Genomic DNA, 103,553 nt, shown 5'->3' with positions numbered 1-103,553 from the left:
CTTTGCCCATCTCTGCCTCTGCAAATAGGCCCTGGCCCTGATTATGCCATAGTAGATATGCAGATGGTGTTCTGGGATTACCACCAACACAAACGTCATAGCAAACTTTGTATGTTGACCTTCATATAAGTGGCCTAGTGGATACTCACAGTCAATTATACTGCCAAAAAAAAGGCAACACCAACATAAAGTGTCTTAATAGGGTGTTGGTCTGCCATGAGCTGCCACATCAACTTCAGTGAGCCATGGCATAGATTTTATAAGTGTCTGGAATCCTATTGGAGGGATGCACCACCATTCTTCCAGGATAAATTCCATCATTTGGTGTTTTGGTGATGGTGGTGGAAAACGTTTTTGGTGCCGAATGTATTCAATTGGGATGAGACCTGGTGACTGAGACAGCCATCGCATATGGTTAACATTGTTTTCATGCCCATCAAACTATTCAGTGACCACTCACGCCCTTTGGAAGGGGTTCTTTGTCATCCTGGAAGTGGACCACTCCCATCAAGATAGAAATGCTTCAACATAAGATGAAGGTGATCACTCAGACTGGCTTTGTATTTATTGGTGTTTATCTTTCCCTCTAAGGTAAGTGAGTGGTATGGTAAGGTAAGGTAATGGGCTGGGTGAACCTAAGCCATGCCAGCACTCCACACTATAACGATGCTGCAAGAACCCTTCTCCGAGAGAAACAAGCACTCAGGCCTGAAGGTTTCTTTTGGTGTGTGCCACGCCTGCACTCGTCCTCTTGTTGAGAACAGAGTGAAGGATGATTCATCTGACCATATGATTCTTTTTACCATTTCCTGTGGCCTTTGCACCACTTTACTCAGAAATGTGCATCTCTGGGTATAATACCAGGGATATGCCCTACAACCTGACCATGGTATCCTTTTCTGTGAAGTTCTCAATAGACTGTTGTTGGTGAAACTGCCTGCTCATGCCCTAGATTGATATTTACAGTCAACTGATTCAGAGTTGCTCATCTCTTTTGCCTTGCATCTTGAACCAATACAAAGACATCATGGTCAAACAGTGTGCTCTTTCGTCTACAGTTGTCCCTAATTTATCATGTCTTTCCCTCCGACTTCCATGCCAGCATCGCCCTAGCCACTGTTCCTCGTGAAACATCAGCAATTCAGCAATCTTTGTCAGACAACCTCTTGCAAAAATAATCACCCCTCTCTCAAAGTTCCTGAGATGAGAGTCATGCTCTTCTTCTATCCAAATTAGCCAAATTAATGGGCAGCTGGGCCTGCTCAGCATTTTGATGATATATTAATTGCTTAAGTCATAAACCACACCTGTGCGGAGGTACTTGCTTTCATCATACTTTGTAATTCCTCCGTTATTCAAGGGTTTCCTTTATTTTGGCAGTTACTTGTAATAATCACGCAACGCAATGACTGGACACTGTATTTCACAGCACAGCGTAAAGTTAGTTCTCTGGATGAATCCTATAGATTACCATGAATGCCAATCTCAGGTTATCCCAGGATTACTCTCAGAAGTAAGTCCCTAAGACAGAGGTCTGTTCCCTCATGCTGCAGACACTGCCCATATGGAGAGTTTTTTTTTCCCTCCACCCCTAGAATGGAAGCCTGACTCATCATTCTATTCATTGTTTGCACCTCTCAGCAAGAAATACCTGTGGGAGATAAAAGCAAGAGTTCTGATGACTGATGTCCCAGAACACCACTATATGGACAAACTTTCACCTAGGAGGAGTTGCTCAGAAAATCTTTAAAGGAATGAGACACATATAAATATATACTTCACCATATTGTGCAACAACTGGTACATGTCAGTCTCTACTAGGATACATGGCCCTCAGGTGGTTCTTCAACTCAATGCCATAATGAATGTCACTTTCTAAAATGCTTTATCAACCATCAATTTCAGCCTTTAAAAGATTACATTTACAGCTTTATCAGGGAATCAATCGAGTCAAACTGCCTTAATTATTCAAAACATTGGATAATGTGCAGGATAAAAAAATCCATTGGAAGAAGCAATACCCAACTCCAGATTGGGAAAGTTGTCACACAATCCTAAAACTATAGGAAATGTTATGAGGAAATGTTATGAGATGCATAAATCATAAATGCGTGAAATCTATACCCTGACAAAGCATTTGCTTTTGTAAAGGTTAGATAAATTATTCAGAGTTTGCGTAAGTTTGACTCCTCTCCCCACTGATGTGTTGTTTTTATTTCAGCACTTCACATCCTTTGCAATGGAGTCTGAAGTCACCGTTGCACAACTTAAAACTCAAATTACACAACACCTGATACCTCAGAATGAAAAAGAAGCTTCCAGAAACTATTCTTGCCAGCATTACAAAAAAAAAAAATTAAAAAACAATTTCTTTGGCAGGTAATGCTGCTGTTGAAGGTTCTGACTTGTTACAAACTGCCTTTTTACTGCTTTATCAAAAACAAATGATGAATACAATGGGTGGCCAACCAATGAGTAAGAGTATATTTATGTAGGAAGATACCAAATAATTTTAGTTGATTTAATAAAATACTACTGCTGGATGACTAGTTTCCCACACAGAGAGAACATCCATTTGTTATATACCCCTTAAAATAATCCAAGTCAAATGACCAAGTCAAGAACACATACACAAATAAACTATGAACTAATCTCTTAATTGTTAATGTATCTGTGCAACAGACATAAATATGCTTGTGAGCAGTATACTTTGACCTAATAGGAAGTGCTATAACACAATTTCTAACTGCTTTAAAGTTACGTAAAGAATTACATAAAACTAATATCTTCGACAATTTCCTCGGGCAGTTTCAACCTCAATGCTTTCCTTCTGTGACCCCCTGAGAAAGTAAACCGTTGCGGTCCTTCGCCTAGCAAATCATTTCTTCAAAAGAAACACTTCTGGCCATGTGTTCGTCTGCCTTTCCCAGAAATTGTATAATGTGTACACTTCCATCCGCCTATATGAAACCATTTTGTTGGCAACTGGTTATACAACGGTTATGTCGTTATATAAGCGGGCCATATAATGGACCAATGAGCCCATTTCCCCGGCGTCACGTGCTGCCTGCGCATAATGTTACGTGCACTTCGTACTCACAGTACTATTCAAATTGTGGGCAACGTGTAGCCACCTAGGGGGGAGGTGAATATGTATATAGCTGTATTTAGTTGATTAATCTAGTGTTCATACATCGCAAACCTACACAGAAGCTATGGACTGATGTCATTTCCAGCGACTTTACAAAGAGAAAAAGACTGTCCTGGACTGCCTGGAGTTACGCAAACCCGGCGCACGTTTCAGTGAGAGCGGCTTGGGTCTTATATAAAAACAGGTGATGTAAAATTGACGTCGGAACGGCTTGTTTCATTTCCAGCGAAGGGTGAATTCGCTCCGAACCGGCGACTGACTCGCATTCCAGGAGAGAAAAAGGGGTTATCTTTTTGATATTTCATTTTCAGGTACTGGCTGAGGTTCTTTCCCCCAGAAACGCGTTTAATTCAAAGCTGATTAGCGTCTAATGCGTTAGCTCCGAAATGCATCGGCTAGTTAACTGTTAGCTAACTAGCTAGCCAAGTCAAATTACCGCTGTTTATAAACACGTTTCAGTTATTATCATTTTATTTGAAGCTAACTTTAATCAGGATAAACACTGGCATGCTTTGTATTGGTTGCCGGGCACACTGTAAAGAAATGCGGGTGGATATTCAATTTGTGTTGCGGTAGACTATTTGCTGGTTACTATTCCAACGTAAATCTGAAGTGCACCCTGTAGACCGCCCCATGTACGAAAGCAAAAGGGTCGGGCAAAAGCACGGGTCTTTACAGTTGAATGATTTTTTTTTGTACCAAGCTAGTTCTGAAGCCGGGAAGTACAGTGCTGTGCTGAAATGAGACGCCTGAGATCGGGAAGCGATCAGTAGTTTTCGCGCATGCTGAAGCTATGCTTTGTGTGTTTTTTTTTGTAGGGCTTGAGAATGGAGGCGTTTCCAGTGGCGAGGCCCAGTTCTAGGAAGTGCCATATTTGAGAGGCTCTAGAAAAAGGGTACGCCTCCTCAAAACAACTAGTGATTGTACAACCCCAGATGTAGCCTACATTTAATAAGTAAATTTTCCTGTTATAGGGGCCGCGGTTTTTTCATCTGTAGACGCTTCTGATCGAATCCAGCGACGATGGAGACGGGAATTCAACATCGCACGGAGCAATTCGTTCACGATATATCCAACCCCGGTGCTCCGGGTTTATGTCCAGAAATGTTGGAGGTGGCGGAGGAGGCCTGTCGGGCGGGGGATTTCGACCTCGCGGCGGAGATCTACGGCTCTCAGCTGGCGGACCTCCCGCAGCCCGATCGAGGACTCTGCCTGCGCAGAGCGGACGCCTTGGTCCGCTCCGGGAGGATCGCCGAAGCGCTCGACTCCTACTGCACTGCTGCCAAACTGCACCGACTGCGGCCGGAGGAACTGGGACTTTTAGTCGAAAATATCGCGCGGAGCCTGCGAGAGAAAGAGCTCGGGGTTTTGACTAGAGACGTGTACCCTCAAAAAAGCGAATCCTTTAAAAGTAGCGAAAACAAACCGACCGGCAAACTAAGCGGAGACGGGGGACGCGAGTGCGGTGGGGATGCGCTAGAGGACAGGCAGTCTCTGGACCTGTTCTCCTGTCGGCTCTGCAAGTCTTTGCTGGCCGAACCCACAACTTTACAGTGCGGGCACACTTTCTGCAAGCGATGCTTGGAGAAGGACGCCGTCCACGAATGCATCAAATGCAATTATAAGTTGAACAAGAAGAACGGACAAATTCACCCCATGGGGTTTAGAGTAAATGTGATTCTGAGCAGCTTGTTGGATAAGTGGTTCGACACGGAAAGTAAAGCCAGGCGGCTCTGGCTGGACGGGGAAAGTATGTGGAAGAAACAGGAGTTTACAGACGCCTTGGAGAAGTACGACAAAGCCCTAGAACTAGGTGAGAAGCTTGCAATTATGTGCACGTTTTTGTTGTTTTGCCATGATTTGTAAGTTAAGTCAAAGTTATGTGCATCCAGTATAGTGTTGGTTCCGAAATGTGCGGAGACGAAGTGACCTACTTTTTCCACTGAAAAGCAAACGACAGGGGGCGACATTGAATATGTGAAATTGAAGTACTACATTCCTGGGAAATACCATTTCAACACCCCCGTAATTTAGCACTCAGCAATGCCCTTTCGTTCTTATATATGCATTTTATCAGATTTCTTAAGTAGAGGTAGCGCACTGAAAGCTTTACTATATAAAAAGGTTGATTGATCGGTCTGCTCGCAGGATCGACTCCGATGCATGCTTCTGTGACTTTTGACCTCTATATCTGCGTGTTTGTGATGTCATGTGTCTTAAATAAGGCCATCCTTTCATAACGACCTCTGACAACTGCAGTTATATTACTGTTCGTAGTTTTATAAACATGCTGTTGCGTTGCGGATTACTTTTCCTTTGGATTAATACGTAATTGTAGGCTACTGTATTTAGCTGGTCATGTTATTGTTGTTTGCCTTGCCCGTATATAGTAGCCCGGATATTTATTGAAGCTATTCGGGTCAGTTAAGTTTTTATTCTTAGCAGCAGGTTTGTCATGACAGGAATGAACAACTGTGATTTTACATAATCGTTTAATGAAAATGTAGGAAGTCAACGCTGGCAAATCCGTTCCTCTAACCCTGTTTAGTTTCTTTTTTATTTCACACTTAAACCAGTTACATCTCGTTTAGTAGCAGCTACAGTACTGCAGTGCCATATTTCGTTTCGACCAGTGAGTAGGCATGTTGGTATCACACCAGGCGAATGTTTCAAAACAAACAGAGCGGCTTCCTGCTGCTCCTCTCAACACGTCATCGGGGTCCATCTCACGACTGACAACAATCCTGTTGGACTGAAATGCAGTTACTTTCTCTTGTAGTGTGCATAGTAGCTGGAAGAAGAACTACAGAACTGAACGCCTTTTTTAAAATGTAGGAGCCGGGGCTACCTGAGGGAAGTGTGGACACTTGCCTTAGGAAGCGCCACACTTCGCATTCTTGTATTTTTCTGGAGGTGCCTGGCATGTTGCTGTTTTGTCATTCAGAAGTCAGCATTTAGTTTGAATGTTTCGTAATGGAAGGCGCCAGGCGCCTGATTTGATGTCAGGTGAAAGTAGCCACTGCAGCTAATGAGTGAGTGTAGTTTGCCATTATGTCCTGTTTCTGTTTGTAGTGTGGTTCTGACATTAGAATGAAATAACCTCATGTTAGTGTACGTCTTGAGGAGTTGTAGCAAATCAGTGGGGCCTGTGGTGATGCGATTGTGGCTGAATTGTGGATTTTAAGCAGCCCTGTTATGTATATTTGTCCTTTGTGTGTTGAAATTGCCTTTTTGGTTGTTCAATGCCCGCTGTAGCTGTAACGCATGAAACCAGGAACACACAGTTACTGATTGGAAGGTACCTGTTTAAAAAATTCATTCTGTCCTGGCACTAGGGAGGAGGGGGTTGAATGAGGACAATTTGTATTACATTCTAACCAGTTTTAGTCTGAGTCTGAGCGATAATTTGATTGCGTGGCATGTTCTCGGGGGCACAACATGTTTTCTGATTTATTGAATTTTGATATGACCATATGTTGACTTAGGCCTAATGCTGAATACATGGTGCATATACATTTGCTCTTGGAATGTCCCTGTGACAAAAAAAATCACATCTGCATCTTAACATTTGTGCTACTCATCTCTAAAAAAGTTACCCAATAGTCTTTTTATGAATTAAGCACTGTTAAATCTTGAGGGGACTTGGAAGGTGGAAAAAATTCCAGAGAACATGGGCTACATTTTGAGCTTTCTGAAAATCTGACATTTAAGAATGGCAGCATCCCTGCTGTGCTGTATGTATGAGAATAGCCGGCTCCTCTAATTAGCTTTGCTTTAACTTTGTAGTGGGCAGCCCCCCTCATACAAATGTTTTCTGATAGGTCATTGTAGGTTATCCATTTCAAACAGCACTGCTGTTACTCACAGAACATTGGAAGATGTTTTGCACAGAAGCAAAAAGCCTCTTTGTTGTTGTTGTTTATTTGCTTATTTTTTGTTGTCATTGCCAACCACCGCTCTTAACTGGATTGGATGTAGATGACCAATAGGAGTCATTGTGTGTATAGAATGCAGTCTTAATGGTCTTCCGTCCATGGCTGCTCCGCTCGTGAAAATGGCCACCACTGCTCTCACCCTCAGGGTGGGATGAAATACGATGAGGTTATCTCATATCCTGTAACCAGGGCAACCATTCTGTAGGGTTTCTAAAAGGTGTACTCTTCTTTCAGGAGAGCCGAGATGCTGAGGGTTCGTTTTTTTCCAGCCGCGTTCGAATCTGCTCGTTTTGCACTTACGCAAACGTGTTTGAGTGGCTCTTGGTCTGTCGTGAGAGAATTCGAATGTAGGTCAGCGCAAATCGCATCAATATCTGTGCCGTGTACGCACAGGGGAAAAGTTCAAGACCGGGAAATGAGTGTCGTGCGGTTCTCCCCAGCCCCGTGATGGACGCTTTGTGCAACAGGAGGACGATCGTGCACTGCTTGGTGAGCGCTTGAGTCTCCCTGGAGCTAAAGCGAGGGCCGGAGTTTGGAGGTTGATTAAGCCCCCTGGCCCCTCTGCTGCAGCAGCTGGATGGACTGACCTAATTTTCCATGCAAATGTCAGCTGCTCGACCTGACCTGCTTACGCAAGATAGGGAGGGAGGGAGAGTGAGATATCGAGGACATTTTCTCTCTCACTCTCACTCTTTCCTCTCTTCCCCCTCCTCTCCTCTCCTCTCACTCCACGGCCCCTTTTGTCCGTCTCTCCATGTCTTTTTCCCTCTTCCCCTGCCCTCCACCCCCCTCTCTCATATGAAAAAGATTCAGACTGGCTTTGCTAGCATGGTAGGAGGTATCCACTGTTGCCAAAGCATTTTTAGGAATGAACACATTATCATTCCTTCCACTAATGCTCTCATCCCGCCTCCCCCCTACACACGCAGTTTCTTACCACGTAAAACAAGAGAATATAACTGAAAAGGAACAAAAACACACGACAACAACCAAGTATAGAAAAAAAATGTTATGTAAAAGGGCCGATAATGGAAAGACTGTGAAAATCTGGTCTTGCAGCTCGCGCGTATGCCCCTTTGTACCGCTGCCAGTACTCTTTTATCAGCGGCAGCTTGTGTGTCGTGCGCATCCCACGCTTTCCTTCCTCGTGGCCGCTCGACCGGGCTGGGGCTGGGGGCGGGGGGTGTGCGGTGCACAGGGGCCTGTCTGACTCTCCTCTCCTCCACTCTGCACCCGTTAGGCCTGCCGTGGCCCGGCACAGATATTTGATTGATCTGAGATGACTCACTCTTGTCCACTTTTCCCTCGCGGAGTCCACGGGAATAGAGCCAGCGCTTCCTGAACAGTGTGTCCTGGGTTTGTTAAGCTGCGGTTTGATCATTTTATGAAGAATGTTAAGTACGCCTGTGAGCTGGTATATAGCGCGGTGTTTACCAGACCTGTTCCTGGTGACCAAACTGCTTCATTTCAGCTCTTAGTTAAACATTAGTACAGAGAGAATAAAATTATTTGACTTCCCTACATTTAAGCTACAAAAAATCTTTGTTGCAATGTGCTGTTTCTATTTGTTGATGTGTGACACTTTTCAAGTCCTACCACAAGTTTACTTGTACAGCCTGACTAGACAAGGTAAGCTAAGTGTACTACCCTACATCAGTCATTAGATCATAGATCACATCACGATGCTACACATAAAATAAACAACAAGTATTGCAATGTGTCTTGTATCCTGCGATGTAGTGATTATATAGTATACTTGGTTTCCCTTGTCTAGTCAGGCAAGTTAACTAGTGGTAGGCTTGTATACATGGAATAGCTACTTTTAGCGCAATAACAGCTATCCCCAGTATGTGGCATTAGCTTTCTTCCTGTATTTTTTTCCCTTCAGTCATACTTGATGTGGGAGCACTCCAAAATTCAGTGAAATGCTTCCAGGGTAGAAAAATATCACTTGTATCTATATTTTGGTTAACTTGCATATTAGCTTTTAAAAATGCATAGCATATGTTTTCACTCTTTATCTTTGTACCCATGTGTTTCTATCTACCACATGGAAGCAGCATAGTGCTGTTGCTATGATGTCAACATTGAATAGATAGAAGTGGCGCTTTTTTCCCCCAGAAGAATTTCACATGGCCTCGGAAAACTGGAGGTGTGCTCCTGCATCAGGTATGACTAAAGGGAAAAAACATATAGGAAGAAACCTAATGCCACATACCGAGGATAGCTGTTATTGCGCTAAAAATAGGTATTCGATATGTCGCGACGGCAATATCGTGCAGCCCTACTTGGAACTACAGGGATGATGCAGGACATTAAGCACTTTGTACTAAGTATGACTGGAAATTGCTTCTGCTAAAGGACACAGTAGGTTGCAAGTGTGATACCCGCTTGGCTCACTGCTGTCCTAAACCAGGGCAAGGTACTTGGGTGAAATTGCATCATTGAAACTAATATGTAAAATGGACGCTATGCAAGCTGCCCCAGATAAGGCATCTGGAAAGCAGACTGAGATGATGTATCTTTCCTCGCCTCCTCTTCCCCCCCACCCCCCTCCCCCTCCGCGCCACGCAGCTCCATCCGACTGCAGACTGCTGGGTCAGCGTGCGGAACTCCACATGGACATGAAGAACTACTCCCAGGCCGTGCAGGACGGGGACAGTGTGTGCCGACTGAAGCCGCTGTGGCCTGAGGTAAACTGGGAGGGGATGTTATTTCAGTGACCCGGCTGACCCGAAGCGGCCTGCATCCGCACTAAATATACCCACAGCTACCTGCATGCACTTTCACCTTAGGCTGAGTGAACCTGTGGTGCAGACTTCAGTGCTCTAACCACTACTCCACATGTGCTAATGATCCTAGGTCCAGAGTCCTGTGCTCTAACTGCTACACCACACAGCTGTCTGCTATGCCTTGAAGGCCCTCTGTAGTCCGTAGGGACCTGATGAACTCAAACTCTGGTCTCCTTTTCCTCATTAGCTGTTAATAGAAACTGGGACACCTTGAGCCTTTCAGCGATCAGTTCTCCAGAGGTCTGCAGAGTCTGTCATACATGTAATGATGAACAGGAATCTGGTCTTGAGTGGCAGGTTTAGCAACTGACCTGCCCTGTGGTGTGGATAGTGGATAAGATGCATTTAGAGGTGTTGTGATTGGCTCTGGTCCTTGAAATGCGTAATTAGGTGCTGCATTAATGTAGGCATACAGTGTGAAAGAGAGCAGACCATTCGACACCAGCTTCTTAGAATATTCATCTCCACGCTCTGGAACTCATGTCTCAGTGTGTCAGGCAGTCATGACACTGCAGTTCATGACTCTTGAGAGTGTTTTTGTTCTGGCATTTTCTGGGCATGCTTCTTACCGCCTGACAAACATCACTTCTTCCTTCCTGCCCTTTCCGCCAGCATGTGTGAAACTGCTTTCTCTGTTTCCCTGTGTGTGTGTCTGTAGGCGCACTACCTGAAGGCCACAGCCCTGAGTAAAGCGGGTCGGAATGAAGAAGCCCTGCAGGAGTACTTCCTCTGCATGGCACTGAAGCCGGGCTGGACCGCAGTCAAACTCGAAGCCCAGAAGGTACACCCTTGGCCTGTGCGCCGCTCCCCCTCTCCACCTCTCACCTTCCCTTATGCCCTCCCCTCTCACCTTCCCTCCCCAGCAGCTAAGGTAGGTGTTAACTTGGCCGCCCCGCTGCACATAGACAGGAAGAGATGCGGTAACAGATGTACCCACAAACGCATTCCGGGAATGGAAATGGACTTAATTTGCATGCTGTGTTGCAGCTGTGTTCTTTGTACGTGCCTCTGCTTGTGGTGTAACTGCAGACTGTATCTGTTAGCGGTTCCGTTTAGTGATCCCAAACAGAGTAGGGGGAGGGTTGGAAAAAATGGGGGAAAGTAGTTCTGGTATGATAATTGCCCTGCCTCTCATCTAATTTGCAGGGTTCCTGAGACTTTTCTCTTGCTCTTCATTTTTTAAGCTTCATTACATGGGCTTTTTTACGGCTCTTAGACAATAATCTTTTTATCTATGAGTGTGACGTCTGTGTTCTCATTAAGTCATTGTTTAGTCAGAAAGAACAGAAGGTTCCCGCCGTGCTTGCCAGGGAAATAAGCGGGTTTTGACTATGAGCATTCAGGCTCAGCGGCCATAGAATATTCATTGATCAGATTAAAGTTGTATGTCCACGCTATGTGTTAGCTCTGTGTAGATGTAGGACAGGGGAATGTGTGATGAGCTTGTAACTGGTGGGTTATGAGATCCAGACCCAGATGTAGCAGTTGCCTCCAGCAGTGTCTAAACTGTGTGAGGACAATCAGGGTTGCCCTGTGTGCCCTGCCAACGGCGAGTTCACTCTGGGTCCCCCCCCCTCCGCAGCTCCTGAGCGAGGTGTTCTCCTCTGTGTTTGAGAGAGACCCCTTGCCCACTCACCTGCCCCCCCACCAGCGCAGCTCTACCTCATCCTCCGCCACCATCCTCAAGCCGTCCGCCCTGCTGAGCTCCCTCCAGTCCCCGATGCTCGGCGAGCGTGTGAGGGCGCCATCCTCTAAGGTAAGGCCCTACTCCGACCCTCAGCAGGTTCAGCTTTTGTTCCTATATCACCGGTTTTTGCGTAAAGGGCTTATATAATCTGGGTGTATGCAACTCTAATGTGCTGGGTGTTGCATTAGCCCTCGAGGAGAACATTGCTCAAGTGCCTGTTGTCACCATTTCCATGATTTCATGCCAGTTTTTTCACTCTCTGTAGGACCCAGCATGGAGTCTTGCCAAGACCCCCCTCTGCGACGGGCAGGGGGAGCCCAGTGGCTCGGACAGTTCGAAGCCGGCCTCTCTGAGCACGCTCGAGTCCCCCATCGAGGAACAGAAGACGCTGACGTCCATCCTGGCCGCCCTGCCGCCACCCCCCAGCCTCAAGAGGAAGTGCCCCAATGACCCCCCTGCCTTTGCCCCCCCTGCCAAGTTCCTCAAACCAGGTAAGAGACTCCACCCTCTTGGGCTTTAAATGGACTGTGATTAGCTGTAACTTGATTCATGGTGATTGCCTCATGGAAGTGGGAGGCCAGTTTATTCTTGGTGTGCAGACTGAGAAATGATGTTATAAATGACATCATGGTTGCACATGTATAAGATCACTGGGTGTAAAGAGCAGTGTGCTCTGTGTGTGTCTTCTCAGATGGGGCCTGCTCATCTCAGAAGCCCTCTGCTGCTTGCGGGACAAGGGTGGTGCCCCCAAACCTGTTGGACAGCGGCGATATGGAGTGCTCTCTCTGCATGAGGTAATCCCCTCTACCACCCCCAACCCACCAAACCAACCATAATGCGCAAAATGTAAAATAATCCAATAATCTTATTTTTGCCTGGTGTCCCTCTGCTCTACTCTGCCTCTAGGTTGTTCTATGAGCCAGTGGCCACGCCCTGCGGACACACCTTCTGCTTAAAGTGTCTGGAGCGCTGCCTGGACCACAACTCCACCTGCCCACTGTGCAAGGAGAACCTGTCAGAGGTAGACACCCCTAGCAGCTCCCTACTTCCCCTCTCAACCCTCTCTCCTGGTCTGTGCCCCTCTGTCCCATTCTGTCCCCCACACCTCTCAGTTCCGCCCTGGGTCTCGCCTACCCCTCAGGCCTCCTCCGCCTCTTCTCTGTACGCTGTGTTCTTCCGGATTTTTCCCCAATGAGGAACTACAGCTGGAGAATATTGGTTCCGCCTGCGTTCCACAGTTGAATGTGGAATTGCACGCAGTACCACATTGCAGCTTCTGCCCTGTAAGCATGCCAGCGCTAGTGAACTGGAAATGAGAAATATGGGTGTAGTTGGCACATGCGTCACCAGGACCTGCTAATTAGATGACAATAAGAGGACGTGTCTTCAGAAGGATGGCTGAGGGCAGGTAAAAGTGCATGAAGCAAAATGGCTGTTTTTGGAGAAATATCCGCTGCTAGGTAGTTTGTCTTTGATGCATCATCTCATTTGCCAGCTCGAATTTGAGGTCATCCCTTGCTTAAAATAGCCATTTGCTAGAAAATTCCCCATGGTTATAGCTGTGTAGCAGGTGTTGGGTCAGAACGACAAAAAAATGCTGATCCACTGATGAATCATAGTTAATGATTCCAGCCAGCACTGAGGACATTGTAGCCGGCTAATCTTCAGAGGGATCAAAGATTTAATACTTCATACTGTTTCCTACCAAAAAGCAGAAATTCGTTCAAGAATATTTAATTTTCTGCTCTGAGTGCTGGTAGATTGTCTTTTTAGTATCTTATTGGAGATATCTCCCCTAGTTTGTTGGGCCTGGTAGTGGGTTGGAGAGGTTCTCTAAGTAAATGCCACAGAAACATGATCAATATCTGCTATATTGGTTTGCAGTTCCCCCCTCCCCCTGCCCATCTCAGGTTCTGACAATGGAATACTTGACATAATGACTGTGTTTATGCAGGGTACCCCCTATATTACTGTCCTGAGAAAGTCATGGAAAATTGCTGATATCTTTAAATGTAACACAAGATTGTTTCTTTAACTTTTAACTCCACGTTTTGTGCTTATCCAATAGCTTGATACCAGCTATATCAAGTTTAGCAGTGACTGGTTACCGATGCATAATGAATTGGCTTGGTTCCTGGCTTATACATGGTTCTCAGAAACCCTGCCCACTATTAACTGCTGTGAAGAGCATGTGAATTTCCATGTAGACAGAAAACTGTTTTTTTGTTTGTTTTTTCGTCCTAAGTGACGTCTCAAAGTATTGCCATAGTTTTCCCACAATTCTGTCTACAAAGTACTTCGCTTCGGCAGGAGTAAATACTTGACCTGGCTAACACCCCACCCACCACAGTACAACCCAAACCTTCCTGTCTCCCCTCTGTGCCCAGCGGCAGCGGGAGCAGCTATGATCTAAATCCGGCAGTAGCTCCGTCGACATGTTGATTATAAAAATTATGCAAGGGCTTTCATCTCCTGTTCCCTGCCTCTGCAGCTATTTTTACAGCGCCCCCCCCGTTTTAAATTTAGCACTGAACCCAACGACAGGACGCCACTCAAAGTGACACACAAGCACAGTAGGACTAGAATGACTGAAAAGCAATGACTCAAAAGATTTTATGCCCCCCTGCGGTGAGAGCTGACTTTGGGGAACATGGCTGGCAGCAGGCCTTTTCTAGTACCAGGACAGAGTTTACCGTTTTTTCTTTCTTTTCTGTGATGTGTGGGTGTATATGTGTATCCGACCTGTCTGTGTCCCTTTTTGCTCATCTTCTAATGAGACATGCAGTGATTAGATGAGCCAACTGCACTGAATTTTTTATGGAGCTTGAATGTGTTAAACATTAATAAATCACGATTTGTATCTTGCTGATTTTAACTTTCGCATGTGGTAGATCGATATACTGTGGCTCTGGGCACCCTGCTTAAGCGTGTCGAGCCAGTTCTGTCCTGCATATTTATTGATGATATTTGAGGAGAGTTGGGCGTAACATGTATGTTAATTAGCCCATGGAGTCGGGAGGGGTTTATGTACAGAGAAGGTACTCATTATCATTTAAATTGAGTTACAGGCTGGCGCTGGAGTATATTACTGAAAATGTATTGGCCAAATTCTCCACAGCCAACTTACATTTTGATGGGGTCATGTTCTGAGGACTGAGCCATCAACAGAATTTTTATCATTGTAGAAGTGGGGGAATGCTTATCTTCATATTTACATAGCACGGTGAATCAAGTCTAAAGGAATCTAATCTTACGCTTACAGAAAGAGTGATGAGGTGGATGGATCTTTGCGTGTTGAAGCACTCCAGCTGCAGCTGGTACAGTATTGATGCCATTGTGGATCTGTCTGTGCACCCTGCAGTATTTGGCCACCAGGGGGTACCACAAGACGCTGCTGATGGAGGAGGTTTTGGTGCGATACCTCTCTGACGAGCTGAGCGAGAGGAAGAAGATCCATGAGGAGGAGCTGAAAGAGCTGTCAAAGTGAGTGAGGCCCGCCAGTGTCACTTCCTGTGTGGGCTTTTGTGCCAGAGCTGGACTCTGGGAGTCTGCTGAAGAGTTCTTTCTGTGGTTTTCTGCCTCCTGATTGGATGTGTGTACCAGGGTGTGTTTGTACACCCATACGGAAGACTTCCCTTCAGCAGTAAACAGGTGCAATAGATCATAACTTAAATCAGTTATTATTGCCCTCATTTGTTATTTTTTTTCCTCCAACAGCTTGAACCAGGAAGTGCCCATCTTTGTGTGCACCATGGCATTTCCCACAATCCCCTGCCCGCTGCACGTCTTTGAGCCGCGCTACCGGCTCATGATCCGCAGATCCATGGAGACGGGAACCAAGCAGTTCGGCATGTGTATCGCCGATGAGGTGAAGGGGTGAGTGCAGACTGCAGCTACTGACTAAAGCCAAGTTGGGGTGGGGGGGGGAGGGGGGGCAGAGGAAAATACAGGGGAGGAAGCTGAGATGGATGATGAGGAGAGAGAGAGAGACGGAGGCAGTTCAGCTTTCACAGTGTTTAGCTTCTGATCAGCTGTTCCCTCAATGCCCACGCATATTTAGATGGTGCTTGTAGATGTGTTGAGTGGGACCTTTCCAGAAATGGAGACCAGGCAGAATAGAGTGTGGAGGAGGTGGACCAGCTCATTCATCATTCATCATTCATATTGTGGGTATTTTCTGATGTGTGGGTGGTGCGGAGGGAGTACATGCCTACAGTTTAGCTCAATGGCTACTTTTTTTTTGTTTTGTTTTTCCCAGGTTCGCAGACTACGGCTGCATGCTCGAGGTGCGAGACGTCAAGTTCTTCCCAGACGGCCGCTCGGTGGTGGACACCATCGGTGTGTCCCGTTTCAAAGTGCTAAGCCACGGTCAGAGAGATGGCTACAACACGGCTAAAATCGAGTATTTGGAGGACAAGAAGGTGTGCTTGCGCATCCGCATATGTTAGCACATTTTGGCACCGCATTTTCAGTTCCTGTGACACATTTTCGTTGTGAGAATTTTGGAGAAGGATGGATTTGGGATTATATTTAATCCACTATTTTTAGCTTCAATGTTCTAGTTTTTAGAACACAGCCATACGAACGCTAAAGCATGTTTTGGGTCTCATGCATAAGAGTAGGCGTACTCAGATGGGAACAGTAATGAGTGGCTTTTGCAACGATAGGCTATCCTGTTAATAATGACAGTTCTATTTAAAATTAACAGGTGCTCACAAACTAAACTGGGATGCTTTGAAAATGAATGCCTTGGACCTATGAACTTAGTTTTTTTTTACAAATTCTCTGAAATGTGATAAGATACAGATTTTGTCTCTGTGCAAATACTCACTGCTCTGTGTCTTTGGAGTTCATGCCTCATTGGTGTCTTACCTGTCTGTGATTCGTCTCGTGATCATTAGCATTCAGTTAAAAAAGTGTTTCATATCAACAGTCAAAATTTCAGGTTTATGCATTTTTGTCATCTCTCAAAAGTCATAGTATGAAAACATGAAAGTTTATTTTGAAAGCTACCCGTTTAGAAAAAGTCTACATGTCTGTCATGAGATTTTTGTTCTGTCATTAATCTGTGTGTCTGTGCATCTGTGTCTGTGCGTGTGTTTGGTGCGTGTTTGAACATGTGTTTGGGAGTGTGTGTGCGTGCATGTGTGAGTCCATGCATGTTGGGTATGTTTGTGTGAGAGACAAATCCAGTCTTCCATTTCTGACTGTGTGCGCGCATGTGTGTGTGTGTGTTTGTGTTCTCAGGTGGAGGGGGAGGAGCTTGCAGAGCTGGTGAAGCTGCACGACTCTGTGTATGACCAGGCCACAGTGTGGTTTACCACCCTTAAGGACAACATGAAGAACCAGATCCTCAGCCACTTTGGGAACCTGCCTGGAAAAGACAACAACCCTCAGGTAGGTCAGAAGCCTTCCCAGGACTGTCACCTCAGCCTTCCCAGCCCTCACCCTGGGTACACATCGTGTGTGCGGGGCTCGAATTAAGGAGGCCTGGTTGAGCTGTTAACTGAGTCCTGGTGTGGATTTCAGATCCCTTCAGCGCAGACTATCAATGGCAAGGCCTTCATAAAGCCAGGCGTATTGTGGAAATAAAATCTTAAACGCACTCCTTCAACTTAATTCTGTTCTGCCTGCTTCTTAAATTGCCTTAGCTAAATCAATTAGGCCTGAGTAGTTTTTACATTGTTCCAAACACAATCAAGTAATTAAGCTCAGTCAGTTGAATTAACACAATTTAAGAGGCAGAAACAAATAGAAATAAGTAGAGGAAATTTATATTAAGCAATTGGTTTCGGAGAACAAATGAGCAAAAGCGTTCATGTGGCGGCTTAGCATCACGCATTGCTGTGAACAAATATGCTTTTGGCCAGGCTTGTGGGTGCAGGGAGCTGTATGACTCATTGTGTTACAGTGGTGCTGTGTTGTAACGTTAGCGGTGGGCTCTCCCGCTCTCTCTCTGTCTCCCTCCTCCAGGGCAGTCCAAGCGGGCCTGCGTGGTGCTGGTGGCTCCTGGCGGTGCTGCCCCTGGAGAACCGGGCCCAGCTCACCATCCTGAGCATGACCTCCCTCAAAGACCGCCTGATCGCCATCCGCCGCGTGCTCATCTTCGTCACCCGCAAGAGGGCGCGATGACCGAGGGGCATCACCTGTACCCCCCTGGCAAGTGAAAGCAATGGCCAGCAGGAGATCTGGAGGCCTTGTTTAGAATAATGTGTGTGTGGGTGTGTGTGGGTGTGTGTGTGTGTGTGTGTGTGTGTGTGTGTGTTTGGGGGGGGGTGGGGGTTAAGACAAACAGGGGACCAATGTTGTAATTTAATTTTGTTTCGTTATTTTTGGTATTTTCCCCAAAAATCTGCATCCCATCTGATTGGCCAGTCTCAGATGTAGTGAATGGGAGTGCAGCCTAGTACTGGCCTGCTGCTGATGCCTCATTGGTGCAGCCTCACTGGCAAAACGCCACCGAGTCCCGCCGCAACCTGATGCATCCCACCATAGACTCCGCCTCCTCAGGGCCTGGGCCTGGACATGCCCATTTCCACACATTTCTGACGCCTGGACACATCCGCTGTCCCTCACTCCGGCTCTCTTCCGGCCCTCCTGGACACACCCGCCGTTCCGGAGTTCAACAGGAACTTCCGCAACAGATGTGCTCTGCTGTAACTGGCTCTTAAGATCCCTCTGGGAGAAGGGCCACATGCCTAAAGAACATTAAGTCTCCCAAATTTAGTTTGGTTGCTCTGTTGGATCACGCTCATCAGTCAGAATGTGCCTGGTCACTGTTGGAAGCTGGGATTGTGTTCGCACCGTTACATAGAATCAGACATGCTGTGAAATTTCCACACCTCCTACTGAGCAGTGGTCCAGAAAGAGACAAACTTTGGGTGACTTAAACATGACAGGAACATAGATGGTAGATGTGACTTATCCATGTTCCTGCATACATGGTACATTAATAAACAGAAAAACTCACATAACTGAAAAAAAAAACAGATTTGAATGTTGGTGTCTGTTCACTAGCATTTGCTGTGATTCAGACGTTATGTATCTGGCTGCCACAGCCTGCAATATCCTGAAAGAAAAAAGAAAACGACCTGTAGCATTTCTCTGACTACATGTTCCAGTCATGTGGTTTATAAGTTTATAAGTGTTCGTTGGTGGCCCGCCGATCAACACACTTTCTCTCTGTAACTGTGAGACTTCTTGGGGGGCCGCGCGTGAATCGTGAGCAGTCCCTCCCTGCTGATGGAGATCAAATGTAGTACCGTCTGTTTTACTTTTAACCTCCGCAGCTGTTGCACAAAGCTGCCTCCAGCACAGAGGCGGCTGGAATCTAGTGATAATTGAAGGAGGCTTCTGCGCCGCTTCACTTGGGAAGAGCCGGCGTGTGCTTGCAGGGATTCGCCCACGTGAACCAATGGGAAGGGGGTTCCCTGCCGGAGGGCGAGGTGTTTCGATTGGTTCAGATCAGTCGGTAGTCTGCAGCACACGTCGGAATCACCCGGTCAGCGGGTTTGCGGAGCCGCACTCGGTTGTCATTTGAAGGAGGTGAAATGAGTGAAGCTTGTATTCAATCTAACCGCAGTGCACTTTGTCCTTTGTTTCGTGTAAGCAAATTTGAATCGTGCATTTTTCATTAACTTGAGCATCTGCCAAACCTCCTCAGAAATGCTACATTTGCTTACATTTGTCACACAGGACATGGTGCACTGAGGTAGGATTGAGTCAGGACCTGACAGCTCTATCTGTAAACGCAGTGCTGCACCTCAGAGACCCTGCTCCTGTTGGGACTTTGAGCTGCACTGCCTGCTGAACGATTATGTATTTAAACCTGCAGGTTAACAAGTAACAAGTGGCCTTGAGTGGGATTTGCGTGCTCATTTAACATTGGAGCATCATTGGTTCACTTCCCTACTTAGTTTACCCACACCTGGATTATCGTCTCTAAACTGGGGTTTTGGGAGAAGGTGCAACTTTGGAACCTCTTTGCCACAGTTTGGGGATGGGCAGAGACCTCACAAATCGCCAGGGCAGGAACGTGGCTGCCACCATGTTGATGACCCGGTGAAACCAGCGAGCAGCAGCTCGTATGGTTGCTACCGAGTGAAAGACGTGCGTGGAAACCTGCAGGTCTGTAGCTGTCCTGGAACAAAGCTGTCTTTCACCACCTTCATACAGTTCACTGGGTGAAATGAGTTCAATTTCCTACTTGTTCTTTTTTTTTGTTTGTTTGTGAAGTAAGAAATTATTCTGAAATGTATCATTGTATCCATTTAAACATCCTGCAGTTGAAGAGCTTACATTGACCCTCTAAAATGAAATGCTTTTCTCAAATCAATCAGATTGATCAGTTAAAGCTGGGGATACCAAACCAGAATGGTCAAATGAATTTACAAAATTGTTATGTTTTGGGGGGGGATGATATCTGTATTACATCAATTGTGTGGTATATATTTATATATATATGTATATTTGTCCTCCTGTCAAGCCAACTGGATGTTACTATTCATCAACGCTCCAAGGTAAAAGACCTCACACTTTGAATATGCATTTTACAGCCCAAACTAAATTGTTGCTTGACTTGTCAATCAAAATATGCAAAATGCAATATATCAAACGTGTAAAACCTATACATTGTGTTTGAGTAAGTATAATATATCTTTTGTCAGTAGGTATCAGGTAGGGATTGAACTCATTTTTTTCTTTTTTTTTTCTAAGCTGTATACGTTTTTGACTTCTGTGTACTTGTATGGTTGTCTCAAGTAAAAGTTGAGCTGTGTTTGAGGATCAGTGTCCAATTGAGGCCTTTAAATGTTATAGAACTTTTTTTTTCTTTTTGTGATTAACATGTTATTTCTGTGTGAACTGTACCATCCGTGTAACTTCTGTTTACCATGTCCTGTGTAGGGTCACCAGACACAAATGCTGCATTATCACATTATGTATATTTGTACGGTAAAATATTATATTTAACTTATTTTCTATTTGAAATAAAAGATCTGAAAATAGTTTTCCCTGCTTGAAATTTTGTCCAGGTGCTGTACCAGTCGGTGGGTTTAGGTACACAGGAAAACAAATGCATCTCTCTCCATTTATTCACATGAAAGGATTACTAGGGCTATAGATGCTTGGAAAAAGAATGATTCCATCAGTTAGTCATTAATGAAGCAGGACTCGAACCGGCAACCTTTCAATTCCCCACTTTGGCACTGCTGTTGTACCCTTGGGCAATGTACTTAGCCCAGAATTTCCTCAGTAAATATCCAGCTGTATAAATGGGTAACACGGAAAAAAAAAAAGATGTAATCTATATAAGTCGCTCTGGATAAGAGCATCTGCTAAATGCCAATAATGTAATGTAATTTGCAACTGCATTGTGGGTGTCCAGTTCAGACATGAACACTGTAGTCATTAACACCGTAATGCTAGATATAACTGACATCGGCCTTGCTGCTAAATGCCAATAATGTAATATGGGGACATGTATAAACACTGGTGTTCAGCTGTTGCTGTGACGACTGGGTGGATTTGCACTGATGTCACACTGTGAGACCCTCATTTGCTCTACAGCGATTTTTTGCACCATTGACTGTAGTCAATAATTACAGGGGGGAGAAAAGGACAGCAGCCATTTTAATGAAGGTGACTTAGACTAAAACAGACTACTCATACAACAAATAAGCAGAAATAATCTTGTCCTCTTCACAGCAATGTGCATGCAGATCATGCCTTCCAGCTTATGTCATCACTAATTACTTATTTAGGTGTTTCTAAGCCTGATAGGGACATCACTTCTGTTCTCAGTGAAGACAGCATTACGCTCATCTATACAGTTGTTACCATGCAGGAACCTGATGCAAGCATCTGAGTGGGCCCTAGCCAGAGCGGATGAGGGGGGAAAAGGAGGAGGCTCCACTTCTTGTGGCCATCCATTGTGACCTTGTTATTGTGCGAGCGAGTGCACATTGTGTAGCGCATGTTCGGTGTAAACAATGAGGAGCCCTTGGGGATGACCTACAACAACGATAAAGAAAAAACAATGACTCTTTGTTCCTCTCCAGCAAAACATGCTCCGAGCATAAAGGATACGGTCATCGCAGTGAATCATGGTGCTCACTTTTCTAATATACGTACCAATATACATTCCCCGAGTTGCTTGGGAGATGCTCTTGTCCAGAGCAACTTGTGTGGTTAAAGTACTTACACATTACATTTACATTTACATTTACTCATTTAGCAGACGCTTTTATCCAAAGCGACTTACAATACGAGGAATACATTCAAGCTACAGTATGAAAGGACGCCTTGTAGTAGGCGCGAAGTGCTAAGGGAGCTGTAAGGGATAAAGCAAGATAATGCAGACAGAAAGGTGAACCGATAAGTGCTATAAGATGAAGTGCAACAGAATAAGGTGAGGGTTGGAAATGTTAGTATGTTATCCGTTTATATAGCTGGGTATTTACTGAGAGAATTCTGGGTGAAGTCTTTTGCCCAGGGGTACAACAGAAGTGCCCCAGTGGGGAGTCCACCCATCAGCCTTTGCATTATGAGCCTGGCTCCTTATCATTACACCACACTGCTGCTATGAAAAGGTTTGTTTCAGATTTTCTGTGAAGTTACCATTTAAGACATTATGTTGCATTAAGGTGCAAGGTCAATCATTTGTTTTCGTGGAGGGGAATGACAGTAAATGTGAGGTAAGCTTTTAATCCGGCTCCTGATAGAACTTTTTCTGTGTCAAAAATGACCCTGGCAAAAATCACCCTGGTTGAGAGTGGTTTACATTTTTAACCTGGTGAAACTCTGCATCAAAATACTGAAACACCATTACACAGGGCTTTGCTAGTGGATACCTAGTTGTATTCTAATTATTTTATTTATGATTTTGCGTAAATGTTACACTCCTGTTACACTCATGTCAACAGAACAAGATAATGCAAGTCTTTCAAAATCTGTTCTGTAGAAAAGTTGGGAGCTAAATGCGTCTATCGCCACCTGCTGGTAAACTTGTGGAACACATCGCAGCTGCGTGTTCATGAATGATTTCCGCAGCATAAACCTGTCTTGACCACATCCAGGTCTCATCCTGCGCTGCCCTTTTGAAGCTTTTTTTCCGCCCTCTTCGTTTTATTGCCCTCCCAAGAGGAAATACATTTCACAGCTCACCTGGGACAATCTGTAATAAAAACGTAAGCTATGCAAGAGCAGTCAAGGAAGCAGAGTAGGACAATACTGAGACCATACATCACAACTGCTGTTTGTTGTGTAATGGTTGAATGGCCCTGAGAATAAAGCTTTCACTGCCCCTGGCTGTTTTACAGTGGTAACAGCCATTCCTCTCCCCCGACAGTGATTTTATAAAACAGCCATGCGGAGGAGACGCACAATGTCGTTAGCAATGATGTTTGCTTTTCCACTGTCACGCACAGTTGGGGGCTGAGAACATTGTAAAATGACAGATCCTAGTAGTGGATGTATGATGGTGTGATAGAGCAGTCCCTTTCCTTATGATTCTGTTTTCTCAGCTGAAACCAAATCCTTTATGCTTTGCAATGACTTCTATTGTGTGTCCCCCACCCACCGAGTGCAAGCCAGGACAAATGTGGATAACCCGTCCATGTGATTTAAAGATCTGTGAATGTGCAGAAAAAATCAAAAAAGCAAGGCTAATGTTTCAAAATCAAATCAAATAGAATTACCTTTCCTGTTTTAACCTGACTGCTGAAAAAAGGACATGTTTGACACTATAATTTGTAACATTAACAGCCTGTGCTGCAGGCGCTTCATGCGTGTGTGACATATATCTGAAACTCAGTGACATGGTCACCCCCATTACATTATTATAACACATTATTGGCATTTAGCTGACACTCTTATCCAGAGCAACTTACATAGGTTAGTTTTTTCTTACAATGTTTCTTACAATGGATTAAGTGTACAGTAGCAATGCCCCAGTGGGGAATTGAACCAGCAACGTTTCAGTTACAAGTCCTGTGCCTTAACCACTATGCTACACTGCCGCCCATACCCTGCTGGTGTCAGTGGAAATCTCTATCTCATGACAGGGGTTGGTTATTGCCCCGTCTTAGCCACCCTGCCCTTCTCTGGCACCCGCTTCCCTGCCCACAGTAACTGCCGCTCCCTCAGAACTACCCTCTGCTGACTGCCCCACAGAAATGAATTCTGGGTAAGTCCACTACTGTGAGAGAAAGAAAATGGCTCCGCACCGGAACCACCTGATCAGGTGTGCCTGCCCATAATGCTGCCAAACATCTGTTTCATAACGCTTCTGATCAGAAATGGAGACCCGTTTGTGTGTTCCATGGGGGCTTGTGAAAGACCGGCCTTTGGCCCTGATGCGTGCTGTTTTGCGGTTGCATAACTTGTGCGCATGAAACTGGAGAGTCTGGCAACTGCTCATTGCAGGGGGTGGCTTTCAGGCCAGATCAGGCTGAGTGCTGGCCAGAAACACCCTCAGAATGATACTGGTGTTACTCGGCAGGCAGGGAGAAATGAGTGCACAGTGTGCTTTTTATGTGACTTTAACAGTGCTTTCATTGGGTGATGGGGTTACAGCACTATATTTTCATCTTTTTCTTTAAGCCTCTGTCATGGGAGGTGGTTTATATAGTCTGCACTGTGTTACTGTTGCCGGGCAGAAAGAATTTAATGCGCTTGCTCGGGGGTTATTGTACCGACACAATTTGCCACAAGAGGGCAGCAATGAGCCAGGGAAATCCAGCCATACAGGCAGTATTTGGCCAGGTGATCCTTAGAAAGGATCGTATTTTCGGGCAACATCCAGGTCTGTTTCTGCTGTCCACCGTCCTTCTACCGCAAAATCTTTTTTGAACAAGTTAATCTTTCATATCAAGACACAGTTTCAAGTCCTTAGCATGTCCATACCAACATGCCTAATTACTAATTTTGCTTGGAATTCAACCATTTTTCTCTGATCCATAACCTTCTCTCCCACACACCTTGGACAAGCAATTGATTGATTGCCTCGGGAATCCTACATACACATATGCATAGACACATATTTGCATATATGCTCATACTAAACCTGCCAACTGCAAGTTCAAATCCCACAAAATATACATTCAGAACTGCTTCCATAAATATCCCACCATATAAACGAATATGTAAAATGTGAATCTCTGCAAATCAGGCAGGATAAGGATTTTTATTAAGCAAATAAATGATTTAATGCGTGATTTAATGACTTAATCCCACAATAGACCTTTATCGTGCATCATCAGCATCATCACAACTCCATTTGCATCATTGTCTACATAATTGCATCTTGCTGCTGCCTTGATTCGACCGTGTGTAATCACCGGCATCACCATTGTCATCGGCAGCAGTAACAACATTACTATCACCACCACCATCATCGTCTTCTTCTTCGTCATTATAGTCATCATCATCTTCGCCATAATCATCGTCATTGTCGCCACGGTCAGGCCATGCACAGCCCGTCCAGATGAACAGCAGTCATTGTTCCTGCTTTGTGAGTCACCGCTGAAAACTTAACCTTCACGGACCGGAGTTTCCTGAAATAAAACTTCCCTCTCTCAGTTTCCTTCTCTCCCACACACGTGTCTCTCACACTCTGTCTCTCTCTCCCTTTGCCCCCTCCCCTCTCTCTCTCCCTCTCTCTCTCACAATGCATTCCGGGCACCCCTGCAGACCAGAGGGCATGGATTGCGGGGGATCTCTGACGGAGATCAGTATTGTCATCCCAGCTCCATAAAGATTCCCTCTCTACAGGCAGTGTGTGAGTCAGTGTTGCCGTGGCGCTCGGTCCCTCTCCCCCCCGTCTGTGGCAGAGCCTGGGGTAGGATCTTACAGCAGACAGCCTGCCTGTCTCCCACATCACCATCACAGCCTGTGTTCTAGAGCGGAAACAAAACCACAGCCCGTAACGCAATGTATGCATGCATAAGGTGCTGTTAGCAATGATAACAGTGCAGTACAAATACTTACAGCACAAAGCTCTTACAGTGGTATTGTGTGTTAACCAATGTGATTAACTGCCTTTATTGTATACACGTCCTAATTGCATGCTTGCATTTCATGCATAGTGTGTTCTGAGCTTAAAGCATTCTCAATAATGGATTTTATACATGAAGTGTCTTTCATCAAACATCAAAACATGTTGGGGGGGGGGGGGGGGGGTAGGATGCCACTCAGCACTGTCGCATTGCCCACGTTAAAACGCCACGCATGCTGTGCATCAGAACAGTCACGACCACAGAAACGCTTGCACAAAAGCGCAGGGATTTGAATTCATGAATTCATCAATTAAACTGGCCGTGATATTGGCCGGGGCATTGGTGTTATGGCCTCTCCTCCTTGCAGAGAGTGTCAAGCCGTCTTTAATGAGGACAGAGGTTCAGGGACCTGATGTGTCATCCACTGATTGTCAGAATATCATAATCATCCCACGCACACAAAGAAATTATGCAGAAATCTAATCATTCTCTGGTGTGTTGGCCAAAAAATGTTAATGTTCAATGTTAATTTGTCGCTGATGTAGGACTGACTCTGGCACTAACTCCACTGTCTTCAAGAGGGTTGCAGTGGATGCAAACGCATTGCAATAATGGGCAATAATAACACCTGTTTTAATCCTATTAGGAGACAGAAATCTTCCAGTCTGCAAGGCTTACTTTTGAAAAATGTGTCTTTTTGAGAAATTCATGAGACAATGGACCTTTGCTTTTTCATTGAAGGTCTTCAAAAGCAGCGGTTAAGCCAGAGGAGGAAGATGACGTCAACTGAACATTCGACATCCACAGCAAAGTGACCGTTTCATGAAGAAGACTCAGAGAACACCAGTGTCAATTACCTTAGTCCAGTACTAATTTCCTTAATAAACACTGGCATAATTACTTTGGTAATCACTCTACATTTGCTTGCCTGTTTGTTAGTGACCAGCGAGGCCTGAAGGAAGATCACCTTCATGCTGCCGCACTTTAAAGTGTTTCCGTGTCATAGCACCACACACACACACACACACACAGTGATCCTGTATCAGAGCATGTGGCCAATGATGAGATTCACTGCAGTCTCCTTTGGGTTAACTTTGAATTACCAACACTGAGCCGCAATCAAGTTTTTTCTTTCGTATTTCGTGTTTGTCAGTCTTAGAGATGAACAAAATCACTACCACGCTGGGGAAAGAGGGAGTGTAGCGGAGAGAATGAGTCCGTCACCTGATGGAGAGAATCACTGCATTGCCTGCATCAGTCTGTCATCTGTGTAAGTGCTTCACCTGTGTTAGAACATCGGCTAACTGAGAGGCAAACGCAGGACACTAGTCACCTTCACCTCACTGCGGTCTGGCGGATCAGCCTCATCTGTCTGGCACACCTCCGCTGTCTCACCTGATTCAACTTCATGGACCCCTGCCAGCACATCCAACATCAACTCCTCTAAAACTCATTTAAAGTGCCAGGGAAATTTTTCTGTTTGCTTTCATGACTCAGGTGTCCCCACCTTGAATGTAGCTCCAGTTTCCACCAGGAGGAAGCGTGACCATGTGACTGCTCTTAAACAAAGAGAATGACTCATGAAAACACCACTGTGCCACGCACCTACAGACATCAGCAGCTAATCATCATCTCTTGCTTTCATAATGATCCGAGTTAATGAGATGCTTTCAGAGAGCCTTTGTGCTTACAGCAGCACAGCAGCATTGAAACATTTCCAAATAATAAATCAAGCAGTGAGGTACAGTACAGTACACTTGACAGACCAGGTCTACATAAAAGGTGAATTGGCTGCAAGAATGCTTAAAGTACACATTTAAAATTCTTCCAGAGAAATCAAAATATCAGCCTTGTTTGCTAAAAAGCTTACCAAGCATTTGAAAAACTGGGCAAACATTTCCCACTGCTGTAATGTCCTCCCTGTTTGAACAGAAAGCTCTCCTCCACCCACATGCACTCTCTCTCTCCCACTCACACACCAACACAAACACATTTTCTCAGGCACACACACATGCACACTCATATTCTATGCACACATGCCAATTCATACACACACATACACACACATGCATGCGTTTCAATGTCCTGTTGTTTGTTAGGGTGAAACTGTTTCGATGGTCCTTGGCGCTGGTGAGTTGGCTGTGCACTGTAACCTCCATTTTCCCAGGGTTTGTGGTTATTATTGGGTTTGTCCCTCCGCTCTGAGACACCACTGTTTTGAAAGGTGTGAGTAACGGAGGGAAGCTTTCCCTGTATAGTGCTGTCTCTCCCTTCAGTTGGCCTTGCTGGACCGGTTCAACCTGACTGACAAATAATGATCAAAAGGTGCCTTTCAGAGACTTATGACATATAACTTCCAGATGCTATCTTCCTTAATGCTGAGGTAATCTCTGTATGCAAACTAACTAGTGATGAATTGATGCATGAATGCTAGCCTGATGGATAGAGAGGTTTCTCTGTTCTCTATATGCTAAACTAACTGATGGTGATGTTTTTCTATATGTTAAACTGAGCTTATCTATTGATAGTGACTCATACACTTCTCCCCATGTCCCTGTGAGGGCCGCTCACAGCTACTGACACACCCCCCCATCTCCCCTCCAGTGCATTCTGGGAGTTCAGAGCCTGCTCTCCTTCATCCTAACTGCTGGTCAGTTACATAGATTCTACAGCAGCTTAGACTCAAGGAGTATGAGGTACAACTCAGGTGTGAGATAAACCTCACCCATACCAGCAAGTCACCTTTACTGCTCTGGAATATCCCAGCATTCCCCAGCCGCATCTCTCTTTGAAAATCATTTCAGTTTATGGACCACAGAGAATGTTCAATATGTACGATGACGGCATCATGAATCAAACATTGGGAAAAAAATCCTTTTTCTGGCTTTTGCAGTTGTTAGTATTTGATGAGGAGGAAATAAAAGACCCATAAATGTCAGATTACTGAAGCAACTGACAAAAGCATGCAGTCTTAGGAGTTCCTTAAATTATAGATCAACTCATTTCAATGTAAAACCCCTTAAATAGACCCAAGGCTTGCAGGAAACGATGAGAGGCTGTGCGGCACAGTGACTTCACATCGCCAACTGAGAGCGACATGCAAAGTGAAACAACAGGAGACAATCTGAGTCCAAACAAGAGCAGGACATTTCAGTGTAACCGCTCTGCACGCAACAGCTACACCTTCAGAACCATTCTGATGAAAGTACCCCTGTGGCACATGCCACAAACATTTACCTTCTGTTCTCTGTCACGGGGTCAAAGCACTTTTCTCTAATTCAGACGATTCCATACTGCCAGCGGTAAACAATGTATACATGCCTGTTGTCAGCCACACAGGAACTTCAAGAACTTGTCAATCTGCACAGGGGATTCTGGGAAAAGAAGACCCCGGAACACGCTGCAAACAGAGAGTCACCTGTGCCAGCCATTACATTTCATTACATTGTTGTCATTTAGCAGACGCTCTTATCCAGAGCAACTTACATACAGTAGGTTACGATTTTATCCATTTATACAGCTGGATATTTACTGAGGGTAATTGTAGGTAAATTACCTTGCCCAAGGGTACAGCAGCAGTGCCCCAGCAGGGAATCAAACCAGCAACCTTTCAGTTACAAGCTCTGCTCCTTACCACTACGCCACACTGCTGCCCTCCACCACACCACCATTATTACTGGTAAACACCACCGCCCTCATCATTTATACAAGGGGAGCTGCTCACACCTAGCTTGCAATGTGTGGTGATGTGTGGTGGTAAGGCAGGATAAGAAAGTATGTCAGGCATATTTGACAACAATAGAGAAATATTTGTAAGGAAATTCCACTCCAAGCACAGCTGCTATTTAGCGTGCTCTAATTAGCTCTAATCAGATTGAATGTGCTGGAGGCCTGTAGTTTGTGCTTGCTACTGTACTGCATTGCTATATTCCTCTTCGGGGGGAGAAATGTGCAGTTACGTGAGACTAGGTTTGCAGGTCACTGTCTAGGCCAAGTCTTAGCCTACTTTGTACTTTGAAAGAGGGCAAAAACAGTGTCATTTTTCTAATTTCTCCTGTTACAGTGACACCCCCACCCCAAAAAAAAAAAAACAGCCAACAAGATTCCTCAATTAAAGGAATTTAACTTTTGTGGAGGGAAAGGGATTTTCTGAAAGAACTCGAGGATGATATTCTCAACAGACAACACAGATGTAACTGAAGACTGAGGCAGACGATTCTTCCAAATCTGATTCAAGTCTGAAATGTAGCAGAGGGGCAGGAATGAATAACAGGCTTCAGTGGTTCACCTATGAACCTGCATGGAGATTCATGTGCCCCAGGGTCTCTCGCAGCCACCCAATCACTGTCCCTCATTCAAACCCTTGGTAAGGGAAGAGGGGGGGCAACACTGTGTGGGGAGTTGGGTGTGAAATACAGACAGTCTTTTGACTCTGATCACCTTGTTTTAGTAGTAAATCAATCCAAGGAAGATGTCATTGACTGTCAAGGCCTGAATCTATCACACATAGCTGTGTTGTGGATTACATAAGGGAGAAGAATGACAAGAAAAGAAAAAAGACACAATTGCCTTACTATGGACAGATTCACCAGCTCTCCTTCTTACACAATACACTATGAGCACAGAGAGAGAAAGAGAGAGAGAGAGAGTGAGAAAGAGAGAGAGAGAGTGAGAAAGAGAGAGAGAGCGCGCAAGAGAGAGAGAAAGAGAGAGAGCAAGAGAGAGATAGAGAGAGCGAGTGAGAGAGAGAGCGAGAGAGAGAGAGGAGTGAGAGTCATCACCCCCAAGATTGACATTTTCTGTTTGAATCACATCAGGGTCTTCCATTATCTCACTAAGCACTGACCTTGAGGGAGCAGAGGCAGCAGGAATTCACCTCAAGCTTTACAGCGAAAGAGGACATTACAAAAGGAAAGGGTCAGGAAATCATCAGCAAGTCTGCAACAGCAAATCGAACGGTTCTGGCAATAACACTCCACAACCTTTAATTTAACCACCAATTATTGGTTAATTTTGCTTTCACACAAAACACCATCTGTAACGTGGGAATCCTTCATAGCGAGGTTCTTTCTCCAATGGCTGCCGGTGAGCTTGAAGGTGGTGAGGCATGCTTCAAAGCAATAATTGCCCTGAAAATATTTTTAAAGCACTTTGTGTGATTAACATGTTTTCTGGTTTAATTAAGGATCACACATTAGCAGGTGATTCGTTTTTACTGTTTTTACTTACTTCAGGCTCCCCAGACTCCACTGGCTTCTGCCAAATTGCCTTACAGCTTTCAGACTGTGGCTCTAGCATCTCCGTTATAAACCACAGAAAACAACCTGCACTCTCAAAGTATAACATACATTATTTATTAATTTGATAGTTATGTCTGCACACATACACATATCACCATCATGAATGGTAAACAATAACACCCCATCATGTTGAAACATTTGAGAATAAAGGGCCAAAAATGATTGCATCAGAGGTGACAGATAACTATGGGACTATAATATGACTGGGGGCACGGGGGGGGGGGGGGGGGGGGGTTGGGGTAGTGGTATTGGTAGGTACACTGAATATATTATTGAGTGGTTTTTATTAACAGATTCTCTTACTGCACAACATACAACCACTAGTAAAAAGACCCAGTCAGATCTCCACAACAGCAGACTGTTGCATCATGTGTATAGTGATTTTAGGAGAAAGGTGATGTCACTTCCTGTAGACTAGTGTCACACCAAAGGAGGCTGCATCCAGAGCCACACCCAAGCTCCTTCTCCAAGGCCTTTCTTGATTCCCCCTTACAGATCTGACAGGAATGAATAGGTGTATGCTATATGGCAGAAGCCTACCAGAGGGCTAGGTGGAGCTATTACCATGTTGCTGGTATCTACCCAATCATTTCAGATCTTTGAAAGGAAATCAAGACAGGCCTGGGGAAGGGGCGAGGCCTTGGCTCTGGATCAAGCACTTGTGCACTCTTGGTCAGTCAACAGGAACCTCAGAACACCTTCGGGATGGAAGAGGACCAGGAATCAGGATGGCAACACCGGGGTACACGTTTACTTATTAGATGGGGTTACTTCCCTGTATGAAAATCTGCCAAAAAACAACAACAACAAAAAAAAAAAAACGCAATTTTGTGTCATGAAGGGAATTTTGGCATACTGACAGAGTGGCCAGAATTTCTCATAAAGAAAACCTCAGAAAAAAAAGTATTTTCATGCCATCAAATGGAAAAAAACATGACACCAAAACAGCTGTTTACAGCTGTTTGCGAAAGAGAAATTACCAGGCATATAACATTTGTGTATTTCACAGTGGAAGAGTAGGCAGATTAATTTGATAAGCTTGAGGGCATCAGTAATCAGTGTGGCTAGTTATATCTTGGGAAATTTTTCGCTGGAGGTTTTCCAGAACACGACAGAAATGACAATGAGCATCCTCTAGCCGACTGGGAAAGCTCGATCATTTTCATATCCAGGAATGGAATAGGCTTTTGTGTGATAACTGAGAAATACTGACCCTTTTACATCAACAGGAAGAACCATATGCCTGAAAAGGACACGGGTAATACTTCACATCTTATGCCATAGAACTGCAATGTGGAATCCAGTAAGAGTCATTGTATAGTGCATTGGCACAATTTATTTGTTGAATAGCTTTGATCAGCATGATGCAATCAGCCCCCAGAAGTGCTTTAATTTAATATAATGGTCAGATTTAGAATCAACATCAAATAAGCTGACCCTGGATCAGTTGTAGGGTGCAAAAGGAACATGCATGCAAAAGGACATGCATGATCGATAGCCCCTGAAAAGGACTGAGCAAAAGTGTTTTTAAAAGGGTGCAGGTGTATTAGCCCGGGGAACTGGGAAGTCAAATATGTGTGTGTGTGTAATAGACGGATTGCTGAGCAACAATAACGCGTTCATTTCAGCCATGTTATCCGACATAAATCCTAAACTAAAATGCATTCTTATTGTATTAGTATGAGTTTTTAATGTCGCGCACCCAGTCGTAATTTCCCTGATGTAAGATAAAATAACATCTCAACTCCATTTTCCGTCACCTCAGATCGGGCGCAATTTCGCTGAATAAGGCCTGCGTTCTGTTCATCTCAGAATTAAGCCTCCCCCAGCCTCACCTTTCTGTGCTCCTTGCCACACCCATTTCGGTACCGATATTGATTGCTCACGCCCGCCTGTCTGGGATGTAAACAAGGGTCTAGATCCGACAGCACAGTGTTATTAGAAATAAAACCGAATCGGATTTTTTGCTGTATGTATGTAACGTTTTTTGTTTATTCTGCATGGGGAGGAAAGGGGGAGCTATTTTTCAGTTTACTCACCATCTTTTCTTTGCCCTCGCTGCGCTCGCGCTCTCTCTCTCTCCTCCGTCGGTGCGGCAGGGCCCTGCCTTTTCTCCCCGTGACTCAGAAAACCGGTTTCCTGTGTTTGTGGGTCTCTCGCAGTGAGCGGAGAGAAAAGAGAGAGGGAGAGAGAAAAAAGAGAGCGAGCGGAGGTTTGGGAGCTTTTTTGCCAGTCTGCCACCTCAACATGGTATGAGCAGCGTTTGTTCGACAGCGGCAAAGGGAGAACACAAAGAGATCCGCCTCAGTCCTTTTGCACTGGAAAAATAACCCCACCAATGAAGAGATTCGGCATTGCAGAGATACAGTCACCGTGAAGGAAGAAGGATATACATTGCAATTTTTATTTATTATTTAAAAAATGGCGAACGACTCTCCAGCTAAAAGTCTGGTGGACATAGACCTCTCCTCTTTGCGGGTGAGTGCAGATCAAGGACAGAGCTTTTTTTAATTTCATTATTAAACGCCGCGATTGTGAAAATTAACCCCATTGTAGCGCGCCATGTATGTATTAAATCAATTCGATTGTTTTACTGCGGACAGATTTCTTTGTTGGGGTAGAAAACTGGGCCATATTTGTGTTTATTATTGAGACGGGGAGGGTGCTGCCGTCGTTGGAGAGTTCCGATCTTTCCTTTGTTTGCACTGCACTGGCATGTGGTGGGGATACGGGGTGCAACAGCTGCATTAGGCTAGCATCCACTCTTATTAAAACCATTAAAACACATTTTTTGTCATTGATTGGGTAATATTCAGCACGTGTATTTATCGGTATTTTTCTGTTTCAGGATCCTGCAGGAATATTTGAATTGGTGGAAGTGGTCGGCAATGGCACGTACGGTCAAGTATATAAGGTTGGTTTCGGCACTAAGCTATGTTTTTGTTTGCTACCCTTGATTTTGTCAATACGGTGTTACAACATTATTACCAACACACAGTTGAGACAGTTGGGTGGAAGTTATACCGAGGAAACACAGTATGATCTGAAATTACTTTGGAGTTATAACTTATGATGTAATGGGGCGACTTTCCCGATGTAAGGCAATGTTTTAATGGAGAACATTTAGTAGATTTGAAAAGCACAGAATGGTCGTACCATAAAAAGACCAGAGAAACGATGTAGCTATGGCTAACCAGCTGCCTCACTCAACCGATGCGAACTGCACAGTTTTTCGTTCGGATGCATATAATTATTACACCAGCGAGCACTGCACAGTAATCGTATGCGTTTGTACTAAATGCCACGATTGTTGACACGGCACCAATAATCGATTAACGGCACAATAAGCGCCGGAGAAAAGGCGACCGCTGTTTCCGAACACTCATCCCTAGTCCTCTGAAGTGAGTTTGCACTGCCTACATCACATCCTGTTTGGGGAGTCGCTGTTGCTTGGGAGAGTGGAAGGAAAACGCGAAGGGAATATTGACGCGGCTGTGGCAGGGGCCGAGCCGATTCGGCGGATGCCGCTGCGCAGCCAGTTTTGATTTATCGAATGGGGTCTCCTGGAAAATGGGCCCTTGCCAGGGAGAATGGATGCGAGTTTGTCATTATTAATTGCTCGCAGCCTGACGCCGGTTCTTGCATCTGTCGTAAATGGAAAATATTAGGGGAAGGTTTTATTGCTGGTCAAACAAGGTCCTTCTGAAGTGACCACCAAACAGAGGGGGGGAAAACAAGGTTCAGTGTTTTAAACTGGATTTATTTGCATGACAGTAGTTATCCAGTGTTGCATTTTAAGTTCAAAACACTTTAGGGCATACATTCTTAAGATGAACCTTTCCTAGTAAACCGAGTAAGGTGAAATGCGTCATGATTTTTCCTTAGACATCAGGTCCAAAGAAAAGGCATGTACTGACAGCAGTTTTTGGCAGGGCCAGACACTCTGTGTGTGTGTGTGTGTGTGTGTGTGTGTGTGTGTGTGGGTGTGGGTGTGTGTGTCTTGTTGCCAATTCCTGTTAAATATCTGAATATGGGGACTACATAACTGCTCATTTCCAGGCCAGTCTTCTCTCCATTAGTTCTCCTGGTGCTTTGCTTGTTGCGTTCCTTTCAAGCTCACTTGATATGTGATGAAGTTCTTTCAAGTGCTCTCAAGAAATGATTAGCTACACGATGCATGTGGGAGGTTGAGTTTGTCTCTTGTCTCATCTGCGTGGCTGAGCAGCATGGCTTATCTTTGGAGACATCCACGTGTATTCTCTCAGCCAAAAGGTCAGGCTCTGTAGGCCTTCCTGTCGCCCAGCCACATGGCTTTTTATGCTTGGTTTTTCATACCCATTTCATGAAGCCTTTTCTAAACATTAGCACATAACAGAACAGGAGAATGTGTGTGTAATATGCTGTAGCTAGCAGTGTTAGCAGTTTGTTTGTGCAGTGTATGTACTACATATTAGGCACAGTGTCTTTGCCTATTTAGTGGACTGTTAGCATAGTGACCAGGACTGGACCAATTGTCCTCAGACTTCTTTGAAAGACAAATTTACTCTCCCTGGAGCTGAGGATATGGTGATACATTCCTTTCCCCCCCCGCCAACTGAAATATTCTCTGCCACCGCCTTTTCTGCGACACAGATGGCATCTTGGCACCAATGCACACTTTTTTTCCTTTTTCTCCAGTCTCTGCTAGATAGTTAAATGTGTTTAGCTTTGGGAACTGCCATGTGAACTATTTGCATAAAAAATGCAGATGCTCTGTATGTTCCGTTCTATATATATCCAGGTGGTGAAACCACCATGGCTTTCTGTTACACTGGCTTTACAGCATGCATCACATTATTTATTTTTTCGCCAGCTGCTCATACCCAGGACTTGCGTAGCTGAAGTCTTGTTGTAACATATTATCCATATGCAGCTGTATGTTTACCATACCAGTTCATGGTAATGTAAGGCTAGAGTGGCTAAGCTCCCACCTGTAAATAGAACATGCAACCTTGCAAGCCCAGGTTCCTAACCTCTGTGCCACAGTAGCAGTATTATAGTTAGGCGGTCTGCATTGTAGCTGTGGGATTTTACGTGTTTAAGATAAACACACGTACTCCTACTTCTGCTTGACTCTATAGGGCTTGGGGTGAATCTGCTGTCATATACAGGATTGACCAACATGGTCTCAGCCTGGGTTGATTTGGTGTGGAATCTCCCCTGACTGGCTTCAGGTGTTGCTGGGCTACATGGGAAAGTGTCGGTGGAAATGCTGCTTAAAAACAAGGAGTTGCGCTGTGTACCTTGGCTGTCTTTGTTGGGAGATCTGCCTTAAGCAAGCTTAAGCATAAAACTCCCCCAGGGCTGTTGAATGTGAGTGTGCACATACCCAGTGTAAAGGAATAACGTGCTCTACACAAACTGCCCTTTAGTATGACAAGCTAAGAGGCCTGGTGTGTTTACCATACCTGGCTTGGAGAGTGGTTAGGTTTGCTGCGAGGATATTCTGTTTTGGAGAAACAAGAACGTCCAGACCAGTGTTTACAGTAAATCAGCTCGTCTGTTTTACTGACTCATAGATGCTGGTGTACTCTGGTACATTTTACATGTCCATTGATAATGTTTTATTTCTCATGGCTGTGGCATAGTCAGTAACAGCTACAATATCTTGCAAGTTTACGAAAGTGAGAGTATATCCCTCATCAGAAAGAAAAGGTATAGGCTATAGAAAAGGGAGTTTGTCTTCAAATGGAAGGTGGGGAACATGGTCTGGCCAAGGACTGTCTTTTTTGTTTTTCTTGCTGCAGTAACCCGCTCTGATTTGTCTGACTGTCTGAGCTTCTGTCAGCCTGGCCAATGAGTGCGGAATGCAGCAGAGAGTTGGTGGGCTGCAGCAGGCAGGGCCTGGTGTGTGTTTACCTGTTCCACTGTAAAAGTGTTTTTGTTGAGCTTGCGCCACAGTATCAGCCCCTGGTGTTTTTCTTGGGAGGGGGGACTTAAACTGCTCTGTCAGGCCATGAATGGCAATAGCTGGGGTCAGTTTCAGTCCGCTGACACGCTGTCCGCTTTAGCTTAGCGGTCTGACTCTCCGCCATCGCTTTTTTCTGTCGAGTTCATCATTCTGACGGTGGAACGATGAGTCATAGTTGGTAATTGAAATGTAATTCAGTTTTTGTGTTGACTTTTGTATTCTCCCTGGAGCTGTGTAGCATTTCCTAGAAAGGCACACGGGCTAGAGCTAATAAGATGTGATTGATTGGAGAAACCCATAGAACTGAGAGTGAGGAGGTTGTGTTGCTGTGCATACAGTTTGTTCTTACCGTGTCTATAGACTTTAGAGGTAGCCAGTTATAATCAATTAGACATGCATGTTTTTCACTCTATTCAGTGTTGTTTATCAGTGTCTGGCTGCAATTCATATTAGAAAAGTATGAATGGTGAAATGACAGTGGTATCAAAGCAGCTGTGCTTTCCTCAATATTTGCACTGAGTGGTTGTGGTATGGGTGTGGCTGTTTGTTTTTAGGTTGAATTCATTGGTGCGAATACAGGATACAATAGTGCATAAGTAGTCTTAAATACCTGCAAGGCTATAGGTACTTACAACACAAGCACAAAGAGTAGTCAGTAATAATATTACGTATGCATTTGTTGTACTTAAAATTATCTTGCTGTATTTGCTGCCAACTCTTTGGTGTTGCCTTGGTATTTGCAGCTACTGATAGAACTTATGTCGATAAACATGATTTCAAAAAGGGCATACGAACAACACAAAGTTCAAAACCTTTGTAGTGTCACTGATTAATTAATTACCATCATTGAAGAGATTAGTCAGTGAATCGTGTGAGTGTAGCCCTGCGATTGTGATCGGCGAGGTATATGGCAGGGTCAGTACGGAGTCACAATCTTGCAATTCAAGTTAACCTGTTACAGCAGGTAAGATCAGTGTTCTCTATATGTGAGGACACAACTTACCAAACCATTTGGTCTTCACCTTTAATACCATTTCCCCTTTTTAGAATCGGTAGTTGCATATTTGACATCTCACCATGACAACTTCTGCACACATGGAAGAGCACCAGGGGTAGTTGACACAGTTCACTGATACACTCACAGGCCAGCAGTTTTTTGCAGTACGAGTCCCATAATGCACCACAGTAAAGAGAGCACCAGTTGGAGGATCGGTGCATTTCTGTCAGTGTCATGAGTGTCTAACAGGTGTCTTATGAGGCTCATGGTGTCTGAGTTGAGGAAACCCAGTTGACAAACCCACACCTACACCAACGGAAGGAAGCCAGCGTGGTTTGTTTACGTGCTGCATTGCTGTCCGCTGCAAATTTGTTCAGCCACAAAGCCACTTTTTTTCCACAGCCATGGGCTCACTTTCATTATTGTCTGCTAAAGTTGGGCTCAGCTGACTGAACCACTTCAGAGCCTTCTGTTTGCCTTCTGTTTGCCTTTTTGATAATTCTTGTGCCTTGTGTTTGCGTTCAAAAGCTGTGTTTACCGCATCTAACTTTGGCCCACTTCATTGTTAGTTTCTTGAATGTTAATTTAGGCTTGTGACTACTCAGCCAACCCTTCCCCAGCACCAATTTCACTTACCCAAGCTGGGTGCTACCCCCCCCCCCCCCCCCCCCAATCTGCCACTCCTTTAACAAGAGGTGGAGTCTTGTCACTTTTTGGGCCCTGATTAGAACTGGTGACAGTAGACTGACACAAGAAGCTGTGAATGGCATGTGGTATGCACTGTGCATGTTCTTGAATTGCTCACAATATCTGTTTTGGCCTCACACCCCAGCATCTGCCCTCCCCACCCATCCAGTCATTTCTCACTAATGAGTTTCCAGTCCTGCATCTTCTAATGTGATATGAAGCTTAGAATTGAACAAATAACAGTAATTAATAAATACTAATGATGTGCTCTGTCATCGTGTGTGGCAGCACTGTGAGAGCGACCTCACTCCCGGCAAGATGACCTTCGTCTCGGAGCACGTGGCAACAAACCAAAAAGATACCACACAAGGCTTTGCTGAGTGGTGTCTTTTATGAATTTCATGCAGTCCCTGTATCTTTGTGTCAGCGCCTCTAATGAGACCATGGCATTGGAAGATTCAGATGCCAGCATTCCTGTTTTAATAACCTGTAGAGAGAAACAAGTCTCTTTGCTATCGAACCTTATTTTTAGCATTTTAATGAACCCCTAACTTTGAAGCAAATGCATGTAGGCCTATCATTTGTGGATTAGAGTTTCCTACAAAGGCTTCTTCATTTCTGACTTGTTCCACTGACATGAATGGCAGGCACAGCGAACGCCATCACAGAGGCAGTATTGCTAGGGTGGCGGTGTGTGCGGTGGTTTCTGTGGGTTTGAATCCGAGAGCTAAACTGTCTCACCACCCCACCTTTGTAAGTGGATAATGCATGTAATCTAACAAAATTTCCTGTAGAGGGTGAAGTTATGATGGAGTTACAGGGCAAGTTAATGGAGTTTTTACTTGAATACCAAATAAGATGCTTTATTACATGAAATGCTCAAAACCTAAGTTACACAGTATAAGTTACATATTTGGTTTAATTTAAACTATTTGCATCTCTCATTCTGAGATGTGGTGGGGAGCTTCTAAGTGGAGTTTTGTGATCTTGACTGATAGAGGCATGATAATTAAAGTCTGTTTGAAAAAGCTAAATTCCTACAAAAGCCGCACAGAACAACGCCCCAATAGGCTGCAGGGCATGCTGGATACAGAGGGGAGTGTGCTGTCACGCTTAATGCCTATCCTATGATGTGCACACAAGCTGGTGAATTTTTAAATATTCAACATTTCTGTCTGTGAGAATACGGCTCCTCTATGGCGTTGCCTTTCATTGCACGGAAGTGCATGGTTTGACTGAATAAGGCCATTCAAATGAGAGGTGGGGATGCATTTTTGCATGGAGAGGGGGTCTGACATACATTGTTATAGTTCTGTATATTACACGGCTTCTGATTGGCTGTTCTAGCTCTGTAGCTTACAGGGCATCTGATGATGAGATGCTCTGAGCGCTACAGGGCACTCTCGGGGGGGGGGGGGGGGGGGGGCTCGGGGCTCGGGGCTCGGGGCACCTGTCCCTTACTGCACCGCACAAGGATTCCCTTGCTGTGCTTCAGTCCCGTGAGTAGGCCCTAAAAAAAGCCTGCTGGCCGGGTGAGCATGCAGCCTGCCAGGTGCAGCCTTCTCTGTGGAGCCCCCCTGTATACTGCCCTGAGGAGGCTGGGCCTAGCCTCTGAAACACAAGCGTGTGTGTGTGTGTGTTTTTTTTTTTTTTTTTTTTTTTTTTTGTAATGATACAGGTGGCTTTTTGGACAACCTGAGCTCATGGTGGCCTTTTAGAGTTTAAGACGACATTTAAAAAAGCCACTTTATAGGGAACCATCTGGACTGTTTAATAAGATGGAGGGAGGGGCTGAGATTTGGGGAGACTGGCTTTTTGTGGCCACTAGCTTTTAGTAGGGAGAGTAGGGACCAAAAAAACAAACTGAGCAACTCTGCAATTAAAATGTTGAAATACAACAGAACAAAAGACCCTAAATTGATTTTAATTGAGTTTTGAAACCATTTGGTTTTTAAATCGCCCACGATGGGAAAGAAGTCATTCAATTGGGCTTTACTGGGTGCGCAATTCATATTTGGGTGTGTATGTTTCTCTGTGTGTTTAGAAGTGCACCATAGCGATTTCTCTCTCCTGCAAACCCATATTTGTGCCAGTTGAAGTGGAATATTATGATAGTGGCCCATTATAAATCCCATAAAGATCCTAGCACCCCATATTCCTTTATAGGGTTTTTCGGAGCATCTTAATGAATTATACTGACAAATGTGACCCAGTCCTGCCTATGTGAAAGGGCTTAAGAATGGAGGCCAATGACTGGCTTTATCTCGATCCTGCTAAACAGAAAACCTGTAGCTTTGACAATTGCAGACTTGATTTTCAGTGTGAAATACACAGAGCTGAGTATGTGTTTTGTAATCACTGTATGAGTGTGTCATGATGTCCTAATCAAAGGGGATGCCCAGTCACCTCCTCTTTTTTCCACCGTGTTTTTCCAGTCGCTTATTTCTTTTTTTTGCAACTGTACGTGTTCTTAAAAGACTGATTATTTTTTTGTTCAGATGTGGTCACATCTTTGGCTTGGATGCAGTCAGAGCCCTTCTTCTGTTTCTGACAGTAGTTTTTTATCAGCCCAGCAACAATGCAGATCCCTGCTATGCAAACACAGCTGGTCAGTGACCATGAAGCTCATTAGATTTGTTTTTATCACACGCCTTGGATACAGAGACTTTGTGTGAATGCACAGCCAGTCACCTGATGAGAGCTGTGGCCTCTGATTTGATTAGGCTTTCCACTTAACTTGTAACTGGGCAGACTGTTAAATCCTGAGAGAACGGCTGCAGACCACACGCACGCATCCACCCGCACACACACGCATACAGAAATGCGTGTGTATACTCACACACACACACGCAAAGAGGCACACAGACACACCTGTCTCTGTGCGTTAGTCATTCCCTGCTTTGAGAGGATGCGTTTAAATGACTCAGAATCCTACTGGTGCTGTTGCTCAAAAAGGAGGGTTCGTCAACCTGGCATTTTTCATTACGACAGAAGTTATTGTTTCAAGTTTCAGTCGATACCAGCACTGCCGTGCTAGATTCAGTAAGCCAATTTGTGTTAAAAATAGATGTGGGCATATCTTTAAATACTGAGTGTGAAGAACAAAAATGTTGTCCTCATATCTTTTCCTTAAAGGACTGGCACTGCGCTGGTGACTTTCTGAACCCGTCGTGGTGTGGAGGTTGGTGTGTAGCTCCTGAGGTCCAGAAATGGAGCATGCAGGAGCAAACATGCGGATCTGTGCCCTCTGACCTGGCTGTCGCAAGCGAGCACGTGGAGTCTCCCATAAGTCCGCATCTGCTTCTTTCTTTCTCTCTTTCCCCCCCTTTTTCCTTAACCTTCTTTCTCTCCCTCTCCTTTCTGTATGTCTTCTCTCTCTCCCTGTTTCACCATGCATCTCTTCCTCCTCCATCTGTCCTTCATTCTACCCTTCCTCTTTCAGTCTGTCCTTTCTCAGCTCCCCTCCATCTCTCTATCTCTCTCTCTCCCATCCTCCCTCTCTCTCTCTCTCTCTCTCCCCCCCCTCTCTCTCTCTCTCTCTCTCTCTCTTTCTCTGCATGCCTCTCTCCTGCCATTAATGAGGCTCCTCTCTCCAGTGCAGAACCCCAGCTCTGTGCTGCAGTGTCTGATCTGTCAGGAGAGACATTGTGCGTGGATTGAAGGCACTGGGTGAATGACCTGCCCTCAATAACTTGGCCTAGTTTTGCGTGCAGTGTGTCGGTGGCGACACTGCTGCACACTAACTCACACAGTGACTCCTCTGTCTGTGAAGCATTCTTTTCCATGGAGACTTCCCATGGTTACAGTTCTACTACTTCCATGTTCTGTAACCTAACAGCCCATTGGCTGTACTGTTGGAGGGTGGTGTATCTACAGAGCAGTGTAGCTGACCGGCAGTTGTAGCATTAGGCATTGTGAGTTTATTGGATGTTGTGCAGGGCTTTGTCTCTCACAGATTGTTGGAGCATAATTTGGTCAGGTTGGTGCTGTGATGTTCCACACACACTGAAGGAGTGTTATGATTATCTCTCAGTAGTTTAGTCATGTATATTATGCTGTCTTTGGAAATGCACTCATGTAGGCTAAATTTACATTTTACACATTGTGTAGCCAATTTTATACACCTGGATGTTTACTACAATAGTGATTTAAAGTACCTTACTGACATTTACAGTAGCAGTGGCCCATACGCCATCGGGTCCTGGATTCAGTGCTTTAAACACTTGCACACTGCTACCGCTGTGAATGGGGGGGTGATGAGTAGAATGGCTGAAGTGGCTGGCTGTAGAGCAGGAGAGGCCGGTGAAGGTAGGAGAGGGGGCGACAGTGTAGCACAGTGGTAAGGACCAGGACTCATAACTGAAAAGGTTGCTGGTTCAATTCCCTGCTGGGGCACTGCTATTGTACCCTTGGGAAAGGTACTTAACCCAGAATTGCCTCAGTAAATATCCAGCTGTATAAATGGGCAACATGTAAAAAACCAACGAAGAGAAGGCGAGGTGAAAGGAGGGGCGAGGTGAAAGGAGGGGCAATGATCCAGCGCATGGAGATGAAATTCAACATTGTGTTTCTGATGTGGAAAATGTGAGTCAGCACGCAGGCCTGCGACGTTTATTAGGCCTCTGTCTGCTGAGAGCTCTGTGTGTCAGGCCTGCACGTTTCCCACCCGCTCAGCCCAGCGCTGCAGCCGGCTCCAACTGGTCTTGCAATCAGAAGATTCCCCATTGGCTGCGGGGGAGACTAGGGGCTGTGATCTGGCAACCCTTCCATGTCATGCTGCTCTCAAACAGCTGTCACACAAAGGGTCTGTGTGATCTTCAGAATGGCGATTTGGGCTGGCCCCTCTTCATTCCCTTGTTTCTTTTGATGCATCCCATTCTGCGCTGTAACTGAACCCATTGCTCTCTCTTAATGGTGAGGTTCTTAAATGATTAAAACAAGCCCTTGGCAACCACTGTTATATGGTCCCATGGCAACCTGTCAGGTGGAGCTGAGAGGTGCTGTTTCTGGCATGGGCTAACAGAGCCTGGGAGTCAGAAGACTGGTTGGAGTCTGGGAGGAAAGAGTTAATTGTTTCTGAAGCTGCGTCTGTGTGGTGTGTTAACTGTTTCCGCTCTCTGCTGGGTGCCCCTCCGCCCCATTCCCACACGGCTTTTCATCCCGCATCAGAGATCATCGGGGTTGATGGACTGTAGTCGCGCTGTCTGTCTGACAGCATTCAGCTTTGGAAGAAAGACACTCAGATACACTAGGTACTGTGTATGTGCTGTCTGTGAAATTGTGCGGTGTCTGTGATTCTGTGCACTGTGGTTAGAGGTGCATGTGCACTAGTGAGTTTGGAGATTTTAGGGATTTTACAATGAAAAGGTATGAAAACGTAGATTATAGGGCTGTAATCAGTGTTTCCAGCCTGCAGTCTCATGCGGTGAGTGGGTGTGTGCTTTTGTGTTTGCATACGAGTGTGTGTTGCGCATTTGGTTATCCGGTATTTGCTGGACTGTGCTGGGCTGTGAGGGTGTGGACCAGACTCTGAGGCTCAGGTCTGAGTGCCGCTCCCTGGAGCAGACTCATTTCCCGTCCTCAGGTGCAGCTCCTCTTTGCTCTCACTCTCACTCCTCATCATATTGTTGCCTTAGAACTTTGAATCTGTTCTCCGGTCTCCTGTTTTCTTCTCTCAGTATTTGTAGCAGTACAGAGAGACTCCCCAATACCAGAATATACTGTGAGCAAGGCATTGATTTGTTTTGGAAAATTGGCTGGATCCTGTTGAGTATGTTTTACAAATATATGAGTAGCACATGAATGCATTTCTGCTGGTACAGCATACTTTGCCATAACCTAATTGTGCCTTTGAACGGGTACCACTGCTGTTTCTGACTTTTGAACACAAGCTGAGGCTGTATTCAGTGTTTTTTCCCTGTGTTCTGTCTGCCTGTTTATAGACAGCTTTGATTTTTTGGTGATGTTAGGCAAAGCATGATGGGATATTTTTCTCCTTAGGATAAACAGATGATGTAAGATCATCATGGCAGGTTTGAGCAGAGTGAGGAGAGGGCAGACAGTCAGAGATGATGCAAGAGGGAGGCAAGGTTTCCCCTGGAATACTGCCCCCTTCAGGTGGGAGCTGTACGTGACTCAGCCACTCTCCTATCTGTCTCTCTCTCTTACACTCCAATCCCCCAGCCACCCTTCTCTGTTATCCCCACCCCCTCCCTCTATCCCCCTTAGACAGGCCCAGACATGTCAAAGTCCCTGCCTTTCCACAGAGTGTCACGATTTCAGAGGGGAGGGGCTACTCCAATCCCCATTCCAGTCCTCTGTTTGACTGTGAGATCAACAATTAATTCCTTAGCTCAATATTCACATTATTTTTAATTAACAAATCATGAAGAAAAGTTCACAACCGTACTCTTTCTCATCAATATTTGTAAAAGAGAGCCAAAACGTTTAAAATTAACAGATAGTCAGTGATGATGTTAATTTTTCTCCCTGAGAGTGTGAATAAGTGCTAATCGCTCTGCAGTGTTTCATAATTAACATGAAGTACTTCTGATGCTTTTGAAATAAAAACTTTAAAGATTTCATATCGAGGGAAGGTGAAAATAGGAATAATTGATTGTTGGAGCCATAGGATATTGGATTGTGACATGAATCTGCATATATAATACACTTAAGTAAAAATCTATACCCAAATATATACTCACCTCACTAGCATGTAACAGGGAGAAGTATGCTCCTGCAGCAGCTCGGGGGCGAGCAGGCCAATGAGGAGGGAGAGTGTGTTTTGCAAGGGAAAGTGCTACCTTGTTGCTGGGGAGCTGCTGTTTGAGGTCCCAGAGAGAGAGCGAGAGAGAAAGCCAATCTAAAGAATAGCATATGGATGTTGATGTTTTGGATCTGGACTATTTTTGCATTAAATGCTACATGGATGGAGAGAACTTTGAAATGCCTGTTGCTGTCATCCGTCATCAGTCATTCAAGTCAGTGTGAATCAAATAGTGTTATGACTTTCAGTTATAACTGCGGAGAAAAAGGTCATGATTGACAGGACACAGTAGCTCCGCCCATCATGTGGCCTGTGAATCCCAGCATTCCACCATTATTAAACCTATTAAACATCCACCAACACACACACTGAAACCTGGCAAGGCAACAGAGAAGCAGTGTGAGGTTTTCAGACCGAAGGCGGGAGGGTTGCCAGATTTAAACATCTCTTGCAGTTTCCCCGCATTTAAACCGTCTCTGGGGGGTGACTCCTCTCAGGTTGGGTGGTAAATCCCGTTGGTTTTCTAATTGGTGTCTGTAGTCTGCAGGAGCTTGCATTTTTCTCTGTGCCACTCTGTTCTCTGTGGTTTATCTCAGCATGGGTCTGTTTGGTGTGCTTTGAGAGCCAGAGCGAAATGCAGCGCGGTGTTTGTTGGGCCCGGCCGCAGTCGGGGGGGGGGGGTGGGGGGGCTGTTTCCTGGCCCCCGCACACAGGGGAAATGAGGGGTACATGCGAAAGCTACAAACACTCCATCAACTGACATTTCAACTTCGGTGTGTGTTTACCCACTTTTGTGTGTGCGCAGTCATCTTGTCTGCCCTGCTTTGTTGCCGTTTCCTTTTGTTCTGAACCTGCCCAGGGGCTGCGGATCAAAAGGAGCTATCTCTAGTTCCACAGAGCGAAGCATTTGCTTTCATGTTGCAAATTGGGCATCATTGTCTCTGTCATGTAAATGGAATAAATAATAAACGGTTAAATCTCCTAGAGCTCTGTCCACAGACATTCCCAGCTCTTCGGACCCAGATAGCCTTAAAGTGCAGCTAGTTTATAAACCTGGCAGATGTCCGTTATAGAGTCGCTTAATGTATTGTTCTGTTTCTCTGTAATACACAGAGCATGCAAACCGCCAATGAGTGAGTCATTCATAAGGGTCAAAATCTTAAGGAACGAGCAGCACAAGACCTGTTCTCTCCATGGGGAGCACACTGCAGTGTCCAGTGTGAAATTAAATGGGAACCTTTTTCATTCTTATTGAAGAACGAAACTGCGGGAGGTGCTCTCAGAGTCTTTTGAAGAGGCAGTGTGCTGGAATCCGGCGCGGTCGGAGTTAAATAGTTTCCTCTGTGGGTTATGGGCTATTTTTAGCGCAATGCAGAGGAAGTGGGATTGTGGGTTAGTGTGCTGTGAGGTGGGGGTCGCCGTCATGTCTAATGCTACGGTTCAGCTGCTCTGTGTGACCGCGGGGGCCCCTCACAGGGATCGGGGAGAAACCCAGTCGCTCACTGCCTCGCTCACCTTTGCACTGTTTACATGCTAAGCTAACTAAGCTAAGTCCACCCTATATCCCCCCCCCCCCCCCCCCCCCCAAAACGGCACCAAAGACTACAAAAATGGCACCAGTTTCCCTAGATTTCTTTGGCTGCCACACAGGATTACAGAGAAGAAGGTAATAACCCTGTGGTGGACTGGTATACTCTCTAAGTTTGGGGTGCAGGCTGCTGCTTGGCATTGCAGAAGTTGGCGTATGTCCTGGAGGCAGATTCCAGCACATTGCTGGCAGTTTTAGGATAGCCCATGCAGGGGAGGAGAATGTTCGCCTCCCCTCTCATTAACCCATGAAAATATGTAGACCAGAACATGCTAATGATAGCAGAAGGTAATTATGGCTTCAATGATAAAGGTCCCAGTGGACCTGCTGTCTGACTGCTGGGGGTGTGTAGCTGAATGTTGAGTTCAGTACTGTGTGTGTGTGTGTGTGTGTGTGTGTGTGTGTGTGTTTGTGTGTGGAAGGGCAACTCCCCATTCCAGGATCACCCTCAGCCTGCTGCTACCACCCACACACACACAGACACACACAAACATGCACGGTGTGTGCACACAGAGGACATCCTTCACTAATGGATGTCACAAGACCAGACTCGCTGCTGGTTGTCCGCATCGCTGCCTGAACAGAGCTCAGCTTTGTGTAGAATGTGGAGCCCTTTCCCCAGCATCTCACTCAAGTGCATCATCATAGAGCCAAAACTCAAGACTAAAGGTTCATTTGGACTGAAGTGTGTCATTACTAGCACTACAGATCCCCTCAGATTGAAAAACAGGCTGTGCTCCTTTTCGAGCCCTGTAATCCTGTCTCCAGGGTCACGTTTGAGTATTTAGCATACTTGCATAACTCTGCCCTTCACCCTCCATCGTCGTCCATTGTTTCCCCAATGCCTGCTGTAAATATGACAACTCTTCATAGTTTGGGTTTATTTGTGATGATGTCAACACTCTGCAACAGTGTCTTTGATGCATTTTTGAAGTTTCCGAATTAACAAACGTATTCAGCAAAAAAAGAGGGATTATTGGGCCGTCAAAATGCAAAATAGCCCGGTCAGCAGCTCCTCAGCTGAAATTTTAAATGACAAAGACTACACGTTACTGCACTCAACTGTATGATTCCGCTGTATTTTCAGGCACTGTACTCTACCTGTGTTGGATTTGTAAGGCAGCATGATCTCTCACGTAACTTGACAATGCTAATTAACTAACTAGCTACCTTTGTAAATTGCCATTTTTACTCAACTGAAAAAAACTCCCAGGTGGACATGTCCCTTTACAGTTGTTGAGTAATATGTTGCTATCCTCTGAATACATGGAAATGGATGATAATGACAAGTTCAGATGAGAAAAATGTTGGCGCCCTGCTATGAGAAACGTATTCTTAACTCGTCAATACTGCAATGCTTGTAGGATTTCACTGATGCCATTTTCAAGGACACACTATGCGCTGCAGTAAAAATAAACAGTGTGAAGATGTGTTGCGTTTGATTTTAAGTCTGCTGAAGGGGAGTTGGACTGAAGATTGCTGAGGGAGAGGAACGCACACCGTACATTTCCATTTTGGCCGGACATTTGTTTTTCTCCTCTTTTCATGATTTACTACACTGTCCTCAACAGCAGGAGAGCGGTCATTTGCATTTTCACTGCTTCCTGAAGAGGCAGAGAAGCCAAATCTGAGTTAGCTATTTCCATTGATTACTGAGTTAAGCTCTCTCTGGGGTTAAAGATTCCAATTGTGTGGGTTAACCCTCTGGGCTGGGGGGGGGGGGATTCAGGAGGAGCTCATGTTTTGCCTTTTATTTTTGTATGTTCTCATAATTTAGTGAACTCATAAGTGATCATTTTATTTTTTATTTGATTTACCTGATTTAAAAATGATTTAATATGGGCTGGCGATGTAGCTTAGTGGCAAGGAGCAGGGCTTGTAGCTGAAAGGTTGCTGGTTCAGTTCCCCGCTGGGGCACTGCTGCTGTACCTTTGGGCAAGGTATTTAACCCAAAGTTGCCTCAGTAAGTATCCAGCTGTATAAATGGACAACAAGAAAAAATTGTAACCTGTTGACTTGTAAGTCGCTCTGGCTAAGAGCATCTGCTAAATGGCAGTAATGTAATGCCTCATTTGGGAAAAACAGGTGCCCACCACCAGAGTTTTACCAGCCATGTTTTAGCTCATATAAGGACCAAAGGCCCCAGGCCATCGTTACACACGACCGCCGCCTAGGCAGGGTCACACAAAGCGACCCCTGACCAGCTTCTGTGATTGGCTGCATCTTCAGTGTTGTTAAAGCCCATTGAGTGTGTGCTTCAGTGGTCACGTCGTCTACCTCTGCTGGAGCAGGTCAGATGGAAGGTGTGCGAGGTGGTGGGGGGAGCAGGGTGAAGTGTGGTAATTAAATTGCTCCAACGAGGAGGAACAGATGAGATGCCTCTCTGTGTAATTAACGATCAAACGGCTCCTCGGTGGCAGAGAGCGGGGGCTAACTGAAGCCAACCGACCGGAGCATTGGAAGTCTTTCTGACTCTCTGAAGAAAAGTCTGCAGTTAGTCTCCCTCATCTTCTCTTTCTTGCCTTCTCACTTTCAATCTCTCTTCTCTCACTTTCAGTCAGACACTGTACATGAAATTCAAGTCAAGGAAATGGCTTAACGGTAGTATTAGAATGTACTGAGGCATGTCATCAGCCTACAACATGTAATTTTTGACTTGGGTGGCTCAGGATTTCTCTTCAGATCATACCGTGACGGTAGAGAGAGCCCATAAACACTGGCCTCAGAGCAGCCTTGTGGTTCATTAGCTTACGGTTGGGGTGATTGTTACAGAGAGAAATCTGATCCTAGTCCAGCACATAGGCACTTTGCCTCCCATTTACTAAGCACCCCTGCGATCTGACACATGCATAACAATAAAACGGGTGTTGGTATGTGCGCCTCAGACAGGCTGGGATGAGAAACAGGCCTGATGATGAATGGACCCAGCCAGGCTGTTTAATTCACGGGGCCTGATCTTTCCCAGAAACGCTGGAGCTCCAGCTCTCATAGACGTATCAGAGCAGAGGGAGCTCGCTGATAAAGGACTACACCACACTGCCGCTCTGAGAGTGAAGGTCAGAGCTGGTGGGATGATTACAGCGTGCACACAGCCACGCATTCCCACACATGCTCTCACTCGCAAGCGCACAGGCACGCACACACACTCTCACAGCCGTGCCTACCCATATCCCGCCCATTCTCTCACAGGCATACTTGCATACACACACATACTCTCACAGGCGTGCTTACATATACACACACATACCATTCTGTCGCAGGCGTACTTACATACACGCGCACATACTCTCACTTGTGCTTACACACAGTGCTTGGAGGATTGTTATACATGCTTGGTGTTGTTATGAGTGGGTCAGACTGGGAGAACCCAAGGATGGGGTCACCTGGAAGGCCCTTGTCCAATATTTGGAAGGGCTTGGTCGCTATAAGGGCTGTGGGGCGTGTGGAGCACAGCGGTTGGTACGGGGAGTGAGACGGGGGGGGGGGGAGGTGGTAGGACGGGAGCGACCGAGATCCGCGTGTCCTCCTCCACCCCGAGCAGCCCTGCTCCAGATCGGTTTCCATGGTGATGCAATCCTTGCGCTCCACAGTGCAACACGAGCTGGATCTCCCGGGGATTTAAAGAGGGTCTCTGCTCCCTCGCAGCACTGCGGTCACTGAGTTTACATACGCTCAGACACACACACACACACACACACACACACACACACACACACACTTACTTTCTCACGTGGGCACATACTCACGTGCACATTTGCTAGCTCACTCACGCACAGAAATCTTACACATTTTCCTTCTATTCTTCTTATAGGAGAGTTTGCATTTCTGAGTGAAGTTGTGGAGGCTTGTGAATGCTGGGTAGATACTGGCATTGTGAGCACAGTAGCCAAGTGTGCCTTTGTCAGCTGGTGTCTATGGCCAGGCAGTGCTCACTGAATCTGTGCTTCATCTGTGTTTCTCTGCTTGAAGTCTTTCAGTATGGTTAGAAAATCCATCACAAAATATTCTTCTTTTAGCCCAGATAAATCAAATATTTTTCTTTGTGCTGTTATGTAGTATCGCGGTACGTAAGCTTATATTTTATGTGTTGTGTAATTTGGTTGACTCCAGCATCATAGGTGGACCCCACACGTTGCATCTGTATGTATTAATTGGTTCCCTCATGGGTCATTAATCTTTATCTTTGTCTTTTAAGCTCTGCTGTAATCCCTGTCCTTTCAGCAACAGCAGAAGTAGATCATCTACATAGAGCAGAAACATGAATTTTTTACTGTATAGAGACCAAGGTTTGAATATTCTTCTAATGCTGTGGCCAGCTCATTTGTGTAGATGTTGAGCAGTGCTGGACTTGAGCTGCAGCCCTGAGTGAAGACTGAAGGCTGTTCTTTTACTGCCCATCATAATGCCACATAACACATCCTCTTTAATTTTGTGCAACAGTTTCCCCCCCCCCCGATCGAGCTTACAGTGTTAATTTGATTAGCTGCACAGTGGTTTGGTCAGAAAGTGAGTCCTCACTTGATTCTATCCACTGCATGAATGAACATTCATTCGGCAAGTATGTGTTTTCATCGTGCAGCCCTGATAAACTGTGTGTGTCTCTCTCTATCTGTCTGTGTCTGTGAGCGAGGCGGGCGCCATGTGCAGTCCGCTCAGTATATGACAGAGGCTGGAATGAGCGCTCGCTGAGTGAACCCGGTGAACCCGCAGCTTTGGGTGCGGCCCCTGGTGAGCAGACACAATGCTGGTGCTGTCCCCGGAGCTGCGCAAGACGCTGTTACTGGTAGTTATGCAAGTATCTGCAGGCTTATCTCTTAGTCATAACAGGGAGATGCATGGGGACAGTACTGACCACAGCATACCCTTCATTCTTCTGGAAATGCGTATGGTACAATTGCCGTTTGTTTTGATGCTGTTTCTTTTGTGTAACATATCCCTCTGAAGAGGAGTGGTGGATGTTGGATGCTGGGGGACATGGAGCAGAGATAGCTGGAAGAAAGTGCTCTCAGGCCCCTCTCGGCGCTGAACTCGAGACCCAGGCTTTTGCTGGGGCCTGCACATTTCCACACCATGACTAGCTGTATGTAGCCTAAGTGATGAGAAGTGTTGATTGATGAGTTCTTTTGACCTAGCCTGTGTCAGAACAAAGCTCCATGGTTATGTCAAAATGGAAAAACGTTTCTAGATCTGAGGCCATATCAGACACTGTGAGACCTACAGTCTTTCAGCGAGGGGGTGGGATTAAAAGGGAGCCCACTCACCCAGTGGGAATTAGTGTGAACAAGTTCCCATAACCCACAGCAACTTTAAGGCAGTCTATGGCTGTGGCCCAACCACAGTGAACAAGGGAAGTGTGAGAGAGTCCATACCCCATGTGATGTTGCATAAGTACATATAAGCGGGGGTGCATTTGGGACAGGCGTTCCAGCACCTTGGAATGAAATAAGAGGGTGTTTGCTTCGCTGTTAGCTGGCAAATGGTGTCCTAAATCTCCAGTGGCATAATTAACTTCTGCAGTTTCAGTGCTGTGTACTTTCAGTGGGGTTTCTGATAACACTGATAACCTTTGCTACCCAGCAGTAGCAATTTCAAAACATCCAACCAACCGAAACACAGCATTCCCATTGCGTTGCTATAACATTTTAGTGCCATGATAACATTTGAAATGGCGTGTGTTTTATTTGCCGGGGACTGGTGGACTGGTGTGTGTTTGTTTAGCAGTGTCAGTTACAGGGATAGCCCTTTGGCGTGTCTATCTAATGACAGCCTATCTAATTACCCCCCTTCTGGTGATAACAATAGCGCTGCTTCCCTGGATATGGCCTCACACAGGCGTGTTTGCATTGACGCCCGCCTGAACTGGGATCGGTTTGCGAATCTGTGGGTTTGTGTCAGGAATATGACCACGGGTTATTTGAGTGAATGTGGTGATAATTTAGGTGTGGATCCAGTGCGGTCGGTCCGACTCCACTCCAGGGAGACAGCAGCAGGATCATTGAGGTGGTATTATTTCGTCAGAGATCATTGACAGGAGATTGAGTTACGGTGAAAATGATTTATTTGGTTAAGTACTGTCCAGGGTGCTGATGTGGGAACAGCGTGCGTGTTGGGAGTTTCCATGCCAGTAATAACATGTATGGGTTTTCCCAGATCCTGTAATGAAGGAGGAAAGTTGTTCCAGTATTTAGAATGTTCTGTGTGTGTCGGTCCCGCCCAGCGTTCAGGCTAGGCTCTTGTGAGATCTCACTGGAACAGGCCAACACTCTGTACTCAGGGCTCTGCCTCCCAAATAACACTACAAGGGGTCACTTCACCACTACAGCATCACAGTGCACATACTTCAGTATGTGCCCTGAACCTTTTGTCAGAGAAAACTGCGGAAATGCCACATCTTTTCTTCTAACCAGCGTTGTACACAATGTAGACCGATGGCCAGCCAGTGTGGCAACAGAGGAGGAGTTGTGTTTAGTGTCGGGGTTGTTTTGCAACAACCACTGGAATACCACATGAATCTTCCTCCAAAAACAGCACAAACTCCTCCCAGATCGCCTCCCTTGAAAGTTCTGCTCATGTGGTCCCCCCCTTGGAAGTCAGCACTGGAAATATAGTTTGTGAAGCAGCGGACGATCTTGGCTATCCTTACGTGCCGTTTTTCTTATACGCTAAGACAAATCCAGTCAATCTCTCCTACAAAGCACTCTTACCTTCACCCTCACTCCCGTACTGGTTTATCCTTCACTAATCCCAAGGCAATGACAAACTAATCGATAACTGGAAAAGGTTTTCGTTCAGACCATGTTTGTGTGTGGAGGCACTTAACGGGCCCAAAAGGATGACAAAGTGGAAGGTCTCATCCGTGGGACTGTCCGGGTCTGTGTTGTGCCTGTCACCCTGTAAGGAACCACTTTGGAGTGCAGGTCTGTTAGCGTGGTGTGCATTTTGAGCAGCCTGTTCACAGGTGAAGATGTTAACCAAAAAAAGTAAAAGGCCAAGAACCCGAATATAAAAACAAAGCAAGGTATGGGGACAGAAAGCCTCAGATAACCAGACAGTCTGCATCTCAGCAGCTAGCTGGCTAACCATAGGTTCTGCAAATAAGGATCCAGTAAACCACAATATATTTTTGGACATAGGGCAGTAATAACTAAAGTACGAAAGGGGGCAAATGACTGATCAGTAGGGCGGGAGTGTAGCATATGGGGTGGTGGTGTAGCATAGTGGTAAGGAGCAGGGCTCCTAAGTGAGAGGTTGCTGGTTCGATTCCCCGCTGGGACACCACTGCTCTACCCTTGGGCAAGGTACTTCACCTAGAATTGCCTTAGAAAATATCTAGCTGTTTAAATGGATAATATGTATAAATTGTAACCTATGTAAGTCACTCCGGATTAGCGCATCTACTAAAAATGGCAATAATAACCAAAAATACCTTTGGTTAATTTTCTTCTGAGACAGACTTGCCAGCTTTGTACATATCTTTTGCTATTTGCTTATTTGTTAGAGGCTTTTATCCAGAATAGCTTACAAGGCCACCGTGGCAATATAAACACAATGCACATCATAATGGCAAAGGCATAGGTGCAGATGAGCCAGTAACACTCCAGTATTTACCCATCAAGCTAAACAACAATTGACTATTTTTTTTTTTATCATTAAATCCTCAAAAATGATCAGAAGAGCAGCATTAACTTGTATCATAGCATACACTTAGTGCCTAACATTCAGTATTGTCACTGAGGCTGGTTTTGTGTCTTGGTTCCTCTCACCACAGAAAAGGCCCAGCGCAGGTATTGTGTAAAGAGACGTGACGAGCAAGGCTAAAGACTTCGGTGAGATGGAACGGAACGCATAAGAGGCTTCTCTGTTCGGCCTTGAAAGATTCTAATCATTTCACCAGCAGCAGTAATGCCAGGAGCCTGTTTCAGCTGCAGATCAATAGCTCGCTGTGGACCCAGCACTACTGCTTAGCTCATTAGCATCTCTCTCTTTCTCCCGCAGTCACTGAGTTTTCTTGGCCTGCTCACACAGGGCTCTCTATCCTGATATCTCCCTGGCCTGGGCGGCGGCAGCCTCTGGCATTTCCAGCAGTGTTAATCTTTGTGCTGTGCATGGGTTGTTTCAGTCCTCGTGCAAGTGCCTGTTCAGCTTTTAGTTAAAGGACAAATGCTCTCCAGCCACTTCAGCCAGAATTTTGAGGCCTGGCTAGAGAGGTAGCTCCTTACACCTCCCATCCTGCAGAGGGCGATAAGCAGGAATGCCTGAAATCTCCCATATAAAAGGTGAAGGTCAGCCATGTAATGGGGGGGGGGGGGGCTAAAAAGTTTATACATACATGACTCTGGGCAGAAATGGGTAGTATGTGTGTGTAGCAACTCCTAAACTAAACTCCTGTGTGCAGAGTCAAGGCAAATTCTTTCAATGAGCAGAGCTCTTTCTAACTTTTTAGTCAAATCCCCTGAGCCATGAACTCATTCACTCCTCCACATATTCAGTATTTTACTCCAGACCTTTGGCTCGGTGCACTTTTTCCCTCTGTAGTAACAGTGCTGATTGATATTGAACAGAGCATCATTAATTTAGAGAGCAGCTGTAATGCAACATAGCTTTAAATTGTGTGTGTGTGTGCTGCCGAGATGCCTGATGCATACGTTATTCTGCGGGTTAACTGAGGTAGATGAAATGTTTTACAGTGCTGTGAGGGTGGAGGGTGCTGTGTAAGATTCTGGTTCTGTTTTTAAGGCCTGAGAGTGCACCCTGGCAGGGGGGGAGTGGGAGGTGTGGGTTGGCACCACTGGAATGCGCTGCGGGTTCACCGGAGGAACGGCACTCTATCAAGTGAAGACGGCCTGTTTTTTTTACAGCGCGGTCAACCCCCGCTCACGTGGACTGTGTTGGAAAAACAGGAGGCGTGTTTGTGTGCTCTGTGGAGCCAGAGGTGGTTGAAGCCCCTGTCACCCTGCCTCTGCCCCTCACCCCTCCGCCAGTGCCCCTCTGGGGAAACGAAACCTTCAGAGGTGCTCTTCAGGTGGTTGTGGTTCAAACTCAGGGAGGCTGTTCACAGATGAAAGTCAAAAAATCTTAAGGGCCTAGAGCAAATTCTGCTTGGGCGAATGGTCGAAAATCCCACTTGGAAATGCCAGAAATTCTTAAAATATGACAGGAAGCATGTTATCAGTGTAATCCATACATGAAGAGCATTTACAAAATGCTAATTTCAGGGGTGAGAATAAATGTTCTGCAGTAAAATCCATTATTTGTGAACAACATGACTTCCACAGTGCAACACTATTAAGATTAAGGTAGAACATTTCTAAAACATTTTAAGCAGGACAAAAGGATCAAATTTTTACTTTTTTCCTTTTACACCACACTTTTGTTTCTCTTGGTTATGGGTATGAATGAATACAGAGGGCATTGTTTTTGCCCTCCGTCAATCCAAGGTGACTCTTTTGCATGTTATCCGTTTATACAGAAGGAGGCTGGCCAAAGCTGTTGAGGTTTAGTACCATGCATAAGGGTACAACAGCGGTTCCTCCGTCTGGGATTTGAACCACCAACCTATAGTTACATGTCCAGTTTCTCCCTGCTGGCAGTAACAGCATGCGTAGTGTGTGTTCCCCCAGCGTTTACACGGGGTGAGGCTGCTGCACTGGGGGGTAACCGCTGAAAACCCTGCGAAGCTGAATCAGATAAGCCGTACAGTCAGGGCCCTCCTCTGCAGCACTTTGAAGCACTTCTTGCACTTTGTGGTGTAGTCGTCTCCTCAGTGTCTGCTGCAACACCCACAGATCCTCACTTGCTGTAACACGCACATGCACACAGACATGCGCAAACCCACTTTTACCGTTTCTGACACACTGATAACCCCCCCTCCCAACAAATACACACACACACAAAAGCGCTCACTGCACAGAGCCCTTCCTTCCACATGGATGTACGGTACAGGCCTTTTATAGCTCTCTCTCGGCAGGCAGGGCTGCCTGTGCGTTATTGCAGTGACATCAATAGCACTTTCACTCAGCCTGCTCCTTTGATGTGGCTCAGTGGCCGGAAACGAGCACATCACAGCGTCGCATCTACAGCCACATGTAGCCCTGCATTTTAACGCCTGCATCCTAATGTGATTTCCTCTGCTGATACCTTTCAATTGGAGCGCGGTGTTCGAGGAGCGCAGGAAAAAGTGCACTCTATCAGAAGTAAAAGGATGAGGTCATTAAGCAGTTAACCCCGCCTGTCTTCCTAAACCGGATGTCAGGTTGGTGTGTTGAAGTGTATAGCGGTTGCGTCAAGCAGGTCATGAGTAAGTGGCACCATTCTATATCCTACATGGGAGGGCAGTACAGCATGGTGTTTAAGGAAAGGCACTGGCTACCTGGAGAGTTTGTGGTTACAGTCTCCGTTTCGGCTCTGCAGTTACATTACATTACATTACATTCTTGTCATTTAGCAGACACTCTTGTCCAGAGCAGTTATGGTCTCCAGGCTGGCACTTAACCACTCCTGCCTCAGTACTTGCTTCATTGCACAATGCAAGAGGCCCTGGATTAGTCCATCTGCTAATGACGCTAATATCAATGCTCCATGTGCCGTTAAAGTATCGTAGAATTAAACAGACTTGGAGAAACTCACGTTGCTCTCAGCTGCGAATGTGCGATGCAGAAAAACACATGGTTGACAAAGACCTCATAAAATACAGGTTAAAAATCTGCAGCACATAAAAGTCATAGTAAATAAAGACCATTTAGATCTTGGCAAGTATAGCACTAGTGCACCTCCCATTAGGGGAAAAAAATACATGGAATGCATAAAAAGTAAACTTACTACCTATTTATTTCCTATGGAATACTACTCATTAAAATATCCACCTGTGGCTGTAACAAGTACACTTATTGTAGTCCACTGTTAAGTATTTTAATGGCTGAGAACTGTGTATAGTGAATGCAGAGAGAATGGGGTTGATCCACAGACAGTAGCTGAGTGCAGAGTAGGCAGGGCACCCTGGGGGGGGTCACAGGGGGGTTGTGTAACCGGATGCTCATTAGACAAACTGCAACGGCCACTTTCCTCCTCTCTCTGCTATTAGGAGGCAGCAGCACAGAGCTGTGGGTCCTTTTATTAATCCCAGAATGCATCTGATTCTGATTGTTTTTAGGTGGTGGAGAGGGAGTTGTGGAAAGGCTTGTGAAAGTCTGCGTCTTTGCATCGGACCCCCCACGTCAGTGAGGTGTGGTGGTGTGGGATTTGCAGGAGTTTGAAGGGTACTGAGATTTCAACACAGAGTTCAAACATGTTTATTTAAAAATGCAACGTGAGATAATCAAGCCCCACCCACTGCAGTCTCAGTCTGAACTGTTGACCCAGTGATCTAGATCGGTAATCTCCCGAGTTTGAGCTTCCTGTGCTGCATCTGAACATGAAGCGCTGTCAGAGTCACTCACTCTGCCTGTACCTGCACTCCGCGGGGGGGGGCAGGGGGGGGAGACAGTGAACCTGGGCAGAGGGCACTGTGCAGCCTTCAGCATTCAAACTCAAGTGTGACAGCGGTATGCGCCTGGGTCCTTCTGGCACTGACAGGGGCAGACAGACAGATGCAGAGAAAATAAGACGGGGGGCAGAGCCACAGACTGACAGAGGCTTGTGTTGGGTGCAATGAGTGTGTGCTCCTGTGTGTGTGCGTGAGAGAGAGAGAGAGCTGGAGAGACTGAAGGGCTGTCCAGTGTGACTGCACTCTCTTGGCATTTCCTCGGGGAAGTCCGTAGTTTGACCGCTCAGTGTTAACGGGCCTTCGTCATGCTGAGTTGCTCGCGATGCTTCAGGACATGTGCTCTTCCTCCTCTTCCCTTCTTATTTTTCTTTTTTTGGGTGTGGGGTCCCTGCTGGGCTATTGCATCTCCCCCTCCTAAATCACATGAACAACCTCCGTATGCCCCCTGACGGCTTTTCCAGTGGAAGTTTTCGGTTAGCCTTCACAGATCAGGCAAGGGTGTTCCTAAGGCTGTGTCTGCCATTAGACACTACATACAGCTAGGAGAAGAACACTGCAGGTCTCCATTTTCTCCCCCTCTGGTGCTACAGCCCCACTCTTCTATCCTCCCCCTCCTGAATTTCCCCTGACCCCCCCCGCCTCCCCCCTCCCTGGTTGGTCTGTTTTGCAGGAGGTAAACCACCTCCATTTATTGTTTATGAGCGGCAGTAAATATAGAGGAAAACATTCTCTACGCCGACTGCCCGAAACAGGACTTTCCCCAAAATGCCTTCTAGGAACATTCCAGATTCTTTACGAGTTGAACATTTTGCGTTTTTTCCTTTTTTCATTTGACTTTGTTGCTTTGTTTTGAATGTACAGTGACAACCAGTGTACAGTGATGTGTCCAGTAGCGACAGTTAGAGAAGCTTTGTGGTGAATTGGGCACTTGTACAACTGTTACAGCAGAGTATGAAGCAGCACACACACCTACACACACTTTCTCTCTCACATACACACACACCTCATCTCGTCTCACACCTCAACTTGCAGTGTGTGTACAGGACGGATGAAAATAGACAACAGGAGAAACAGGATGTTGAATATTGAGTTCCTCAGTGTCTGTCGGCTTTGCCAGCTTTTATTTTAATGCGTGTCTTGTGAGAACAATGAGGACGTGACTCTGACTCTTGTGACAGACTGAAGTACAGGATTTGGAGACTTCAAGTCACGAGGAGCAGACCCTGCATGTCACACCAGATTAGCTTTTGTTAAGGTTGGAAGGGTGGATGCGTCATGTGATTGTTATTATTATTGTTATTATAAATATTTTCAGATCCAACTGGAACCGCCTGCAAGGTCTCTGGTTACCCCTCCCCTCTCTGGGAGTGGTAGGTGTGAAAAGAGAGCAGATGAGCTATGTCTGTTAGTCTCACATAAGCATGTGCCTCGTGCACAGCAGGTGATATGTGGGTCTGTCCCTGTGAGAGCTTCACATGGGGTCTGGAGCGTATCGTGGTGGCATCTGAGGTGTGTGTGTGTGTGTGTGTGTGTGTGTGTGTGTGTGTGTGTGTCTGTCACTTTGCATTGCTCTAGACTCTGTGCCGCTCTGCCATTTGTTTGGGGGTGTGTGTATCACCTCCCATTCCCCATGGCCCTCTCTGAGGTGAGGCTTTTATTGTGTAGCATCATTTAAAGATGAAAGGGTCTCTCTGTGTCTCGGCTCGTGCCATCATGTCTGAAGGCAGGGGGAACTGAAAATAAGGGGTGGGGGCAGACAGCCAGCCAAATGGTGCCCTGGGTTTTAATGATTGCTCCAGACCAACCCCATCTGTTGGGTTCAGAGTCTCCATGAGATGAAGCAGGCCGGGGAAGGGCTTCAGTTTAGGCTATGTATGGCAGGAGTGGGGAGTCCAGCCTGTTGTTTGGTTATGATATGATCACAGTTCGAAATTCCAATATTTGATATGAGATGTTAATTGATTGAATTGCTAGTACTATACAATGTATATATGTGCTATAGTATATAATAAAATATATATTGTATAGTTGTATATATAGTACCATACATATGCAATGTATATACTATGTAATGTATTTACCAACAGCAGAACGTCCTGAAAAGCATGACATCAAAGGAGTCTAATTGAGATGATCTTTGTCTGTTTTCCGAGAGCATAAAGACGTTCTTCTTTTCTGCAACACTGATGAGAAAACGTTGCGACAACATTACAGCCCTTCAGTTTGGCCTGCCTGTTGTCGTGTTTGTCTTGGTGGTTGAGATGCTATTTTTAACCATGTGAGTAAGATTACCTCACAGCATGTAATGCGTTCCTCTCAGCGACAACCTCCTCGCTGTGACAGCCTCTCATCAGATCGACGCTTTTACCTTTACCACCGTCGACTGCCATGTAACTTTACCATATTACCATCACAGCTCGCCAGTTAGAGAGAGTGGGTGACATTTTGTCATTTTTCTGTGACGTATATAAGATGTTACAAGAACATTATCCACACAGTGTCACATTAGTGCACCAAGTCGGGGGCATGTATATTTTATGTGACATTGTAAAAACATTACAGCAGCGCTACCTCCTCAGTGACACAGCTCTTAATAAGTGTGAGCTTGGGCGTGCCAAGGTCTGTCAGAACTTCCTCAAAGGATGGCCGTATCTGCAAGTCAGACTGCTGCTTGTTTCCTGGCTGTCAACCTGTACAGTGCCTTTTTTCCTTAGACACACCTCTTTTAAAGTGCTCTACCACTGTCATTCCCCCAGCATCCCTGTTTTCAAATGGCACTGACTGGGTTTTGTTGTTGGAGTGTGGTATGTAATAAATTTCTCTGAAATGTGGTCATTTTAATAGTCTTACTTTTGCTGTGATGTTGTAGAAGTCCTGTATTTGATCAGTGCCTAAAGCACAGGTTATTGAATCAAAGATGCCACTGTGGCCAAGTCACCTATGTGTAATGCAGCGATATAAGCTCACTTGTTGATTTAATGAGTCATTTAATTAGCGGGCAGGATGACTTGCTCAGTTATCCTGTTATCCATTGACAAAACCGGATGTTTGATAAAGCATGCTAAGTTTAAGTACCTTGTTTAACAGTACAGCTAGTATTCAAACCTGAAACCGCCCGAGTTAAATGTCCGCTGGCCTGACTGCAGATCTCTCACGGTTCAGTGTGTAGTATTGCCTGTGCTGCAGTGCGGTGGGATGCTCTGCCAGGAGGCGGAAGTGAGCCGCAGTGTCTCATCTGGAAATGTTTCCATGCTGACAGAGTTTTCCCACAGTGTGACCGTACTTGCTCTACCAGATACGAGGTCAATTCCTGTCTGGCCAGATGTGTGGATGTGTCATTGCCTCCGGCCTGCCTTATTTTTGTCAAAGAGCACAGGAAAGATGACCCCCTGTTTATCTGCCCTTCTGCGCTTCTTTGTGTGTGTGTGTGTGTGTGTGTGTGTGTGTGTGTGTGTGTGTGTGTGTGTGTGTGGTAGCATACTTTCCATGCTTTTTCCTCGGTGTGAGAGCCAAGCAGGGCAGGCCAAAAGCTTAGGCATATCTTCATGCCAACACTGCTGCAAGATGCATTTTAAAAACTCGCGTCAGATTGGAAGGCCGGCCTCATGGGCTTCAACCTGCAGCCCGTCATGAGGCGGACGCCCTCAGTCAGAGCGAAGTGCGTGCTGTCAAGGACTGGCAAGAAAGATGACATTCGACACTGACCCTCTTCTGAGGATTAGCCCTCATCTCTAGCAAGTGGCAGTCACCCAAAAGATGGCTGTTAACAAGTATCCAGGGGAATGAGCTGTACAGCAGAGTGTAGTTATAATGGGCTTTCAATACTCGCTGTGAGGTTCCTTTCAGGATTTTCTTTTTTTAATCTCAGCAGTTCTGATGCGAATGTAACTTCCATCTTTGAGGGATCTCATGGCTCTGTGGCATCCCTGGTACACTTGCAGACAGCAGAATGACTAACACACCCCTAATGACATGTAAAGACACAGCTGATCTGTGCTAACAGCTCTTGAGCACGGCTCCCTATAACCCCTAGGGGGCGCTGTCCTCTGTGTGGCTGCAGAGTGAACACTGTCTGTATACGGCTGGGTCAGTCCGTTACGTACTCGCATTCCTCAGGGGTTTAACACTGAAAGCCTGCAGCTGTGTGGGGAATGTTTGTTAAAAAAAGAAAAGGCACATAAAGAAAAGAAGACGCTGAAGAAGGGCATGTACGTTCTGGAGGAAGGCGCCTAGTCACACTCTTGCTGTATCCGCTGTAGGACTGAGGACTGCTTTCCTGGGTTGAAACGCACACAGTTTTATGCTGACTGAATGAAAGTCCTTCCCAGCATTCCAGCAGGAACAATGACCCATGAATGTTCTCCCTGGCTGGGGGGGGGGGGGGGGGGGGGGGGGGGGGGTGTGTCGGGGAGAGTGAGTCACTGTGGTGTAACGATGAAATAAAGGTCTCGCACTGTTCTCTGATGCATTCCCCTCTCCTTCAGTCACTACATGTGGACTTGGGTCGTGGTGCCAGGACTGTTTTGGCTGAAAGCGGCTCATAGGTTCTACCACAGAGCTTGTGATGAGTCCAGAAGTGTTATCTGACCTCTCTGGGGAAGAGAGTCCCCTGAATTCACCTCTAGAGTTCAGATCACAGAGCTACAGGCTCTGCCCTGGAATTTAGATGGCTGTTGGAGCAGTAGGCCTGCTATAGACACGTGTTAGGTACCTGGAATTTTGAGAGAGCAGCCATGTAGTCCTGTGACATATATACAAAGAAACCGCGGCATGTGGTCAGTGGAAAGGAGAAAGCTATTTTGCATCAGAGGGTGGTTAACCATTCAGACGCTCTGCCTCCTGCTCTGGACCCGTTTTCCTCCAATCAGCAGTAGCCACACCCTGGCTCCAGTGATGTCCAGAGAAACTGCTCTGAGTATTATGCTGCTTGAATTTGGAATGAATTTCTGTTGTCTTTTGCACATGAACAAGACATGGTGAAAGTTTATACCTCAGCGTAATGATCCCGCTCTATTGAGCAGATTCATTACATTACGTTGCATTACATTATTGTCATTTAATAGTCACTCTTATACAGAGTGAGTTACATAGGTCACTGAGGCAATTGTGTTTTAAGTAACTAGCCCAAAGGTACAACAGCAGTGCCCCAGTGGGGAAATGAACCAGCAACCTTTCAGTTACAAGCCCTGCTCCTTACCACTGCACCACACGCTTGGCTGTTTGGGTGGAGAGATGACAACGCTGGTCTGACATGGTTCCTCTGCCTTCTGCTCTCCTGCAGAACAATGACTTCCAGTTTCCCGTTTGGCCTCTGGAGTTTGCAGTGTTTTGTCAGAATTAGTCACGCCTGCTGTGGGAGTTGTGAGCTCAGACTGAGAGAGGCCAGTCTTATATGGTAATATGAGCTGGGCTCTGTGGATGAGGTCACAGTTCTGCCCCACTCACCTGTCCTGGGGGAACCATGTCTGAAGCACTCCCCCACTGACCCCTGGGATAGGGTCGTCTTAGTGTTTTACTTCAGAGCGTGTAACACAGAGATTCTTGTACTCACAGATGTTTATGGGAATATGCTGGTGAATTTCTGCAGTCAGAATGAGTCAATATCAGTCATGTTTTATTGGTTTAATTCGTAAGCCCCTCGGGACACGCTGCCATGTGGAACTTTGTGGTCTCCAAGACAGTCCTACGGCCTCGGAGTCATGGGGTGTGCTTTAGGGAAGTGGGAAAATTTGTCCTTCCCATCCTCTGGCAACGTAACACAATAATAATAAAAATTCAATAGAAACCGCGGCGAGAGGAGTCAGTTCACCAGCAGGTCCCCCCTGTGCTGCGTCTCAAGGCCTTCTTATTAAAGCAGACCTGCAGCGTCACCTGTTTCTGCGGCACAAACCGAAACCGATACAGTGAAACAGGAGTCGTTTGAGAAGCATTGCGGTGTGTAATTGGCTTCGTTTATAAAGGGGGTGGGCTCCCACTGAGCCCCTCAGTACTGCAGCTAAATAAGGGCCTGCTTGCGTTCGTCCTGCCCCTTCACAACAGTGGCTCCTCTAATGGCGATAATGACGTTGTTTCCTTCTGCGCAACAGAAAATGTGGACATAGGAGGCGTTCATGTCAGAAATCCTGCGTGGCAATTTCAGGTTCAGCGAAGGAAGAAAATGACCTGTCTAATGTTCTCTCGCTATTTGAAACAGGCTTTGCAGCTAAAAGCGGTGTTTGCGTAGGGCTGGACAGTTTATGACCATCAGCACTGTGACAACATCTTGTGTCTTATGCCTTTAATGCTTGAGTAAATACTCAGCTGTATAAATGGATAATAGGTGGAAAACTGTTAGTCGTGTGAAAGATTAGATATCCCCTGGATAAGAGTGCCTGACAAGCAAATAGATAAAAGGATAGTCGTTTTGGCTGTTGGGACCGTCGACTGCCAGGCAGAGTCTTGGGATGGTCTGCCAGGTGCATTTCTGTCGGTTGTCTGAGCTCAGCACTTGGCTGGGTGAGAGCTTTTTGGCTCGCCTTGTGTTAGATCTCTGCTGTATCAGCTACTGAGCTCATTTCGCATCAGCGCTCCTCTTTCCTCACATCCTGGCAATGAGTCACACCCAGCGTCAGAGCAAACCTGCGCCACAAGCTTCCGACAGCCTTGGGCTAAGAGAGCCACCGGGCGGAGGATGTCCCTGAAGTTTTGTGAAAGCCCCCCCCATGCTCTGATGTCACTGTGACTCAGTTTGTACAGTGAGATTTTGGCTTTTCCTGCCGGTTTTGCCCTCAATACTAAAAACAAAGCACATGACAGAGCACAGAGGTTAAGGAACTGGGCTTGTAACTAGGAGGTCGAATATTTTTTGCGTACGTTGGCCACTGAGGGGGAATATATGCAGACTAAGGAATGGGGGGGTGTCTCATTTCTGGGCTTTTTGTGTTATCAGAGAGGCAGGGAGGGAGGCAGAAGAGTGGGGAGAAGAAGAGTGTGGGAATGTTGGCTCAGAGCGCGGGGGAGTTACTGTGACCGGGTGTCTGCCGCTCTGCAGCGGAGCTGGTCAGCAGGGTGTGTGTGTGTGTGTGTGTGCGGGGGTGTGGGTGGGGGCGCACCTCAGGGTGGAGGTTGTCTCTGCATGTTCTGCACTTTTCAGAAGAACAGAATCAGGAATGAGGCAATACAGCTTCAGCTGCTCTCTGCTCATTCACGCATGGAGATGGTTGAGTATTGAGAAAGCTCTGCGCAGGGAGTAAGGACAGAGTTCTGTGTGGGCACAGGGTGGGGCTGCTGAGCTGTGTGTGTGTGTGTGTGTGTGTATCTATCAGTGTGTGTCTTGGTATGGTGGGTGTGGTGGTTATTCTCCCCAGTATCTTTCACAAGATTTGGTGATACAGTCTTGTTTGAATCAGTAGGCCTTTCATCTGTAATCTTCCCGTGGTTGATGCAACTTTAGGTGTGAAGATGTTTTACCTGTTTAATGTGGCATGTGCAATGTGTATTTATTATTTATGATATGTAAAACTTTGATTTTGTTCTCCTCGTCTGTATACATGTTAACTACAAATGTGATTTACAGTAACCAAACAAAATGATGTTTTGCTTAAATTCCAAACCCCTCTTGCTCTTTCTCTACAGGGGCGACATGTTAAGACTGGGCAGCTGGCGGCCATCAAGGTCATGGATGTCACAGAGGTAAGGGAGAGGAGGGGGCGGGGGGGGAGGGGGGGGTTTCGTAGCAGGGGGCTCAGTGTGCAGACTGAAAATCAATTATTACCAAAATGCTATCTGTGCTTACCGGTGCTTACCAGACAAAACGGCCCCAGATAACCTTTCAGAAGCTGCCTCCCAGTCTAGCCGTCTGTTTCCTTTCCTTTGTCTGCCGGGGTCAGCGAGGGAAGCTTGGGTTTTGACTGTAGAGGTGTACGGTGTCTGGGCAGGAAGAGCTCGGCTCACCCTCTGTCTGATGGGCATTGAGTAAAATGGGGTGCCTCTCTGTTCGAGATGCAACATCCATCCGTTTTGAGAGGTCTCTTTAAGATTCCCGCTCCTCAGCAGCAGCGTGAGAGAAGTAGAGCAGCAATTTAGCCACAAAACGATAATTAAGGTTTGAAGCCCAGACATCTTTCAGCCCCTCAGGGCCAATGTAGCGTGGTGTAGATTTTGGCACACTAACTTAAAAAAAAAAAAAAGAAAAAGTTAAGAGGCAATTGAATTCTCATTTCTCAAAGGAAATGCAGTTTTCATGGCTGAAGATGTCTCTCTCCATCGGGCTTAACTGTGGTTGCCACAAATAAGGACATATAACACAACACTTTTGCCATTCATGTAACATTTTTATTTGAGTAATTTTTAGAACGTACTTTATTCCACATTTCCAAGTGTTACTTTTTCTGCATCTGTATTTTCTTTCCTGGGACAAAGAAATGCAGTGGAAGACTTTCTTCTGTCTTTTTCCAGAGACAGTACAATATTTTAGGATAAGAAGGAATCCACCCTCAATGATCTCCAATGTTTCTACCCACAAATGGGGCATTCCAATTTGAGTAGGGGCAGTATGGCTGCGCAGTGGCCACACATGTGATCCCCGCCCCTGCCGTCATAGGGCCATAACCAGGGCCTGATACTTGCCTGCAACCTGTCCTGCGATCATGAACTCCCAGCTGGGCGAGGTTAGCAACTCCCACCTTACCTGGAGTATTCAGGTCCTAGTGAGATCCCCACTGAAATGCAGCTGGCCGTGGGACATTTGGTCTGCCTCCCTCTGCAGATGATGCATCTAAGGGGTACCACCACGGGACAGGCTACCACTGCAGAGCACCATCCCCTACCTGGCCCTTTTGCCTTGCATGTCAGAGTGGCCTGTGCACGTAGGTGCCAGCCTGTGTCTTGCTGAGTCAGGGTCAATGTTCTAAACGACATCCACACACGGGAGTGAAAAGGTCATACCTTTTCAGGAACAATCGCCCATTTTCACAATGGAACATGTTCTGTTTGAATCTGGATCCAATTGCAATAAAGCCCTCATCTGGACTAACTCCCAGATCAGATTTAGAGTCAGCCCCAAATTAGGGCTAAAGTTGGATTAAAAGGATTAAAAAAAGGACCTTGGGCTGGACTGAGATCAGTGTAAGACAAACACGGCTTCATTTAAAGACGCATTTATCAAATATTTTATTTATGGATCAGTATTTGGCCTTATTTGGAGTTAGATTTTATTGCAGCCAAAGTCTCAGACATCCATATTTAGCCCATATACAGACAATACTGTGCCAAGAAACAGAATTGCACAGTAGTGCAAGCCAAACCAAGCCCCACCTTCCCTCTTGAGCCTCCAGGCACCCCTCACATGTATTTCCAACCAAAAATAGAAATTTGTTGCTTGTGTGGGTATTTGGTTTGAAAAATTTACATCTTGGATGGGAGTTTTGCATACAGCTGAAAAGTGCTGTTAATATTTGCTGTTAACATGGTTTTCATTTATTCAGTGGAGTGTCTCGTGCACTGTAACTTGCACTGCATGCATTTTTCATACTGTATAATGTATTTATACTGTATAATATTTATGTGAGTGATTTATTCAGGTGCAAGTCCCTCAGCTGTCAAAAACACAATGGTAAAAAACACATTTTAATATTAATGCTCTACAACAAGCTTTTCTGTTACCTCCTTCATGAAGAAACAGAAGGAAGTGAATGCTGAATGCTGAGTGATCAAAGGGATGAGGGATGAATTGAACCAGTCTGCAAAAACCAACAGTTGCAAATGACAAGGGATTTCTCAGTGTTTTGGACACACCCACATTTCCACCCACAGCATGCCCCTGTATATTATTGAGAAGCATAAAGATGGTAATGCCATCTAAAGCCTATCTTCATATGGGTAGATCGTGTATTAGTTCATGCCCCAAAGTGTACTGTGGAAAAAGGTGTGTTTGGGCAGCAGTGTAACATGGCACGGAGCAGGAACCATTGGTTCAATTCCCCACTGGGGGACTGCTGCTGTACCCTTGGGCAAGGTACTTAACCCAAAATTACCTCAGTAAATATCCAGCTGTTTAAATGGCTGAAATTGCAACTTGTATGCTATGGATAAGAGTGTCTGCTAAGTGACAAAAAATGTAAAAAATACTAACATTTCACCCCACAGTTTTTGGTGATCTTTGTTTAGGGGTGACTTTCCTCTGAAGGAAACATAACTGATGGCCTGCTCTAATGTCAAACCCAAACATTGTACATTGCACTAAGAACAGGAAGGCTTTTTCCACAAGCTTTACCTTATGGTAAGCTGTGATCCAGGAGACATGGCCACATTTAGTCTGACTGGTTGTTGTGATGAACATGAAACGATTGGCTGCTGTGCTGGCCAGGATTAATTTGATTGGCTACTGAACAGATTTGATTGCAAGCGACTAGTGTGCTGACTAAGGCTGGGACAACTTATTAATAATCATAGATAACAAAATGTGCTTATCAATCCTTTTCATTCTTTTTGAAATAGCTCCCATTTTACTGACGACAAGACGCACCTGACTGAACTGCAGTTTTCATTGATCTGCGGTTCCCGGCAGTGACGGCTTGTGAGCCGGAAACAGTGTGGGCTGAGCTATGGATGAATGAGCTCATCATGAGCAGGTCTGAGGTGGAGAATTCTGGCTCTGTGACGGTTGCGCCACTGTTTCCTGCCAGGGGCCATAGGCGTGCTGACGTGCCACCACCCCGTTGCTACGGCCGTGTCTCCTGTAGATCTGCCTGGGCTTGTCTGTCCTCATTGACAGGCACTTGGTACAGAGCAGGCCGTGTGTTTCTCTATTAGGAGATGCATGTCTCCATCTACCGTTCCTGTAAAAGGCAGCTATTTTGCCATGAGATTTGAGGGGGGGGGGGGGGGGGGGGGGGTTGTGTGCATTACAGAAACATCTGAACACATAATATCTTCTGCATTCATTATTACATTACATTATTGGCATTTAGCAAATGCTCTCATCCAGACTGACTTACATTGGTTAGTTTTTTTTTTTTTTTTTTACAATGTTACCCATTTATACAGCTGGATATTTACTGTGGCAACTGTGGGTTAAGTACTTTCCCCAAGGGTACAGCAGCAGTTCCAAACTGGCAACCTTTCAGTTATGAGTCTTCCTCCTCACCACTATGCTGTACTGCCACGCTCTTCTTCTAGCACTAGTTAGCAGTGCACATGGAAACCACAGGCAATGTTAAATGTGTCTTTTGCATTTACGGTGTGTCCTGCTAGAGAGATGTTTGTGTAAAAATAAACTTTATGTTCATTATTGGTTGTGGAGCTAAAACAGGTTGTAGTGTGTTTGTTCCAGTTCGGTTGCATGCCCTGTGAACATCTGAGGCTCCTCTGGGTCTTCGCCAGGACAGGGGGCGGCAAAGCCGCTTGTTTACTTTTGAAAATCTTGAGCTCCAGTTTGTAGTGACCTTGTCGTCCTGTAGGTGGCTCTGCGGAGGATTTCAGTTAGTGCACTGCTTCATTGGAGAGTTTCTCTGATATATTTATTACATGAAAAATAGGGCTTTGTGGAGTCAAAACAGAAAGGTTTTTGTGCCTTTATTGTGGTCTTAACAGGTTTGGCTGTTTTCCACCCCTCCCCTTACTAGACCTCTTAGTCCAGAGCTGCATGGGGAAAATGGGGGGTCAGCTTTTTGGGAGTGGCTTTCAAAGAAAACATACATGAATTTTAGAGAGACCGAGGGAGGTTATTGCTGCCTTCATTGTATCATACATTTCACAACTCCTTCACCAGTACTGTAGATTATGAAGTCATACCACTAAAACAGAAAAATGAAATTAAAATAACCAAGACAGACAGAGAGAGAGAGACATGGGGGGGGGGATATTTGCTTGCTTGGCAGTGGTTCAGAAGTAGCTCAATCCCATTAAAGGCAGCGGGCGGGTGGGGTGGGTTAAAGGAGAACCTCTCTCCGCCATCTTTAAATGCTCCTTTATTTTCTGCTGCCTGCCTGGGATAATCGTATTCCACCCCTGCAGTCGGGCGTTCCTTCAGAAGCTCCTCTGTGGTGCTGTTATTGAATAAAAGTTCTCATTAAATGGCAGGTGTCTCTGCGCCGAGCAGAGTTCTCCCAGAGGCAGACTTTTAAAACCCCTGTCGAAAGGGGCCTTTGGGGAAAAGAGCGCACCGCTCGGTTATTGAATCTGTCCGGGTTTATAACCCGAGCGGATCGATTTCTGCTGCGCGGTGTGTGTGGTGTGTGTGTGTTTACACGGTCTCATGCGCCCGCTTGTTGTGCTGCTTCGAGCTCCGTGTGAGCCTGACGCCTGTGTGTTTGCGGCTTAGGACAGCGGCCCGCCCTCACCCAGGCTGTGTCACCGTGTGCCCGCCCACCGCCCAGAGGCTTTAACAGCGAAAAACAACAATGCCAAACGGTTGCAGGGACCGTGGGCCCAGTTCTGAGAGGGGGAGAGGGCCAAAATGAGAGAACAAATGAGGGGTTGGAGTTAGATTGTGAGACGACTTTTTTCCCTGCAGAGAAAAAATATTCTCAATTTCTTGCTACCCTGAAATGAACCCTGAACCCTGGCCAAAAAATCAGAAATGAGTCGTCTTTGGAGAGGACAGGAGAGTAGCTGTGTTTTTCCAGCAGTACAATACATCGCCAACTGTCAGAGCCTCAGGGACAGTGACTGATGAAGCCTGTGTAAATAAATAAAGGATTAATGTTATCGCTATTATTGTTGGTAACATAGTTATTGTGCAATTAATTGCTGCTATTATTAACATTATCATTTTATCTTTGCAGTACAAATCCTGTATCTTGTGCATCCCTTTGTTTTGACTTAAATTTAGTAAATATTCTCTTTATTACTCTATTGATTGTTGCTTTTCGTTAATTCAATTCAGTTCAATTCATTTTTATTTGTATAGCGCTTTTTACAACACAAGTTGTCACAAAGCAGCTTTACATTGTTCCCAGGCCTGAGACCCCCTGAGAGCAAGCCTAAGGCAACAGTGGCAAGGAAGAACTCCCTATCAGGAAGAAACCTTGAGCAGAACCGGGCTCGGGGGGGGGCCCATCTGCTTCTGGCTGGCACTGGGCAGATAGAGTTAAAGACAAGTTATGCAATGTACTTTAAGACATTTACGATTGATAGACAATAGTAGTTAACAGCAGAGTGATTATAAGAATGTCTCCTAGGATGTCCGGTTCTTGGAACGCAGTTGGCTTTTATGGGCAGGGCAGCGAGGTAGCAGGACTGGAAAACGGGATGAGACGCTTGGGCTACAGGAGCCCGGAGCAGGGATAGGAAGCAAACAGAAAACAGTGGTTAGTGGATGATAAGAATGGCAGGGATGTAGAACAGAGAGGCAGGAGAGGAGGGGCAGAGAAAAAGGTGTGCAACAAGGAAAAGGAAAGAAAAGTTATTAACTGTTAATCTTTGGCAATACGTGCAGAAGAAAACTTCATGCCAATAAAGCATGTTGAATTGAATTGGAAATGGAGAGAGGGAGAGTGGAAGAGGGAAAGGTCGAGAGAAAGGGAGAGAGAGAAGTGTGGTTATGCCAGCACAGATGGGTTGTTGCTCTGCCTCTGGCCTTAATCTTGAGCTCTGCATTTCTCTTTGTATATTGAGCGTACCCAGTTGATGAACCCAAAGGCAGATTTTGTCTGTCTGTACATTTGCCACCAGCAGAGTTACAGTTTCGCAGGAGAGTGTGGGCATGGTTGTAAGGGAACACCATTACCCACAGTGACTTGCAGCACTTTCTGTCTCCCCCAGGGGGCCTGCTTGGATCATATGGAATGTGTGCATCAGGGGAGTTTTGCCAGAAAAGGCTGTTTTAGGCACCTAAAGAAAAATGTTTAAATCTATGCGGCATGTCCAGCTGGTGGTCAGCATCACAGATCCTACCTCTAACACCATCAGTGGATGGAGTTTTTCTCAAAGAGGGACAGTATTTTGTGGCCTTTTTAAACCTCCACATACAATATTTCCCCTTCAGTATCCATTGAGGTGACTGAGGTGGAATTTGGTTCAGGACCTGGTGACATGTGTAGTTTGGGTGGGCCCAATCACCCGTTCGGTTTTGCTCGGGTCCTGATGACCCGTGTGGTTAATGTCTTTACCTGACAGCAGGTAAAGTATGAAGGGCAGAGGCTGAGGGGTACCTGTATCTTCAGTCCGCTGTACTCCATTTTGAGAGAGCGTAGCGCACGTGGACAGGGACACCTGACGTTGTTGCTATCCAAATGTGAAAATGCTGCAACGCTGGTGATGCATCACAACAGCACCTGAGCACAGCAGAAGCAGCAGAGTGTAACAGAATGATTTAGAGAATCTAGGAATTAACTTGCATGCTGTTGCCATGACAGCTCCCACTTCCTCTCTATCTTCTTTTTTGTAAAAGAATGGTCATTATTATGATTATGTCTATCAGATGTTGTATTTACTCCACCATCACTTACATTTAGGAATCTTACACTACTGACCTGGGACTGAACTGGAAGCATTACGTAACTGAGTGAAGAAAGTAATAAATATTTATATCTAATGTTATTTAATTGATTACATTCAGTTTGTTGCCATTTTCTTTTACACTACAAGCGCTGGTTAACAATCTGGAGCTCGATAGGCCATTAAGCCCGAAACAAAGGGCTCATTAGAGACGGGAGCTTACATAATGTGTGAATATTAAGCACTCTTGTACTCTGTGAAATAACATGTCTGTCTGAGGCTCCGATCGTGGGTGTTATCCATCCGACTGCCTTCAGCCTTTATTTCAATGGGCCTCATTACAGTTTGGGAGGAGGGTGATATTTATGCTCTATCCTTGCACTTTACACCGCACAGAGGGAATATTCATCTCTTTCTCTCTCTTTCTCACCTTCTCCCCCTCGTCTCTCACAGGACGAAGAGGAAGAAATTAAGCTGGAGATCAATATGCTGAAGAAGTACTCCCATCACAGAAACATTGCCACTTACTATGGCGCTTTCATCAAAAAGAGCCCCCCAGGACATGACGACCAGCTGTGGGTGAGTGTGCAGGGTGACCCCTGTGACCCCGTTTGACCCCTGTGACCCCCCAGATGCTCCGGTCTTCAGTCACTCTCCACAGCTGTGTGTTTTCGACTCCTTTGCTGCGTTTTATGGCGTGCCTCTGACCTGTAGCTCTATCATGGCAAGATTTACATGCTGCTTATAAGTGGAAAAATGTGGACTGGTCTCCCCTCCAGCAGCCTCCCTGCTCACATGGCAGTATCCATTACACTCCCTTTATGCATTTCTTAGAAAGCAGCTGAAAAAAGGCCTACCCCAGTGACTCAATCCAAATACTTGACCTGCAGGGTCTCTCACCAGCTGATTTTCCTTGGGGACGTGGATGTGTGTGTGTGTTTCTGTGTGTTTCTGTTTATGTCAGTGTGCATGCTTGTACAACCCTCCCTCTTTGTAGGTAGTGATGGAGACGTGCGTTTGTGTGAATTGGTAATTACCTTTCTGTGTCACTGACGATTGAGCCATGTGTGTGTATGTGTGTGTATGTGTGTGTATGTGTGTGTATGTGTGTGTATGTGTGTGTATGTGTGTGTGTGTGTGTGTGTGTGTGTGTGTGTGTGTGCGCGCGTGCTTGCACACATTGGTAACACTCCCTCTCTCTAGCTGGTGATGGAGTTCTGTGGGGCAGGCTCCATCACAGACCTGGTGAAGAACACCAAGGGGAACTCACTGAAGGAGGATTGGATTGCCTACATCTCCAGAGAGATCCTCCGTGTGAGTGCCCACATCTCTCCTCTGTGCTCTCTCCCTCTCTCTCCCCCTCTCTCCCTCCCTCTCTCTCTCTCTCTCTCTCTCTCTTTCTCTCTCTCTGTCTTTTCTGTCTGTCTTTTTCAATGTTTGGTCAGTTTTTCATGCTTCTCTGTTGGGGTTGTGGGCATATCCTGCACTTGTAAATAATGGATTTTAAACTGCCCCGCTCTTTATTTACAGTTTTAACAGAACGAAACTGAAGAAAATCAGTTTGTCTGGAAAAGCGGGATTTCTGTCGCCGTCTGTGTTGTAATTCACCAGTAGCCCTGCCCAGCGTGCTGCTCGTGTTAAGCTGAAGCTCTCCGTATTCAGATACAGGCACTCCCCCTGCAGCAGTTAGCTACTTTCAGCTGCGCTGATAGGCCTTTGATGTCAGCTCCCCGTGTAGCAGAGCTCAGCGGTTCGTTCCATCACGCTGCATTCTGCAGCTCCGTCCTCTCAGGCTGTGCAGCCGGCGCGAAGGTTGTGGCAAAGGTTCCCGTGGAATGCTGGGGTGCTGGTCTCACGCCGGGTTGTGTTTCCGTCTTAGGGACTGGCCCACCTGCACGCCCACCATGTCATCCACCGTGACATTAAGGGCCAGAATGTCCTGCTGACGGAGAACGCAGAGGTTAAGCTGGGTAAGGGACAGATTCCAGATATCATGAACACACTGCAATAAACAGTTTTGCAATGCTTTTCCTATAGTGAAGGTATAAAGATACCGTATAAACCACCGTCTCATGCAAATTCATTTAGTCAGAACTGTAGACAGGTGTGATGAGAATGCTTGCCATGGGCTGTCCAGTTCTCAGTCTCTGAGCGCTGCTAGAAAGTGGTGTAAACCGGCCTACCCTGGTTGTGTTTTGCAGTGGACTTTGGTGTGAGTGCCCAGCTTGACAGGACAGTAGGACGGAGGAACACCTTCATTGGGACGCCCTACTGGATGGCCCCTGAGGTCATTGCCTGCGACGAGAACCCTGATGCCACCTACGACTACCGAGTAAGACATTGATATGTACTTACCCCCCACCACCACCACCACTACACACACACACACACACACACACACACACACACACACACACACACACACACACACACACACACACGACACCCATGATTGCTAAACAAGAACCAGTTCAACAAAACTATGGTTTTTGGTGCCAACTGTGTGCCTCTACTGATTTCAGAAACATAATTAACTGTCTGAACAACTAGGATAGGAACTTCTTGCTACTGTTCTGCAATTTAATACTGCATATTGAAGAAATTCAAAACATGGTGTCTTGGGATTCAGAAATTCCCCTACATACGGGTAGTATACACTGCTGTGTTACTGGCTTAAGAACACACTTCTGTCAGGTGGTTCTATACTAAACTTTCTCCATTAGCTTTTATTGCACATTACTGTGTTAGGGGTTTTAGGACACACTTCTGTCAGTTGGTTCTGTACACTGTGTGAGAGGGTTTGTGAACAACACTTCCGTATCATGGTATTGTGCATTGCTGTGTGATGCATTCTGACCGCACCTGTCCTTTTGCAGAGCGACTTGTGGTCCTGTGGGATAACAGCCATTGAAATGGCCGAGGGAGCCCCTCGTGAGTGCATATCCTCCACCAGTCTGTCTCGGACCAGCTTCTCTCTTTCATCTCTCCATTCTCTCAAGCCCTGTCCTCCTCTCCCAGCTCATCTCTTTCTACCTTCTCGACTCCATCTCTCCCTTCTCCGCTTCTTCTCCTTTCAGTGACCCCTGTCTTGCCTCCTCCTCCTGGTTTACCTTTCTCCCCCGCTGTGGTGTCTATGCAGGGTACTGTGTATAACTGTGCCCGGTCTGTGCCAGAGTACAGGCACATGGGCATCTTTCTCTATAATATTTTGTGTCTCTCATCTGTCAGTTTGGCCTCTACAAACCAACACTTGCAACTGTGGGACTCTCAAACTCATTGATGATTATCAAGTCTTCTGCAGGACTGCTAAATGTTGAATTTTTATCTCTTGGGCATAATTTTATTGAGCATGTAAACAACGTGAAATGATCCATAAAAATTACTCAGATTACATTTCTTATTATTGTGTTTTGGAAGGCTGCAGGTTTGCAATAATACTGACTTTTCACAAGGCAGTGAAGATGAAATTTTAACTGTTTTCTCTGCCCATGTTTACTCCCACTGATCTGTGTGCGTTTGCTCCTGTCTTCATCTGGCTGATCTGTGTGCGTTTGCTCCTGTCTTCCAGCTCTGTGTGACATGCACCCAATGCGAGCACTTTTCCTCATCCCCAGAAACCCTCCCCCCAGGCTCAAGTCCAAGAAATGGTGAGTGTCAGAGGTGTGAGAGGCCTGGCTTTAGCAAAATGTGTGAAGATGCCATGGGTGTATTGTGGTGAAGTACTGTAGAAAGCAATCTGAAAATTGATGGCAGACTGAACTCTAAGACCGGGCAGTATGTAGGGCACTTATTAATGAAGCGGCAGTGGTCGTGCTGTGACTGAATGAGTCACCCAACTCTTCAGCAGCGATTGGTTGAGTCAGCTAGATCTCGCAGCTGTGATTGTTCAAGTTATTGGACTCTGGCTGCTGTTACCGGTTGAGTCAGCTAGCTCGACAGCTGTCATTGGTTTAGACCATGAAAGCAGTGATTGGTTTAAAAAGTTTGATCGGCAGAGACTCACATTATTGCAGCTGTCTTGTTCTGAATGGCCCCTGTAGAACGAGAAGGTAATTACTACTGTCTAGCATGTCACAGGTGTTGAAATAAAAATTTAATATTGAAATTAATGGTCAGTAGTGAAATATGGCAAAGAAGATTATTACTGGTTGTCAGTGAATTTAATACAATGAAGTGATTAGAGGTAGTAGAATCTGAGATGCTTCGTTCAGTATCCACACCCTTTTGGTACAGATAGGTTCTCTTCTATTGAGCTGCAGTTTGAACTAGCTTCCAGCATTTACAGCTTGGTTAGCACTTCTTTGGGCCCCTTCCAATAGTTTCTCCTCCAGCCTCTGAGTAAGCACCGAGGAAAAGCGCAGGCTCGTATCTGTGAAGCTCTTTGTGTGGGATGTAATGAATGCTGAGTGTTCTCTCTCCCCCCAGTGCTTTAATGAGCCTGTGACACTGTCAGTGACTGTGGCGGCACTGCGGCAGGGAAATGCCTAACTGGAGAGCGGGGTGCAGCATGCTCTCCGAAATGCGTTAATACCTCTGTCCCACGTGGACAGTGGGTCTGGATGCATTCTCTCAGAAGGATTGATGACCTCCTAGAAACCCTTTATCAAACCAAAATTGCTTCTCTTATAGATTTAGCTGGCTGTTCCTATTCAGTATGGTCATCTAAAAGGCATGCTTTCAATTAGTCATACATAGCATCATTACATTACATTTTTGGCATTTAGGAGACGCTCTCATCCAGAGTGACTTGCATGCGTTGCAGTTTTCAAATGTTATCCATTTATACAGCTGGATATTTAGAGGCAATTCTGGGTTAAGTACCTTGCCCAAGGGTACAGCAGTTCCCGAGTGTGGAATTGAACCTGCAACCTTTTGTTTACAGGCCCTGCTCCTTTACCACTATGCTGCTACCCCACATAGTATCATAAATCTATGGCCTGTAGACCTCTGTCTGTTCTGCTGGTATTCAGGCACTGGTGACGGGAGGTTACATAAAAAAGGGTGACTAAGATGGATTCGGTCACTTGGCTGTCTGAGTATGGCTGCTGCTGGCTGTGTTTGTGACCGGCTGCGTTCTGTCTCAGGTCCAAGAAGTTCTTCAGCTTCATCGAGGGCTGTCTGGTGAAAAACTACACCCAGCGCCCCCCCACAGAGCAGCTGCTGAAGCACCCCTTCATCCGGGACCAGCCCAACGAGAGGCAGGTCCGCATCCAGCTCAAAGACCACATTGACCGCACCCGCAAGAAGAGAGGGGAGAAAGGTGAGCGGCATTGGCGTCCCCTGGTTCTGCTCCCGGACGGCGCTAACCCCTGAGGGGGCAGTGTGAACTGCACTGATGAGAAGCATTTCAGGAATGTTGCAGAAACATTAGCTGAAAGGTTTACCCGTGTTGTGTTTGGCCTTCTGCAGATGAGACGGAGTACGAGTACAGCGGGAGTGAGGAAGAGGAGGAGGAAGCTCCGGAGCAGGAGGGGGAGCCCAGGTACCCCAGTAACTGTGCTGCAGACGTTCACACTTTCTCCCTTTCGTCTTTTACACATAATACAGTTCACAAATGAGTTCCTGCTGACACACACACACAGAGCAGAGCTTACACAGACACTAACTCATTCACACACACACACACACACACACACACACACACACAGACGCAGACACACACACACAGCGCAGAGCCCCAGCAAACGCCCTGCTCAATGCCGTGTCTCTCTGTGAGAGCCCCCCCCGGGCGAACGCCTGGCTTGGCTAACGCCCAGCTCCCCGTCGCAGCTCCATCGTGAACGTGCCGGGCGAGTCGACTCTGCGCAGAGACTTCATCCGTCTGCAGCAGGAGAACAAGGAGCGGTCGGAGGCGCTGCGCAGGCAGCAGCTCCTGCAGGAGCAGCAGCTCCGCGAGCAGGAGGAGTACAAGCGCCAACTGCTGGCCGAGAGGCAGAAGCGCATCGAGCAGCAGAAGGAGCAGAGGCGGCGGCTGGAGGAGGTGAGGGCCAGCACTGCAGTCATACATCCATGGTCCTTCTGTGGTCTCCCCTTCACTGAGCACACAGAGGAACAGAGAAATCCAACACGGTCCAGCCAAAAACACTGAACACAACCCACCTTGTAACATGTGCACTACTGTTGTACCCTTGGGCAAGGCACTTAACCCCAGATTGCCCCAGTAAATATCCAGCTGTATAAATGTATAACTAAACTATAAACTATGCACGTTGCGCTGGATTATAGCATCTGCTAAATGCCAATAATGTAATGTAATGCAATGTTCACAATAACAGTATGGCTACTGCATAGAACACTGTGTCTAAACCACATATAGTACTGTATCTATAAAAAAAAATAAAATCTAGAGCATCTTTGTAAATGAGGTATGCTCATTCTCCAGTTTCAGTCGCCATGGAATACTCTACACTTCAGAATCCGATTTACCACCGAAGTTCCACGCAGGGCCCCAAAAAGCAGTTCATTACTGTGAGCTAAAGCAGCAAGTCTGAAAGATGTCTGTCAGTTTTGCAGTCACAGAGGCAAATAAGGGGCAAGCAAATGAGGAAAGAGAGAGTACATAAGGCTAATGTTCACTTTAGGGAGAAGCTGCTCACGGTCGAATACTCCTCATGGTCGCAATTTGCGGTGAAGTGCTTTTGCTGATCTTGGTCTATAGGATCTGTTGTCGTTTAACTCTGGTGTCAGTCGTGAGCCATCCAGGGCTGTTTTTGCCATTTGTGTTTTGCAGGAGAGTGATCTGTGCTTGTTTAGCAGGGCTTCAGCCCTCGGTTTTGCAGGCAGTTGTCTGTAATTGGCCTTTATCTCTTAGATGTAGGCCTGAGGCTCTGCAGGCTCATGACATTATAATGTCTGTCTTCATTATACACAAGAGCATTCTGTCATGTGGACTTCCTGTTTGCTTGTTTGTTTAGTTTAGAGACGGCGGCGGGCTGAGTCTGAGTCTGTCTGTGCGGTCGCACATTAATAGCCCAGCTTTTTCTCTCTGCTTTCTACTGTGCGACGCCCCTGTGTAAGGCTGCTCGCTGTAGATCTTCAGTTATTGGCTCGGCAAGCCCAGGCCTGACTAATAGAGACAGAGCACTGTTGCTGGGTCACGTACTCCTACTTTGTGTTCAGACCTGACTAATAGAGTGAGAGAGAATTTTTAGGCTCTATACACAGAGTTTTGGAATTAATGAGTTGAAAGTGATGGAGGGTTCTGCGGCAGGGACAGAATTTTAAATGCAAAGCATATAGACTTGACTGTCTTAATTCTTTTGCAAGTTTACCATCCTACTCACTTCACACAAATGGGATCAGATACTGCAGCGACAGCTGCTTCCTCAATATTACAAAGGAGCAGGCCAGATCAGTACTTTATAGTTATTTGTTATTTACAAATACAAATATTAAAAGAAGATTTACTACTGCCCAATTCGAGTTATCGATCTAGATAACGGAGAGAAAGAGAGAGAATTCTTTGAAATAGAGGTGTGGCTTCTTTCTCATTGTCAGTTTGCTAACTTAGACTGACAAGCATTATACAGAAATTTGAGGTCAACTGCTACCCATCCATTGTGGTAAAGTATGTGTTTACTCACAGGCCTCCTCACTGGGTTTCGGTAATGTCTGTAATAGAGGTGCCTTTGAATCTGAGGGCTGATAAACCAGCGTGTGTATGTGTGCTGTCTTCAGTAGAATGTGTAGATGGGATTTATACACAGGCCTTTACGGTAATGCCCCCTGCAGCTCACTGCATGCCTGCTCTTACTGCATGGCCGGTCAGCTGCCACTCAGTCCCTGAAAGCTGCTCTCTGTCGCCCCCCGGTGCCCACAGCAACAGCGACGCGAGCGGGAGATGAGGAGGCAGCAGGAGCGCGAGCAGCGGCGGCGGGAGCAGGAGGAGAAGCGGCGGGTGGAGGAGATGGAGCGCCGGCGCAAGGAGGAGGAGGAGCGCAGGAGGGCCGAGGAGGAGAAGCGGAGAGCCGACCGCGAGCAGGTGTGTGCCAGGCGTGAGGCCGTGTGCTCGGCTCGCGGTACGATCCGTTTCACGAAACGGAGCTCCTGATACGAAACTGTCACGAAACCACACTCCCCCGAGAGCTTATGCCGATGGGAAACCATATGAAATTGAAGGAGTACTGGGAGCATAAAATCAATTTCACTTCAAATAAAATGCATTTGGAAAAAAAATGATTTGGATTCCAGTTTTGCTATCTTATCAGAGGTGTTATCATCACTCTGGTGTCTTTCTCAACTAACAGTGGCATCACATAGTGTTGTTATTCATATGGCTAAAAAAATGCAAACAGCATTCAAGAAGAGTAATGGACAAAACAAGTAAAGCAAGCAAAATGTTTGAAAAAAAGTATATTCCACTACATTTTGTCCTATGCCTAGTATGTACTCAAGTGACCCAGTGCCAGTGGAGGGTGGGCTTGGTGGCACAGCTGCCTCATAGTTAGGCAGGGACTTCAGCCTTAGTTTACATTTACTCAGGGTTGCAGCATTAGGTTAATTGCCAGTATGACCAAATAGCCGTGTGAGGTTTAGAGCGGAGCTTCTGGAGTTGAAGGAGAAGGATGGATCTGAGGGTGGCTTGGCCGCTCACCTGTGTGCGTGTGTTTGATTGGCAGGAGTACATACGTCGCCAGCTAGAGGAGGAGCAGAGACACCTGGAGATCCTGCAGCAGCAGCTGCTCCACGAGCAGGCCATGTTGCTGGTAAGTACCCCGCCTCCTCTCTTTTCTCCCTCTCTCTGTCCCCTTTTCTCTCTCTCTCTCTCTCTCTCTCTCTTTGCTGTGGCACACTTTATAAGATTGGATTGTTCAACATTGGTGAGAGCCCGCGCAGCTGAACTGGAAGCTGCAGTGAAAAGAAGAGCCTCGCCAGCGATTGGAGCTGTGCCGTTTATCATCGGTTGCGCTTGCGGCGTTAGGGATTTCCAGAGCTTGTTCTCCGCCGCGATGACGTGTTGAGCTTAGCGAGATGTGTTCTTCGTGGTGTCCCTGTGGTGGATTGACACAGCGGATGTATTCACAGGATTAGACGGCGGAACTCATGTGGGAAATGTCCAACAGGAAGGAAGTGGATTTGCCCATGCTTTATCCGCAGGTGTTTCTGCTAAACAAACAGCTTGTCGTGCTACATTTCCCTTTAATACGAGGCGAGCTGTTTACACTGTTAAAAGCCTGTTCACCTCTTGGGGTACTCCAGTCTGGCAGCAGAGAGAAAATAAGCTCATTTGAGGGTACCACCAGCGCCATTCATGCTTTCAGTCATTTCTGACTCTCCATCTCTCTCATGGGCTTCCCATTAGCTCTCCCTCCTGTCATTATTCTGCTTTGCAAACTGCTCATTTGTCATCCAATAGATTAGTTCCTTGCCGTCCCTGGAGACCTCATCATTTTTGGTTCATTTGTGTCTTTGGAGAAAGCGTTTGCGAGGAAACAGTAACCCAGTTTTAAATTAAGAGTAAGTCGTGGAATCTTTGTAGTTCTGTCCAGCAGAGGGCGTTTTTGGAGAAGCTCACTGCCAGTTCACATATTCCTTTTAAGCATAGATGTGGCTGTCTCTGATATGGCGTAGTCAGACAGGTTACATTTCATTTTAATGAATTCATTTACTTTTAGGCAATTTCCTTGCTCAGGTTTTTAAAAACTTGAGTGCTGGAGTGTGGACGTTGATGTAAATGTCGATGGAAAATTTCCTACGGAGACATTTAAGTAAAGAATTTATAGTCAAAGCTCTGCTACGCTGAGCAGTGGCACTTCAACCATCCCCTCCCCACAGTCACTTATTTCCCCTTGTACTCTCATACATTACACACCAAGGGGCAATCTTCTCTTAAAAATTAGTCACATTTTATTTTAGTCAGTGGTGTGTTTCACTTTCACATGACTGCCCCAGCTTGGTTTTTCCAGCATTTCTGACACAATTTTGTGGTGACGTCTATCCAGCTAAAACTCGCAAAACCGTCCACACCCCTGCCCCAAATTGTAAGTGTGACCATCGTCCCAATGTTCAGGGGATTGCCACAGGCGACCTTTAGTTTGTGAGCCCTGTTAGGTGTCCCGGTAGAGTAATAACACCCCCCACCGGCCGCGAGCCTCAACCCCCATACACTCCCCCTGCGCATCAGGAGCACAAGTGGCGGGAGATGGAGGAGCAGCGGCAGGCCGAGCGACTCCAGCGCCAGCTGCAGCAGGAGCAGGTCTACCTGCTGTCCCTCCAGCAGGACCACAGGCAGCAGCAGCAGCAGCAGCAGCAGCAGCAGCAAGCCAGGGAGCCCAAAGGCCCCGCCCCTGAGCCAGAGCTTGAGCCAATCGAGCGGGTCAGAGAGGTGAACCTCGCCCCTCCCCTGCCTTGTGCCGCTTCCAGCCACTCTGCCTCTCTCTAACATTCAGTCAGCTTGGTGTATGGCCTTACTAATCCTAGCTTCACATGTTTTTTTTATTTTTTTCTCAACATGTTTGTTGTCAATTGGTTAGTTTAATTAATTCCGTCACTATATAGTCTGACTAAGGTTTGGAAACTATAGAATTTCCATGTTCAGTTGTTCCCAGTCTATACTATAGGACAAGATGCCCACACATTGAACAAATATCATCCTCTTGTCACCATATGCCTTGCTGCCATTACATTATCAATTTTTCCAGAAGGGTTTTTATTTGGGTTAAGTATGTTGGTTACAATAGCAGTGTCTCGCCTAGGGAACGAAGCGGCAAACTTTGGGTCATGAGAAAAGGAGCCGTTCACATTCATCTCATCCTAACAAATGGAGCTCTAGTTTTAGGGGCCTCAGTCCTGCTCTGTTGAAATCACTTACTCTTCTGCTGCTTCCTCAGTGCTACTAAAACCTCTCAAGATGAAACATCCATTTTGTTTGGTTTTCTTTGAAATTATCTGAGACTGGCTGAGTGTGATTGGGGACATTTACATTTTTAACAGTGCGGCTTTAACTTCTGTAATTTCTTTGCTCCTTTGTTTGACATTCTTTTAAAGAGATAATGGTGCTCTCCAGCCTCTGTTCAGTAAATGATTTATGGACAATTCTTACAATAAGCACTTTTTAACTTCTTGCAGAATCCATAAAGGCTTTATTATGATGAGTTACATTGCATGCCAGCTAGACTGAATAAGTAAAGTATACGGAAACGCGTGGCGACTTCTGAGTTGTCTCTGTATAATTGTGTAAAAAACGCCCTTACCACATACCGTCCTAAATCGCATTGTGAGCGAAGCCTTTGGTCTGCTTCTGGTCTAGTTCCCAGTAAGTCGCCGACAGTTGTTACAGTAGTAGAAATTCCTTTTCGACATCGCTCTGCTTAAAACCACATCATCCCTCAACATCATACCTGTCTGCCATTTTCCATGCAGTTTTCCTTCTCTGCCCTCACAGGTTTACGTTATGCCTGGCATAACAGTTCGTAATCATTGCAAAGTGGAGTGCTAAATCCAAAGCAAGCAAAGCTTTCATCAGAGTGGGGGGGGGGGGGGTGGGCGGACTTAATTATCAGTCATCGTTTCATTCCAGTTGGCGGCAAACATTATTGCGGCACTGCAGCAGTGCTCTTGTCTTAATTAAACAAAGAGAGAAAGGTAGGTTGTTAACCGTCTAAAGTTGGATCCGTTTGCCATTAGGAGGAAATGTGAGCGCCATGTGGTATTTTAAAGATGTGTTCTGTGGCATTTTTCCACATCACTCTGGGTCTGCTTTGCTGGTTTCCCTCCTCAAGGCGATAAATGCTATGCCAGAATAAAGAGTGGCCTAACCAAGCCCATCGACATGTCTCTGTCGCCTGTCTGAGGCCTGTTGTGGGACAGAAAGGAGTGTCTGTCCAAGAGTGGGCTCTAGTTAAAGCCTTTCTTCTCCTGACAGAATAGAGACCTGCCCTGGCTTTAGTTACATTCTGTCACTGGTACTGAGAGAATCCAGTTTACAGAGCGTTCTGACAATGGTGCCAGAGTGTCATTGTAAAGTTGCTACAATGTTGCATAAATGTTGTGAGAAAATTATTACCTGGGAGACGGGTATATCACATTTTCTGGTAGGCAAGAACAGCAGAGAATCTGTAGTGTTATTTTTTACTGAGATTTTTTGCTCCAAAAGGATCTTGTTGTTGCTGTCAGTAACTGGCATCGATGAAAGGTATGTTTAGGTTGACAAAAAATTGGAGTTCCTATTGTTACTCCTATTCATTTCTTTTTCAATGGGGAATCAATAGTGGGGTAGGTGACCATAGTGGACGGGTGACACGAGGGTTAAGCCCAGTCTACGTTTTCTGGGATTATCATTGTCCAGGACTCCGTACAGGATGAAAAATCTGAGGATTTTTTTCATACCAGACTTGCAGTGAATGACAAGCAAGAGTGGTGTGGAACAGGTGTGCTTTACAAAATGGAGGGGAATTATGATTTGAGAACACGCCGGGCATGAACGCATTCTTACTCTGTGGTGCTGGTGTTCTGAGGTGTCTTTTCAGTCCGTTCCTGTTGTCGCGATAAGGCCGGAGTGCGGCGCGGGCAGTAAGGCAGAGGACACTCTGCACCACCGGTTCTGATGAATGCTGTTGGGTTTACTGGCTAAGCCACCAGGGCTGCTTAGCAGGGTCAGTGTTGGTTTTGAACCTTGGCTTAATTTTTGAGTATATAGAGCATGGCAAACACTTTCACTTGAATTTGAAAGGTACGGTGAAAGAATTACTGGGAATCACAAGAAAGTAGTCTATTCTACAGTCTCATACAGTGTTATTCTGTCATTTATTCTGTTACATATTTCAGTGCACCTCCTTGCCTGGAGTGCCACACGCAGTATTTCTGCTGTTGAGAGGTCTTTTCTTGTGGTTTGTGGAAGTTCCCCTCATCTGGATTAGTGCTGATTTTTTTTTTTCTCCCTTTACAAGCGCTTAGAGTCATGACATCACCGCAGGGTTATGGGATCATTTTGCTGCATTGGCATTTGTCGATCTGTAAAGCATTACTGGGTGTTTTAGAATATAAGGAGGATCTTCCTGAATGGACTTCCAGAGGAGACGCTGGGGTTCCAGGTGTGCGACCCGCATGCTTCCCCTCAATCTGGTGTGACCTACTCTGCAGCGTGGAGCCAGCCATAACCTGGCATAGCGTGCTGCTCGCATGACATCGCAATGACACAGCGTCACTGTGATGCAGTCTGAGAACGCTGTGTATGTGGCTGTTCAAAGCCCTTCAAGATGTTTCATCTTCAGAGACTTGTCATGTCATTAACACGTTCTTGTCCCGTTGGTCTTGTGTAGTGGAGTTTCCATAGGAAATGACTCAAACTGCAGCAGATGCTAATTTATGAATAAAAAAGCGAGATTGGTTGAGCCAAAGGAGCTGACCCCCTTCATTGCAGGTCCCTGTCTGTCTGAAACTGGGCTTGGCCAAATGCGCTAAATAAAAAAACCTACATAGACAGCCTTGCCATAAGACAAAATGGCTATAGCTTTATAGTGGAAAAAAATTTAAGATGGAAACTCCACTATTCTCTGTGTTGTTTTTGTGTGATGTCTCTCTCCTACAAGTCTTTAAAAAGGGCCACTTGGTTGATTGACACGTACAGCTCCAGTGACCCCCGCCCCCTCCCCTCCCTGCGTGATTCAGGCTGTTCCCTTGTCTGTGTGCACCCAGGCTGATGAAAGGTTTCGAAAGAATATTCAGGGCTCGCCTCAAGCAGCACAGTCCAAGCAGCCCCCTGCGCCCTCTCGCCCCGAACCCTTCTCTAATGGAAGCTCCTCTGAGCCCGTCCCGCCTGCAATGCACAGGCCAATGGAACCACAGGTAACCCCCGTGCCCCTCTGCCTGTCCTCTACCCCTCTGTCTCTGTCCCTCTCTTTCTGTCTGTCTGTCTGTCTCTCACTAAGTCTTTGCGTCTCTCTCACCCTGTTGCTAGATCTCTTTCTCTGTATCTCTCTCATTCTGTCTCCCACTGTCTGTCCCTCCCTCTTTCCCACAGTGCCCCATTGTCTCCTAGGTCACATGACCTCGGTAATTCACAAGTAAAGCCTCCCTTACACTTACAGTTTAGCTGAAAGAGTGGATCAGAAGCCTCTGCGCAGATAGAGGGCACTTATCGAGAGGAACCGAGATAATAACACGCCCCCAGATTGATGTCACAATGCCAGCTCTTTAGCCTTGATCCAGTGACAGGCGGCTCATCCACCCGCTGCTCTGCAAATAATAAAGAAGCCGAAGATACATGCTTTCAGCTGCCCAAAAACATTCTCTCACTGCCTTCACCTCCCTCCCCTCATCACCCTTTTTGCGCCCCCCACTGACCTGTTTACTGTGCATGAACTCTCAGGGAATAAGATTAACGCAGGAGAAAGGTGTTCTTATGATATGTTGAACACAGGAGAAACGGTGTTCATTACATCACAGGAGAAATGTGTTGTTACGATGTAATGAACACATGAAAAAGGTTGTCTTATTCCCATTCATGTTTTGCTGTACACGCAATTGTTCTGTTAGCCATCCATGAAATAATGTGTGCGTGTGCGTGTGTGTGCGGGGCTGCGTGTGCGTGTGTGTACAGGGCTGCGTGTGTGGAGTGGTGTATGGATGTGTTGCCAGGTGACTCAATCCTACGTGTCGCTACAGCCTGATTGTTGGATGAACACATGAATAATTCATTTTTTGCTATATTTAATGTTAGAATTAGTCATCAGATCAGGAGAAACTGGACTGTGGAGAAGTCCTGGAATTTACTGTCATTTTCCTTTCTGGGAAGAGCTCACTGAAATTATGTTGCTATGTTACCTACTGAATTTTTAAAAACAGCTACCTGTACTAGTGAAAATAAACTCACTCCTTTTGAGCAGAATCTTAACACACACGTGTAGCATTTTGATAGCAACATGTAATGTTGACAGCCACACATCCAGTGAGTTTGACTCTGAGTCATTAACTTGTAGGGATATCTATAGATGTGTAGCTTCCTGGAAGTGTAGATGGGAAATATGGGAAATAACAAGGAACTGAGACATATGCAGTTGCAGTGATCACAGGACATAGTTTGGTGGTGACACTTCCACCACTGTGTGTGTGTGTGTGTGTGTGTGTGTGTGTGTGTGTGTGTGTGTGTGTGTGTGTGTGTGTGTGTGTGTGTGTGTGTGAGAGAGAGTCCATGCTACTCACCATCCCCTCAGCCCTGGCTGTGTCTTGCTCTCCCTGTCCCTGCTCCCTTCCGCCCTCCTCCCCCCACCCACCCTGCTGATTTCCCATTTGTTCTCCCCCCTCCCGGAAGGTCCCGTGGTCTCAGCTGGCAGCCCCCCCTGTGTCTCACTCCCATTCCGTCAGTGATCCAGTTCCTAGTTTTGCACACCTCCACCTGCGAAGTCAGGACCCCCAGCACCCAGCCCCTGCACGCAGCCACCCTCCGCCCTACTCAGACCCTAGAGCGGGGCCACCCGCGCCCAGCCCACAGAACCGGGCCGAGGGCCGCAGTGAGGAGACCCCCCCCAGGGTAAGGACAGGCCCGCAGGACCCCCCCCCCCCAAAATCACCCACCCTACCCCCAATGGGGCACAGGTTCCTGGAACCAGCATATTTTTCCAATCAGCAAAACAGCAGGCCTGCTCTGAGATCAGTGTCATTTGTTATTGTTTGCCTTAGACCAGCCAGTAAAACTGATCTGAGATCAGTGTTATCTGTACCTCTGTTCAGTCAGGATAAAACAGTAATGTGGGTGAGGGCAGAGATTTCAACAGTAAAAATACAGATTTCCCTCTCTGCAAAGCACACACACACACACACACACAGTTTGTGTTTTCATCATATATATTGCAAAACCATCTACATGCATTATGAGTACAGATTCAAATGTAACTTATACACTTAACACTTATAATGTTTATTATTACTAAAATTATGCCAAAGTTATCACCTCAGATTAAGAAAATGTTATGGCTGAGCTTGCGGTTGGTAGCACGGGCATTGGAAATTCTGACTTTCTGGAGCAAAGTGACTGGAGGCATTACTAACCAAGGTTAACCTAACATTGTAACCTCAGTGTGACATCACTTTTCCCAATGTAATCATATTGTGACCAATTTGCAAGAATTCTGTGAAACCACCAAGCCATCACACAGGTCTGGTTTCTGTTTCCCCGGGTAATCTTATTTCTGAGAAACTGCTAGGTTTCCCAGACTTGAGAAACACAGAGATAGATAAAAAGTAACCACAGAAAGCACCCCATCCATGCTGAACATGGTTGGCACGAATTTGGTCTGGTTTCCTAAATCAGGTATGTGCTTTGCAGAGCCCCCATATTCAGCCTGAAGATTCTGTGAAATTCTCCTGTAAAATCACACCTTTCAATGATACTATACACTCTCTGCCCCTCAGGATGTGTGAACCCAAGATGTGTCAATGTGCCAGAAATGTGTTGCATGAGAACGTTTTCACAACTCACCCACTAAATAAACTGCACTCATGAAAAAAAAATCTGTCTACATCATGACTCAATCGGCAGGAAAGCTTCAGACACACACAGAGCCACAGTACATTTTGCCTGATGTTTGCTCAATTGTCAGTTCACTGGTCAACCACTGCATCCCTCGTTTGCACCAAAATGACACAGAACAATGATCTACTCCTATTTGCAGTCTTGACCTGTGCACGGAATCACCTGATCATTCAGACAAGCACTTCAGGTTATTGAAAAGCATGCTGGGCACTTGAGTTCTGCTGCTCCTTTGGAATCCACCCCCCAGGGTTCACAGGGTTTGTTTTGCTATTAAGTCACCACACAGATAAGGCAATGGGGAAGCTTTCAGTAGTACTGTATATGTGTTTATTTATAGCCCTGAACTGTCATTACGTTCACACTGGCCTGTCTCTTGTGTTGAGTGGATCTTGTCACCATAAATTCACTCCACCCTTTCACTTCATGACATCCTCCAGTGTTAGGTGCCGTTTCATCTAATGTCCTTTCCACTGCCTGCGTAAGACCTTCAGCTGCTAAATGGACAGTTCTGCCTGTGTTGCCCTGCACTGCACTCTGCTGGACTCCAAATCCCAGCATCCCACAGACACTCTCCAGACTTGCAGAATCTCAAATCTCCCACAATCCCTTTAGCTGCTAGCTGGGAGCATGCCTAATGAAAGTAGGGAGCCCAGGAAGAGATGCATAAATGTGCTCAAACAGAAGCTTTGTCATAGCTGGTGTTGTCACTGTAGATCTGCTGGTAGGTTCACTGCAGGTCAGCTGGTGGTTTCACCCTACCTCAGCTTAGTTTTTATTTGGCTTACTATTTTTATTTTTCTTTACAAACTTGTCAGTTGACTTTAGAAGTTATCTGAGGTCAGACTTTAGGACTAGTTTGGTTTACTTCGTTCAAGGCAGTATTACACAGTGCTGTCAGTGCTGTGAGGGTGTGTGATTGGCCCAGCCAAGTGGCGCCCCCTGCTGCTGAAACCCATAACACTTGTCTGTCTTTTCTGAAAGGTTCCAGTGAGGACGACGTCCAGGTCACCCGTGCTGTCCCGTCGAGACTCGCCTCTCCAGGGCAATTTGCAGCAGAGCAGCCAGGCTGGACAGCGGAACGCTGGCAGGTACTGCCGCTGTGTCCTCCTCCTCTTCCTCCTCCTCCTTGCTATAGTCTTCAGACAATCCTGCTGGTTATTATTCATCATTAGCAGTAAGCGGCAGGGCAGGGCAGCTACATGATGTGTGCTGAGAGGTAGGTGTGTATGTGCGTAAGTGCGTGCTAACTGTCTTTCTCTCTCTCACTCAGTAATGCGGAGCCGCGCCTCCTGTGGGATCGCGTGGAGAAACTGGCCTCCAGGCCTGGCAGTGGAAGCTCCTCTGGCTCCAGTAACTCCCAGAGCGGCTCAGGGGAGCGGTTCCGTGTTCGCTGTGAGTTTACTGTACACTCATTCACCCTCTTATACACACACATAACCTTAAACCCTGAAGTGCATTCATATGCTTATATGTGCAGACTGTACATACACACATATGCACTCGTATACACATACTTGCATTTTTATAGATTCATAACTGGTTGGGATATTTAGCATTGAAATCCTTAAAGCTTAAGTGCACTGCATTGGTCTCATTAATGAGAGCTGTGTCCAGTAGTGACCTTTTTTCCTTCTGAATCCCCTCTTTTGTCTTTAAACTCAGCATCTTCCAAATCTGAGGGTTCCCCAATGCAGCGCCCAGAGAATGCTGGGAAAAAGCCAGAGGAGAAGAAGGACTTTGTGCGACCAACACGGCCAGCGGTGAGTGTCTCCCTCCTCTGCTCTGGCAGAAGTATTGCAGCGCTCAGTAAAGCCCTTCCTCAGGTCACCTCTGGTGTCAGGCTCTTATCTTGAGGGAGGGACCCTCTTGGGTTGCCTTTTATTACAAGTCTTACAGTTCCAGATGAAAAAATGAAACAAAAATGTTCTTTAAAGAAGTTTGTTTGAAGGAACATGCAAATTTACAAGAGTTGTCATTCCAGTCCTTGGGAGTAGCTGTGTCAATCTGCAGCACAATAGCATGAGGACAACATAATGCAGGAAAGTAAAAGTATTTGTTCTGCTTTAAGGACCAGCAGCTTATTGTTGTTGCTCCAGACATTTGGCACCTTGTTTTTCTGGCTGTCAGTATTTCAGAGTCATGTGACAGACGGTTGAAGTCACAGACGTTAGTGTTCTGACATGTGAACTGTTTTCTTTTTGGATTCTTTCTTCTCCTCCTCCTCCTTTCTTTGTTTTTCCCACCAACTACTCTGCGGACACGGCCACTTGGTGTAATCATGTGACCGTGTGTGAATTCTGTAGGGTGACGTGGTAAGCCTCACAAGATGGAGTCTGCTCATTATCCTATTGGCCGACGTGAATCACATGTTTCCATCGCTGCATGTTCCTGGCCCGGGACCCCTGGGGTCCCTCAGTTTCCTTCATCTCCCTTGCTTAACTGCATTCTCTCACTTTGTCTGCTTTCAGGAAAAATATCACTTCCCTAAACAGGGAATCATTTTAATATTCATGTTTACAGCTTCTGTGTGCTCTCATTATCCTCCTATAGGGAATTTTCTCTACAGTTCCTGTATGTGTAGCTAAATTCAGTTCTGAATTGCAGTTAAACTGTCTGATGAGTTGGTGATTAAACAGCTTTAAGTTGGAAGTAACGAAAATTTAATCTTGAGTGACATAATTGTACTGATATTGACTGATTCCAGTCTGGGTACCTTGGTACCTTGTGTAGCAGTTTTTCAGCCTTAACTGGTGCAGACAAGCTTCAGTTCTTCTGACTTCACTGATACAGAGCAGCTGCAGTCTGTGGGCTGAAGTATCCTATGCTGTATGAACTGTGTTAGTGATGCTGCAGCACTGCCACTGTGTAGGGGGGTGTAAAGGTCTCATTACTCATCTCCCTCTCATTGCCATCCATTTGCCAGCCCATCATTGGCTAGAGCACCTCTTCCTTCTGGCAGCTTCCTGCTCTCCGTTTCCTGCTTTTTGCCTGCACTGCCCCTCCCTCAATAAGTTCACCTGGGGTGAGCTTCCCCTCATTACCAGTATGTGGACAGCCAGGAAGGAGAGAGAGAGAAGCAACATATGTACATATACTATATATTTGATCAAATGAGAAGATTATTTCAAATGAGAGCAGTGTTGCGTAGAACATTCCTTAGTATATAAGCAGGTGTGCTCATATGGCAGGTTTGCGTCACAGACTTGTGTAGACCTGTCTTCCTGGCTGGCAGTCAGCGCTCACCACTGTTGGATTGGTGCTTCACCTTGGCTGGGCAGGTTGTTGTCAATGCTGGCAGTGGGTGGCGTAGATGAGCGGCCCCACTTCCTGTAGTATGTGTTCGACCTTTGACATCTGACCCTTGCCCCCCTGTCCTTAGGACCTTACTGCCCTGGCCAAGGAGCTGCGTGCAGTGGAGGACGTCCGACCCCCCCACAAAGTGACCGACTACTCCTCTTCCAGCGAAGAGTCCGGGACTACTGATGAGGAGGACGAAGACGTGGACCAGGAGGGGGCGGACGAATCTACCTCGGGCCCCGAGGACTCCCGGGCTGTGTGCGTAACATCACCTCTGACCCCTGATCCCACACGCAGTATGACATAGAACACACAGGGGATCCAAACAGAATCGTTTCCAGCAGGACAAATCCTAAGTCCTGACTACACAACTGTTGGAAAAAAGTTTGATATTCTTTACTCTCTAACTAATCTCAAAGCTTATGTGCTTACTGCGTGCATTTTTTGGCCGATTTGCAATGCAGAGACCTTCAAAGTTAAGATGACCTCATTTTCATTATTAATTTGCTAAAAGCACATGCATCTAATTTGACCTGTAATTTACTCTCTGGACTCGGTATTTGTAGCTCTACTGTATGACTATCATCTGAATTGTTGCTCACTTTGAGTATTTGTCTGGGAAAGGTGAGTCATAGGAATGTATTTCCACCAAATCAGAATCTTTAAGTGACAGTTATCCTGCCTGCCCTGGAGAGGAAAGAAAGTACAGTTTGAAAGATGGCTGGGAAAAAAAAACATGCTCATCCCATAAAGCATTTTACAGTAAGGAGGAGAGATTTCATGCAGAACGAATCGGCTGCTGTTCCACATTCGCTCTATAAATAAAAATCCACCGCTTGTAATGGCATTTGAGGAACGGAGTGTCACAGTCAGGCTAATGTGATTATGATAAATGGGAGAGACCACACCAACAGACGCACAGCTGCTAGCAAAGGGGCTGCTGGGACACAGGCAGGGCACCTGTGAGTGAGAGTGAGAGTGAGAGTGAGAGATGGCAAGGCCTGTGGCTTCAATGTGTTCACTCAGGAGGAGGTGAGTGATGTCACGGGAATTAGTCAGGAGGGCGGTGGTGCACAGATAAGGGGTGGAAATATCGATCTCTTTGCTGTCCTCCCCTCTTCTTTTCTTGCTTTGTTTTTTCTCCCTTTTATTCTCTCCCTGTGCCTTACATGATATGGCTGTTCAAGTTTAATTTCAGAGTAAGACATGACTGTGACTCACATGTTCCCCTGACACCTCCAGCTCCTCCAAGCTGAGCAACGGAGAGTCGGACGTGAACGCTCACGACGAGGCGGAGAGCGATCCCGCGACCACTCCCTGCAAGGATGGCACTTTAATCGTCAGACAGGTGAGGAGGAGGAGGATGGTTATTTCCACTCTGTCCCTGTAGCTGTGCTAATTTTTTCACTCATCCATCCTGTTCTTCGTTTGATTCCGTGTTGATTTCTTTAATTTAATCTTTTTTTTTTTGTTGTTTTTTTTTTAATATATTTTTTGTTGTCGTCTTTGGGAAAGCACATGTGGGCTCTTGCTCTCAGCGCAGAATGGATAAGTTTAGGACGAGGGTATTGTCACAGGGGTGGAGCTGTAGTTCACAAAGACCCAATCAGAATGATGTGGGGAAAAAACACCTTTCCAGCTTCCCATTGCCACTTCCCTTCTGTCTTCTCCTTAATTTTTCTGTCTGGTCAACAGGAAAGAAAAGACTTCCCTCATCTGTCCACCTTCAAGCAGGCCTTGAGTAGGGCTGTGCGATGTTTTTTCGCTTTAGTCCTGATGCGGGAGAACACTTCCAAAGTTCAGTGAAATGCTTCCAGGGCAGAAAAGTATCATTTGTATCTATATGTTGGTTAGCTTACCTATTAGCTTTGAAAAACACATAGCATATGTTTTCACTCTTTCTTTGTAGCCATGTGTTTCTATCTACCACATGGAAGCAGCATAGTGCTATTGCTGTGATATCAACATTGAATAGATACGAGTGGCATTTTTTTCCCCCGGGAGCATTTCACATGGCCTCGGAAAACTGGAGGTGTGCTCCTGCATCAGGTATGACTAAAGGGAAAAAACATACGGGAAGAAACCTAACGCCACATACCAGGGATAGCTGTTATTGTGCAAAAAATAGCTATTCGATATATCGCGACAGCTATATCGCACAGCCCTAGCCTTGAGACAGTAGTGCTTCTTGGCATGGTGCTAATGGATTTTTATTAATATTATTTGACACAAAGTTCCATGGCTTCTGGGTGACCAATGTGCAGACAGGACAGGAACATTGCATAAATGACTCATGGTATGATGTCATTATTTTTGTCATAATCATCATAGTTACATCATAACTTTATTATATTAGTCTTGACCACTAGTTCAGTGCCTTTCTAAAGGGTAAAACAGCAGTGCCCGTATGGGAATAAAACCTGCAAATTGTCAGGTTGTAAGCCCACGTTTTTTTAAACGGTACACCACGCTGCTGTCCACAGACAGTCTGCCCTCCCCTGCCCTGGCCTTCCGGGGTCCAGCTGACAAGCCAGTGGCCAAAGGACTCAATGCTGTGATGGAAAGCATTAGCACTGTAAGGGAATCTGTAATGTCCTGCCCCATTTCAGCTATTAATAGGTGTATAGGTGTATCTCAGAGCTTTCTCCCTGTAGAAGCTGAGACCCCAACATCCCAGGAAAGGGATCACGTGAAACACCCAGCAATTTAAAGATCCTCACCATTTTTAGGCCTATAAACACTTCAGAGTTCAAGCTGGATTTATGAAGTAGGGGAACATTTTCCTCTGGAAATCACTGGAAGCATTCAAACTATTTAGGTTAGTGTTAGGGAATGCAGCGGCATGTCTTTTAGAAAAGCAGATTTTGGATTAGACCTTGTTTGCAGTCGCACACAGACGCACTCAATCCGCGCTCAGATCAGACACAAAAAGGGGCAAGCAAAGCCATTGTGCATCATGGGACAGATCAAGAGAGAGGACTATTGTGTGCAGTTCCACTGCAAACCTGCTTCCAACACATTTCCAGCACAGTCTATGGTTGGGTGGGCTGGTTTACATGACCCAACGACTGACTGGCTTTTTCTCTCACCTCCTCTGCAAGAAGTAGAGTAGCTGGTTTTCCCCCACAGTGGTGCTGCTTGTCCTCAGCGAGCCCAGACCCAAGTGTCCCTGTTCTTGATTACAGAGCGCGGGTGACAAAAAGCGCCCCGGGCACCCGGAGAGCAATGGCTTTGCCGGCCGTATTCACCTCTTGCCAGATCTCATCCAGCAAAGCCATTCCTCCTCCTCCTCCTCCAACTCATCCAACCCCCCTTCATCCTGCCAGACGAGCCCCTCCATGTCCCCCCAGACCCCCGCGGACAAGCTCACTGCCCACCAGGTATGTCCCTGTCACTGCCCCCCCCTCCGCTGGCTGGCTGTCTTTCTGGCTGCTGCACTCTCTACTCACCGGCGCCTCCTAGTGTCCCAGGAAAGTTTAGCGATTGGCACGGCACATAAAGCGCTTCAGGCTCCGTGCTCCAATCAGCCGTTCACCTCGACAGAATGTTCCGGAACCTTTTCGACTGGCAGTTCCATTAGTGACGGACTCATCTCGACCAGTCTGGCTTTGTGTGGATGGAAATCTGATTAGGATTCACTCAGCATTAACAAAGGTAGTTTGCTCAAAAGCTTCCCTCTGGTTTTGGTGTTTGTTGAAGCCGTACTCCCTCATCTGTATAGAACAACAGCAACCAGCCAAGCCCCTTCAGTTAAAGCTGTGCGCCCCCTCTCCACCCAGGCCCCATTAAGCCCTGTGCATTAGTGACCTGCTGATACTTGTGCGGAAGAAATGAAATCAACCCTGCCCAGCGACCTACCACACCACCCTCTCTCACACACTACCACATGCTTGTCTGTGTTATTTATCGGAGATATTTAAAAAGGGATACGGCCCTATGACAATGATGCATCAACCTAAGGTATATCTGGGGTGGGGGAGGGGCTGCTCATAAATTTCCAGCAGTGGCGTGTGATATTTATGACGGTTCAAGGAAGTTGGGTCAGATCTGGAGCGTCTTATTTTTTTAAGGCCTTGATTTGGCTTTTTCCTCCCCTGCCCTGTGAGGCTTGATGTGCGGAAGAAGTCCTAAGTAACACTCACAGGTCTGAAGAAACACCAGAGCCAAAGAAGTGAATCAGTCTGAATGAGCCCAGTCTTACACAGATCCACAAACATGCATAACACAACTGGGGCTCCTGGGAATATATAGGCAGGTCTTCAGTGTGTGATACAAAGGACTTGCCTTTGGTTTACACTCATCTTTTACCTAACGCTTGCAAGTTTTTTTGTTTTTTTTTTAAACAACAGTCAATCTTCAGTTTGTTCATTTTTCCATTATTTTGTGTCATCCCCATCACGTGTGTCATGTTTGTGCTGACGTCAGTGAACTAACTTTATCTGACTGTTTTTTACGGCTTTGATCACATCTAACTGCATGCCCTAGAACCCTGATTAACTGCTTTTCTTTCCAGTCTGTAGTCACTGACCTGTGCTTAACCCTTGGGAGTGTGGTTTTACTCTGAGTTACAACTGTGTGTTTGCAGATAATAATATGGGGTGTGTTGATTTGAGATGAGGAGGTCCTTATCTCATTTGTTCCTTGTGTCTGTTATTTGAAAAAGTGTTCTTAGTTAGATTTGTGAATAAGCTTTATTTGTTTTTTAAAAAAAAAAAACAAAAAACAAAGGGCTGTAAGTAGGACGTTAAGTAGGACACAAATGCATTTGTGAACCTGGCTCCATTGAGGACTTGGCACTTTCACAGATAGCATCAGTCATGCGGGGCCGACTGAACGTCGGGCTTCAATCTGAGACTGATCTCAGAACAGCTCTGTGTCCTGGCCTTTAATTTTCTCATTCATGCTTATGCATACATGTGCGTGTGCACATGTGACAACTCCTAGCATCATTAAACTTACAAGCTGCATTAGTTGTCAGGAGGTTGGATAGATTTAGAGATTAAATTATCTGTGTGAAAATTAGTTTTGTATAACAGCAGCGCAACTAGGACAAATGGAAAAGCATGACAGGACATGGGTGCTTAGCAGTGCAGATGGCACTCCAGGGACAGGCACATTCAGTCACAAAGCCCTGGCTGCCACTGTGTCTAGCACTGTAAACAGTTCTCCATTGTAATAATATATCCAACTCTATATTCCTCACATTAAAAATACTGTCCCTCTGCTGTTGGACCTAAAACTCCCTAGCTTACAGTCTACCTACACCAGCCATAGCAAGCACTTTGTAGGCAGCGATATCAGAATGCAGCCGAATGTCCACAGTGTGGGTGACATGATGTCCAATACCCCCAGCTAGCATTAAAAAGTGTCCACCAAAGAGAATAAGGGAATGAGTAAGGACAAATATATAGCCAAGGTATAATGAAACCTGGGGATTGCCACAGCTCCCTGGACCCAACTCATCAACAGTGAAAATGTTTAGTACAGAATGAGATTTTGAAAGAAGCCAAAGTGCCTTTCTAGGTCATATCGTTTGCAGTCTGCTGAGATCACAGTGAGTCTAGGATGATTGATGTGGAGGAAACGCATCTCTGACAACAGAGGTGTTGCTGCTCCCATCTACAGCATATTTTATCTGATTGAGGTGCTCAGAATGTATAAACAATCATACTTGGAAAATGTAGACCATGTTACAAGCCCACTGTCTTAGTTAAGCTCACTCAGTACGTTTCTAGTTTGATTGAGCACCTTTTGTGGCAGCTTTTTCACTGGTGAAAGGTTGCACATCAAGCAAAGGGACAAAGAGTTGTAGAAGCAGGTTGTTGGTTCAGAGAAAGGTGACTAGTTGCAGGTGCAGAGAAAGAGTGAATGGTTACAGGGGAACAGGCAGCCCCTGTTGCGCTCTCCCTCTCTCATTGGGGCATCTCCGTTCCAGACCCAGTCTGCCAGTAACACTCTCCAGAAACACAAGTCCTCTTCCTCCTTCACCCCCTTCATCGACCCCCGGCTGCTGCAGATCTCCCCCTCCAGCGGGACCTCCCTCAACAACGTGGGTAAGTCGCCTGCTGTCCGCATTTGGCAGCGATGTGTCTCTTGATTGGCTCGGCTCACTTTCCTCTTGCCATATGATTGGGCCTTCCCTATACCACTTGACTTGTCCAAACACAAAATATTCAAGCACTGTCTTTGCATTTTTGTAAAAATAAGTCAGCCCACTTGCCCTTTGATACAAAAATATCCAGATTCCCTCAGCTAAGAGAGTGTGTGAGGTGTGAGGAAAGGGCGTGCACCCTGCCCGTCACAGCCAAACACAAGCACTTCCTGCATTCTGTGATGTCACTGCCACACAGTTTCCCACCAACCTTTGTGACATCACCACGACAGACAGATATCACCAATCCTCTGTGATGTCACAGCAACACACAGATGCCACCCACCCTCTGTGATGTCACAGCTACAGACAGATGACAGAGGGGAAAGCAGTGGCGGGGCACTGTAGAATGACCTTTGACCTTTGTACCCCCCCCCTCAGCAGGTTTTGGTAACGAGGCCAGGCTGCAGGAAGCTCTTAGACAGGACCCCTCCAGGAAGGGCTCAGTGGTTAATGTGAACCCAGTCAACACGCGGCCCCAGAGTGACACCCCCGAGATCCGCAAGTACAAGAAGAGGTTCAACTCTGAGATCCTGTGCGCTGCATTGTGGGGTAGGTGTCTGGAATGCCTACTGTTAATGCACCATGCGTCTTGTTCAGGTTTGCCTTATCCGCAGGCATCAGGAACTCCCTCTAGGGGGCAGCAAACACAGTGAAACTTTTTGAAACCTAATCAAAGGCAAATTTAGTTTGTAACGTCAAGCCAAGTTAAGCCCATGCAGCCTGTTGTTAGTTGTTATATTTTCCAATGCCTTTTGTTATACAGTATTTCTCTGTAACGGTGAACTGATGTGGTTTTCCCTAAATTTATGTGTAATGAGAATGAGAGCTTCATGCTGGTGGTATTGAGATCTGTCTGTTAGGTCCAGTGTGTGATTTTCCTTGAGGAAGCTTTAACCTGCATGTGGTTTCGCTCCAGGTGTGAACTTGCTGGTGGGCACGGAGAGCGGTTTGATGTTGCTGGACAGGAGCGGGCAGGGGAAGGTGTACCCCCTGATCAGCCGGCGGCGCTTCCAGCAGATGGACGTGCTGGAGGGCCTTAACGTCCTGGTGACAATATCAGGTAACTCTCACCTGAGCCTCTGACACTTGCCTTGCCCCAGTCACGAGCGGCAGGCGGGATTCAACGTGCTCTTCCTTGCCTACTGTTGTCCTCTCCCAGGTAAGAAGAACAAGCTGCGCGTGTACTACCTGTCCTGGCTGAGGAACAAGATTCTGCACAACGACCCGGAGGTGGAGAAGAAGCAGGGCTGGACCACCGTGGGGGACCTGGAGGGCTGTGTTCACTACAAAGTCGGTGCGTGTCCTTCCCATATTCTTGTCTGGCAAAACGGGGGGGGGGGGGGCAGAACGAGACCAAATGGCCATGGCCAAAGAACAGCGAGGACTGCGAGTTGGCTTTACTGAGCAAATCACTGCCTCGCTTCGCCTCGCCTTTCTCTGTACTCAGTTTCAAGTGGTAACGACGCCTAGAGTGAGGACCGTTTGATCAAAGTGTGAAAAATTGCTTTTGTGAGCCGTTTCCGCGCTGGCTCACAGGAAGAGTCAGCCTTCACGGTTGTGCTGAAACCTGTCTCCCATTGTTTTTGTCCTCCCGCAGTGAAGTATGAGCGAATCAAATTCTTAGTTCTCGCTTTGAAGAATTCCGTGGAAGTCTATGCATGGGCCCCAAAGCCATACCACAAGTTCATGGCCTTCAAGGTGAGCTCATCAGTGACAGCAAGTGCTGCACATATTGTTATGTCTAGTGCCATATATTATTGTAACATACAATGGTGTATATTGGTGTTTTATTGAAGATATGCTGGTTATTAATTCTAATTATTACATTGACAGTGGAATTTATTGCATTGTGAATTAATGACTTCTAAACCCTGCAGTCTTTCGGAGATTTAGTGCATAAACCCTTGCTGGTTGACCTGACGGTGGAGGAGGGTCAGAGGTTAAAGGTCATCTACGGTTCCTGCTCTGGGTTCCATGCTGTGGATGTGGATTCAGGGGCAGTGTACGACATCTACCTGCCGACACATGTAAGTCCCACACCTGCCTGGACTCTGTGGGGAAAGGGGCCTGTGGAAGCCACATGTCCATGATGGAGGAGTATCGGTAGTGCTGGTTTGGGCATTGGTGCTTCTTGAACCTTGAAGGTTGAGAGTTTGACTCCCAGATGGGATACTTTTGGCTGATAAACTAAGTATGTTCCAGAGCTAAGTACTTTGCTAAAAGTATTAATGAATTATGGTCCTTATTCACAGTGTGAGCTGATATACTGTTGTGAAGTAATAATGTGCTGGAGTAAGACAAGGGACATGGTTGGAGAGATATGAGAAGAAGATGGGTCTGTTAGTTGAAGTATATTGATGAGGACTCCCATGTCGTTTCCTCATCCCGTGTTCATGTCCATCCTTCTCTTTCCCTTCTGTGCCGTGTCTCCTTCCTCATGCTCCCTGCCTTTTTATCCCCTCAGATCCAGACCAGTATCCAGTCTCATGCCATCATCATCCTGCCGAACACGGACGGCATCGAGCTGCTGGTGTGCTACGAGGACGAGGGCGTGTACGTCAACACGTACGGCAGGATCACCAAGGACGTGGTGCTGCAGTGGGGGGAGATGCCCACCTCCGTGGGTACGTCTGACGCTAACCCCGCCAACCCCCCCCGGTCCCCCTCTTCAGCAGCAGCAGCAGCGACACAGCGGAAAGAGTCCGGTCTCTCACAGCGCTCGGCTGTTATGGGGTGCACAGCCCTGCTGATGAGCATACACCTGGCTTGACCGCTTGACCTCATTTGCTCTCTGTCGCCCCCTGCAGCCTACATCAGGTCCAACCAGATCATGGGATGGGGAGAGAAGGCCATTGAGATCCGCTCTGTGGAGACAGGACACCTGGATGGTGTCTTCATGCACAAGAGAGCCCAGAGGCTCAAGTTCCTGTGCGAGAGAAACGATAAGGTCTGTCGCAGGCACACACACATGCACACGTATAAACATCCATGTGTTCATATACACGTTACATTACATCATTTAGTAGAGTGCATGTGTATACACACAAACATACTTTACACGCACGTTTTATGGATACAGAGGTAAACACACTTACAAGCCAACAGACCAGTAGGAGTGGAGAATTTAAGTACAAAGTGACCCAGCATGGTGGCTAGATGTGTGAATATGTAGGCACCACAAGGTCTGGTTTCCCAAAGAGATGATTTGGTTTCCTAATTAAAAGTAAGGGAGTGCTTTGTTATTTTGATGTTGGCAGTGCCAGTGTCAAGCGTCAGCCCCCCAGTGTGCCTAACAGTTGGTCAGAAACGACATAGAAAATGACCATATCAGAATTTTTTTTACCACTTAAACCATACAAAGATGGGTTGTATGTAATCAGCATTCATGGTGCTTTGATTACATTTTTAAATCAATTACAAATGATTACACGTGAGTACACATGTATTGATAATGTGCCATATGTGTTGTGAATTCCAACGAGTTGACGCGTGTGTGTGTATGTGTGTGTGGGATTGTGCACATGTGTGTCTCCCTGTATAGGTGTTCTTTGCGTCCGTACGCTCTGGCGGCTCCAGCCAGGTATACTTCATGACCCTGGGAAGGAGCTCACTGCTCAGCTGGTAAGAGAACAGAGGCCTGTTCAAGGGAAATGACCCTGGAATGACCGTCTTCAAGATTTGGAATGATGACACAAAAAAAAAAAAAAAAAGAATCCAACAACCTTTAACTTCATCTACAACTGGAGCTACAACGAGCCACACCGAGCACCGAGGCTGCACGATACCTGAGCCTGTCGCCCGGTGACACAACGGACAAAACGGAGTTCTACAATTCAAAAACAAATAAATGAATAAAAAAACAACGGTCCTGAAATGAAGGTTGCCTGCGCTGACAAGATTCTTGATGTCGGGCGTCAGGATCGTCGCCACAACAGCGACGAACGTGAGGCGAGCAGGCGACCAGTGACAATTCCAGACCCCAGTCTTCACCTCTCCAACCGATTCAGGAACCCCCCCCTCCTGCCAACTGCTGCACTGCAGTCAGGGGAGGAGCAGGGGTCAGATTCTGTAGTATTAATACTCCAGTCCAGCGTATGATAGATCAGCCTTAGGCGGACAGGGATCAGCTTGTAGTATTAATACTCCAGTGTGTGTCGTTAGTGCTCCGGTGTATGTTTGATGTCTTTCTTTTGGATCGCTAACAGCTGAGGGTGACATGAAGGCAAAAAATGTCTGCCGCTTGCCACCCAGGATAGAAATGGGAGGGGCAGGGGCACCTTGATACTGCCCACAACCGCACGATGGGGGGGGGGGGGGGGGGTGGGTTGGGCCAAGCATGTTTTCTGTCCGTTTCCACAAAAGGTGCAACTGTATTCTGTTTTGATTTTTATTTTCCCCTCAGTCTTGAAATAAAGAAATCGCTAATTTGCTCAGTTTTACTCTGGCTTACGTAATTACTGAAACGCTGGAAGAGTGACTGTAAGAGGTGGTTTGAAGTTTTGTTTCCTAAGAAAGAAAAAGTGGGTAAAGGTTGTTTCTTTTAGTTCTCTACTCCTGGTAGCAATACCCCCCCACCCTACCTGCCCGCCCACCTCCCCTGTAGCTCCCATTCCTGCCCAGCTCATCCTCCTCGTTGTACAAATGTCAGAATTTCCTGGCCTGCCTTGCTGTCTCCTCTCTTGTGGGTTATAGTCTGGCCCATTGCATGCCATGTCTCCTCTAAGTTATGTTAAAAGATTGGATTGACCCCTGACCCCAATACCACACTGGACTAACTTAATGACTTGGCAGTGAGCAATCGGGAGAGACCTTCCTGCTCTTGAATGGTGCTGATAAGACATAAAAGCTTTAGCGACCCTTAAACGTGTACATGCTTTTAGGTTC

General features: G+C 46.1%; 2 protein-coding genes across 14 annotated transcripts; both read left to right on the top strand.

Annotated features, from left to right (window-relative positions):
• The first annotated feature begins 3,107 nt into the window (after window positions 1–3,107).
• LOC118789007 (LON peptidase N-terminal domain and RING finger protein 2-like) lies at window positions 3,108–17,765 on the top strand. Of its 4 annotated transcripts, none has more exons than XM_036545271.1 (14): window positions 3,108–3,335; window positions 3,970–4,046; window positions 4,126–4,964; window positions 9,661–9,779; window positions 10,537–10,659; window positions 11,461–11,634; window positions 11,831–12,056; window positions 12,257–12,359; window positions 12,472–12,586; window positions 14,927–15,048; window positions 15,283–15,441; window positions 15,824–15,986; window positions 16,813–16,962; window positions 17,539–17,765. In XM_036545271.1, the coding sequence occupies exons 3-14, from the start codon at window positions 4,175–4,177 to the stop codon at window positions 17,695–17,697; spliced, it is 2,403 nt and encodes an 800-aa protein (XP_036401164.1). In that variant the 5' UTR covers window positions 3,108–3,335; window positions 3,970–4,046; window positions 4,126–4,174; the 3' UTR covers window positions 17,698–17,765. The 4 variants fall into 4 exon arrangements, with proteins under 4 accessions (XP_036401164.1, XP_036401166.1, XP_036401165.1 ...); XM_036545273.1 differs by having other exon boundaries at window positions 3,108–3,462; XM_036545272.1 differs by having other exon boundaries at window positions 3,970–4,964.
• Window positions 17,766–32,922: 15,157 nt separating this feature from the next.
• Window positions 32,923–102,964, top strand: LOC118788985 (mitogen-activated protein kinase kinase kinase kinase 4-like). Of its 10 annotated transcripts, XM_036545229.1 has the most exons (33): window positions 32,924–33,337; window positions 33,708–33,773; window positions 65,944–66,000; window positions 73,201–73,326; window positions 73,951–74,061; window positions 74,627–74,717; window positions 74,949–75,079; window positions 75,624–75,678; window positions 76,316–76,394; window positions 77,832–78,007; window positions 78,157–78,229; window positions 78,517–78,727; window positions 80,567–80,728; window positions 81,366–81,452; window positions 82,871–83,071; window positions 86,383–86,532; window positions 87,998–88,216; window positions 90,200–90,306; window positions 90,489–90,610; window positions 90,881–90,978; window positions 91,522–91,530; window positions 92,598–92,773; window positions 93,758–93,863; window positions 95,701–95,895; window positions 98,451–98,568; window positions 99,048–99,218; window positions 99,586–99,729; window positions 99,829–99,963; window positions 100,267–100,367; window positions 100,547–100,696; window positions 101,134–101,293; window positions 101,477–101,616; window positions 102,211–102,964. In XM_036545229.1, the coding sequence occupies exons 1-33, from the start codon at window positions 33,281–33,283 to the stop codon at window positions 102,292–102,294; spliced, it is 4,068 nt and encodes a 1,355-aa protein (XP_036401122.1). In that variant the 5' UTR covers window positions 32,924–33,280; the 3' UTR covers window positions 102,295–102,964. The 10 variants fall into 10 exon arrangements, with proteins under 10 accessions (XP_036401131.1, XP_036401122.1, XP_036401127.1 ...); XM_036545238.1 differs by lacking the exon at window positions 91,522–91,530 and having other exon boundaries at window positions 32,923–33,337; window positions 99,051–99,218; XM_036545234.1 differs by lacking the exon at window positions 87,998–88,216.
• Window positions 102,965–103,553: the final 589 nt, after the last annotated feature.

The sequence above is a fragment of the Megalops cyprinoides genome, chromosome 14 (assembly GCF_013368585.1).
Source record: "Megalops cyprinoides isolate fMegCyp1 chromosome 14, fMegCyp1.pri, whole genome shotgun sequence".
Taxonomy (NCBI): domain Eukaryota; kingdom Metazoa; phylum Chordata; class Actinopteri; order Elopiformes; family Megalopidae; genus Megalops; species Megalops cyprinoides.
This window is presented reverse-complemented; position numbering and strand designations above follow the sequence as displayed.

Bases quoted from the DNA above. Each gene is read 5' to 3' on its own strand.
- LOC118789007 (XM_036545271.1), top strand. From the start codon at position 4,175: ATGGAGACGGGAATTCAACATCGCACGGAGCAATTCGTTCACGATATA. The intron at 10,660-11,460 runs GTACACCCTTGG...CCCCCTCCGCAG, and splicing joins TCAAACTCGAAGCCCAGAAG to CTCCTGAGCGAGGTGTTCTC. The intron at 12,587-14,926 runs GTAGACACCCCT...TGCACCCTGCAG, and splicing joins GCAAGGAGAACCTGTCAGAG to TATTTGGCCACCAGGGGGTA.
- LOC118788985 (XM_036545229.1), top strand. From the start codon at position 33,281: ATGGCGAACGACTCTCCAGCTAAAAGTCTGGTGGACATAGACCTCTCC. The intron at 78,230-78,516 runs GTACCCCAGTAA...TCCCCGTCGCAG, and splicing joins GAGCAGGAGGGGGAGCCCAG to CTCCATCGTGAACGTGCCGG. The intron at 101,617-102,210 runs GTCTGTCGCAGG...CTCCCTGTATAG, and splicing joins TGTGCGAGAGAAACGATAAG to GTGTTCTTTGCGTCCGTACG.